This window comes from Ascaphus truei, chromosome 18 (assembly GCF_040206685.1).
Source record: "Ascaphus truei isolate aAscTru1 chromosome 18, aAscTru1.hap1, whole genome shotgun sequence".
NCBI classification, from domain to species: Eukaryota; Metazoa; Chordata; class Amphibia; order Anura; family Ascaphidae; genus Ascaphus; species Ascaphus truei.
This window is the reverse complement of record NC_134500.1, coordinates 1,913,888-2,058,066: the sequence shown is the minus strand read 5'-3', so window position 1 is coordinate 2,058,066 and position 144,179 is coordinate 1,913,888. Positions and strand designations below refer to the sequence as shown.

Below are 144,179 nucleotides of genomic sequence, written 5' to 3'. Positions count from 1 at the left end.
CCGTGGCCTTACCCACTTAACAAATATTTACAATGCTTGAGTCACATTTCAGAAATAATATTTTTGGTGCTTCTCATTCAGATCACGTCTCAAAATTTCCAAAGTTATTCCAACGTATTCTTAAAGTAGCTTTTTGCCCAACTTTCCTTGAGAGGGGGGCAGTAAATCCACGCCTTCCGATTTCCTTCCGCTAACGACTTTACGGTTACCCACAATTTTCATGCCAGTTCAAACATTATCACAATTTGTTTTGGTTCCACATTTGTTTTCCAGATGCGTTGACCAAGAACAGTCCCCTATATTTAAATAGTGAATTAAATCATATGTTAACAAGCCACAATGTTAAAGGACAGATGTTAAAATCATATGCTTATTGTGGTATTAGGTTGGGAAGAATCCAGCTTTTAAAGATTAATTTTCAGGTAAACATTTATTTTTTTCCACTTTGTAGCTGTCATCCCGTAGGAAAACTAACACAGAAATGTAAACGCCAATAATAAGTTAGAAAAACACAGTTGTTATGTTAACAATATTTATGATTAAGTTGCACCATGACCCACATTTTCATGGCATGGCTGTGGCACAACCACGAATACACGTGCACTTTGCTGAAAACAGGCTTCTTGGAAAATGCCACCATCAACCGTTTTTAACTCCTTCGGGACTGAAGATATCTGCAATGAAGGGCAGTGAAAAAAATATCTATCTCGCTAGTCTTTCCAAGGTTCAGGCATTCTAAAAGTTTAGACCAAGATATCTTCTCGTACAGCGCCTCGTAAAACAATTAGGCATGTACTGTACAGTACAAACCCACACGACTTGGGAATTATCTTCACAGCACATACAGTATCATGCATTATCCATAATACCACTGGAAGATAGGTGGGAAAGTATTATTACTTTCATCAATTAATTGCAGCAGCAGGTAAAGTGATTTGTATGGAATCACACACAGAATTAGTGTCAGAGAGAAGTTCTCAGTCAAGAACATTGTGTATCCAAATACAGCAGCACCTTATGCACCGACCCCCGCTCCTCCCAACGTGTGTGTGTTAGGTTCTCTTGTGAGCACAGCATGAAAATATTATCTGCTTTACCTTTATTGGTCTCTTTTTGTGTTCAAATAATTTGTGAGACCTACAAATAATTTGGGTGAAACTATATACTGTATGCTGATGTACAGTATAGCTCATCTGACTGAATTTCCAAATCTAGTTTCAAAATGGTGCTACAGGGTCAATGTTAGATGTGACCTCCAGTGTGAGGGAACTGCTGAGGGAACGCACAGCTGCACAGACGCTTCTCAGTCATTGAAAGTCTGGGCACATAATCCAAACAACTTCAGGAGAAAATGTGAACATTCAGTTGAAGTGAAAAAACAAGACTAGGTCAAGGGCAGTTTGCGGAAACGTGACAAAATAATGACACATTTATATCCATATGTAATTCCAACATGTACTGGGGTGAATGTTACGAGAGGGTCGTTGTAACTTTGTTAAGAAACCCCCCCACCCCCCATCTCTTCCAGATATATTTTATTTAATACATGTTTCATTATTCACATTATAGATATTACGGTAGTTGTAATTTCACTGCCGTTGTAGCAGGTGAACCTGTTTCAGATCACAGTGGTAGTTCTCCTTATGACCTTGGGTAAGTTACCTTGGCTCATATTTACTAAGAAACTGCCATAAGACATCATCTGCCGCTGGAAGGCAACTTACAAGTTACAACCCACTGACTTTAATAAGTCATAAGACGTCTTCCAGCAGCGGAGGTGTCATAGCAGAACATTGTTCGGTAAAGATGCCTCTGTGCATCAGGCACTACAATTATACAAATATTATTACATTGTAGGTATTATTTATATGAAGGTCAGATGACCCAAATGTGAAGGTCAGATGACTAATGTGCAAGTGACATTTATCGTGACCTGATTTAAAAAAATTAACACAAACTTGGTGTGAATTGTGACATTTCTGCACTTTTACAAAATTGTACAAAATGTGGTGAATTTTTGCACCCTTTTCTTATTTGAGTCCACACAAAATTTAGTATAGTACTAAATTACTACTAATTACTACTAAAATAGTAGTGTAATACTTAGTCATAATTATATTTCAAACAATGTCTAAGATATAGATCTAACATTTAAAGGAATATAGGAAAAAAGTAAAAATATGAATAATCTCCCAGTGTGAGTGTTCATGAGTGCCCCGTGTTTCTCTCGGAGATAATTTGACACATTATGGCTTTAAGGTGGCACACTGCGCTGCTCACCATTTTTTGTTTTACCGCACAGGGAGCTCTTTCATAGAGCCCTTAATATCTAAGAACCCCGGGTGTCCAGGGGACACAAAAAGTGGCCGTGGGGTCAGCCTTTGCTCCAGTGGCCAAAGGAAAATCACAGCATCATTGGGGGATAATGCAGTGTCTTTGTATTGATGTCCCAGTCACCATGTCTATAGTTATTTTATACAGTATATAGCATCATTTTATTTTTATTCTTCTCAAAATGACAAAGTTAACTCTTGTTGCCCTGAAGCTGTGGGGTCCTCAGAGGTCAGGTCCAAGGAACCCCCAATTCAGCGAGAAGACATATATATTTTGAGGACATGTTCTGCTTTAAGAAATCATTGTATTTTTTTCTCCCATTTAAATAAAGTGTGGAGGTTTTTTCCGCAGAAAAAATAACGTTATCTTCTTTTATAGTATGTTGAACACTCTGTCACAAGCAGAAACAATCCACTGGTATAAATAATACAGTAAGAACGTGAGGAGGGTGTGAATAGGTAAATGTGCTATTTAAAGCTCCTCAAATATAAGAATATTTCGATTATAGGAACATTTTGTTACATTTCCGTTTCAGTAAATGAACCTTTTCTGTATGTCATGGAAAGATTTTATGATATAAAAATTATTCTAAGTGATTTCTTAAGGAGAAACCACATGGAAAGAAAGTAAAGTAAAATGTCAGAGCGTTTGTTTGGTTAGTGACTGGGTTTTACAGTTCCCGTAAAGATTGAATTTAGCATTATGAGTGATACATTGAGCCCATAAAGAACTGATCCAGCTGCTTCAGCGATGGGTGTCAGGAGTGTAAATATAAGAAAAACCAATGTAACATCTTGACCGGCTCCAAGGTTAACACTAAGATGTTTATGTTGTAATAGACTCAAAAAGGGAATTCTGGGAGAAAGGAAATATCTGAGACATTTATATACCTCTGCTTTGTACAAAAGGCCTATATCGCTCAGTCACATTCATCTAGAGCAGGAGCGGCCAACTCCAGTCTTCAAGAGCTACCAACAGGTCAGGTTTTCAGGATATCCCTGCTTCAGCATAGGTGGTGCAGTCGTAGACTGAGCCACTGATTGAGCCACCTGTGCTGAAGCAGAGATATCACTAAAACCTGACCTGTTGGTAGCTCTTGAGGAGGACTTGAGAAACTCCTGATCTAGAGCTACATAGCATAGATACGCTGTCACGTGGACACATTTCCTATAGATACGCTGTCACGTGGACACATTTCCTATAGATACGCTGTCACGTGGACACATTTCCTATAGATACGCTGTCACGTGGACACATTTCCTATAGATAAGCTGTCACGTGGACACATTTCCTATATATACGCTGTCACGTGGACACATTTCCTATAGATACGCTGTCACGTGGACACATTTCCTATAGATAAGCTGTCACGTGGACACATTTCCTATAGATACGCTGTCACGTGGACACATTTCCTATAGATACGCTGTCACATAGGCACATTTCCTATAGATACGTTGTCACGTGGACACATTTCCTATAGATACGCTGTCACGTGGACACATTTCCTATAGATACGCTGTCACGTGGACACATTTCCTATAGATAAGCTGTCACGTGGACACATTTCCTATATATACGCTATCACGTGGACACATTTCCTATAGATACGCTGTCCCGTGGACACATTTCCTATATATACGCTGTCACGTGGACACATTTCCTATAGATACGCTGTCACGTGGACACATTTCCTATAGATACGCTGTCACGTGGACACATTTCCTATAGATACGCTGTCACGTGGACACATTTCCTATAGATACGCTGTCACGTGGACACATTTCCTATAGATACGCTGTCACGTGGACACATTTCCTATAGATAAGCTGTCACGTGGACACATTTCCTATATATACGCTGTCACGTGGACACATTTCCTATAGATACGCTGTCACGTGGACACATTTCCTATAGATACGCTGTCACGTGGACACATTTCCTATAGATACGCTGTCACGTGGACACATTTCCTATAGATACGCTGTCACGTGGACACATTTCCTATAGATACGCTGTCACGTGGACACATTTCCTATAGATAAGATGTCACGTGGACACATTTCCTATATATACGTTGTCACGTGGACACATTTCCTATAGATAAGATGTCACGTGGACACATTTCCTATATATACGCTGTCACGTGGACACATTTCCTATAGATACGCTGTCCCGTGGACACATTTCCTATAGATACGCTGTCACGTGGACACATTTCCTATAGATACGCTGTCACGTGGACACATTTCCTATAGATACGCTGTCCCGTGGACACATTTCCTATAGATACGCTGTCACGTGGACACATTTCAAATAGATACGCTGTCACGTGGACACATTTCCTATAGATACGCTGTCACGTGGACACATTTCCTATAGATACGCTGTCACGTGGACACATTTCCTATAGATACGCTGTCACGTGGACACATTTCCTATAGATATTCTGTCACGTGGACACATTTCCTATAGATACGCTGTCACGTGGACACATTTCCTATAGATATTCTGTCACGTGGACACATTTCCTATAGATACGCTGTCACGTGGACACATTTCCTATAGATATTCTGTCACGTGGACACATTTCCTATAGATATTCTGTCACGTGGACACATTTCCTATAGATACGCTGTCACGTGGACACATTTCCTATAGATATTCTGTCACGTGGACACATTTCCTATAGATACGCTGTCACGTGGACACATTTCCTATAGATACGCTGTCACGTGGACACATTTCCTATAGATATTCTGTCACGTGGACACATTTCCTATAGATACGCTGTCACGTGGACACATTTCCTATAGATACGCTGTCACGTGGACACATTTCCTATAGATACGCTGTCACGTGGACACATTTCCTATAGATATGCTGTCACGTGGACACATTTCCTATAGATACGCTGTCACGTGGACACATTTCCTAATCTGACAGAAAACCAAAATTATACATTTGAAATATTCTGAGAAAGTGTCTGCCCTGCGGGTATAGACAGGTGCAAAGCACGTGGTATCCGGGGGACTGCTCGGCACATTAGGAAATAAAATAAGTTTTATACGGTTTGAAGCTGATGAAAGTTCTAAAAGTTTCTCACTTTTATCTTGTGTCAGAATTTGTTCCAGGGACAAATAATAACAGAAACTCAGAGTAAAGAGATCATTTGACAATTATAGAGATTTCCACACCGAGTCATTATTGTCTAAGGGCGGTGTCACAGGAGTTACAGGGTAACTTCTAGTTCTGCTTTAGTCAGGATGTCAGATTGCAAGTCTAAAAAGCATACAGGCATACCCCACATTAACGTACGCAATGGGACCGGAGCATGTATGTAACTATGTAACTACAGGCATACCCCTCATTAACGTACGCAATGGGACCGGAGCATGTATGTAACTATGTAACACAGGCATACCCCACATTAACGTACACAATGGGACCAGAGCATCTATGTAACTATGTAACACAGGCATACCCCACATTAACGTACACAATGGGACCGGAGCATGTATGTAACTATGTAACACAGGCATACCCCACATTAACGTACACAATGGGACCAGAGCATCTATGTAACTATGTAACACAGGCATACCCCACATTAACGTACGCAATGGGACCGGAGCATGTATGTAACTATGTAACTACAGGCATACCCCACATTAACGTACACAATGGGACCGGAGCATCTATGTAACTATGTAACACAGGCATACCCCACATTAACGTACACAATGGGACCGGAGCATGTATGTAACTATGTAACACAGGCATACCCCACATTAACGTACACAATGGGACCAGAGCATCTATGTAACTATGTAACACAGGCATACCCCACATTAACGTACACAATGGGACCAGAGCATCTATGTAACTATGTAACACAGGCATACCCCACATTAACGTACACAATGGGACCGGAGCATCTATGTTACTATGTAACACAGGCATACCCCACATTAACGTACACAATGGGACCGGAGCATCTATGTAACTATGTAACTACAGGCGTACCCCACATTAACGTACGAAATGGGACCAGAGCATGTATGTAACTATGTAACTACAGGCGTACCCCACATTAACGTACACAATGGGACCGGAGCATGTATGTAACTATGTAACTAAAGGCATACCCCACATTAACGTACACAATGGGACCAGAGCATCTATATAACTATGTAACTATAGGCATACCCCACATTAACGTACACAATGGGACCGGAGCATGTATGTAACTATGTAACTACAGGCATACCCCACATTAACGTGCGCAATGGGACCGGAGCATCTATGTAACTATGTAACTACAGGCATACCCCACATTAACGTACACAATGGGACCAGAGCATCTATGTAACTATGTAACTACAGGCATACCCCACATTAACGTACACAATGGGACCAGAGCATCTATGTAACTATGTAACACAGGCATACCCCACATTAACGTACGCAATGGGACCGGAGCATGTATGTAATTATGTAACTACAGGCATACCCCACATTAACGTACACAATGGGACCGGAGCATCTATGTAACTATGTAACACAGGCATACCCCACATTAACGTACAAAATGGGACCAGAGCATCTATGTAACTATGTAACACAGGCATACCCCACATTAACGTACACAATGGGACCGGAGCATCTATGTTACTATGTAACACAGGCATACCCCACATTAACGTACACAATGGGACCGGAGCATGTATGTAACTATGTAACTACAGGCGTACCCCACATTAACGTACGAAATGGGACCAGAGCATGTATGTAACTATGTAACTACAGGCGTACCCCACATTAACGTACACAATGGGACCGGAGCATGTATGTAACTATGTAACTACAGGCATACCCCACATTAACGTACACAATGGGACCAGAGCATCTATATAACTATGTAACTATAGGCATACCCCACATTAACGTACACAATGGGACCGGAGCATGTATGTAACTATGTAACTACAGGCATACCCCACATTAACGTGCGCAATGGGACCGGAGCATCTATGTAACTATGTAACTACAGGCATACCCCACATTAACGTACACAATGGGACCAGAGCATCTATGTAACTATGTAACTACAGGCATACCCCACATTAACGTACACAATGGGACCAGAGCATCTATGTAACTATGTAACTACAGGCATACCCCACATTAACGTACACAATGGGACCAGAGCATCTATGTAACTATGTAACTACAGGCATATCCCACATTAACGTACGCAATGGGACCGGAGCATCTATGTAACTATGTAACTACAGGCATACCCCACATTAACGTACGCAATGGGACCGGAGCATCTATGTAACTATGTCACTACAGGCATACCCCACATTAACGTACGCAATGGGACCGGAGCATCTATGTAACTATGTAACTACAGGCATACCCCACATTAACGTACACAATGGGACCAGAGCATCTATGTAACTATGTAAGTACAGGCATACCCCACATTAACGTACGCAATGGGACCAGAGCATCAATGTAACTATGTAACTACAGGCATACCCCACATTAACGTACACAATGGGACCGGAGCATCTATGTAACTATGTAACTACAGGCATACCCCACATTAACGTACGCAATGGGACCGGAGCATCTATGTAACTATGTAACTACAGGCATACCCCACATTAACGTACACAATGGGACCAGAGCATCTATGTAACTATGTAACTACAGGCATACCCCACATTAACGTACGCAATGGGACCGGAGCATCTATGTAACTATGTAACTACAGGCATACCCCACATTAACGTACACAATGGGACCAGAGCATCTATATAACTATGTAACTATAGGCATACCCCACATTAACGTACACAATGGGACCGGAGCATGTATGTAACTATGTAACTACAGGCATACCCCACATTAACGTGCGCAATGGGACCGGAGCATCTATGTAACTATGTAACTACAGGCATACCCCACATTAACGTACACAATGGGACCAGAGCATCTATGTAACTATGTAACTACAGGCATACCCCACATTAACGTACACAATGGGACCAGAGCATCTATGTAACTATGTAACTACAGGCATACCCCACATTAACGTACACAATGGGACCAGAGCATCTATGTAACTATGTAACTACAGGCATATCCCACATTAACGTACGCAATGGGACCGGAGCATCTATGTAACTATGTAACTACAGGCATACCCCACATTAACGTACGCAATGGGACCGGAGCATCTATGTAACTATGTCACTACAGGCATACCCCACATTAACGTACGCAATGGGACCGGAGCATCTATGTAACTATGTAACTACAGGCATACCCCACATTAACGTACACAATGGGACCAGAGCATCTATGTAACTATGTAAGTACAGGCATACCCCACATTAACGTACGCAATGGGACCAGAGCATCAATGTAACTATGTAACTACAGGCATACCCCACATTAACGTACACAATGGGACCGGAGCATCTATGTAACTATGTAACTACAGGCATACCCCACATTAACGTACGCAATGGGACCGGAGCATCTATGTAACTATGTAACTACAGGCATACCCCACATTAACGTACACAATGGGACCAGAGCATCTATGTAACTATGTAACTACAGGCATACCCCACATTAACGTACGCAATGGGACCGGAGCATCTATGTAACTATGTAACTACAGGCATACCCCACATTAACGTACACAATGGGACCAGAGCATCTATATAACTATGTAACTATAGGCATACCCCACATTAACGTACACAATGGGACCGGAGCATGTATGTAACTATGTAACTACAGGCATACCCCACATTAACGTGCGCAATGGGACCGGAGCATCTATGTAACTATGTAACTACAGGCATACCCCACATTAACGTACACAATGGGACCAGAGCATCTATGTAACTATGTAACTACAGGCATACCCCACATTAACGTACACAATGGGACCAGAGCATCTATGTAACTATGTAACTACAGGCATACCCCACATTAACGTACACAATGGGACCAGAGCATCTATGTAACTATGTAACTACAGGCATATCCCACATTAACGTACGCAATGGGACCGGAGCATCTATGTAACTATGTAACTACAGGCATACCCCACATTAACGTACGCAATGGGACCGGAGCATCTATGTAACTATGTAACTACAGGCATACCCCACATTAACGTACGCAATGGGACCGGAGCATCTATGTAACTATGTAACTACAGGCATACCCCACATTAACGTACACAATGGGACCAGAGCATCTATGTAACTATGTAAGTACAGGCATACCCCACATTAACGTACGCAATGGGACCAGAGCATCAATGTAACTATGTAACTACAGGCATACCCCACATTAACGTACACAATGGGACCAGAGCATCTATGTAACTATGTAACTACAGGCATACCCCACATTAACGTACGCAATGGGACCGGAGCATCTATGTAACTATGTAACTACAGGCATACCCCACATTAACGTACACAATGGGACCGGAGCATGTATGTAACTATGTAACACAGGCATACCCCACATTAACGTACACAATGGGACCGGAGCATATATGTAACTATGTAACACAGGCATACCCCACATTAACGTACACAATGGGACCAGAGCATCTATGTAACTATGTAACTACAGGCATACCCCACATTAACGTACGCAATGGGACCGGAGCATCTATGTAACTATGTAACTACAGGCATACCCCACATTAACGTACACAATGGGACCGGAGCATGTATGTGACTATGTAACACAGGCACACCCCACATTAACGTACACAATGGGACCGGAGCATGTATGTAACTATGTAACTACAGGCATACCCCACATTAACGTACACAATGGGACCGGAGCATGTATGTAACTATGTAACTACAGGCATACCCCACATTAACGTACACAATGGGACCAGAGCATCTATGTAACTATGTAACACAGGCATACCCCACATTAACGTACACAATGGGACCAGAGCATCTATGTAACTATGTAACTACAGGCATACCCCACATTAACGTACACAATGGGACCAGAGCATCTATGTAACTATGTAACTACAGGCATACCCCACATTAACGTACGCAATGGGACCGGAGCATCGATGTAACTATGTAACACAGGCACACCCCACATTAACGTACACAATGGGACCGGAGCATGTATGTAACTATGTAACACAGGCATACCCCACATTAACGTACACAATGGGACCAGAGCATCTATGTAACTATGTAACTACAGGCATACCCCACATAAATGTACGCAATGGGATCGGAGCATCTATGTAACTATGTAACTACAGGCATACCCCACATTAACGTACACAATGGGACCGGAGCATGTATGTAACTATGTAACACAGGCACACCCCACATTAACGTACACAATGGGACCGGAGCATATATGTAACTATGTAACACAGGCATACCCCACATTAACGTACAGAATGGGACCAGAGCATCTATGTAACTATGTAACTACAGGCATACCCCACATTAACGTACGCAATGGGATCGGAGCATGTATGTAACTATGTAACTACAGGCATACCCCACATTAACGTACACAATGGGACCGGAGCATGTATGTAACTATGTAACTACAGGCATACCCCACATTAACGTACACAATGGGACCAGAGCATCTATGTAACTATGTAACACAGGCATACCCCAAATTAACGTACACAATGGGACCAGAGCATCTATGTAACTATGTAAGTACAGGCATACCCCACATTAACGTACGCCATGGGACCGGAGTGTGTATGTAACTATGTAACACAGGCATACCCCACATTAACGTACACAATGGGACCGGAGCGTGTATGTAACTATGTAACACAGGCACACCCCACATTAACGTACGCAATGGGACCGGAGCATCTATGTAACTATGTAACTACAGGCATACCCCACATTAACGTACACAATGGGACCGGAGCATATATGTAACTATGTAACACAGGCATACCCCACATTAACGTACACATTGGGACCAGAGCATCTATGTAACTATGTAACTACAGGCATACCCCACATTAACGTACGCAATGGGATCGGAGCATGTATGTAACTATGTAACACAGGCACACCCCACATTAACGTACGCAATGGGACCGGAGCATCTATGTAACTATGTAACTACAGGCATACCCCACATTAACGTACACAATGGGACCGGAGCATGTATGTAACTATGTAACTACAGGCATACCCCACATTAACGTACACAATGGGACCAGAGCATCTATGTAACTATGTAACACAGGCATACCCCACATTAACGTACACAATGGGACCAGAGCATCTATGTAACTATGTAACTACAGGCATACCCCACATTAACGTACACAATGTGACCAGAGCATCTATGTAACTATGTAAGTACAGGCATACCCCACATTAACGTACGCAATGGGACCAGAGCATCTATGTAACTATGTAACTACAGGCATACCCCACATTAACGTACACAATGGGACCAAAGCATCTATATAACTATGTAACTATAGGCATACCCCACATTAACGTACACAATGGGACCAGAGCATATATGTAACTATGTAACACAGGCATACCCCACATTAACGTACACAATGGGACCAGAGCATCTATGTAACTATGTAACTACAGGCATACCCCACATTAACGTACGCAATGGGATCGGAGCATGTATGTAACTATGTAACACAGGCACACCCCACATTAACGTACGCAATGGGACCGGAGCATCTATGTAACTATGTAACTACAGGCATACCCCACATTAACGTACACAATGGGACCGGAGCATGTATGTAACTATGTAACTACAGGCATACCCCACATTAACGTACACAATGGGACCAGAGCATCTATGTAACTATGTAACACAGGCATACCCCACATTAACGTACACAATGGGACCAGAGCATCTATGTAACTATGTAACTACAGGCATACCCCACATTAACGTACGCAATGGGACCAGAGCATCTATGTAACTATGTAACTACAGGCATACCCCACATTAACGTACACAATGGGACCAAAGCATCTATATAACTATGTAACTATAGGCATACCCCACATTAACGTACACAATGGGACCAGAGCATCTATGTAACTATGTAACTACAGGCATACCCCACATTAACGTACACAATGGGACCGGAGCATGCATGTAACTATGTAACTACAGGCATACCCCACATTAACGTACACAATGGGACCAGAGCATCTATATAACTATGTAACTATAGGCATACCCCACATTAACGTACACAATGGGACCAGAGCATCTATGTAACTATGTAACTACAGGCATACCCCACATTAACGTACGCAATGGGACCGGAGCGTGTATGTAACTATGTAACACAGGCACACCCCACATCAACGTACACAATGGGACCGGAGCATCTATGTAACTATGTAACTACAGGCATACCCCACATTAACGTACACAATGGGACCGGAGCATGCATGTAACTATGTAACTGCAGGCATACCCCACATTAACGTACACAATGGGACCAGAGCATCTATATAACTATGTAACTATAGGCATACCCCACATTAACGTACGCAATGGGACCGGAGCGTGTATGTAACTATGTAACACAGGCACACCCCACATTAACGTACGCAATGGGACCGGAGCATCTATGTAACTATGTAACTACAGGCATACCCCACATTAACGTACACAATGGGACCGGAGCATGTATGTAACTATGTAACACAGGCATACCCCACATTAACGTACACAATGGGACCGGAGCATGTATGTAACTATGTAACTAGAGGCATACCCCACATTAATGTACACAATGGGACCGGAGCATGTATGTAACTATGTAACTACAGGCATACCCCACATTAATGTACACAATGGGACCGGAGCCTGTATGTAACTATGTAACACAGGCATACCCCACATTAACGTACGCAATGGGACTGGAGTGTGTATGTAACTATGTAACACAGGAATACCCCACATTAACGTACGCAATGGGACTGGAGCGTGTATGTAACTATGTAACTACAGGCATACCCCGCATTAACGTACGCAATGGGACCGGAGCATGTATGTAACTATGTAACTACAGGCATACCCCACATTAACGTACACAATGGGACCGGAGCATGTATGTAAAGCGAAAATGTACTTAAAGTGAAGCACTACCTTTTTCCCACTTATCGATGCATGTACTGTACTGCAATCGTCCTATACGCGCATAACTGATGTAAATAGCGCATGTGTAACAGGCTCTATAGTCTCCCCGCTTGCGCACAGCTTCGGTACAGGTAGGGAGCCGGCTGTTTAGGACGTGCTGACAGGCGCATGCGTGAGCTGCCGTTTGCCTATTGAGCGAGATGTACTTACTCGCGAGTGTACTTAAAGTGAGTGTCCTTAAACCGGGGTATGCCTGTATGTCAAATTAGTGAAGCCTAAACCGGTCTCTTTAATGGAAATTGAACCTGTCCTGAAATGTTCAGCCATCCTGCTAAGCACAGTTACAGAAATTGTGCTGAACTAATACAAGTGGTAACCACTCACCCTCGTCTAAAATCCACTTTTAGTATACCCAGAACGATAGTATTCCTTTCCTAAGACATACACATACAGTAAGTTCCTATTAATATTCACTATCTATTCACAAAATAACGTTTTCTAATGTAGTACAAGTAAAATCATATTAGCTGAAACGTAACAAGGAATATAAATATTAATTGTTAGCGAATTTCCAAAAATTGTATACAGAACTAATACCATCGGATGCTGGCACCATGAAAGCTATTTGGTTTGGTCCCTATTTGAATTAATAAAGTTGAAATCGCAGAGGAAGGGAAGACAAGTTCGTCAGATCATATATAACCGATCTCTATAGCTTTATATTCTCTGCGTTCCCACGCACTTGAAAAAGTGCGGTGTTTGTACAGTAATTAGCTCCCTGTTGGTGCGAAAAACCTCAGACACAAATGCCCCTATTCAACATGCTGTGAATCCTTTCCATGGAAGCTTTAAGCCCCAGCTAAGCGAATGTTGCTGGAATATTCTCTAGCAAGGATAAGATAGCTTTATGCTACAGAGTAATGAATAATGGTCACAGAAAGATTAGCTAACGTTGAATAAAACATGCTGCGTTGCTAGCTCTGCACTTGGCATAACAGTGCTTAAGTGTTCCATAAATCTCCAATAAAAGGGCGTTAAAAATCCCCGAAAATATGTAAGCCCTAATAATACTGTAACAATGTGACACTTAGTGTATCTACCGATGTAGCCAACGTGATTATATCCGCTGACGTTACGCAGTGGGAAATACACATAGGGTTGCCTGGTGTCCGGTATTGAACCGGACTGTCCTGTATTTTGACACTTTGTCCAGTAAACAATTAGAGGTAATACTGGACATGTATGTGTCCGGTATTACCTCTCTGGACAAAGTGACCTCAGCTGCTTGGGGGGCCGCGGGATTTCCCCGAGCAGGACTGTTGCTAGGGAGCTGGGCAGCTTCCTCCATCCTGATTTGCTGCTGCTGGGTAATGCAGCCAATCAGGAGGTGTCAGGATTGGATCTAGAACAAGAGCGCAGACAGACAGAGCTCCAATGGTGTCGTATGTATAGTCAATTTATTAGGCAGGTAGGATAACAAGTTCACACTCACAAAATAATGCTAATAACAGGCATTAATTAGCAGGCTGTCCAAAAGGTGTTGCAGTCCTAGAACTTTTCCTTCGGGTGTCTCCGATTGCACGCCGTTGCTATTGGCGCTAGCAGTGGACCTCCAGGCGTCCAGGACATTCCTGGTGCAGAGTTGCAGCGCGATCGTTCGGATCTGGATGACATCAGTGCAAGGGAAGCTCGGCTGCTACGGAAGCCTTGGAGGTGTCAGGAGCTTGGGGGTGGAGACAAGGAGAAGAGGAAACAGCATGGAGCTGAGAGAGGCGAGAGGGGTGTGTGTGCCTCGAGCACATCGCACCTTTCACTATTATGTCCAGTATTTTTGGAGATGCCACCTGGCACCCCTACATACACAGCGCACCAGCGGCGATGCCGGCGTTATGCAGTGGGACATACACAACGCACCAGCAGCGACGCCGGCATTATGCAGTCTGACATACACAACGCACCAGCGGCGATGCCGGAGTTATGCAGTGGGACATACACAGCGCACCAGCAGCGACGCCGGCATTATGCAGTGGGACATACACAACGCACCAGCGGCGATGCCGGCATTATGCAGTGGGACATACACAGCGCACCAGCGGCGATGCCGGCGTTATGCAGTGGGACATACACAATGCACCAGCGGCGATGCCGGAGTTATGCAGTGGGACATACACAATGCACCAGCGGCGATGCCGGCGTTATGCAGTGGGACATACACAATGCACCAGCGGCGATGCCGGCGTTATGCAGTGGGACATACACAAAGCACCAGCGGCGATGCCGGCGTTATGCAGTGGGACATTCACAACGCACCAGCAGCGATGCCGGAGTTATGCAGTGGGACATACACAGCGCACCAGCAGCGATGCCGGAGTTATGCAGTGGGACATACACAGCGCACCAGCGGCGATGCCGGAGTTATGCAGTGGGACATACACAATGCACCAGCGGCGATGCCGGCGTTATGCAGTGGGACATACACAATGCACCAGCAGCGATGCCGGAGTTATGCAGTGGGACATACACAGCGCACCAGCAGCGATGCCGGAGTTATGCAGTGGGACATACACAATGCACCAGCGGCGATGCCGGCATTATGCAGTGGGACATACACAATGCACCAGCGGCGATGCCGGAGTTATGCAGTGGGACATACACAACGCACCAGCGGCGATGCCGGAGTTATGCAGTGGGACATACACAATGCACCAGCGGCGATGCCGGCGTTATGCAGTGGGACATACACAACGCACCAGCAGCGATGCCGGAGTTATGCAGTGGGACATACACAGCGCACCAGCGGCGATGCCGGCGTTATGCAGTGGGACATACACAATGCACCAGCGGTGATGCCGGAGTTATGCAGTGGGACATACACAATGCACCAGCGGCGATGCCGGAGTTATGCAGTGGGACATACACAGCGCACCAGCGGCGATGCCAGCGTTATGCAGTGGGACATTCACAACGCACCAGCAGCGATGCCGGAGTTATGCAGTGGGACATACACAGCGCACCAGCGGCGATGCCGGCGTTATGCAGTGGGACATACACAATGCACCAGCGGCGATGCCGGAGTTATGCAGTGGGACATACACAACGCACCAGCGGCGATGCCGGAGTTATGCAGTGGGACATACACAGCGCACCAGCGGCGATGTCGGAGTTATGCAGTGGGACATACACAATGCACCAGCGGCGATGCCGGCGTTATGCAGTGGGACATACACAACGCACCAGCGGCGATGCCGGAGTTATGCAGTGGGACATACACAATGCACCAGCGGCGATGCCGGCGTTATGCAGTGGGACATACACAACGCACCAGCAGCGATGCCAGCGTTATGCAGTGGGACATTCACAACGCACCAGCAGCGATGCCGGAGTTATGCAGTGGGACATACACAGCGCACCAGCGGCGATGCCGGAGTTATGCAGTGGGACATACACAATGCACCAGCGGCAATGCCGGCGTTATGCAGTGGGACATACACAATGCACCAGCGGTGATGCCGGAGTTATGCAGTGGGACATACACAATGCACCAGCGGCGATGCCGGAGTTATGCAGTGGGACATACACAACGCACCAGCGGCGATGCCGGAGTTATGCAGTGGGACATACACAGCGCACCAGCGGCGATGTCGGAGTTATGCAGTGGGACATACACAATGCACCAGCGGCGATGCCGGCGTTATGCAGTGGGACATACACAATGCACCAGCGGCGATGCCGGCGTTATGCAGTGGGACATACACAGCGCACCAGCGGCGATGCCGGAGTTATGCAGTGGGACATACACAGCGCACCAGCAGCGATGCCGGAGTTATGCAGTGGGACATACACAGCGCACCAGCAGCGATGCCGGAGTTATGCAGTGGGACATACACAATGCACCAGCGGCGATGCCGGCATTATGCAGTGGGACATACACAATGCACCAGCGGCGATGCCGGAGTTATGCAGTGGGACATACACAATGCACCAGCGGTGATGCCGGAGTTATGCAGTGGGACATACACAGCGCACCAGCGGCGATGCCGGAGTTATGCAGTGGACATACACAATGCACCAGCGGCGATGCCGGCGTTATGCAGTGGGACATACACAACGCACCAGCAGCGATGCCGGAGTTATGCAGTGGGACATACACAGCGCACCAGCGGCGATGCCGGCGTTATGCAGTGGGACATACACAATGCACCAGCGGTGATGCCGGAGTTATGCAGTGGGACATACACAATGCACCAGCGGCGATGCCGGAGTTATGCAGTGGGACATACACAACGCACCAGCGGCGATGCCGGAGTTATGCAGTGGGACATACACAGCGCACCAGCGGCGATGTCGGAGTTATGCAGTGGGACATACACAATGCACCAGCGGCGATGCCGGCGTTATGCAGTGGGACATACACAACGCACCAGCGGCGATGGCGGAGTTATGCAGTGGGAGATACACAATGCACCAGCGGCGATGCCGGCGTTATGCAGTGGGACATACACAACGCACCAGCAGCGATGCCAGCGTTATGCAGTGGGACATTCACAACGCACCAGCAGCGATGCCGGAGTTATGCAGTGGGACATACACAGCGCACCAGCGGCGATGCCGGAGTTATGCAGTGGGACATACACAATGCACCAGCGGCGATGCCGGCGTTATGCAGTGGGACATACACAATGCACCAGCGGTGATGCCGGAGTTATGCAGTGGGACATACACAATGCACCAGCGGCGATGCCGGAGTTATGCAGTGGGACATACACAACGCACCAGCGGCGATGCCGGAGTTATGCAGTGGGACATACACAGCGCACCAGCGGCGATGTCGGAGTTATGCAGTGGGACATACACAATGCACCAGCGGCGATGCCGGCGTTATGCAGTGGGACATACACAGCGCACCAGCAGCGATGCCGGAGTTATGCAGTGGGACATACACAGCGCACCAGCGGCGATGCCGGAGTTATGCAGTGGGACATACACAATGCACCAGCGGCGATGCCGGAGTTATGCAGTGGGACATACACAGCGCACCAGCAGCGATGCCGGAGTTATGCAGTGGGACATACACAGCGCACCAGCGGCGATGCCGGCGTTATGCAGTGGGACATACACAGCGCACCAGCGGCGATGCCGGCATTATGCAGTGGGACATACACAATGCACCAGCAGCGATGCCGGAGTTATGCAGTGGGACATACACAATGCACCAGCAGCGATGCCGGAGTTATGCAGTGGGACATACACAACGCACCAGCGGCGATGCCGGAGTTATGCAGTGGGACATACACAATGCACCAGCGGCGATGCCGGCGTTATGCAGTGGGACATACACAACGCACCAGCGGCGATGCCGGAGTTATGCAGTGGGACATACACAATGCACCAGCGGCGATGCCGGCGTTATGCAGTGGGACATACACAATGCACCAGCGGCGATGCCGGCGTTATGCAGTGGGACATTCACAACGCACCAGCGGCGATGCCGGAGTTATGCAGTGAGACATACACAACGCACCAGCGGCGATGCCGGAGTTATGCAGTGGGACATACACAGCGCACCAGCGGCGATGCCGGCGTTATGCAGTGGGACATACACAACGCAACAGCGGCGATGCCGGCGTTATGCAGTGGGACATACACAGCGCACCAGCGGCGGAAGCCGGCGTTATGCAGTGGGACATACACAACGCACCAGCGGCGATGCCGGCGTTATGCAGTGGGACATACACAGCGCACCAGCGGCGGAAGCCGGCGTTATGCAGTGGGACATACACAATGCACCAGCGGCGGAAGCCGGCGTTATACAGTGGGACATACACAGCGCACCAGCGGCGGAAGCCGACGTTTTGCAGTGGGACATACACAGCGCACCAGCGGCGGAAGCCGGCGTTATGCAGTGGGACATACACAACGCACCAGCGGCGATGCCGGCGTTATGCAGTGGGACATACACAGCGCACCAGCGGCGGAAGCCGGCGTTATGCAGTGGGACATACACAGCGCACCAGCGGCGGAAGCCGGCGTTATGCAGTGGTACATACACAGCGCACCAGCGGCGGAAGCCGGCGTTATGCAGTGGGACATACACAGCGCACCAGCAGCGATGCCGGCGTTATGCAGTGGGACATACACAGCGCACCAGCGGTGGAAGCCGGCGTTATGCAGTGGGACATACATAGCGCACCAGCGGCGATGCCGGCGTTATGCAGTGGGACATACATAGCGCACCAGTGGCGGAAGCCGGCGTTATGCAGTGGGACATACACAGCGCACCAGCGGCGATGCCGGCGTTATGCAGTGGGACATACACAATGCACCAGCGGCGATGCCGGCGTTATGCAGTGGGACATACACAATGCACCAGCGGCGATGCCGGCGTTATGCAGTGGGACATACACAATGCACCAGCGGCGATGCCGGCGTTATGCAGTGGGACATACACAGCGCACCAGCGGCGGAAGCAGGCGTTATGCAGTGGGACATACACAATGCAGCAGCGGCGATGCCGGCGTTATGCAGTGGGACATACACAATGCACCAGCGGCGATGCCGGAGTTATGCAGTGGGACATACACAGCGCACCAGCAGCGATGCCGGCGTTATGCAGTGGGACATACACAGCGCACCAGCGGCGATGCCGGCATTATGCAGTGGGACATACACAACGCACCAGCGGCGATGCCGGCGTTATGCAGTGGGACATACACAGCGCACCAGCGGCGGAAGCCGGCGTTATGCAGTGGGACATACACAGCGCACCAGCGGCGGAAGCCGGCGTTATGCAGTGGGACATACACAGCGCACCAGCGGCGATGCCGGAGTTATGCAGTGGGACATACACAGCGCACCAGCAGCGATGCCGGCGTTATGCAGTGGGACATACATAGCGCACCAGCGGCGATGCCGGCGTTATGCAGTGGGACATACACAGCGCACCAGCGGCGGAAGCCGGCGTTATGCAGTGGGACATACACAGCGCACCAGCAGCGATGCCGGCATTATGCAGTGGGACATACACAGCGCACCAGCGGCGGAAGCCGGCGTTATGCAGTGGGACATACACAGCGCACCAGCAGCGATGCCGGCGTTATGCAGTGGGACATACACAGCGCACCAGCGGCGGAAGCCGGCGTTATGCAGTGGGACATACACAGCGCACCAGCGGCGGAAGCAGGCGTTATGCAGTGGGACATACACAGCGCACCAGCGGCGATGCCGGCGTTATGCAGTGGGACATACACAGCGCACCAGCGGCGATGCCGGCGTTATGCAGTGGGACATACACAGCGCACCAGCGGCGGAAGCCGGCGTTATGCAGTGGGACATACACAATTCATCAGCGGCGATGCCGGAGTTATGCAGTGGGACATACACAGCGCACCAGCGGCGATGCCGGAGTTATGCAGTGGGACATACACAGCGCACCAGCGGCGGAAGCCGGCGTTATGCAGTGGGACATACACAATTCATCAGCGGCGATGCCGGAGTTATGCAGTGGGACATACACAGCGCACCAGCGGCGATGCCGGAGTTATGCAGTGGGACATACACAGCGCACCAGCAGCGATGCCGGCGTTATGCAGTGGGATATACACAGCGCACCAGCGGCGATGCCGGAGTTATGCAGTGGGACATACACAGCGCACCAGCAGCGATGCCGGCGTTATGCAGTGGGACATACACAACGCAACAGCGGCGATGCCGGCGTTATGCAGTGGGACATACACAGCGCACCAGCGGCGGAAGCCGGCGTTATGCAGTGGGACATACACAACGCACCAGCGGCGATGCCGGCGTTATGCAGTGGGACATACACAGCGCACCAGCAGTGGAAGCCGGCGTTATGCAGTGGGACATACACAGCGCACCAGCGGTTGGAGCCGGCGTTATGCAGTGGGACATACACAGCGCACCAGCGGCGATGCCGGCGTTATGCAGTGGGACATACACAATGCACCAGCGGCGATGCCGGCGTTGTTTGGAATCAGCGGAGCGTGAGGAGGGGGCGGGTTGACTGCACTATTCAACCTGCGGGAGCGCTATATTGTCCAATATCAGAGAGACCATGAGCAGAAATTGATCACACAGATTTTTGGGGTGCAATGATGCTACAAGAAAAGAGTCCTGGATTGTAAGGATACCGGATACAGAGATAATAGATCAGTTTCAGACAGATATCATGAGGACACTTACAGCAGCAATCTGCACCAATGTGGGCTATTCATATTCAAAATGATTCTTCTGTTTTAACAAAAACAAAATATATATATTTTCAAAATGTGTATTGTCTTCTTTATAAACCTGTAGAAATTACCCATAAAGGACTTTTCTTCCTGTTTAAAAGGGGTGACTGTCATACAGCACAAAACAAAGTGTTGCTGATTCACTAGGACTTGTTACAAACCCAATATTGTTACCATGGAGGTTACATGGCTTCCTTCGGCAACCATCAGAAATATGGCAGCAGGAAGATGGCAGCGGGAAGATGGCAGCGGGAAGATGGCAGCGGGAAGATGGCAGCGGGAATATGGCAGCGGGAAGATGGCAGCGGGAAGATGGCAGCGGGAAGATGGCAGCGGGAAGATGGCAGCGGGAAGATGGCAGCAGGAAGATGGCAGCAGGAATATGGCAGATTGGAGACCTCACACTTGTCCTTCTTGTGCATATGTATAAATATGGCATTGTGTTCTTAAATATAATATAACATCATGTGATTATATTGTTTCATGCTCTGCTTTAACCTTTACAGTCATGTACCAGGTACAGGGCACAAGGCAGCCCAGGCTGACTGCCCGCACAGGGGGGCTACCACAGAGGGGCCTGCACAGGGGGGCCTGCACAGGGGGGCCCGCACAGGGGGCTACCACAGCGGGGCCCACACAGGGGGGCTACCACAGCGGGGCCCACACAGGGGGGCTACCACAGAGGGGCCCGCACAGGGGGGCTACCACAGGGGGTCCTGCATAGGGGGGCTACCACAGAGGGGCCTGCACAGAGGGGCTACCACAGGGGGGCCTGCATAGGGGGGCTACCACAGAGGGGTCTGCACAGGGGGGCTACCACAGAGGGGCCTGCACAGGGGTGCTACCACAGAGGGGCCTGCACAGGGGGGCTACTACAGGGGGGCCTGCACAGGGGGGCCTGCACAGGGGGGCTACCACAGGGGGGCCCGCACAGGGGGCTACCACAGGGGGGCTACCACAGAGGGGCCAGCACAGGGGGGCTACCACAGGGGGGCCTGCATAGGGGGGCTACCACAGAGGGGCCTGCACAGAGGGGCTACCACAGGGGGGCCTGCATAGGGGGGCTACCACAGAGGGGTCTGCACAGGGGGGCTACCACAGAGGGGCCTGCACAGGGGGGCTACCACAGAGGGGCCTGCACAGGGGGGCTACCACAGGGGGGCCCTCACCGGGGGGCCCGCACAGGGGGGCTATCACAGGGGGCCTGCACATGGGGGTCCACACAGGGGGCCCGCACAGGGGGGCTACCGCAAAGGGGGGCTACCACAGGGGGCTACCACAGGGGGCTACCACAGGGGGGCCCGCACAGGGGGACTACCCCAGGGGGGCCTGCACAGGGGGGCCCACACAGGGGGGCCTGAACAGGGGGGCCCGCACAGGGGGGCCCGAACAGGGGGGCTACCACAGGGGGGCCTGAACGGGGGGCCCGCACAGGGGTGCTACCACAGGGGGGCCTGCACAGAGGTGTCTGCACATGGGTGTCCGCACAGGGGGGCTACCACAGAGGGGCCTGCACAGGGGGGCTACCACAGGGGGGCCTGCACAGGGGGGCTACCACAGGGGGGGCTACCACAGAGGGGCCCGCACAGAGGGGCTACCACAGAGGGGCCTGCACAGGGGGCTCCCACAACTGAAAATAATGTGACCCTCTGTTTGCCTGTAACAAATTGGGAGGTAAAGAAGTAGGGGAACTAAGTGAATTTTTGCTTTAAGTACAATACAATTCTTGTGTTATTGATCATAAACAGGTTAATTACAGAGGCACTTAATTAAATCTTTCATCTTTCAACAATGTAACACAATCTCAGTCTTTGCGCATACCTACAAGGTAACACAATCTTAGTCTTTGCGCGTACGTACAATGTAACACAATCTCAGTCTTTGCGCATACGTACAATGTAACACAATCTCAGTCTTTGCGGATATATACAATGTAACACAATCTCAGTCTTTGCGCATATATACAATGTAACACAATCTCAGTCGTTGCGCATACGTACAATGTAACACAATCTCAGTCTTTGCGCATATATACAATGTAACACAATCTCAGTCTGTGCGTATATATACAATGTAACACAATCTCAGTCTGTGCGTATATATACAATGTAACACAATCTTGGTCTTTGCGCATATATACAATGTAACACAATCTCAGTCTTTGCACATACATACAATGTAACACAATCTCAGTCTTTGCGGATATATACAATGTAACACTATCTCAGTCTTTGCGCATATATACAATGTAACACAATCTCAGTCTTTGCACATATATACAATGTAACACAATCTCAGTGCGCATACATACTATGTAACACAATCTCAGTCTTTGCGTATATATACAAGGGAACACAATCTCAGCATATCTATAGTAAATGTGTCCATGTGACAGCGTATCTATAGGACATGTGTGCATGTGACAGCGTATCTATAGGAGATGTGTCCACGTGACAGCGTATCTATAGGAGATGTGTCCACGTGACAGTGTATCTATAGGAAATGTGTCCACGTGACAACGTATCTATAGGACGTGTCCATGTGATAGCGTATCTATAGGACATGTGTACACGTGACAGCATATATATAGGAGATGTGTCCACGTGACAGCGTATCTATAGGAAATGTGTCCACGTGACAGCATATCTATAGGAAATGTGTCCATGTGACAGCATATCTATAGGACATGTGTCCACGTGACAGCATATCTATAGGACATGTGTCCACGTGACAGCATATCTATAGGACATGTGTGCACGTGACAGCGTATCTATAGGAAATGTGTCCACATTACATCGTATCTATAGGACATGTGTGCATGTGACAGCGTATCTATAGGAAATGTGTGCACGTGACAGCGTATCTATAGGAAATGTGTCCCTGTGACAGCGTATCTATAGGACATGTGTCCATGTGACAGCGTATCTATAGGACATGTGTGCACATGACAGCGTATCTCTTGGACATGTGTACACATGACAGCGTATCTCTAGGACATGTGTACACGTGACAGCGTATATATAGGAAATATGTCCATGTGACAGCGTATCTTTAGGACGTGTCCACGTGACAGGGTATCTATAGTAAATGTGTCCATGTGACAGCGTATCTATAGGACATGTGTGCATGTGACAGCGTATCTATAGGAGATGTGTCCACGTGACAGCGTATCTATAGGACATGTGTCCATGTAATAGCGTATCTATAGGACATGTGTGCATGTGACAGCGTATATAGGAGATGTGTCCATGTGATAGCGTATCTATAGGACATGTGTACACGTGACAGCATATATATAGGAGATGTGTCCACGTGACAGCGTATCTATAGGAAATGTGTCCACGTGACAGCATATCTATAGGAAATGTGTCCATGTGACAGCATATCTATAGGACATGTGTCCACGTGACAGCATATCTATAGGACATGTGTCCACGTGACAGCATATCTATAGGACATGTGTGCACGTGACAGCGTATCTATAGGAAATGTGTCCACATTACATCGTATCTATAGGACATGTGTGCATGTGACAGCGTATCTATAGGAAATGTGTGCACGTGACAGCGTATCTATAGGAAATGTGTCCCTGTGACAGCGTATCTATAGGACATGTGTCCATGTGACAGCGTATCTATAGGACATGTGTGCACATGACAGCGTATCTCTTGGACATGTGTACACATGACAGCGTATCTCTAGGACATGTGTACACGTGACAGCGTATATATAGGAAATATGTCCATGTGACAGCGTATCTTTAGGACGTGTCCACGTGACAGGGTATCTATAGTAAATGTGTCCATGTGACAGCGTATCTATAGGACATGTGTGCATGTGACAGCGTATCTATAGGAGATGTGTCCACGTGACAGCGTATCTATAGGACATGTGTCCATGTAATAGCGTATCTATAGGACATGTGTGCATGTGACAGCGTATATAGGAGATGTGTCCACGTGACAGCATATCTATAGGAAATGTGTCCACATGACAGCATATCTATAGGAAATGTGTCCACGTGACAGCATATCTATAGGACATGTGTCCACGTGACAGCATATCTATAGGACATGTGTCCACGTGACAGCATATCTATAGGACATGTGTGCACGTGACAGCGTATCTATAGGACATGTGTGCACGTGACAGCGTATCTATAGGAAATGTGTCCACATGACATCGTATCTATAGGACATGTGTGCACGTGACAGCATATCTATAGGAAATGTGTGCACGTGACAGCGTATCTATAGGAAATGTGTCCCTGTGACAGCGTATCTATAGGACATGTGTCCATGTGACAGCGTATCTATAGGACATGTGTGCACATGACAGCGTATCTCTTGGACATGTGTACACATGACAGCGTATCTCTAGGACATGTGTACACGTGACAGCGTATATATAGGAAATATGTCCATGTGACAGCGTATCTATAGGACGTGTCCACGTGACAGGGTATCTATAGTAAATGTGTCCATGTGACAGCGTATCTATAGGACATGTGTGCATGTGACAGCGTATCTATAGGAGATGTGTCCACGTGACAGCGTATCTATAGGACATGTGTCCATGTAATAGCGTATCTATAGGACATGTGTGCATGTGACAGCGTATATAGGAGATGTGTCCACGTGACAGCATATCTATAGGAAATGTGTCCACATGACAGCATATCTATAGGAAATGTGTCCACGTGACAGCATATCTATAGGACATGTGTCCACGTGACAGCATATCTATAGGACATGTGTCCACGTGACAGCATATCTATAGGACATGTGTGCACGTGACAGCGTATCTATAGGACATGTGTGCACGTGACAGCGTATCTATAGGAAATGTGTCCACATGACATCGTATCTATAGGACATGTGTGCACGTGACAGCATATCTATAGGAAATGTGTGCACGTGACAGCGTATCTATAGGAAATGTGTCCATGTGACAGTGTATCTATAGGACATGTGTCCATGTGACAGTGTATCTATAGGACATGTGTCCATGTGACAGCGTATCTATAGGACATGTGTCCACATGACAGCGTATCTATAGGACATGTGTCCACGTGACAGCGTATCTATAGGACATGTGTCCACGTGACAGCATATGTATAGGAAATATGTCCATGTGGCAGCATATCTATAGGGCATGTGTCCATGTGACAGCGTATCTATAGGACATGTGTCCATGTGACAGCGTATCTATAGGCCATGTGTCCACGTGACAGCGTATCTATAGAACATGTGTCCACGTGACAGCGTATCTATCATTTGTAATCATTAGGGGCCATATTTATTATGTGCATATCTGGAAGACACCTTATTTCTATGGGTCTTACACTGACAGAAGGTGTTTCATGGCATTGGGTCCAATATAAAATATGATTCTTGGCCCTTGACGCTCTTGAAGTTTCACCAGACCCTCTCTTACCCAGTTCTCTGTCTGACGTATCTCAGTTAACATATACATGGGAAGGGCTTGTGTAGAGAGCACTGTCCTCACCGGGGTAATGTTAGGAATACTGAAGAAACTAGTGTATGGGGCAGCACAAAAACTGCACGAATGCCAAAGTCCCATCTCTCCTCCTGTAGGACACCTGAAGCATTTGTGAGCGATGCACCATTGGAATTATAATCTTCACATTTATAGTTATTTTTAGCTTAACTCCACTGAGAAACGGAGTTCATTTTTGAAGAGCATTAGAAATTTGACACGTACCTGTTACCCTGAGCAGAGGTTGCCAAGCGAGAAGTTCTGTAATACAGTTTTTAAATATTCTTCTTCTTTAATTTACCGGACAATGAGGAGTTTTATAGCCATACTAAACTCAAGCAGGTGTTGCCAGCGGTCCCTGACATGATCCAAAGGTTCCTGATTACTACCTATTATATCCAGAAGGAGCATGTGGGCTGCTTTCAAATACAAGGATCCACTGTAGATGATGCTAGAAGAACATTGATGTTCTCAGGGTGCAGGCCCGCATCCCCACAAATACACTTACCACCCCCACCCCCACACATACACTTACCACCCACCCCCACAAATACACTTACCACCCCCACCCCCACACATACACTTACCACCTCCACCCCCACACATACACTTACCACCTCCCACCCCCACACATACACTTACCACCCACCCCCACAAATACACTTACCACCCCCACCCCCACACATACACTTACCACCCACCCCCACAAATACACTTACCACCCCCACCCCCACACATACACTTACCACCTCCCACCCCCACACATACACTTACCACCCACCCCCACAAATACACTTACCACCCCCACCCCCACAAATACACTTACCACCTCCCACCCCCACACATACACTTACCACTCACCCCCACAAATACACTTACCACCCCCACCCCCACAAATACACTTACCACCTCCCACCCCCACACATACACTTACCACCCACCCCCACAAATACACTTACCACCCCCACCCCCACAAATACACTTACCACCTCCCACCCCCACACATACACTTACCACTCACCCCCACAAATACACTTACCACCCCCACCCCCACAAATACACTTACCACCTCCCACCCCCACACATACACTTACCACCTCCCACCCCCACACATACACTTACCACCCACCCGCACACATACACTTACCACCCACCCCCACAAATACACTTACCACCCCCCACACCCACAAATACACTTACCACCTCCCACCCCCACAAATACACTTACCACCCACCCCCACACATACACTTATCACCCACCCCCACAAATACACTTACCACCCCCCACACCCACAAATACACTTACCACCTCCCACCCCCACAAATACACTTACCACCTCCCACCCCCACAAATACACTTACCACCTCCCACCCCCACAAATACACTTACCACCCCCCACAAATACACTTACCAGCCCCCAACCCCACAAATACATTTACCACCCCCACTCCACAAATACACTTACTATCCCCCACACATACACTTACACTTACCACCCCCACACATACACTTACCACCCCCCACCCCCACACATACACTTACCACCCCCCACCACACAAATACACTCACCACCCCCCACAAATACACTTACCTCAGGTTGCTGCCACCAGGCCCCAGCTCTCCCAAGCTGCTCCTTGTCCCACGCCAGGCCTCTCTCTCTCCAACCGTTGTGCGCCAAAAGCTGGGTGCACCCATAATACAGGCTCAGCTTCCAGCATGCACCAGTTGAGAGAGAGAGGCCCGGCGTGCGACAAGGTAGCAGCTGGGGAGAGCCGGGAGCCGAGGTCCGGCAACGGCAACCACAGGCCCAGCTGGGCCCAACTTCCAGCGCCGGCCACGAGCCCTGCAGACACCGGGCCCGGGACCGTTGTCCTGGCTCTCCCGCCCTGTCGGCACCCCTGGTGGGGTGACATGTCCAGGTTTCCCTTCAGAAGTAATGGGAAATGAAGTCTCTCTAAGTTTATCTGATAAGCCGGCAAATGATGATCATTAATGCACAGGGATCTACTGACAAGACAAGAGACAGGGATCTACTGACAAGACAAGAGACAGGGATCTACTGACAAGACAAGAGACGGGGATCTACTGACAAGACAAGAGACAGGGATCTACTGACAAGACAAGAGACAGGGATCTACTGACAAGACAAGAGACAGGGATCTACTGACAAGACAAGAGACATGGATCTACTGACAAGACAAGAGACAGGGATCTACTGACAAGACAAGAGACAGGGATCTACTGACAAGACAAGAGACAGGGATCTACTGACAAGGCAAGAGACAGGGATCTACTGATAAGACAAGAGACAGGGATCTACTGACAAGGCAAGAGACAGGGATCTACTGACAAGACAAGAGACAGGGATCTACTGACAAGGCAAGAGACAGGGATCTACTGACAAGACAAGAGACAGGGATCTACTGACAAGATCCCTATTTAACTCTCACTTTTGTCAGCAAGTCATTCATAAACACAAGCCCGGTGTGAGAGAGACAGCTTTGAGAAGTGTACGTTTATGCTTCCTCCACAGAATTATATCGGCTAAGTTACAAAAAGCCCTCACATTAAACCCTGCACTGAACTTGTGCTGAGTTTGCGAGATATTCGCGGATTCACAACTTGGTTTCTCTGCGGTTGGTTTTGGAAATGTATCATCTTGTTCCAAAAGTATGCTACTTCTAAGGCCGCGCATATAGTGCCGCCGATTGCGACGGCGACACGATGGGTGACGTCACCCGTCGCCGTCGCCACAGGCGAAAGTTATATTCCGCTGGGCAGCGGCGTCGCGGGTTTCCTGGCATTTGATTGGTTCAAGGGCTGTCACATGAGGCGACGGCCCTTGAAAAATCACATTTTGCCGGCTATCAGTCTTTCCGCCGTCGCTCCGTCGCATTGTCGCCGTCGCGTTTACTAGAAGCGCACGCGGCGGCAATGCATTTCTTTTCGGGCGACATCGTTTCGCCGGCACTATAAGCGTGGCCTAATTCTACTGCCACGCCGCCATAATGCCACTCTGCCATAATGCCACGCTGCCACGCCACCATAATGCCACGCTGCCATAATGCCACGCTGCCACGCCGCCACGCTGCCATAATGCCACACTGCCATAATGCCACGCTGCCACGCTGCCACAGGCTTATCATTTTTAGGCCTACAGAGGGGACTAAAAACCCTTCATTTGAACTAAGAAATATGACATGACAGGCTTTTTGCAACATGTAATGATGGGTAACTTAAAAACAAATGTAATTGGAGAAATCCTCACACAGAGGGTTATCCATATAACTTTATTTTATTTGAGGATTTCTCCAATTATATTTGTTTTTAAGTTACTCATCATTACATGTTACGATTCTCAATCAGGTTCATTAGTTTCCAGGATCACCTATCTTTGAGCGCTCTCATCATAGGTTTCCTTTTCTCCCCAGTTGTTGTTAAGATATAAAGAGGTTAGTTTATTTATATAAAAGCGTTGCAGACATGTATACAGCATTCAATAAACCATGAGGGAATTTAAAGAGATTTGCATTGGTCTTGTTTATTTTGCACTTCTGCCAATTGGCTTTGTCCAAGCGATTTTACTGACATGTTAGTTTATAAATGTAATTATGGATAACTGTCTGTCTAACTGTAAGAAACAAGGACTGTAAGAAACAAGGCACACAGCCATAGCCTCTCTGACCTTCAACACATACTTCATTCTGACCTTTTGAGACTCGAAAACTGGATTTCCCAAAACAAACTGTTTTTAAACACTGACAAGACTGTAACAATGGTATTTGGGACCAAGACTAAATTTTTAAAGCTTCCAGTGACTGAGCTCCTGATTAGAACCAAAGCTAACACCACCCTAACCCCTTTCACTTGTTTTAAATAACTGAGCATATGGTTTGACTCCCACTTAACATTTGGGATGCACATTGATACCCTGACAACCAAGATCTATGCCAAACTAGGGGTACTTTACAGGAACAAATCCTCCCTAAGTCTCCTGGTCAGAAAGCGTATTGCACAGCAGATGCTAATGCCAATTATTGTCTATGGAGACATAGTATATGGCTCGGCTCCTCAAACCCACCTTAGCAAACTTGACACCCTCTACAATTCAATTTGTCGTTTTGTTCTCCAATGCAACTACAACACACATCAATGCGAAATGCTCAAAGAACTAGATTGGTCATCACTCGAGTCTAGGCGCAAAGTTCACCTTTCCTGTCTTGCCTTTAAATTCTTTATGGACAAGCTACCCAGCTACCTGAACAAGCTCCTCACCCCTACCACATGCAGCACCTATCACCTGAGATCAGACTCCAAAAGAATGTTCATGGTCCCAAGGCTCAACAAAGTATCCGGCCGTTCCTCCTTCTCTTACCGTGCACCTCAAAACTGGAACAACCTACCAGAGACTCTCACATCCACCACCAGTTTAAGTTCTTTCAAATCTAAGGCTGTCTCACATTTTAATCTGGTCTGTAACTGTTTTATACGCCCATAATATATATTTTCTTTAACTGTGCATGCAATGTCTTGTATATAATGTATACCCTGTTCATTTATGTAACTGTATTTGTAACCATGTATTATTTGTCTTAACTCTGTGCCCAGGACATACGTAAGAGCGAGAGGTAACTCTCAATGTATTACTTCCTGGTAAAATATTTTATAAATAAATAAATAAGTAGATTTTTTTGATAAAGAGGTTGTAAGCACTCCTTGTCTATTTTCCAGTATTACAGTCCACTTTACAAATCCTGCAAATAGATTTGTCTCTATGGTAAACATTCTGCAACCTTAACTCAGTGTTACCAATACCATCGCCCCAATACAAAGGACACCCTTAAACCTAACATCTTTCTTTGATTATGTTGAAAATGTGGTAGTTTCTAATAATGAATGTATATCCAATGGGCTGAAATCAACTTAGCTCAACACCTGGCGCCCGCCAGATTACACAGATTCAGTTTTTAAAACCAATGCTCCCTTATTTAAATATCCATCTGAAAGATACCAGAATTATTCAGAAAGTATTTATGATCTGTCACTTAACTAATAAAGATTAAGCCTGTTACCTATAAATTAAATACATTAAATAGTTAGAATATAGTAACCACTTTGGTATCTTTACTTGTTTCCATTTGAGGTCTGATGCTTATGATTAATTACCTGTATTCTTGTTCTGTAAAGTACTGCATAAATAGGTGGCACTCTATAGAAATTAACTAAGAATATATATATATTATATATATACTGTATATATTATATATATATATATATATATATATATATATATATATATATATATATATATATTATTTTTGTACGAACTTAACACAATACAGTACTTTGTTTTCTTTCTTCAATATTTAGAGTCGATAAATACAGTATGTTGTATGATGTATTTGACTTTCAATTTCATTGGATTGACCCTTCAGTGAGAGAGCTGTAGGCATTTAAAATACTGAATAAAAATGTGTGAACTTGCCTATATTCACTCAGCCTATGTTTCGATTGAACGTTCTGGGGAAAAATGGAATATTCCCAAAAAAAATTGTCATTTCAAATTTCTCCAGAGAAGAATCTACCTTGAAACACCAATTAGACTGTAAGCTCCTCGGAGCAAGGACTCCTCTTCCTTAATGTTACTTTTATGTCTGAAGCACTTATCCCATGCCTGTTATTTATATTATTTGTTATTTATATGATTACCACGTGTATTACTGCTGTGAAGGGCTATGTACATTATGGCGCTATATAAATAAAGACAGACAATATAATACAAATACGGGTTGTGCCAGAGAAGCGAAACCAATATTTCTGGCTTTATAGATTTTTAGTTTGCGAAATCCTTGCAAACCTTTAAAAAAGTTTGATTTATGACAAATTAAAAAATGTGGTGAATTTCATAAAGTTCAAAAGTCTGGGCAAAAACTTTGCACATCTCTCCAGCTGCCTAAGTTTATCACACAGTATAAGCAGCGTTATGCCTCTAACAAGGATAAATCCTACAGTATATTATATATACCCCTCCTAATGATGGGATACCCCAAGAGGCAGGAGCAGCCTCCCTCTGTCCTAAAGACCTCCTTTTTCTCCTCCACCCCTTTTGCCACTAGACTGTTACCCCTGGACTTCTGCCTACCTTTGCAGGAGGGTCCAGCACACTTAGTAACCCGCAGGCATTTCCAGGAGGTATCCCGGGAAGTAACAGGAGGAGTCTGAGACAGTGCCTGCTAAACCTGGTCTGATTGTGAAAAAAAACCTCTTTCCTTCACACTCACTTACAATACACTTCAGCCCTACTGCTTGTGCTGCTGCTGCTGCTGCCTGCAAGGACCTGAGCGCTCACTTAACATACAGGGGATTGGACTTTCTGCTGAGGGTGGAAGGCTGGAAAACCGTCTGCAAGCTGTGAAGAAAAGAACCTAAGTGGCAATATATTTCCCTTCTATCAAAGAAACAAGGAGAAGAAAAAAAACATACATTTAAGTTTTCCACCAGGTGTATGGGACATAGATTATTGAAATACTGCACTGAACTGTTCAAGGTAACTCTAATAAGTCATTTGATTGTTGGCTTTCAAGCAGTATTGTTGTATTAACCTTTTGTTATAGAAACACAATACCTATTATGCTCTAGGAAATAAAGTAGGCACAGAAGGTGAGAAGAGTGAAGGCATCACTTTGCATATTGGAATGACACTATATATATATATATATATATAGACATATATATATATAGATATATATATATATATCTATATATATATAATATATATCTATATATATATATATATATACATATATATACACACATATATACATACATACATACATACATACATACATACACACACACACACACACACACACACAGAGTGTAAATATCCATGAGTACATAGAAATCATTGATAGTGATTGGTTGTGAACAAGTAGTGTAAGGCATCACATATCAGCAACAAAAGCAGCTACATTATTTATTGTGTGTGTCAGGCTTTGTTAGTTGTGTTGGATCAGATTTAAGATGCACTGAAAGTAGACACAGCCAAAATCCACAAGTGAAGTTGTTGGACTGAAACCCTCTGTTGGCTCCCAAATATAATGACATCTTCTCTTGGTTTTGCCTTCAAGTGACACTGGAGAGCTCTTACATTGGTTTTCTCACTGATTAATATGTGAGCCTTGTCTTGTGGATGCATTGTCCGTTTCATTTCACACAGGCATCTTTTCTCAGGGGTAATTAATGCCATGTGGGAAACTGTCCACTTAAAAGGTCAGTGTTTGTAGAAATTCAGAAAACTGGTACACACCCGAATGCCCCACAAACTAATCCCCGTGTGGTGCGCTGTATGTTTCCACGACAAAGCGGCGCAATTCTGTGCAAAGACTTTGCACCAAATGTATCAAAGAAAAAATCCTATTGCTCTCAATGGAATTGTTTTCTTTGACACATATAATGCACACTCCCCGGACTGCCCCACTGTTACCCTGATACATGTATGTCCCTATGTCCTGTGTAATGTAACAGTTTACAAAATGAATGAACATGTGTGCATTCCTCATTCATTTCTACTGTAATAGCTGGAGTTTGAGAGAGCATGTTATAGTTTACCTGTGTTATAGTGTTCTTATGTTATAAAAATGATTGCATTTGTACCATCAAGGGAGCTTTCCCACCACACACACACACACACTGACACACACACACACACACACACACACACACACACACACACACACACACACACACACACACACACACACACACACACACTGACACACACACACACACACACACACACACACACACCCACACACAGGGCTATTACATGAACTAGATCCACATTTGAGCAATTTGGTGTTTTTTGTTAGTCCACCAAAGACATTTGATTGATGTGACTAGCCACAGTGCCACGTTATTCTTTCAGTGCTATGGTTATTGGATAGCAATTCTCAGTAATAATGATGTCAATAGGATTATTTGCCTTTAACCACAACTTTGGCATTTTCTCAGTGAAACATTTTTAACCCTTTACACTAGTACAGTTGTGACCAACTCCAGCCCTCAATGGCTCTCCAACAGGTCATGTTTTCAGGATATCCCCGTGTCAGCACAGGTGACAATCAGTGGCTCAGTCAGAATATCCCTAATACCCGGCCTGTTGGTGGCCCCTGCACTAGTATCTTATTTTTTCAAACGGTCTTTTATAAAATACATTAGAACATGTGAGTTTAAGGTACCCCAAAAAGGGGTGCCGAATGTGTGTAAGGTGACACAAAGTATAGTGTATGTAGTGTAGGAAATGAAGTTACTGCATTTTTGCTCAGTGAGTAATATGAAAATGGTGAAGAGTGGGGAATGGAAAAGCTAAGCTTTCTCTACTTATATCATTTGTTGTGCTGAGAATAAAACTGTATTCAGCATATGCTGGAGGGAAAGAAGATGTATGCAAAGGAAAGCTGGAAACACACTTGAAACAGAGCTGTCTGTCAACATTTCCATTCACTTCCTCTGAGCCACTAGATTTCCTGTGATCCTAGGATTCCAGTTGAGTAAAGCAGTTCTAATAAGAGCAGTCCTGTCCACAGTGGGGGATTTCATATGGAAAATAACCAGAGTGAGTTTATTTTTAGATGATGGGGTTAGAAAACATAGGAAAACATAAAAAATGAATGACATTACCTGGGTATTTTTGAAAGGATGTAGGTGAGGTCTGTGTAACAAACTAGCTCACAGTATACTTTCACATAGGAAATAAAGACTAATACTAACTTTTCTATTTTAGTCCAAAGATCACCCCACAATATTTTACAAATCTAACAGTATTTTTCCCATTGGCGCAGAAGGGGGGGGGGGTGGTATTTCTAAGTCTTCCAGCTGCAAAACTAGGGGAAAAACATTGAAAAAAGAATGAACCAAATGCATTAAAGAAGAGAATCCCATTGGCCTTTGTGGTAATGTTCCTGCTTAACACATCTGGGAAAGCATTTTTGCCCAAGTTTTTCCAGCCATGATATTTTGATAAATACTCACTCTGGACAACACACAAAAATTGCTCTATTGCAACAGTTTTCTATTTCATTCTTTAGTGTCTTCATCAAATGGAAATGTCTTTAAATGTCATTATCTGATTTTAGTTTGACACCGATTTGCTGGATTGGCCCTGTTTTAGGCTTTACGGAGAACATCAGATACAAATACTATAATATGTGTCTCTCCACCCCTATAAATTAAATAAACAGATGAAATCTAGAACATGGCATACACGTAATCTTTACTAACAACAGGCGCAGCCACCCCAAAGGGGTGAGAAGAGAATAATCCACTAAAGGAGCAAAATATCTCTGATTTTATTATTGCAAAACATAGAAAACACACAATAAAGAATTGACACAATCTCAGTGAGGTCACTGTGAGGAGTGAGGCAGCCACAGCTTTATCTTGTCTGATTCTGCATTGTTGTTATTTGTTCAGGACCTGCGAATCTCTGCAGTTATTATACTGTATATTATATTATACTGTATATTATATTATACTGTATATTATATTATACTGTATATTATATTATACTGTACTGTATATTATATTATACTGTATATTATATTATACTGGATGAAAGACAGGCAAATCCTTGTAATAAAACCCTGTACTTCCAGGTTCTGATACCCACACGGGCCCTTATGAAATGTAGGTCCTATGTACCTTTTAGGGGATTAACAATAGAGTTCTTTATAAATGAAAGCAGAGTGCTCAAAAAGGTTTCACAATCCACATCACATCCAATGAGAAGGTGAAACACGTATGTTTGATCAGCTTTTGATCAGACAAATGGTCACGTCAGATTTAAATTACGATGCCTTTATCTGCAGTTTTATTCCTAAAAAACCCCAGAAACTTGCAGTGATCTCTTTTTCAGTGCTTTAATATACTTGTTTTTTGCCTCCCCCTTGGGAAGTCAGTGTATTAGGCTTTCGGCCTGTGATTTGCATACAGAATCACTTCTCTTTAGCTGTCAAACTTTTTACATGGTGAAGAAGAAAATGCTCGTTCACATCTGTCCTCATTTGAATTGAGCTTTTCTCGCCTTTCTCTCCCCTGTTACGTTTTGCTGCGTTGGAGCAAACGTTTTCTTACCACCACAAGATGACGCCAGCCCACTCCTTACCCCCCCACCCCAATATCCCCCCACCCTCCACTCCTCTCTGCCAAACAAACCAGGCTCTGTGTCTCTGATGGTCAGCCTTTCACCAGCAACAAAAGCAGTGTTCATCCAACCTCTTGGACCACATGGAGTGTGCCAACACTCTGTACTGAGGGCTCATAGAGAAGCCAAGAAAAGTAAAGCTTGTTCAAATGTGAGAAAGGGAGAGAGAGAGAGACAGAGAAAATCACAGGCAGAAATGTGGCCGTTAGAAAAGGGGGGAAAAGTGGGACCTTAAAGGTTTACTTCTGAGAAATCAGTGCCTGCCTGTGAGAGGAAGAACAGCCCGCCTGTGTGTGAGTGAGAGGCAGAGTGTATGAGTCCCTCTCTTTGCTCAGTCTCTCCTTGAATGAGCCCACAGTATTACTTAGGGAGGATTGTTTCCACCTTATGAATGTGAGCATTTGAATGATGGATCGTGTCAGGGCGCACATCCTGCTCAAATTATACACAAAATGCTTTTTTATGTTATGTTGAATTATCTATATTTGAAATAGTGCTTATTAAAAAATATTACTCAACATTTACCTACCATAACGTATTTAATATCTGGTTATACCCAGTACCAGCTTCACGCTGCACAGCCAGCAGCCAACCTCGCACTGATGAGGCCAAAAGGTCGAATCACCTGTCTGTGAGTAGGTTACTGGCTCTGCACTTCTTTAACCCAGGCTGTGCTGAAACACTGGGTAATGCGGCAGGTGGACGCTTATAGGGGTCTATGTAAAGTGGAACGAATAAGTGACTTAGTGTGTGCTCATTTGCATTTCAGTTCCCAGAATCCCTGGCTGCAGTGGAAGATCTGTTTGCTAAGCAATAATGGGGAAGGACAGGGTTGCAGACCGGTCTGGGACATGCAAATGCACCACATGTGGGATTTTTATTTACTCTACATTTAACATCTTTTAGGTCAAAAATACAAACTCTTTTTTTTCTTTGAAAAGAGCGATTGTATAATAGTAGTTACAATAAAATTGGACCCAAGTCTTGTTTGCATTTGGATTTAAAAAGCCAAAAGTCTGAGTTGCCATTTACTGTCTGTAATAATAAGAAAATCATAAAGGAATATCATTTTGTTTCAAGAAAATCAGAATGGAGTTAAAATGTTTGTGCCTGGTTAAAGTCAGGCGTCAGCAATTTCAGAGCTGGTTGGCATATGGTTGGCACATGGTGAATTTCCAAATCCTTTTCCCACGTTCAAGCAGTCCAAGCTGACAGATATTGTTTGTAAAAAAAAAGTCCCCCTTTAATATGTGCATCAATACAATCCACACAATGATAAGTATTTAGCTAAGTTGCCGATCGATCCGTTCTCCTGTGGTCGATCGGCGAAGATTCGGCTCAGGGGTTCACTAAATGTCTGTCAGTGCAGCAGAAGAGGACCAAAGATGCAAAGTTCTGTGGGGAAGATCATGTGATCAGGCAGTCACTAGATACAATTGGTGCAATTCCTGCTAGAGAGAGGGCAGGGCTCAAAAAGGGGTGTGCCAGAGCCCGTTTCAGAAGAGGAAAGGGATGTGACTTTGTAAGTGGTTGCTATAGAAACAAAAAATGCTTGTTACATTATAATATATTAAAATGTCATTCAGAGTTGTTGTTTTTTTATGTTACAAGTATTTTCTCATAGTACAGAACTGATTTATTTTAAAAAAAACACATGTGGGATATTGCTTGGTCTGCAGCTTTCAACCTCTAATATTATAAAGTGATAAACAAGAGTCCTGTAAAGGAGACTTGTGGCAGTTGTTGGTTTTTAATATGGCAGCAGTATATTATGTCAGTTTAATTCAAGGCATAATATTGCCCGTGGGCCGATGGAAAAATGAAAGACAGTATCTGATTCTGAAAGTGTGTTTCAAAGTAATTCAAGGTGTGCATAAGAGAAATAAAACATAGTTGCAAAGTGAACTGACATTTTCCGCATGCGGGTACATCTGTTTTCCCAATGTTATGCTTTGATAATGAAACTTGGTATTTAGTGGACACATTTTCAGATCCCCCAAGAGGGAATATTATCACAAAATAGCCTTAACACGTGGATCTACCATCGTGATCTAGTGGGTTACTCTCCCTCAATACACTTAAATAACTGGACATTCCTGCCCATATTACTTATTACAGTGCTGGTGTTAGTAGGATTGGGGTTTGTAATGGGTCAAGGGTGAATGTCTTTTCCTGGGTCATTGTGTGAGACCAGTGATGACCAGTAACTCTAGTAATACTAACAATATCTGGATCACCAGCACAGGTCTGCAACCCTGCCTTTCACCTTTATCACCTAGCATACAGTGCTTCCACTGCAGCAAGGGATTCTGGGAAATGACATGCAAATGAGCATACCGTGTCACCGTTTGCCTGAAAAACATTTTTACATGGAACACTTAACACATGTGAATGTGCTCACAAGGGATCTTTTTATTTGCTATATGCTATACGATGGAGGTTTCTTGTCACCTTTTTGCACCCACCATAACTTTAAAAAATATATATATATATAATAGAGAGAGACAGTTAGAGACAGAGAGAGACAAACATACAGAGACAGACATACAGAGACAGAGAAAGGCAGACAGACAGAGAGACAGATAGAGATATATCACAATACCAAGACAATGACAAAAACTAAGATGGAGAATGAAATTAGAACATTTGTTGCAACAACCTGTAGAAGAGAGGCTTGCAGCCGCAGTGCCTGTAAGATCATTGGGGAGGCCTTCAGCCAGAAGTGCATTGACAAGGACTGAAAATGATGATGATGGTGATATATATATCTATATATATATATACTGTATACCCACATACATACACACACATATACACACGTATGTAGTTCCCAATGTTGGGGACTGCAAATTAATTTTGTACAGGAACACATGCAGTGTTATGGTGACATATTCTGCGTTATCACTGCCATTGTATCCTATGGAAACTCTGTGATGTGTTAGGCTGCGGCCCGCTGCCTGCGCTGAACGCGCGCCTGCGAGGCTGGCGGCGCGAGCAGCCGAGTCCCCCGGTCTGCAGAGAGCTGCAGGGGGAAAGACAGAGGGGGGGGGGAGGTGTGTGACGGGGGCGCGGCCATGACATCAGACGGCAGGTTCGCCCTCCTTGGCTGAACCGCCGGGGGGCGTGGCCTAGCCCTCCGTCACTAGGTCTGAACTCAATTTTCATGTATCCCTGAAAATCTGCGCGGCGGCCGCCCCTCGCAGCGGGCCGGTCCCATTGAGGGGCGGCTCTTGTCCTTATTGTGTTATCAGCTGGAGTTATAAAGTCTGCATCATCTGTATCTAGGTAAATAACAAAATCCTTAGGAGTTCTGATGTTTTTTTTATAGACATTTTGGTTGGAGGCATTATTCATGTAAATTAGATGAGTGTAGATATTATTAATGAAGGGCCATAGACCAGGGTGATTGCCAAATGTATATCTAAAGCATCATTTTTTAGGTTCATATTTCTTTTTCCGGTTGCTCATTTTTATAAAGGAGAGCGCCATGAATCCCAGAATAGTCTTCACTAAAAACCAAGCCTTACATAGTCAGCTCGTCAAAGGACACGAGGGTCCTCCTGCTCCCAGCAACAAGACTACTTCCAGGTCGCTATATGGAGTCAAGGAGTCAGGAGCTCACGGCCTATTAACTGCATGTAGCCTGTGACAAATAATGGGCAGGGAGCAATTAGGCCCATATTGACTAAGCACTGTTACGCCATAAGACATCTTCACGTGAATGGGCCATAAAGTATCTTCCAGCATCAGATGGTGTCTTATAGCATAGCACTACTTAATAAATATTGCCCTAACTCTTTTATATATGTAGCAAAGATTTGTTTAGGCAATTGTCCCACTGCGTGTAACACAAGGGAAACGGTATAAATAGATGGTATACTGCACACAAGTAGCACCTACTTTTACATACCCAAATGTATATTGTTCTCGCGTCTCTTAATTCAGCAGACGTTTGGAATGCATTAAAGTGCGGACGGTTTGATTACTACAGTGTAAAGGTAACTGCATATTCATCTTTGGGTTACTAGCCTTTTATTAATGTAAATCATTTTTATTGGTGTAGCATTGAGTAAATTATAGATTAGAAACCGTCCACTTCACTTGTCACCTGGTTGCTTGCAAGAGTTTCGAACATGTCTCTTGGCTCCCTGCATATTAAAACACATGGCATGGAGGGAGGGATTGTAGCAAATACAGCAGTGGGTATTGAACAAATGTTATTTCCTATACGAATGATAATGGGAAGGATCTAGAACTAAACAGGAGGCTTTCACCACTGGGTTCCTGTGACATCTCTTTGTATTAGTTGTAGAAAGAAGTGGGTGAACAATTTGACTTCATGACTGGTGGATGCTTCATCACCAACAACAGCTACAACTCATTCACCCGGCATTACTGTGTGATTATTTGCTGAGTATTCTGGAATTAGGAGAAGAAGTCTAATGTTTGACCCAATTGCAGGTCACTATTAATCAATACATATACTATGGAGGCTGTATATGGGGGCTGTATATGGGAGCTGTATATGGAGGTTGTATATGGGAGCTGTATATGGAGGTTGTATATGGGAGCTGTATATGGGGTCAGTATATGGAGGCTGTATTTGGCGGCTGTATATGTGGTCTGTATACGGAGGCTGTATATGTGGTTTCTATATGGAGGCTATACGTGGTCTGTATATGGAGGCTGTATGTGGGGGCTGTATATGGAGACTTTATATGGGGGCTGTATATGGAGATTTTATATGGGGTCTGTATATGGGGAGTGTATATGGGGGCTGTATATTAGGTTGGGGTATGTTCCCATTATGTCCTAGCTTGTTACTGAATTTATGGGGACTAAAATTAGATACATTAAATAAACCTGTCTTTATTTGTCATAGAGCAAAGAAATACATCAAATAAAAGTGGCAGACGAATAACACAAGAAAATACCAGGTTTAAGAATAGTCAGACAACTGTATGTTTTATTTTGGCAGATAGTCTGTATTAAAATGGTTTCACTTAATGCAGGCTCTGTATTTACGCCTAGTCTGGAATGGATGCCAGTATTACAGGGGAACGAGCAATGCCGGCATTATTACAGAGAGCTTGTAAAAGTGAAGAATATGAAAACGTTCTGGAGGAGAAACTTTTATTCTGAGGAATTATTCCTTCCAAATGCAAAATGTAAAAAAATGAAGAAAACGTATAAATAGTCAGATCAATGTGTACTGTACAATGCTGCTGTTACATACTCTAAGTACACAACTACTTCTCTATGAAAATAGCCACTCATCTCATCGGCTCCTTGCTCAGCTAGTGGCAGTCTCACGTGTACAATAGGAATTCAGAGGCACGGCGAGAAAAACCAGCACGAAACAAGGAGATTTTTATAGTAAAGCCCGGAAATCCGTTCTCTATGTACCGGGAGCGTCGGAATAACTGAAACTGTTCCCCTCCTCTGGTATAAGCGTCTCTGTAAACATTACGCACACTGTGAGTGGGAAACTGGGGCGAGTTATTGCACCCCTATAAGTTGTACCGTATGCGTATTCAATAATAATGCTGTGAACATGTGATACTCTTCAACGCACAATATTACAATATCTAGGGTCAGAGTAAGGTTTGTCAGCACTGCCATTTATTGTTAAACATGTATAGATATTTGGAAGATGTACGTATTCTTGCGCTTGTATTAGTGTCTTCATTTAGGATATTGTCTATCAGTGATCCACAAATCTTCCACTTATGATACTTAAAGAAGGAGTGCTCAACACCCAGTCCTCAAGACCCCCCCAACAGGTGAGATTTTAAGGATATCCCTGCTTCAGCACAGGCGGCTCAACCAGTGGTACAGTCTTCGACTACACCACTTGTGCTGAAGCAGGGATATCCTTAAAATCTGACCTGTTGGGGGGTCTTGAGAACTGGAGTTGAGCGCCCGTGACTTGAAGGATAAGAAACTACCAAAGTGGCGTTAGAAACGTACATCGGGAGTTTTACTGGGGGTTACAAGAATGTATCTGCTGGATTCACCTTCTCACGCATGTACCACAAGTCCTCTTCTGTTACACATCGTAGAAAACCCTGTAAATCAATAACCCTCAGATGTAATACTTTTCCACACAACGAACAAAACCCCTTTCTGAAAATCTAATGACATATTGCAAAAAGGATGTAGCATTAAGTCATTGTTCATGCAACACTAATGTGAAACAGATTTCCATTTAGCAGAATGGTAAGAGAAGGCATTTTGTTTGGTTTCCATCCATGGTGGTCAGCCGGCTGGGACAGCAAAGACAAGCAATCAGCAGTAACTGCTGCAGGGTAACCACGCTCCCTCCAGCACACAGCTCCCTGCCATAGAATATTTGCAGAAATAGTGCACATGACATAAATTGGTTAGAAACATTAATTATATAGGTCTATTCCATGGAAACATTGCTTGACAGCGCCGCACAATGAAAAGCTTCTCCCACTGTGTAATATGGCTAAAAAAACCACTTTGTCCACCTAGTCTGCTAAATTATCCTAGTTATAGAGGTTCATTATCCCGTGAGCCAAATCCTTTGCTGCTGGAGGCCAATAGGAATACATATATGGATATTCACATTACTCATATTGCATACTGAGCTTAGGAGGCACAACACTTTGAATTACTGTACTATCTTTAGGCCTTTGTTTGGGATAGGAACATCACCTCTGTTAAGAAAAAATATATATGTAATTCAAGCCATGGAGGAAAAAGTGAGTGTTCAATTAAATAGGGACTTGGGCTTAACACATACAGTCTAAGAATGTAGGAATGATTCAATCCAGTACATTCCATTCTAGATCTATTATTTATTTACTACATAATCACGTCCTTCTGTGCTGGGGAGAATTGTACTGAGCGAATCTGGGAATAGTCCCGTTAAACATAGTACAGATAACTTCTGTAAGGCGGCGGCCACGCTGCCGCTGAGCGCGCTCATGCTGGAGCGGTGATGTCACCAACTCTCCAAGCATGAGCGAAGGATGTCCTGCATAATTTTGCAAGCGTGAGCGGGGGGCATGGCCGGGGCGTGTCATTGGCTGGATTGGGACTATTTCTATGTGTGTTTGTGTGTGTTTGTGGCTGTGTGTGGCTGTGTGCTGTGTGCATTGACTGGCGCTGATTGGTTGCTGAAAGGTCATGTGACTCTTCAGCATGCTTGAAAATCAATTTGCTCTGTCTCCCCAAGCGACTAGCTTGGGAGAGCGTATGTGCACGCTCATGAGTGCGCTCCGCGTGAGTGTGGCTGTAAAGATTGATTTTAACTGAAGTGAGTGCGTCAAGCGCGCTCAGCAGCAGCGTGCATGTAGCCTAATGCTGGGAACATCAGCAGCATTGCATTGTGGGAGCCTGACTACAGTTCAATGACTTTCATTGATTTATTTTAACAGCATTACAAATCCTCCAATACATATGCAGTGTTTGGCATAGAAAGGGTGTGACTACGAGTAACATATATAGGTCTTTCCCCAGAGACATCTGCTTGCATTTATTAGCTATTTATTAGGTATTTTTGTGGTGCAAAGATGACTGATGTTTTCTCTCATAGGAAATAATTGGTATTTGTGGGAGAATTCACATTCAAATATTCCACTACAAAGTCAATGGCTTCTGCAGCTAAGTTACTACATCGTCCCTACAATAACTTTGCTTTCAATCAGACACTTGGATGTTGAATAACAGGACCAAAGGTCCATAGGACAACACTGTAATAGTTTTTAGATCAGGGCACGTTTGGAGTGCATGCTCGGCATTTTGGGCATTTTGGGCATTTTGGGCATTTTGGGCATTTTGGGCATTTTGGGAAGGGCTTCAAAGACCAGTTTCTTCTACTCGATTTTTATTTAGCCCAGCTTTTTTTTACAGGGTGGGAACCAGGCATTTAGATGAGCCAAACACCCCTCTTTAACACTGGTATTCCCCTCCCCCCTGTTCCCGAGATACCTACCGATGCAGTTACCATGTACTAGTTACCAGTTACTCTCAGGGGAAACAAAATGGCTTCCAAATATTGGGCCAATAGGAAGCTGCCACTTCATATGTTGTGGCTTTCTATTGGACGGTCATTTAAATTCCCTTTAAAAACCTGCAAATAATGCCGATAACTTGACCAGTGAGAACCTCAGGAAAACAGTGAGGTTCCGCTCTGCAGGTCTCTAGTTCCAATCCTGTACAAAACGGGGGCAAGTTAGGGTGACTTGCTCCTTTGAGCACGTTTAAAATTTTCCCAATACTGAATTGGATAAATATTGGTCTATTGTACCTTATTGTTTCTCAGCCGTACCTCGGGAAATTCTATTTTTTGGCGATCATTAGACATTTCTGAATGGCAAAGTTGGAACTTCCATGCATGTGGTTGGAGGTTGCTGAGGATAGTGTTGGAAACGGCTGGTGCACGTCATCAAAACAGCCAAGCACCTACCTTTATTATTTGTTTGTAATCACTGTCAGAAATAAAAATAACATTCTGCAGGATATTAGAGATGGGGTGGCCAATTTCGGTCCTCAAGGGCAGCCAACAGGTCTGATTTTCAGGATATCCCTGCTTCAGCACAGGTGATGCAGTCGAAGACTGAGCCACTGATTGAGCCACCTGTGCTGAAGCAGAGATATCCCTTATACCTGGCCAGTTGGTGGCCCTTGACGCCAGGAGTTGGCCATCCCTGTATTAGCTTCTGACTTGGGAAGGTGATCTGTTAATAAAGGTACAAAGCAGGGGAGCATTACGGGGACCGCAACCAGGATGATACTTTAAATAGTTTCTGTGCTAAAAGGGCTACGTAGTGAAGATCACATGCAGCGCCTGTGCGGGGGACCATCGTGTTTAGGCATTCGGGAGATAAGAATGAGAAATGACCTCTGCATCTCCCTGTTCTATAGCAACACACCTCTATCCGTCTTCTCATTCCCCTCTCCTATTCCATCACATCCATACAATGAACCACAACGCTGTTATTAGAAATATCCAACAGGCCCAGAGGACCAGATATAAAAATATACATTTATTGCACTTGGAAGTTTTCATTTGTTGAAGCAGATTCTGTTGCAGTAATGGAGCTTATGACGTTACTATTTGATTGGATGAAGTAGTTGCTGCAAGCATTACACTCAGGAGCGGCTTGCATAATCGCGGGGTCCGGGGCAAAATGAGTGCGGCACCTCTTACGCTCCCCAGATCTCTACCTGTGGCGCAGTTGCGGCGGTAACGCTGGATGTAGCCTTCCCGGGGGGTCCTGACACGGAAGTTGGGTCTGGCTTCGGTGATCGGTGCCTGAGTGGGGTTCCTCCGTCGCTGCTCCCGCTCCTCAGGGAGAGAGCTGTGTCTCTGCAAGCGCACAGCCAGGCGTGGTCACAAAGATGGCGTCGCCATCGAGACGGCCCTTCGCTTTTCCCCTGTGAAATGCAAATAATACATTTAGTCTGTAAATGATACGGTCATAGTGAATGGATGTTGTAATGCTTCGTAGATGGAGTGATTTTGTTTTTGTACAAATACATATTTAGACTTATTTAAGGTTTTCGTGGCTTTCAGCGGTTTTGTCTCTGATCTGAGAATAGATCTCTAATTTTCTTCTGAGTTCTGAATGGTAGAATTTCGGTAGTTTTTTTGCTGCGTAGTTTTTAAAATCCTTATCCTGAAAAACCGGTGTTGATCTGACAAAGTCAAATGACGCCGTTAAGTCTCAAATAAATATCAACTGCAATTCTACTACTCACTACGATGTCCACAAGAATTGCACCACAAGTATAATATTAAATCCGTCCTCATGTGGGGAGAAATGCTCCTTCGGAATGTGGGAAAGCATCGTACACCTATTAAAACCGCATTTGTGATATTAGTTATCAATCACTCAATAACTTACAAGGTAGTTTTAGGTCATGTGAATACGAGGAATAATGACAGCTATTGCAATGCTCAGGAAAGAATAAGTGAGGTTATCTGGAAAATAAGATATTAATTTGACTGTCTACGGCACTAAAATATCCTAGATTTTGTGCAGTAACAAAAAACATGAAATGTTAATAGAATGAGCAATTTTTCTATCATTGATGATATTGCAGTAATCAGAGGGAAAAATATATTAATGTCCATAAACAGACACAATGTTAAACTTTTTATAAGACATTTTACTTACACTTTCTAAATGCATCTGCGTCAATCTGTCATTTAGACCAGAATCTGAGCAGGATAATGTCCTAACATATAAATATTCGGCATTTATTCTTTCAAGAATTGCCGTTTGAGTTATGATTTCCGCTGTTCTAATGCACACCTTATTGCAGAAGTTTGGAACTGATACCACAAATTAGGTATTACAGAAAAAGCACTTTTTGTGAAGTACACAATTACTTACTTTGTGTTCCTTTAGGTGTCTTTTCTAAAAGTATTATATTTGCTCTGCGTATATTTAATGGGCAGGACTCATGAAACCGGAATGCAAGACATTGCGCCCGTTCTGCTATTCACTTGAATGGCAGCAACCGCCAAATCGGGCGCGATCTCTCACGGCTTCATGACTCTCGGCCAAATAACTCTTCTTTCTTATTACATGGAACTTGCTAGATACAGATGTATCCAAAATGTAGTGTGAGGTCCACTGCAACAAGGAGCTGGTCATATGGCAATAAAATATGATTTATTCAAAGCTGCATTTAAAAAAATGGTGGAGGGTACAAAGCTCCTACGCGTTTCGTGCCGTGAGGCACTTTATCAAGGAGTTACAGATGTAGCTAGTTATTGCAACCTGTGGCGCGTTCCCGGGGGGGGGGGGAATAACGCGTTATCCTTGTCCCCTTCTCACGTGGGGCCGATTCATAACAATGACCACTTCCCTCGCTGGGGCGTTGTGTATGCCCCGCAGCACGGACTGCATATGTATAGCTTTCAGTTAGTGGTTCAACATTTTATCAGTATTAAACCAGTCTGGGTTGGCTTAACCTACATACCAAAGAGGCTTGTGTCAAATTTATGATAAACAAGTTCTTTATATAACTGGAGACGGGTGGAATATTTTGCTGATTATTTTATTCCACTGTAAATATGTTGCTGCTCCAGTTTTGTAGCTTGGAAACCTTAAATAAATAGCCCCTGAAATGTTATCCCTTTCCAAATGTGTGTCTTAGAATTATTGTTGTATTGTCGGTAATTATTTATCATGGGTATTTTCATATTATTTTCCATAAAGTTAATGTAAATCTAAATCATGGGCTCACTACTCATTTATCTCATGTACTAGTGACAAGAAATTGTAGTGTGTGTAGCACTAGATATTTACAGTATGAAAATACCCTAAAATACAGGAGCATACATATGTTTTCATTATTGTGAGATGTTCTAAGAACAAACAGAAAGTCTCATTAGAAAGAGCCCAGTAGCAGTCATTGCTTCTCTTTGTACCTAATGTTGCCACGTTTTATCCTGACTGAATTTCAAAAGGCGGTATTGTATGAAGCAGCCAGCGAAAGTCCTTCTGCCAAACAGGATACCAAGTTCAAATGCACACAGTGCTTCTCTATGAAAGGTTTGCTTTGGAGCTCAGAGTACAATTTTCTTTGCCCTACAGCTGCAAAAATATCATATAATATTTTATCCAGATATTTCCATATAAAAAGTTTGTATTTGTTGTTTGATTAAATAAATCAGTTTTACTTGCTTTCTAGGTTTCTCTCTCATCAAGGCCAATGTGCGAGCATATTCCAGTGCTCTTTTCTAGAAGCTTTCTTTCCGTTCTCTCATGCTTCCCTAGAAACCCTTTCTGGACTTGGATTAATGGCCAAAATGGCATAAAAATACATACAGAATATTTTGCCCATTGAATATTTATTAAGAATTCAGCATCTTCCTCTTGTTATTGTCAGGGAAATAGTACAGGCGTACCCCGCATTAACGTACGCCTATATACATACATACCCCGCATTAACGTACGCCTATATACATACATACCCCGCATTAAAGTACGCAATGGGACTGGCACATGTATGTAACTATGTAACACAGGCATACCCCGCATTAACGTATGCAATGGGACCGGCACATGTATGTAACTATGTAACACTAGTATACAGGCATTAACGTACGCAATGGGCCCGGCACATGTATGTAACTATGAAACACAGGCATACCCCGCATTAACGTACGCAATGGGACTGGCACATGTATGTAACTATGTAACACAGGCATACCCCGCATTAACGTACGCAATGGGACCGGCACATGTATGTAACTATGTAACACTAGTATACAGGCATTAACGTACGCAATGGGCCCGGCACATGTATGTAACTATGAAACACAGGCATACCCCGCATTAACGTACGCAATGGGACCGGCACATGTATGTAACTATGTAACACAGGCATACCCCGCATTAACGTACGCAATGGGCCCAGAGCACGCATGTAATGCGAAAATGTACATAAAGTGAAGCACAACCTTTTTTCACTCAGGTAGAGGTAGGGAGCCGGTATTGCTGTTCAGGACGTGCCTGTGTCCTACTCACAGGCACATGCGCGAGCTGCCATTTTCCAATTGGGTGAGGGGAATAAGCGTGTCACACAACTACGGCGGTCTGTAGGGCTGAATCAGTGTCCGTACTTGCGAAGCGAGCGCACGGACACGGGGGAATGGTGCTATGGTAAATATGGTCGTAATCGCGAGTGTCTGTAAAGGGAAGGTCGGTATAGCGGGGTGTGCCTGTATAGGGCTTTATTTACTTCGTGTTATTCCTATTCAGCGCCTTGGAAATGTATTTATTTATTATTTTATTCACATTGTTATTAATGTAAAAATGTAACGTAAAATATCCTGCCAGGAAAGATACGTTCCAGGTATCTCACACAAAGTATACAGACATTAGGCATGATTAACGTACTCATACATCTCAGTGAAAATACTGCAACCCTAACACAATGAGTTCTTGTGATTGCAAACAGTATGGTATAACAATACACTAATAAAATACATTGTTACAAATAATAAACATGGGGCTAAATGTAAGTGTTACAATGCAAGATGTTTGCTCACATGGGTGTGTAATGGAAATCCTGACTTTGCTGGTCTGTCACTGATTGTGCCGGAGAAATACAGTCCCGAGGATATGTGTAAAGGAAATATAGTCTGGGGTCCGGGTTATATGAACCCGCCTGTAATGCTGCTTACACTTATCGTTGACCTATTTGTGCGTTTGTACAGACCTGTGCATACTAGGACTGCCCTGGGTAAACCGGGTGCTTTGCTTCAGTTTTCCGTACAGTATCTGTCAGTTTAATTTGAGTTCTTTTTGTGTGTCCTGCATGTGCTGCATGTCCTGCATGTGCTGCATGTCCTACATGCCTCGCATGTCCTGTATGTCCTGCTTGTCCTGCATGTTCTGCATGTCTTTCATGTCCTGCGTGTCCTGCATGTGCTTCATGTCCTACATGCCTCGCATGTCCTGTATGTCCTGCATGTCTTGTATATCATGCGTGTCCTGCGTGTCCTGCGTATCTTGCATGTCCTGCATATCCTGCATGTCCTGCATGTCTTGCATGTCCTGCATGTCCTACAAGTATCTGTCAGTTTAATTTGAGTTCTTTTTGTGTGTCCTGCATGTCCTGCATGTCCTGCATGTCCTGCATGTGCTGCATGTCCTACATACCTCGCATGTCCTGTATGTCTTGCATGTGCTGCATGTCCTGCATGTGCTGCATCTACTGCATGTCTTGCATATCCTGCATGTGCTGCATGTGCTGCATGTCCTGCATGTGCTGCATGTCCTGCATGTCCTGCATGTTTTGCATGTCCTAAATGTCCTGCATGTCTTGCATATCCTTCATGTCTTGCATGTCCTGCATGACATGCATGTCCTGCATGTCCTGCATGTCCTGCATGTCCTACACGTATCTGTCAGTTTAATTTGAGTTCTTTTTGTGTGTCCTGCATGTCCTGCATGTCTTGAATGTCCTGCATGTCTTGCATGTGCTGCATGTCCTACATGCCTCGCATGTCCTGTATGTCTTGCATGTGCTGCATGTCTTGCATGTCCTGCATGTGCTGCATCTACTGCATGTCTTGCATATCCTGCGCGTGCTGCATGTGCTGCATGTCTTGCTTGTCCTGCATGTGCTGAATGTGCTGCATATCCTGCATGTATTGCATGTCCTGCATGTTTTGCATGTCCTGCATGTCCTGCATGTCCTGCATGTCCTTCATGTCTTGCATGTCCTGCAAGACATGCATGTCCTGCATGTCCTGCATGTCCTGCATGTCCTGCATGTGCTGCATGTCTTGCATGTCCTGCATGTCTTGCATGTCCTGCATGTCCTGCTGCTGGTGTTTGGTCACCAAGGGTCTGAGTCATGTTTTAAGTAGAAAATCTGAAAAGAGCAACAGAATTTGGTATGTAGGAGATGTTGAATAAATAATGAGATTCAATACAGGAGCTGATCAAAGTCTCAGGAAAGGACATACAAGAAGAACCCATGGAAAGAATGGAATTCTTTAAGTCTACTGGTTTTATTTTTGGACAGTGAGGACTAATCCTACATAAAATGTGTTGGAAACTAATAGCCTTGTTTGATAAAGCTAATGTGGGGGCGTCTGAAAGACAATGGGGGTTATTTACTAAGGTACCAGTGGAAATGAACCAGACCTGTTCAATCAAAGGAGAAACGCAAACTGCTTGCCATGGGATTCTTTTTCTGTGATACAGCGCTCCCTCGGCCTCTCAGCCTGAAGTCTTTCATAAATAACCCCTCATGTCACCCAAGCTTTAAAGAGGTGCAAGCGGACTATGTTACCCCAAAAAGCTTATAGCTCTATGTTTATTTAAAAATGCTTAATGGGGATAAAAAAAAAGACTGTTCCCCCAGCTATTCCTGTGTCCAGAATCTCATTCCTGTCATATATTGTAAAAGTAAAATCTTATATTTTTTAAATATTTCTCAATTTCTGTTGATATTTATTTTTGTTTTTATTTTGACAGGTAAACTATGACCACTTTACTGTTAGTGTTCGTGTGTTTGCGAGTCATCGCCGCAGCAATATCCGTGGAAGTTTCAGGTGAGTAATCATAGACCATTAGGCTACCCGCTCTATCCTGTCCCTGTCACTGGGCACCTAAAGACTGTTATTTACTGTGGCCCATATTTGCTAAGTGGTGCTATGCCACAAGTCACCTACAGGCACCAGACAACATCTTGTAGCCTGTTCATGAAATCAAGGTGTCTTATGTCGTTGTACCAGTTAATATAGACCTGTGTCTTTTCATCTCGTTTTGTATCTCAGAGGTTCACAAGATCCTCTATAATTGTGCTATAAACCTTGTCACTTTCTTGTATATCTGAGAGTTAATTATTTTAATTGGGGTTCCTGTTCCTGGATAGTGTGAACAGCAGTCTTTGCTCATGATGGGAGCGACGTTCCCCAATATAAAGGAAGTGATCAGGAAGGGGGGGTGCAGCTGAAAGTGTCTCTCCGACATGTTTATTTTAACAACAAAACAAAATCCTAGCACTAAAAACCTGAACACATGTTCCTGACTATACAGGACAGGCTAATCCTGTCCCCAGAACACATATTCCTGACTGTACAGGACAGGCTAATCCTGTCACCAGAACACATGTTCCTGACTGTACAGGACAGGCTAATCCTGTCCCCAGAACACATATTCCTGACTGTACAGGACAGGCTAATCCTGTCCCCAGAACACATATTCCTGGCTGTACAGGACAGGCTAATCCTGTCCCCAGAACACATATTCCTGACTGTACAGGACAGGCTAATCCTGTCCCCAGAACACATGTTCCTGACTGTACAGGACAGGCTAATCCTGTCCCCAGAAAACATGTTCCTGACTGTACAGGACAGGCTAATCCTGTCACCAGAACACATGTTCCTGACTGTACAGGACAGGCTAATCCTGTCACCAGAACACATGTTCCTGACTGTGCAGGACAGGCTAATCCTGTCCCCAGAACACATATTCCTGGCTGTACAGGACAGGCTAATCCTGTCCCCAGAACACATATTCCTGACTGTACAGGACAGGCTAATCCTGTCCCCAGAACACATGTTCCTGACTGTACAGGACAGGCTAATCCTGTCCCCAGAAAACATGTTCCTGACTGTACAGGACAGGCTAATCCTGTCACCAGAACACATGTTCCTGACTGTACAGGACAGGCTAATCCTGTCACCAGAACACATGTTCCTGACTGTGCAGGACAGGCTAATCCTGTCCCCAGAACACATGTTCCTGACTGTGCAGGACAGACTAATCCTGTCCCCAGAACACATGTTCCTGACTGTGCAGGACAGGCTAATCCTGTCCCCAGAACACATGTTCCTGACTGTACAGGACAGGCTAATCCTGTCCCCAGAAAACATGTTCCTGACTGTACAGGACAGGCTAATCCTGTCACCAGAACACATGTTCCTGACTGTACAGGACAGGCTAATCCTGTCACCAGAACACATGTTCCTGACTGTGCAGGACAGGCTAATCCTGTCCCCAGAACACATGTTCCTGACTGTGCAGGACAGGCTAATCCTGTCCCCAGAACACATGTTCCTGACTGTGCAGGACAGGCTAATCCTGTCCCCAGAACACATGTTCCTGACTGTGCAGGACAGGCTAATCCTGTCCCCAGAACACATGTTCCTGACTGTGCAGGACAGGCTAATCCTGTCACCAGAACACATGTTCCTGACTGTACAGGACAGGCTAATCCTGTCACCAGAACACATGTTCCTGACTGTGCAGGACAGGCTAATCCTGTCACCAGAACACATGTTCCTGACTGTGCAGGACAGGCTAATCCTGTCACCAGAACAAAACTGATCTCAAACAACACTTGCTTCTGTGAACACTTGTAGACCACTCTCCACACTGCAACCTGCCTCTGTGTGAACATCTGGGCTGTGTGGGTTTCTGGGCCGTGTAAGCGTGTGGGCCGTGTGAACATCTGGGCTGTGTGGGTTTCTGGGCCGTGTAAGCGTGTGGGCCGTGTGAACATCTGGGCTGTGTGGGTTTCTGGGCCGTGTAAGCGTGTGGGCCGTGTGAACATCTGGGCTGTGTGGGTGTCTAGGCCGTGTGGGTTTCTGGGCCGTGTAAGCGTGTGGGCCGTGTGAACATCTGGGCTGTGTGGGCGTGTGGGCGTCTGGGCGTGTGGTGTCTGGGCCGTGTGGGCACGTGGGCATCTGGGTCGTGTGGGCCATGTGGATCGTGTGGGTGTGTGGGTCATGTAGGCGTGTGGGCCGTTTGGGTGTGTGAGTCATGTGTGCATGTGGGCCGTGTGGTGTCTGGGCTGTGTGGGCGTGTTGGTCATGTAGGCATGTGGGCGATGTGGGCATCTGTGCCGTGTGGGCGTCTGGGCGTCTGGGGCGTGTGGGCCATGTGGGCGTGTGGGCCGTTTAGGCGTGTGGGTCATGTGGGCCATGTGGGCGTGTGGGCATCTGGGCCGTGTGGGACATGTGGGCGTGTTGGCGTGTGGATGTGTGTGTCGTGTGGATCATGTGGGCGTCTGGGCCGTGTGGGCGTCTGGGACGTGTGGGCTGTTTAATCGTGTGTGTCATGTGGGCGTGTGGGCCGTGTGGGAGTCTGAAGCATGTGGGCGTCTGGGACGTGTGGGCGTCTGGGACGTGTGGGCGTGTGTGTCGTGTGGGCGTGTGGGCGTGTGGGCCGTGTGGGAGTCTGAAGCATGTGGGCCATGTGGGCGTCTGGGACGTGTGGGCGTCTGGGACGTGTGGGCGTCTGGGACGTGTGGGCGTGTGTGTCGTGTGGGCGTGTGGGCGTGTGGGTGTGTGTGTCGTGTGGGCGTGTGGGCGTGTGGGCGTGTGGGCGTGTGGGCGTCTGGGACGTGTGGGCGTGTGGGCGTGTGGGCGTCTGGGACGTGTGGGCGTGTGGGCGTGTGGGCGTCTGGGACGTGTGGGCGTGTGTGTCGTGTGGGCGTGTGGGCGTGTGGGTGTGTGTGTCGTGTGGGCGTGTGGGCGTGTGGGCGTGTGGGCGTGTGGGCGTGTGGGTGTGTGTGTCGTGTGGGCGTGTGGGCGTGTGTGTCGTGTGGGCGTGTGGATGTGTGGGCGTGTGGGCGTGTGGGCGTGTGGGCGTGTGGGCGTGTGGGTGTGTGTGTCGTGTGGGCGTGTGGGCGTGTGGGCGTGTGGGCGTGTGGGCGTGTGGGTGTGTGTGTCGTGTGGGCGTGTGGGCATCTGGGTCGTGTGGGCCATGTGGATCGTGTGGGTGTGTGGGTCATGTAGGCGTGTGGGCCGTTTGGGTGTGTGAGTCATGTGTGCATGTGGGCCGTGTGGTGTCTGGGCTGTGTGGGCGTGTTGGTCATGTAGGCATGTGGGCGATGTGGGCATCTGTGCCGTGTGGGCGTCTGGGCGTCTGGGGCGTGTGGGCCATGTGGGCGTGTGGGCCGTTTAGGCGTGTGGGTCATGTGGGCCATGTGGGCGTGTGGGCATCTGGGCCGTGTGGGACATGTGGGCGTGTTGGCGTGTGGATGTGTGTGTCGTGTGGATCATGTGGGCGTCTGGGCCGTGTGGGCGTCTGGGACGTGTGGGCTGTTTAATCGTGTGTGTCATGTGGGTGTGTGGGCCGTGTGGGAGTCTGAAGCATGTGGGCGTCTGGGACGTGTGGGCGTCTGGGACGTGTGGGCGTGTGTGTCGTGTGGGCGTGTGGGCGTGTGGGCCGTGTGGGAGTCTGAAGCATGTGGGCCATGTGGGCGTCTGGGACGTGTGGGCATCTGGGACGTGTGGGCGTCTGGGACGTGTGGGCGTGTGTGTCGTGTGGGCGTGTGGGCGTGTGGGTGTGTGTGTCGTGTGGGCGTGTGGGCGTGTGGGCGTGTGGGCGTCTGGGACGTGTGGGCGTGTGGGCGTCTGGGCGTCTGGGACGTGTGGGCGTGTGGGCGTCTGGGCGTCTGGGACGTGTGGGCGTGTGTGTCGTGTGGGCGTGTGGGCGTGTGGGTGTGTGTGTCGTGTGGGCGTGTGGGCGTGTGGGCGTGTGGGTGTGTGGGCGTGTGGGTGTGTGTGTCGTGTGTGTCGTGTGGGCGTGTGTGTCGTGTGGGCGTGTGGATGTGTGGGCGTGTGGGCGTGTGGGCGTGTGGGCGTGTGGGTGTGTGTGTCGTGTGGGCGTGTGGGCGTGTGGGCGTGTGGGCGTGTGGGTGTGTGTGTCGTGTGGGCGTGTGGGCATCTGGGTCGTGTGGGCCATGTGGATCGTGTGGGTGTGTGGGTCATGTAGGCGTGTGGGCCGTTTGGGTGTGTGAGTCATGTGTGCATGTGGGCCGTGTGGTGTCTGGGCTGTGTGGGCGTGTTGGTCATGTAGGCATGTGGGCGATGTGGGCATCTGTGCCGTGTGGGCGTCTTGGCGTCTGGGGCGTGTGGGCCATGTGGGCGTGTGGGCCATTTAGGCGTGTGGGTCATGTGGGCCATGTGGGCGTGTGGGCATCTGGGCCGTGTGGGACATGTGGGCGTGTTGGCGTGTGGATGTGTGTGTCGTGTGGATCATGTGGGCGTCTGGGCCGTGTGGGCATCTGGGACGTGTGGGCGTGTGTGTCGTGTGGGCGTGTGGGCGTGTGGGTGTGTGTGTCGTGTGGGCGTGTGGGCGTGTGGGCGTGTGGGCGTGTGGGTGTGTGGGCGTGTGGGCTGTTTAATCGTGTGTGTCATGTGGGCGTCTGGGCCGTGTGGGCGTCTGGGACGTGTGGGCTGTTTAATCGTGTGTGTCATGTGGGCGTGTGGGCCGTGTGGGAGTCTGAAGCATGTGGGCGTCTGGGACGTGTGGGCATCTGGGACGTGTGGGCGTGTGTGTCGTGTGGGCGTGTGGGCGTGTGGGCCGTGTGGGAGTCTGAAGCATGTGGGCCATGTGGGCGTCTGGGACGTGTGGGCGTCTGGGACGTGTGGGCGTGTGTGTCGTGTGGGCGTGTGGGCGTGTGGGTGTGTGTGTCGTGTGGGCGTGTGGGCGTCTGGGACGTGTGGGCGTGTGGGCGTGTGGGCGTCTGGGACGTGTGGGCGTGTGGGCGTGTGGGCGTCTGGGACGTGTGGGCGTGTGTGTCGTGTGGGCGTGTGGGCGTGTGGGCGTGTGGGCGTGTGGGCGTCTGGGCGTCTGGGCGTCTGGGCGTCTGGGCGTCTGGGACGTGTGGGCGTGTGGGCGTGTGTGTCGTGTGGGCGTGTGGGCGTGTGGGCGTGTGGGCGTGTGGGCGTGTGTGTCGTGTGGGCGTGTGGGCGTGTGGGTGTGTGTGTCGTGTGGGCGTGTGGGCATGTGTCCACTTTGGAGTGCTGAAAGCCGCCTTTTTCAAGCAGCAATCTCACCAAATTAACCATATTTTTGTATTCCAGGATTGGAGTTAGGGGTCCTCCAGGGCTACAGCACACTATTGTTAGCTCTTGGGACCCCTGCTCCCCATGATATTTACAGGGGACGTTAATGGTGTTCACCGCAGGAATTTAAATGGATCTACAATAGTAAGGCGGATCTGACGACCCTCATGAGGTCTTTCTCTCCAGTGCCCCATAATGTAGTAGCTACTTAATGGTCTTTTTGCTGGTTTTCATGGGGAGATTGTGTTCATTGCTCCAGAACATGATCTGACAGGATGAGGAATAGACGGGAGACTCTTCCTCTTCTGTTCACATAATCAGTGGCGTTGCAATCGCTCCCGAGAATCACACTCTGGCCGCTCCGGAGCTTCTGATGATTGAGTTCCCACTTGTATGGCCTGAGTCGGTTCTGGACCAAAGTCGTCTTCTTCCTTCTCAATCACAATGAGTTCACATACTCCTCCATCCCATTTTTTGAACACATTTTTGTGATATGTCTTTGTTTTGTATACATGTGATTTTGACTCTTTGGAAACCAAGTTTACACTCTTCTGCTAAATCTCTGCAAAATTGTGTTTTCATGTGTAACAGTGCTTCCCCACCCTATGGGAGATATCCCTGTTACCAGGTGTATGGTGCATCCAACCTGTAGGTTCACAAGAGGCTGAGGTGTCCGCCGATGGGTGTGGGGACTGCAGAACAGGCTTCTAGGGTACATACCCGACATTTAGCTCATGGTACTCAGCGCCTCCATCTGCTGTAGGCTCCAGATGTATGGAGGTAATCTCCAACAGTAGAACGGTTTCCTCTCCCCCCAGAAAGATTACACACCAAGCAGGTGGTATATGAAACAGGAATGGGTTTATTCTCTTCTGCTCCCAGCACAGTCACTTGGCAACACTGCGCAATGCAGTCACAATTCTGGTCTCAAACTTTAGATGGTCCCTGGACCTTCACTACAGGTCAAGGGCCCCCGCAATAGTCCTAGCTCTTCCCCAGCCCTCTAGCAGGATCAGAGGTATAGGTAATCACTCACTCCCCTGAAGGGAAGGAAACCTGGGCCTGTCAGTGCACAGCAGCCTGGGTGTGATACCTTGTCTCTCTCAATGGCAGAGACCATCTAACTATAATTTAGGATGCAACCACCTTAAACAAAGCAGGGCGAGGGTACCAGGTCTGAACCCTGGATTGGGCAACCTCAGGCCTAATCCCACCTTCCTGTCACTCAAGGGCACTGTCTAGATGGGTAAAACCCAGGATTGATCCCAACACCACCTGCTGGTACCAGGACTGATATGTCAGGAGAGGGTAGAATAGTAGCCACACCCAGCCATGGCTGCACATGCTATCAGAGTCAATGTATTTATTTATAAAAATGTGTTACCAGGAAGTAATGCATTGAGAGTTACCTCTTTTTTTCAAGTATGTCCTGGGCACAGAGTTATAAAAATACATGGTTACATTAAAAGGGTTACACAGTCTATTCACCGACTTTTCATTGACAGATAGAGTTGGAAAATTGGGTACAGGGGATAAAGGGCTGGTGCGTTTCACCAAACGATTCACACCCTTTGGCTGCCCTTCGGCTGTGCCAAAGGCTGTCTGCCTTTGGGGCAACGCAGATGTACACTGGGGTGGTTCAGATTCAATGCAGCTGTAAATACAAAGTTCATTGTCTTCTTGGCTCATTAACATGCCAGTGGGTGGGGTTGATGTTCCACAAACGGCCTCTGACCCCTACAAGCATAGCACATGGAACATTTCATTTAACATCTATCTCTGCGATTAGTGATGTATGAAAGTCTTTACATTTGCTTTGCAAAATAATTGATTTATTCCCCCTCCGCTAGAATGTAGCAAAAATGGCAGTAAATGGTAGTAAATAAAGGGTCACGTGACCTTGTACATTGACTTTTCTTGACAAAATTTGTTTTGCAAAGCTTGCCGGTTTTTCCCAAACTTTTTTGAGAAAGAAATAAGCAATTTCACTTGTTTCAGTTACCACATTATACAATGTTATCTTTCTCATCCTGTGTTCCTTATTGCATCTATACACTGCTCGGCATTAACCCCTTCATCTCCATACATTCTTATTCCCTTACACTTCTTGGAAAAAAGATCCCATCGTCGGAAAAAGGGGGGGGCTGCTCTAAGAGTTGGGGTACATTGTACTGCCTGTGCCAATGTTCACTGGTTGGGGGAGGGATTTCATAAAATATTTTGGTCCCCAAAGTTAAATAATTTTTCCTGCATTCTGATCTAAAATCTAAAAACAAAAACCAATCGACTTCTGTCAAAAACATGAAACATTTTTAGAACAAAAACACCAGTAAAAAGTTCTGCCCATTTATTTCTAAATCCAATCCACAAATAAATAGCTGCTTAGGAGGGCAATGAAACATATTAGCAATATGGGTTTGGTGCTGTAACCATATGTATGTATGTATTTCTTTATTTATATAGCGCCATTAATGTACATAGCGCTTCACAGCAGTAATACACGTGACAATCATATAAATACCAAATAATACAAATAACACATCATGGGAATAAGTGCTTCAGACATAAAAGTAACATTTAGGAAAAGGAGTCCCTGCTCTGAAGAGCTCACAATCTAATTGGTAGGAGGAACATACAGAGACAGTAGGAGGGCGTTCTGGTAAGTGCGTCTGCAAGGTGCCAAGGTTTATGTATCAGGTGTATAGTGTTAGCCACGGAACTACTCATATGCTTCGTTAAGCAGGTGTGTTTTAAGGTGGTCTTAAAGGTGGATAGAGAGGGTGCTAGTCGGGTATTGAGGGGAAGGGCATTCCAGAGGTGTGGGGCAGTCAGTGAGAAAGATTTTTGACGCGGGAGGGCTTTGGATACAAAGGGGGTAGAGAGACGACATCCTTGAGCAGAACGCAAGAGTCAGGGTGGTGTATAGCGAGAAATTAGGACTGAGATGTAAGGAGGAGCAGAGGAGTGTAAAGCTTTAAAAGTGAGGAGCAGAATTGAGTGTGTGATAAGGGATTTGATAGGAAGCCAGAAGAGTGATTTCAGCAGGGGAGACGCTGAGACAGATTTCGGAAAGAGTAGAGTGATTCTGGCAGCAGCGTTTAGGATAGATTGTAGGCGAGACAGGTGAGAGGCAGGAAGGCCGGACAGCAGGAGGTTACAGTAATCGAGATGGGAGAGAATGAGGGCCTGAGTCAGAGTTTTAGCAGTCGAGTAACAGAGGAAAGGGCGTATCTTTGTTATATTGCGGAGGAAAAAGCAACAGGTTTTAGATACGTTTTGAATGTGAGAGGAGTCGAGTGTGGATCACATCAACTGCCCAACTTTAGTGTATGTCCAGCTTCAGTGTTCTTCTACATTTGTGCATTACATGTGCAGCCACATTATAACCAATTAGGTGTGTTAAACAACTTGGATGCCAGAATAGACTGCAACACGCTGCTATCTTCAACTATACAGAACATTTTCTATGTGTTTCCTTATTTTGTCTTTTTGTTGTATGGATCTGCAGACCATGGTAACGCGCTGAGCGTGAGTATACCCGAAGAGTCTCCACTGCACATCCTTCTTGGAAACTCCCTTACCATCCCCTGCTACTTCATCAACGCTTTGGAACATGTGACTGTGGCCCCCTCAACAGCACCTTTAACACCAAGAATCAAGTGGAGCAAACATTCCAAAGGACAGGAGACTGTTCTACTGGTGGCCACTGATGGCCACGTTCGGATAAATGATGCCTACAAAGGACGCATCTCTATGCCAAACTACCCGATCATCCCTACTGATGTTTCCTTGGAACTCACAAGCTTACTGTCCAATGATTCAGGAATGTACCGCTGTGAAGTGATGCATGGAATTGAAGACAGTCAGGACACAGTAGAGGTCAATGTGAAAGGTAATCTGCGTTCTACTTCCTCCTGTGTTTTCATTACAAATTGACTCTTGTGCACTCAGAGGAGAACACGAAACGTGTTTGGGTTGAACCCCACAGACAGACAGTGAGGGGCTGGCATATTTCAAACTATTGTTATCTTGTTCCTCATTTTGAGGTCAGTCTTTAATTTTCTCAGCCTAAATTATATCTTTAACCTTGTTTCATGCCTTTAACAGAATAGTACTGTATGTTGTTTATATTTACATTGGTAGGTTAATAAACAGAACAAATACTAATTGTTCCACTTGAATAAATAACTTTTCCTTTTTGGCATCTGATGTTCCCTATCTCCTACTATATAAACCTAACTGTGGTATGACCATGGAACCGCAAACATTAACAAGTTAAACCCTATCCCCGTGCTTCTCTTTTAAAGAATATTTCATTGTCTTCCTCTGGGGCATATGCACGTAGAAGTAATGAATATAAAAAATCCCAAACCAGTCCTATTCTGCCCTTGTTTAATTCTGCGCCCCCTTTATTGTATAGCACTTTACATTTTGACATAGAAGATGAGGTTGAAAAAACATGTCCATTGAGTTGAACCCATGTTACATTGAACTAACTGAGATACGCATCCTGTATTTGTAAACTAAAGAAAAGAAAACAGCAAAACATTAGCCAATTATATCTCGTAAGGCAGCGGTGCGCAATCTGTGGGGCGCGACCCCCAGGGGGGGCGCGAGACTGCCGACGGGGGGCGCGGGGTTTACAGAGGCCCCGCGCGCTTCCCGAAGGCACTTAAATTAAGTGCCGGGGGAGCTGCAGGGCCTCTGTAAACATACTTACCCGTGGCTCCGGCGGCTTCCTCCCGGCGTCGCCATGGCAACGCGGCGTCAAAATGACGCTGCGAGGTCATGTGACGTCACGTTGCTATGGCAACGTGACGTCATTACGCCGGTGCGAGGGTAAGTTGGGGTTGGGGGGGGCGCGGGAGTGAGGGGACAGCCGGCAGGGGGGCGCAGGGAAAAAAGTTTGCGCCCCCCTGTCGTAAGGGACACAATGAATTCCTTCATGACTCCAGTAATGGCGATCAGATTTCAGCCAGGCTCCACATCCTTCCTATGTTTACCTTATTTGCTATATATCCATGTATTTATTTATTTATAAAATGTCTTACCAGGAAGTAACACATTTAGAGTTACCTCTCGTTTTCACGTATGTCTAACTATGTGTTCCTTGTCACCGTTTTATTACCCTTCCAATGTCTTCAGACATCCCTTTCTCACCTCATCTACATCTCTGCGGGGGGGGGGGGGGGGGGTTGTTTGTTTTTTCTGCTTTCCTAACCTCTGTTTTAGCCATAGATTCCTGTGTATATCAGTATTGCTTGACCTGAAGAAGAGAGGAGAACTCTCGAAAGTTTGTCCTATGACATAAATTGTTAGTCCAAATAAAAAAGGTATCACCTAATACTGAAGAACTCATTTATTCTGCACTATCGCAACTGGACTAACACGGCTATTTCCGTTTTATTTATGCATAACTATGTTATACTCAAGTATGTCTAACTTATTATTCTAAAAAAAAAAGTTTAACCTTTTCTTAAAGATACAGTACTTATTGTCATCATGGTCTCCATGGGTAGTAAGTTCCACAAGTGCATTACTGTAAGGTGATCTGGTTATGTGTTAACCCTTGCCATTCTTTTTCTAGTGCACACTTCTATGACTCAAGATAACACACATTATTCCACTCAAACAACCACAATATATATATATGGACATACAGTACAAGGCATTTAAAAATCATATGTTGTGTTTTTCAGGGATCGTTTTCCACTACAGAGCGATCTCTACCAGGTACACCTTGGACTTTGAGAAGGCCAAAAGAGCTTGTATCCAGAACAGTGCCACCATCGCTACTCCAGAACAACTCCAGGCAGCCTATGATGATGGGTTTGATCAATGTGATGCTGGGTGGCTTGCGGATCAGACTGTACGGTATGCTGAAATGTGTTTAATAATCTCATTGGTTGACAAGAATAAGAGTGTTCTAAGACTGCAAATGCTAGAATTATGTTTTCTGTGCCATGTTAGAATTGTGTGAATGCATCAAGTTTCAGATCACCTACAAAGTTCTTCTCCTCCTCACCTGGAAGGCTCTCCACTCATCTACTCCTCCCTGCATATCAGCTTTGATTTCTCAATATGTCCCTGCTTGTCTCCTGCGTTCTGCTCATACCGGTCTCCTTTCCACCCCTTCCGCCTCTACTGCTCTCTCTGTCCTCTTAACCCTTCTGCCCTCACTGATGTATACCTGTGGATCTCCCTCACACTCGATATGCGCCACATTCCCTCTCTCCCGAACTTTAAGTCCAACTTAAGAACACAGTTGCTGAATTAAGCATTTCAATAGCCTGGGCTCATGTCTAAACTTACCAGCCATCATGGTCCAGCACTGCCATCTATTGCACATACTCTGTCACCTGCTGTCTATGTAAGTCTCTTAACATACTACTTACATTGTAAGCTCTTGGGGGCAGGGAATTCCTGCTCTATTGTCTGCTATTGTGTTTGTTGCATTTATTGCATTACATTCCATGATTATATTATCTCTTCTGTAAAGCACTGCGTTCATTGTTGGCACTGTATAAATACAAATCTGTACATTACTGGTGCACGTGTAAATTAGTTTATTGACAGAAGACTCGTACATATGACGCAAATTTAGTTGATACACATTAGCAGTGCTATAGTGATACAAATTAAGTTTCTCCAACTAGAGGTTTCTTTAAAAAGAGGGTTTAATGGAAAGTGCAAAATCAAACAATTTACTCACTGCATTTACTGTGATGTTATTTGATATATGCTGCAGTTTTTTTAAATACTATAAAACACATTCACACTGGAGAGAATGTGTTTTAAATGCTAGACATGCGCATTATGTTGATATATTTTGCCCATGTGTTAACACAGTTATCCAATTCATAATCCGCGGGAAGGATGCTATGGCGACAAGGACATATTTCCGGGAGTAAGAACATATGGAATTCGAGAAACTGATGAAACCTACGATGTGTATTGTTTTGCTGAAGAAATGCAAGGTAATGTACTGCTGATATATATGTAATTCTACCGTGAGCGAAGCTAACATCAAAAATGACTTTTTGCTCCCTTTTATAAACTTTTCCTTACACATTTTCGAATCTTACGTTACAATTATTTATATTATTCCGATTTCCATAAAAATATGACTTTTCAGAAACCACTGTATGACGACCAATTCTGTCTGTCCATCTGTCCGTCTGTCTGTCAATCCATCTGAGCCAGTTATAGAACACAATGTTGGTCAGTATATCATAAGAAATAATTGATGCGCAGATTAAGATATATTTTGCATCATAGATAAAATTATTACAATTTCAAAAGCAGCAACCGGTCATGCAATGTATGTACATGCGACTGCCACTGTATTATGGACTAATAGACATGACAATTGTTATTTTCTAGGTGAAGTGTTTTATGCCACATCTCCTGAAAAGTTCACATTCCAAGAAGCAGAAAAACAATGTCAAAATCTTGAAGCCAGGATGGCCACCACTGGAGAACTTTATCTGGCCTGGATGAGTGGAATGGATGTGTGCAGTGCAGGCTGGCTGGGAGATCGTAGCGTTAGGTACCCAATATCCAAAGCGCGTCCCAACTGTGGTGGAAACTTACTTGGAGTCAGAACGGTTTATCTCCACACCAACCAGACAGGGTATCCTGATCCACTTTCTCGTTATGATGCCATCTGCTACAAAGGTTGGTAATGCCCTCTCTTGGAATGCCTTACTTAGAAATGTAGCACTTCTTTACTATATGTACTTTTTCTTCCCGAGGAGTTTTTCGATGTTTGTGGCAGTGCTTCCATGTTTTAGTATAAAACAAATATTGATTGTAAGATAATGACACATTTGATTTTTAGAGTGAACGCATCTTTTGTTTGTAAAAGTGCGCTGGCTTTTTATTATGTATCTGTGAGGGACACGTTAAGAAAATAAACTCTTTTTCTGCAGCTGGACTTGATGAAAACATTACCGTTCAAACTGTCACAGAACCTGGCCTGGAACTCATCCTCCCACGCAATGCCACGGAAGAGGAAGCCAGGGGTAGCATTGCCACTCTGGAACCTCAGGATGTTACTCTAACACCTTCTGATCTAGAAGACGCTTTTACAGCAACCCCGGAGATTGCAGTAACTCCTATAACTCCAGAGCTGGTACTAACAGAAGTGCCATCTGAAAACATCACAGAAGAAGGTATCACCGTAAAAGACGGCAAAATGCTATGGCTGGAAAACATTACAGCTTCCTCGATGCCAGAAGCCACAGGCCCAGCAGAAGAAGTAACGGCCTCAGAAGGGCTAATTTCTACTTCCTTTGGAGAAGAGGAAATAGTTCCTGTTACAGCTGCTACTGATGCTGCTGAACCCCAAAAACCCATTTCTAAGACTGGTAAGTAACCATTCCATTGCCACTCCTGTTAGGTGGTTTCCGTTCTGTAGTAACCAGCCTAATAACTTTTTGTGAGCGCTGAAGGAGCATAAATCCAGTAATAAATGGGTTACGTTTACAGAAATATACCCATCGTATGATGTAGGCCTGATAATCGAGAAACAGTATAACGTGCGTTCCACACGCAGGGAATAACCACAGTAACTGGTTGAATCTTCTTGGTGTGTGTAGCTGAACATGTTTTTTTATTGGACATACAACAATGAAACACCGCTGCAATATTTCAGTGTAAAAAGTGTTATTGGAGACTTCTAATAATTAAAGCTGTTAAACTCCACTGCAGCTGCTAATGCTTTCTACAGTATATATTGTATCTAGAGTACATAAAGAGGAACTACTACTTAGGGGTGTTCCTTCCCTTAGGGTTAAGGGCCAATTAATGTAAACATAAAGATGTGCACAGGGGCCATTCAGTGCCCAAGCACTATTTTTTCAGCAGAATAAACGGCTGTATTATATGTGAACTTGACAAAGGACCATGGTTGGACTGGAACGTCGATCCTGTTTCAATAAACATATTTTTTCTTCACTAATACCACTGCGGTGCCTGTATATTTCTGGGGTTTCCATGTGCTATAGACATATATAGAGGTCATACATTGTAGCATTTAGTGGGATATGTATTGTACAGTTTTAAGTGAAATTTGGTTTGTGATCATGAGATGTTACTTTATATATAGTTCAAGCGCAGTTGATTATTGATCCCCTTCTCACGGGCTTTGTCTCGGAAAGGTGTTGTGTTCCATTATCGTGCTGCTTCCAGTCGATACTCCCTCAACTTCACCCAGGCCCAACAGGCATGTCTGGACAACGATGCCATCATCGCTACTCCTACTCAACTGCAAGCTGCCTATGAAGCTGGCTTTGATCAGTGTGATGCTGGATGGATATCAGACCAAACAGTCAGGTGCGATCAGCGGTTTAAGTAAAAGTGTCTTTCAGTATAATGATACACTATTTGTTATAGTATAATTATGGTAAATAGTTATAGTTACTGTTGTAAATAATCCAAATAGTTTTAAAATAACACTAGTTTCTGTCAAGGTAAGAGAAGACCATTACATAAAAATAATGTCTCCTCTTGGGTTGTAGAAAAATGTGAAAATCAACAATCTTTTTTCCGGAATTGTTACTTTTGTGCCATGTATTCAGTAACGAACGCCAGAATTCTGTGGTAGACAAATTAGCTTATTTGAATATTTCTATTGCAAGCTGTTCCGTTTTCCTAAAATAGCCATATTCTGTGAAATCATATTTCATCTATTAAGAAAAACAAGAAGATACCATAGATAAAGATGTCACCAATACTGCCAAAGTAATGGTTTTACATTCCACTTCTCATTATTCGTTGTAAATCTTGTATCTACAAATACTATTCAGTGTTAAAGCCAATACAAGCTGCACTTTTATTAGCAATAGTGGCTTCACACAATATGTTTCCATTAAAAAAACATTCTTTAATTTTCTTGTTTTTACATTAATATTTCTGAATTATTCATCATTTTAAAATATACTTTACCAACATGAAGTTGTTAAAAAAAAAATCTCCTTTAGCATGATAGCTTCAGAAGGAGTGGAGCGCGTCATAATAATGTTTTTTTCCTGCTACTCAGATATCCAATTGTCAACCCCAGAGAGAACTGCAATGGAGACAAGAATGGATTTCCAGGGGTTCGAAGCTATGGACTGATGAATCCAGTGGAACTTTATGATGTATATTGTTACATTGAAAGCCTGCGAGGTATGCTATCCAACAACTGTAATATAAAACCAGTAGGAAGGCTAATTCATAAGACTTACATGTTCTGTTTGCTAGGGTTTAGTTGTAAAGCTGCTGAGTTAACCACTATGTCTATAAATATTATCATTAAATTCATTATTATGATTATTATCATCATCATTATGATTATTCACTCGTGCTTGTTAGAAGTACAGTATGTTAAGTGAAAGCTATTTAGTAAATAGCTGTAAATTTATGGTTGAATTTTCTTACGCAACATCGTTTTGTTGAATGGTAATCAGAAACTAAACTCCAAATGTCAGGTATATATGTGTGTGCGTCTAGCGACATAACGACAAAGTGCGTTTGATGCAATGCTCTGTTTTTTGGAGCAGAGCTGCAGCATTTTTAAGAAGAGTTTCTTACATCTGGTGTAAAATGTAACATTTACGCCACTTCAGATTTGTCTGAATTTTTGGCAAATACAAGGAAAAAAGAATGACGCACCGACACACAAAATGTGATAATCTCATTATAATCTGTGCACCATGTAACTCCCCCCCACTCCTCCTACTGACTCTCCCCAAGGTGCAAACTGGGACAGAGACGCAGAATGCGATACATCTCATTATAATCTGTGCACCATGTAACTCCCCCCAACTCCTACTACTGACTCTCCCCAAGGTGCAAGCTGGGGCAGAGACGTAGAATGTGATACATCTCATTATAATCTGTGCACCATGTAACTCCCCCCAACTCCTCCTACTAACTCTCCCCAAGGTGCATGCTGGGGCAGAGATGCAGAATGTGATACATCTCATTATAATCTGTGCACCATGTAACTCCTCCCAACTCCTCCTACTGACCTTCCCCAAGGTGAAAGGTGGGGCAGAGACGCAGAATGTGATACATCTCATTATAATCTGTGCACCATATAACTCCTCCCCAACTCCTCCTACTGACTCTCCCCAAGGTGCAAGGTGGGGCAGAGACGCAGAATGTGATACATCTCATTATAATCTGTGCACCATGTAACTCCTCCCCCAACTCCTCCTACTGACTCTCCCCAAGGTGCAACCTGGGGCAGAGACACAGAATGTGATACATCTCATTATAATCTGTGCACCATGTAACTCCTCCCCCAACTCCTCCTACTGACTCTCCCCAAGGTGCAAGCTGGGGCAGAGATGCAGAATGCGATACATCTCATAATAATCTGTGCACCATGTAACTCCTCCCCAACTCCTCCTACTGACTCTCCCCAAGGTGCAGACGGAGCAAAATTGGAAGAAAATACTTCGATAGGAAGTACTATAATAGGTGCAGGGTGAAAATGCCCTGTTTTTGCACCAATGTTGCCTTGATACATATACTCCATACATTTTACATTATATATATATGTATATATATATATATATATATATATATATATATATATATATATATATATATATATATAAAAAACAAATAGTAAATACATACAAATACAGCATCCTGATCACAGATAATACTTTACTTTATTTATTTGTTCTTATTCTATGAGCTTCAAAAAGACTCAGTTGGGTGCCAAGGTGGCAATCGAGGTGCTGTTTAAATGATATTACTTCCATTCATTTGGTCAGGATCATACTAATTGGCATATAGTTTTATACAATGGGATTTAACATGTTCAGTGCCAGACATTTCTGCAGTAAAACAATTAGGGAAATGGGCTTGTTGCACTTATTAGAATTCCCTGTTACTCCGATGAAACACATTGTAATTTTCAACACTGAACTGTGTTCCTTATCAACCTACAAATGCACTTCTTTCACTAGTCCATTTTCTGAGAAAGCACGGGAACCACATGCTTAAGGATTGCTCATAAAATTATTGGTATGGGGTAATTGGGGACCTTGTTGGTCACTTAAGGGTGATTAAGGTACAAAAGGTTAAGAACCCTGTTATAGTGAATATGCGCCAGTGTTACATATGAAATCAGTTTCTACTTTGCAATGTCACTTTTGTACTTTTCACTGTGTAATGAGATATTCTGTTCCTTTTTGGAAACCGTGGCCTAGGTAAAAAAGTGAATGAAACACCTTACAGTAACTATATAATAATGTAACTATATAATAATGTAACTATATAATAATGTAACTATATAATAATGTAACTATATAATAATGTAACTATATAATAATGTAACTATATAATAATGTAACTATATAATAATGTAACTATATAATAATGTAACTATATAATAATGGAAAGTAGTTTTTTAAACTCCAGATAAATGCTTTAAATACTATATATAACTGTAGGTGGCGCAGTGTAAGTGCACGTCATGTATTGTTGTTGTATGTGGCTTTGTGACTGTACCCAAGTATCTGTCTGTGTTTGCTTGTAGGAGAGGTATTCTTTGCAACTCAACCAGATCAGTTTACCTTCCAAGAAGCAGAAGAATATTGTGAGAGTCAGAATGCCACATTGGCCTCCACTGGACAGCTCCATGCAGCCTGGAAAATGGGACTGGACAGGTGCAGGGCAGGCTGGTTATCCGACGGTAGTATCCGTTACCCCATTGTGACACCTCGCCAGGCATGTGGGGGAGACAAACCTGGAGTGCGAACAGTCTACGTCCATCCGAACCAAACAGGCTTCCCTGATACTCTATCAAGACAACACGCCTTTTGTTTCAGAGGTATCTGCTCTATAGTCAAGTTCATCGTCGCCACACTGCAGGACGAAGGCAGCACTCTGAAAATATGCTATGATTCCACTTACTGTATTTTACTGACATACTGATATTTAATACTCTATTATTATTATTATTATTATTATTATTATTATTATTATCACTATACACATCATCTTTATCATTTCTTTATAATGCATCAACACATTCCATGGAATAAATAATACAACATATAAAAGTATTATAATGTTACTGTATTAAGGTAAGGTAAAAGTTTAGGATATAAAACAATCTGTGTTCATAGATATGTAAACATACAGAACTATGCAACAAAAATATTTTATTTGGTAACATGCAGTAAGAGAGAGAAAGTCTATTATATTAAATGTAAGAAACTTGTCTATCAAGTATCAATAATAATAATAATAATAATAATAATTGAAAAAAAACTATATTTAGAATACTTTTGACTCTGTGTTAACAGTCCCTAAACAGGAAAATAAATGAAGGCAAAAATACATAATTTTATTTAGTAACAGTGTCTAAGAAATAGAAGGTTACACTTGTAGCGGGCCTAGTTATACTTTTTACAGGGCTTAGTAACACTGTACACAGGAAGCCTTTCATATACAGGCATACCCCGCATTAACGTACGCAATGGGACCGGAGCATGTATATAAAGCGAAAATGTACTTAAAATGAAGCACTACCTTTTTCCCACTTATCAATGCATGTACTGTACTGCAATCGTCATATACGTGCATAACTGATGTAAACAACGCATTTGTAACATGCTGTATAGTCTCCCCGCTTGCGCACAGCTTCGGTACAGGTAGGGAGCCGGTATTGCTGTTCAGAACGTGCTGACAGGCGCATGCGCGAGCTGCCGTTTGCCTATTGGGCGATATGTACTTTCTCGCGAGTGTACTTAAAGTGAGTGTCCTTAAACCGGGGTATGCCTGTATTTAAAACCAGAGACAGAACATAAAACACAGACAGAGCTCAGTGCACATCCAGTGAAACTCATACATGGTACAGTGCCTACATATATATGTATAAATATCTATTAAATAAAATGGGCTTTTAGTTTAACATTTTTGGCCAAAATTGTTGTAAGCCCCTGAGCCACTGTACGGCAGACCACAATTCCAGGGGTCCCTAACACTAATATAAATTCTTAATAACCTGTGCAATACCAGAAAGAATGATTTATAATAAATCTGTCAATATTAGTTGCAAAGTTCTAAGTCTGATTGAAGCTTTTATTAACCTGTTCATTACCAGGAAAAGCACTCTGTATTAGAGTTGTCACAACCATACTGCAAGCAAGCAAGTTCCCCTGAAAGCCTTTCATATGTAACACATTGAGATACTGTATGATGAACAGGAAATATTAGATGTTACCCTATTTATTACAAAACAAGTTTACTTTCCTAAAATTCAAGAAATAGTAGAATTAAATGTATAAGAACGTAATATACAAATGGAAATCATATATATCCTTTGCTTCAGCTCTGCCATTCTTGGAAGACGTTCCAGGCACCCCATCCATAGTGGAAGAATTGTTTGTGCCTCGGGTGGTGCCTGGCTTGGAAGGGTTACCTTCTGGGGAAGAGACAACTGTGGAAACGGAGATTGCCACTGAGTTTGAGAATCAGACAGACTTCTGGTTAAGAAATGTCACTGCCGTTCCTACCTTCGAGTCATTACTAACAGGTAGGTGCACACCAGTAATGGCTGAGCTAAATGAGTCGTGGCCATTAACCTGACTGCAGGGCTTTTCCAACTGCAATATACCAGTTTTTATTTGTTTTAGTTATCTAATTGCTTAAATTGTTCTTTATTAATGTCATTATTAATGCAAATTATTACACAATCTCACATATATTTTAGAATTGAACTAAAATGCTCCTCGCTCTTTATATGAAATATTTTTGTTTGTTTTTGCTTTAGAAGGTTAGAACTATTTATTGTAATTATTCTCTCTATCTGATATTGGATATAATTTTTAAAAAAAACAAGCTATTGCTCTATAATGTGTATTTTTCTTATTTAATTAGTGATGTCTTTTAATTTTCTTCCCAGTATTTGGAGTGGTTCTGCCACACGTATAGAGATAATATTGGTGGAAGTATTGCTCCCCTTTCTCACAGTGAAAGTGCTGGGTGGGTTATCAGCAGATGCTGCAAAACTACTCAGATAATTGCAGAACCTTTGAAGAATAATGCACTCCAGAATAAATATTGCTTTTAGAAGAAAATTATTTTGTTGCAGTGATTGCTACGATGCAAAAGAATGTGTTCAAATCTACACATGGTGTATGTTTATTTATAAATGTATTTATTTACAGCCTGATATTTTCTGATCTTATAAAACATGCAAAAATTTCCAAATATTCTCAAAATATATGTAAAAAAACAGAAGCAACCAACACAGCCTCCACAGTGTACAAATCACTTTAATGTAAACCAAATAAACCAGTATAAAATGCACCGACAAACATAACATATAAAGGAGCTCATTCAGCAGAGGCTTCGCTAGTCACAGATTGGCACTTTTATATTTTATGTTATATTTGTGCATGTTACACTGATGTTATTTGCTGATTTTTATTTCGTTTACATCACAGTGATTTTGACTCTGGAAGCTGTCTTGGGTCCTTCTGTGCTTTAGATATACAGTATCTGGCACCTCGGGAGTTTGACTTGAAGCTGCTGCAGCCTAAAGGAGAGACTTGTATCACTTGTTTAGATGTATTTCTGTTCTTATTTTGCCCTGATTTGATTTTGATTATTGCATTTCTACTTTTGAGTCTTGAGTGTGCTCCTTCTTTTATTTTTCATTCTGATTTTTATAGTAGGAGAAACATTAGCTACATCGTTTAATTATAGAGGGCAGATATATATTACCTACTTCTGCTTAAAGTCAACATAAATGCAAAGAAATATAGGTTTTTTATTCCTTGCCTCACTCGTTCTCTTCCATTTTCTACTTCTTAAAAGTATATCTTAAGTTGTAGATATAAAATGATTAACTTGTATTTCTTTTTTTTCTTTCTCTGAAGTGAGCCCTTCATCTGTTCCTCCTTTGAGTTCAGTTCCAGAAGACACAAGTGGAGAAGTATCCGTGGGTGTCAGCGGAGTTAGCGGTGAACCATCTGGAGAAATATCTGGAGAACGTGTCCCTAGTGGAGATGTTTCTGGAATTCATGAAGTCAGCGGGGAAACCTCAGGAATAGAAGAAAGTGGCTTGCCATCAGGGGCTGAGTTTTCAGGTGTACGTGACATTAGTGAAGGACCATCAGGAATGGAAGAAAGTGGCTTTCACTCTGGCACTGACTTTTCTGGAGAGATTGTAAGTGGTCTTCCTTCAGGGGACATTTCTGGTGAACAACCTTCAGGTGAAGTGGATATTAGTGGACTGACCTCCGGGATATTTGAAATCAGTGGGTTAACTTCTGGAGAAGAAGATTTATCTGGAGCTGTTTCTGGAGTTCCAGACATTAGTGGGCTGTCATCTGCTCCAATAGAAATCAGCGGACTATCTTCAGGAGTAACAGACATTAGTGGAGAGCCATCTGGAGTTGATTTTATTAGTGGTTTACCATCTGGATTTGAGTTAATTAGTGGTTTTCCATCTGGTATTGATGATATCAGTGGACTAACTTCGGGGTTCCCAACAATCACACACGTGGATACAACTTGGATAGAAGGTGTCACAAAAGCACCTGAAATTGAGGTGGAAGGAAAAGGAACAACTGAAGTCAGTGCGTCTGGGGAAATATCTGGGTTATCATCAGGGGAGATATCTGGGTTACCATCGGGGGCGATATCTGGGTTATCATCAGGAGAGATATCTGGGTTAACATCAGGGGAAATATCTGGGTTATCATCAGGGGAAATATCTGGGTTATCATCAGGGGAAATATCTGGGTTATCTTCAGGGGAGATATCTGAGTTAACATCAGGGGAAATATCTGGGTTATCTTCAGGTGATTTTAGTGGAATACCAACAGAATTAGAGCTAAGTGGTGAACCCTCTGGAATAGATGTCAGTGGAGAGCCCTCTGGATTCGTAGATGTGAGTGGAGAGGTTTCAGGACTGCTTGAAGGTAGTGGAGAACCCTCTGGATTGGACGTTAGTGGGGTTTCTTCTGGAATAATAGAAATTAGTGGGGACCTATCCGGGATCATTGACATTAGTGGTGAAGCATCTGGAGTAATTGATACAAGTGGAGAATTATCCGGGTTAAGAGAGTTCAGTGGAGAATCATCAGGAATATTAGACATTAGTGGTGAGTTATCTGGCCTAAGCGGTGAATCATCAGGCTTAATTGACATCAGTGGAGCCCCCTCTGGTCCCATTGATATCAGTGGAGAATTTTCTGGAATTATTGATATCAGTGGAGAACAATCTGGAATAATCGACTTTAGTGGTGTACCTTCTGGAGTTCCTGATCTTAGCGGACAACCCTCTGGATCAATTGATGTCAGTGGTCTTGCTTCTGGTATTTTTGATGAAAGTGGTGAATCTTCTGGTGTTACTCTCATAGATGATTCTTTAGTGGAACTTACTCAACCATCAGAGAAGGAAGAGGAAGGAAAAGGGTCAGTGGAAATAAGTGGCCTTTTTTCAGGAGATGAAGGCATCTCTGGGGACATATCTGGAAGTTTCTATGTCAGTGGTGAACATTCTGGTTTTGTAGACATCAGTGGATTTGTCTCAGGAGGTATCCCTAGCGGTGAGGAAGATGTTAGTAGATTTTCAAGTGGTGTAACTGACATAAGTGGAGAAACGTCTGGAATTGAATTTGTTAGCGGTGTGCCATCTGGGGATGAATTTGTTAGCGGTGTGCAATCAGGGGTTGAATTTGTTAGCGGTGTGCCATCTGGGGATGAATTTGTTAGCGGTGTGCAATCAGGGGTTGAATTTGTTAGCGGTATGACATCTGGAATCAAATTTGTTAGCGGTATGTCATCTGGGGATGAATTTGTTAGCGGTATGCCATCTGGGGATGAATTTGTTAGCGGTATGCCATCTGGGGTTGAATTTGTTAGCGGTATGCCATCTGGGGTTGAATTTGTTAGTGGTATGCCATCTGGGGTTGATGATTTAAGTGGACTACCATCTGGTTTCCCCACAATATCTCATTTAGACTCCAAACTAATAGAACTTCCAACACAGGCATCTGTTACACAAGAGGCAGGGGAAGGGCCATCAGGAATATTTGAGGTTAGTGGAATTTCTTCAGGAGAGGCATCTGGAATGATTGATTTCAGTGGCTTGCCATCAGGAACACAAGAATACAGTGGAGAGATTTCTAGCACCTCTGCTTCTGGATTTCCCATAATCACACTAATTACTGATGACTTAGTTGAAGCTGTGACAAAACCAACAGTTTCACAAGAGTTAGGCGGTGTGACCTTTCCATATATAATAGAAACGTCAGCTTCTGGTGATATTAGTGGTGAGACATCTTCAGTTCCTGAAACCAGTGGGGAACCATCTGGATTTGCTCTAACCAGTGGAGAACATGAAAGAATCGCAGAAGGAAGCACAGAAACCAGTGGTGACATCTCTGGACACCTTGCAGTTCCTATCCCAGATTTGTCAGGTGAAACATCTGTACCCGACATCATCATTAGTACTTCAATACCAGACAATGAGTTAACACTTATCTCCAAGGAACCTGAAGAAGCACAACAGGAAACCGAATTATCTACTTCAGTTGCCTCAGGAGAAGTAACAGACGAAGTAACAATTCAAGCAGTTACACTGCCAAGTCTGACAGAGGTTACGCCTCAAGTTCTTCCTGACACAACTGATGTTGAAGGTACTAAAAAAATATGTTTTATAACTATTAAATAAGCAGCAATTCTTTTCTCTAATTGTATGTGTGAGAAAGGTTCGGTGTCATAGAAACAATAAAATCCTTACCTAAGGATCAAATCAGGTCTGAGGTTTTACACCCGGCCCATACAGAAGGAGATTAGGCAGACCAGGGGGGTTGGGGGGGCAACCAGTTCGATTTTCCACCAACATTGCAAGAAACACATGAGCAATTACAACTATTTTGAGCCAACAGAGCCATGTTGCGTTCCCATATTAGGGAACCCCAGGAACCCCAGAACAAAAAGCAGATTAAAACCTTGAAGAAATCCGGCCTCCTCGGTTTGACCACCGCCAGTGCGCTTCTTTACTCTATCAGGAGCTCGGGGAAGAGCGGGCAGGATTCCTGCAGGCTGAACCCCCCGCAATGTCCGAGCCCTGAAAAGTACTAAGATTCCATTATACCAATCAATACATTTGACTTTTTACCTTGGTGGCAGAAAAAGTACTACTGCCATATTAATTATAAGGACCTTGGAAGATTTCACTAAAGCAAATACTGCTTGTGTTATTATTATTATTATTATTATTAAAGTACAATATTACATGTAGAAGATTCTTTATTTTTATTATCTTTGATACTGGTAAAAAAAATATTTTGAAGAATATAACAAAAATATCATATCCCTCTTTGTTTTAACTCCGCACAAACTGTTGATTTCCAGGAGCTAAAACTATATATTTTCAGAACTTTACTGACTCAAATACAACCAGTTTTCCACTTTATTTTATCGAGCAGGTAAGGAGAATTGAGCACATGGGCTTACATGGCCATTGATTCATGTTGGAGCACCATACAGCTTTTGTTTTTCACTTTATTTTATCAACCAGCCATAAACTGTAACCTTCAGTTAATTTCACCCATATTGAGGGAAGCTGAGTTTATATCTCTTAATGTAAGGAAGTGAGATACTGAGGTGCATGTAACAGAAAAAAGGTGTGTGATAACCTAACGAGATTTCCAATGACCGCAGGAATTATCGGATCATGTGCCAATCTGCCCTGTGGGAGTGGGACCTGTGTAGAAAAGGAAGGGAGAATTACCTGTCTGTGCCCGCCAGGATTTGGAGGAGATCATTGTGATATAGGTAAAATCTTACGTATTTTATTATTATGGTAAAGCGAATGCTTTTTTATAGAATAAAAAAAAGACAATACGTGTATGTTTACTAAATGAATCTTCATTCTTTTTTCATTTTCCTGCTTTTGCCTGTAATATTGACTCTATCGCTGGGAGAGAGGCAATGTTTTGCAGGCCCCTGTGGTAGTAAAGGGGATTGAAGAATAATGACACATTTTCTCACACCTGAAACAGCGGTGATAATAATATTATTTCATTTGAAAAGTTATGTCGACTACCTGGATGATTAATTTATGGTAAAGAAAGGCTAAATTATGCCAGATAATAACGCAGTGCATTTTGAGAAGCAATATGGAGACGATACTGGAAACCAAGGCTTTATCAGTTGCCGTGATGCAGAAATCTAGAATCTGTAGCTCTGTTAGTATTACCATGAATAGTAACGGAAACTCTTCAATCTTGATGACATTTAAGAGTTTGTTATGATGCTCCGCAATCTTAAAAGAATATAGTTGCAAGTTGAAGGCAGACAAGAAAATGTATCAAGATTAAACTTCGATCTGATATGAATCAAATTAGTAGGGGTGTCACATGTATTTAAAAAAATACAATAATCAATCAATAGTTTGGGAATTCTGTTTATTCCACTGAAATGCTGACTTACGTGTAAAATATTAGTTATTTTCTGTTTTGTATTGTAATTAAGAAACACATAGAATTAATAGAAATTGTAGTTTTTAAAATAATGTGTACATAAAACTTGCTTCCAACAGCCTGAAATTAATCTTCCTACCTATCACATCTGTGACCTTACATGTACCAGAAATAAAAGCCACACAGGAGCTCACATATTTCCCTTCCTCAGGCTCCTGCAATATTGATATTTGTCAAATCTTTCTCCAACTCTGTAAGTTATGATTATGTCTATATGTATAATACAGAATATACAAATACAGAGAATACATTGTAACTAATGTACTGTATGAATTGTTAGTGATTTCATACCTTTTCCAGTAACTAGAACAATTTTAGTTTAGTTATATTGATGATGCCCAAAGTAATTAACTCCTTTTAATAATAAAGTATTTAGTACAAGTATGTGTATAACTGTACATATAAAGATCTTTCAAAACTGTAAAATTCATTAACATTTTTACATCTCTGCATATAAATCTGAAATAAAATTCATATTGACACAAATTTTCAATAAAAATGTAGTAAGCATTAGAGATCTAATCTAGCACAAATGGGAAATCAATAATGATATAATGTGGTTTGGGATCATTTACTAACTAATACATTTCTCAGATAGAAATGAGGATTTCAGCGTATCGGAAGATACTTGCTCCAAATATTTACAAATTCATACTCTTTGTAATCTTTTTTTTTCACATCAAATTTTTATTGGATATCTGGTACAGACAGTAAGCAATCTTCCAACCCATTATCCTATATTAGTGTTACCAAATATCCCTTCTATACAATTTTTGTAAATTCGGTAAACAAAACAGAGCCAATAAGACAAGACACCACGAATAAAACAACTCGACTCCCTGGGGAGGCTCACAGACAGACTCTGACACATACCACAGAGGGGGGGAGGGGGGATTGTAATCATAGAGGATTTTCAGTTTTTTGTTGTCTGTTCTCAGAACTCAGTTATCATGGTAGCAGCTATCTCCTCAGTTCCAGTTGTGGTTCTGTCTCATCTTGTCTATAGTATCTTAACTGTCCGCCCTCACAGCCCAAACCCCCTCAATACCCCAAACACCCAAACCCCCTAAACTCCCAAACCCCCAAACATACAGTACAACCTCTATTTATTTGTTGCTCACTATCTTACTTGCAGGTAAACATTTCAGATGAATATTGTTCAGAAAATAAAGGGTCATATATGGGAATGGATCATTGTAGTTGTCTCTGAATACTGCCTACTTGATGAGAGAAAATTGTCCATACATGTGAATAAACAAAATTGTATTATTATCAAAAAGTTAAAGTCTCATAAAAAAGCATTAAAGTTATATATATATAACTGAGGAAGGTCACGTTGAGTGTACCGAAACGTTGGAGGTGGTGCCATGTTACTTTGATTACATCTGCATTGGAATCACTAAGACTGTGTGCTGTCTCGTTTTTTCCGGACTCCAATCTGGTAAATTCTATTTTTATATATATATATATATATATATATATATATATATATATATATATATATATATATATATATAACAAAAGTCCAGAAGATGAAATGATAAATCCAAAGCATTGAGTTTATACTATTGTACTGCGATTGTTTATCTCACAGCATTCATACACGAATTAACTGCTTCTGGCACAAAGAGTAGAATCGGGTCATTTATCAGAACCAGGGTAATGTTCCCCAAATCTGTACCACATTTATCAAATTAAAAGGAAAAAAACCAAACAGATTTTTTTTCAATTGGATTTTTTTAACCCCTTCGCTGCCAGTGAGGTTTTTAGGCCCCACGGGCACAAAATACGTTAAATAAATCTGTTGCTGCTTTTTTGCAACAGAGAGACTTATAAATGGCGTTTTTTGTTTTTTTCCTTCATTTTTTTTTATTATACAGGATTGAAGCAGGGGGTCTCCGGAGCTCACCCCTGCTAATTTGAACTCCGGGCACCCCCTGTTTCCAGAGATACAGACCTCCGAAAAGGGCGCCAGTATCTCCTGTAAGTTTAAAGCTCCCGCGTCACATGGGCCAATAGGAGGCCGCACTGGATGACATCACAGCTTCCTATTGGCCCCGCACGGTGTGGGAGCATTGAAAATCCGCCATAATGTAAACCCTCGAGCGGCTACTGGCACCTACCACAGAGGTTTGTATCTCTGGACGTTGGGGGTCCCTGCAGCTGAAATTAGTGGGGTTCAGCTCCGGGACCCCCTGCTTCAATCCATATAAAAATGGAAAAAAGGAGAGAGAAACCTGCGTGGATTGCCGCTTTAAATGCAGACGTGCATTGAGCATATGGAAAGTGAGCTGATTTGGGGGTGATTAGTTTGCTATTTGCCGATGTGATGTGTTTTGTTCTCCTGCTTTTGTTTTTCCCCAGGAATGCTGTGTTCCAGCAGCAGCAGCAGACCTGCTGGGGTGTAACGAGGAAGCTTAAAACTTCTAATCTCCTGCCTATTAAACCTCCCACCACTCCCTGCTGTCTGCTCCGCTTTAGCTAAATGCCTAATTTCCCCTTCTACCGCGTGCTTAAAACTTAATTGATGCTAATTAAAAAATTAAAAAGGAGAACTTGTTACTTGTTCGGCTGGTTCAAATTGCTGCTGCTTGCTGACATAAACAGGACATGCTGGCATTTTAAACATTAACCCATTCACCAATGGTGTTAAAAAGCCATACGGTCTTTAGTGTAGTGAGCAGCTAAATCCAAACGCTTAATACATTTCCATTGTTTCCATTGCAGAGTAGATTAAACACCTACTTACCAAGCAGTCAACACTGGTTATATGTGTGGGATTTCTGACCGGGTCACTGGTCACGGGTCACTGGTCACGGGTCACTGGGTCACTGGTCACGGGTCACGGGTCACGGGTCACTGGTCACGGGTCACTGGTCACGGGTCACTGGTCACGGGTCACTGGGTCACTGGTCACGGGTCACTGGGTCCATTTATTGAGAGCCGAGAGTGAGGTACATATTGCTCAGATGTTATTTGCACCAACTTGATAACTCTGTTAATGAAGCCGTTTTCTGAAACGTAAAGAGTGCGAGTTCCTTAAATACAATGTTGCCAACAAACCTCGCACTGACGAGACCCAAGAGGTGGAACCACGTGTCCGTGAGTTGGGTCACTGGCTCTGCACTTCTATAACCCAGGCTGTGCTGATAAGCTGTGTAATGCAGCAGGCAGGCGCTCACAGGGCCAGTGTTACAATGAATGACAAGAAAAGAGTGGCTCTCTGTGTGTGCTCATCTGCATGTCACTTCCCAGAATGCCTGGCTGCGGGGGAAGCTCTGTATGCTAAGAGATAATGGGGAAAGACAGGTTTGCAGACCTGCCTGAAACCTGCAAATGCACCACAAGTGGTATCTGTATTTACTGGAGGGTTTTTGTCACTTTTTCACCTACCAAATCTTTTTAATGTCCGGTTAAATATAATGCAAATATGCTTCATAAATTAACATAACTCAGATTGTGCTCAAACTGCATTTAATGTAATGTCTAAAACCCTCCCTGGTTGCGGATAAATGACCCTACAGAGGCAAAATCAAAATACCTAATTGTTTGATTTTTGATCGATGGGAGGGGTATATTCCTCATCCAAGAAATATTATTTACGAAAACGCAAATGATGTCGCCACATTACATTACATTTGGATAAATTAAATAACACCAGGGAAATGCCACACAATAAATGGAGCTTGTGTGCTGATATGAGCAGAGGAAACCTCGTGCTGGTGTTCAGTGCTCACATATAATAGTAACCTCTTGAACCCTCTATAGGGATAATTATGTGAAGTTTTTAACCTATTCACATCCCATGTCGCTAATTCCCTAGGATTTGAAGTGATTAACTATGTCAGAAAATTGATGATTGCTCAATGTATTTGTAACACAGTGTCTTTATTATTTAGAACACATTTGTGAATGTAATGTGACTAAATTATAGCTGAAAGTTGACAGTTATGTTCGGTATGACACTACAAATCCATTTACTCCTTTTTGCTGTGTCCTAAATTATTCATAGTCGAGCTATTTTGCAGAATTAAGACTTGTCACATGAAATAAGTCTAATATATTTTCAGCAGGTACCGTTTGAGCTTTCTCTAGGAGAATGTAAAAAATTCCAAATGTAGACGATTGGTTTACGTTCAGTATTCTCTGGTGTCTGTACCCTGCACCCTAATGTCCCTTTCATCTAACATCTTCAGCAACAGCAAGTCTGTCAGCAAAAGAGAACAATCTCCACTCAAATGTCAGAGCTATTAACCCAAGCGAAGCAGTAAACTCGCCCTGTTTACATCTTCAACCCCAATTTCTAAACATAGCAGCTCTGAGCCATATACACATTTGTAGATATAAGAATTCTTAAACATATAAAGATATATATTATTGGAGTTGTGCAACACAGAGGCCTAACATGACTTCTCACAGAACTGTGAAGCTATATAGATATTGGCATACATATTAAAATGAAGTTATATCATGCACAATAATAATATGTTCTTGTATAGCGCTGCTAGTTTTACGTAGTGCTTTACAAAGACATTTTGCAGGCACAGGTCCCTATCCGTGGATCTTACAATCTATGTTTTTGGTGCCTGAGGCACAGGGAGATAAAGTGACTTACCCAAGGTCACAAGGAGTGCAAGTCAGTGTCTTTACTCACGGAGCTACCCCTGAATTTGTAGTATTAAAAAGGGAGATATTTATGACCCTGATAAGTGGAGAGCACAAGGCATGATGGGAGTCTTCTCATCCCTCCACACAATGGCTGGATCAGGGACGTGTATGTATATATATATATATATATATATATATATATATATACAGTGGTTGACAAATCACCAAAAAATCTACTCACCACACAAAATAATCTACTCGCCACCAAGTACCAAACGTGTGCTGCTTGGGCCAATATTTACTCGCCCGGGGGTTAAATCCACTCGCCCGGGGCGAGCAAATGTATATGTTTGTCGAACACTGTATATATATATATATATATATATATATATATATATATGTATATATATATATATTATAATAATAAAAAGGTCAGTTGGCACTGCCATAAACAAAGTACGATGGTTGGTGCATGTCCCATAAAGATAATGCAGTTATATGATACCGTTTGGAATCCGGAATTAAGAGACAGCCCACAAGGGGGTAGTTGAGAAAAAAAGTGTATTTAGTGGTACATCAAAAACCAAAGTTTCGGTCCTCGTGGAGGGACTTCCATCACCCTGAGGAAGGTCCCTCCACGAGGACCGAAACATTGGTTTATGATGTACCACTTTCACTAAATACACTTTTTTTCTCAACTACCCCCTTGTGGGCTGTCTCTTGATTTCGGACTCCAAACAGTATAGTATAACTATATATGTATATGTATATACAGTATACACACACACACACACACACAATGGCTGGATCAGTGATGTATATATATATATATATATATATATGTATATATATATATATATATATATATATATATGTGTGTGTGTGTGTGTGTATGTATAGGTGTAGATAAATATAAACAGTATAAAGGATGAAAAAGGCCAGGCTTCCAGAAACTAGGTGTATAACTACATATTCTGAGCCTCAACACCAGTATTTAAAAAAAAATATATATACATATATATATGTATATATACTGTATTTATATATATATATATAGCAATTCACGAGCAGCAGCATCTGAAGCAGCACAGAACAAGTAATCAGAGAGGTTCTCCTTTTTGGGCCAGGATAGCAGCATGAGACCTAATGACAGAACGTTGATTTCTTACAGACATTGATGAGTGCCACTCAAGCCCCTGTGTGAATGGAGCTACCTGCGTTGATGGCATCGACTCATTCAAATGCTTATGCCTTCCCAGCTACGGAGGGGACCTATGCCAGATCGGTACGACCAATGTGGCTTGAGCTAATTTTACTAACAACTACATCCAAAGCAAACAAACCGGACCCTCTCGAAAACAAAGGGCTGTGCTTGTTTCTGTGGGCTACTTCCTAATACAGGGATACCTGTGAGAGCAGAGTGACGCGGCTGGATAACCTACGTTTGTTTCATTCAGTTTCTCTCGTGTTTTTCTCTAGCGTTTCTTCATTTTCAGCTTTTCTCCAGCTCCCAGAAGATGTCCTGTTTAGGAGCTCGCCAACGCTCTGAAAGTTTCTCCCATTCTTCTTCTCTTAGAAGCTTTCACCCCGTTTCCCTTTCTACAACCAGCTGCTTCCCTAATATTACAATATTAGGCACTCAAACAAGACTACAGATTACTCTGGCACACATAGGGTTGCCAGGTAGTTTTTTTCAAAAAAACTTGACCCAATGATGAAAGGTGCGACATGCTTGAGACAGATACACACACCATTTCCCATCTCTCTCCACTCCATGCTGTTTCCTCCTCTCCTTGGCCCCACTCCCAGGCTCCTGACACCTCCCCCTGACTGGCAGCATTACCTAGTAGCATCCAATCAGGATGGAGAAAGCTGCCTAGCCCCGGAGCAGCAGACCTGCTCTCTCCCTGCTTGGGGAAATCCCACAACCCTCCAAGTCGGTCAGGTCACTATGTCCAGAGAGGTAATTTACACATACATGTCCAGTATTACCTCTAATATTTTACTGGACAGAGTGTCCAAATACAGGATACAGGTTCAATACTGGACACCTGGCAACCCTAGGCACACACAGGTTTAAGCAGCATTGTTAGAACAAGCCCGTTCTAAACATATTCCAGGGATATCATCATTAATGACTGGTCTGTCTCCAATTATTTTTTAACCCAAAAGGGAAAATTTTCTAAATTGATAACTCAGATTCTGTGTCTGCTGCTATGAAAATGTCCGTAGACAATAGACAATCACTACTAAATCTTCCCCAAATGTTCTATTTACACCTACAGAGACCAGTAATGGAGTAATTATCCACGCCTGTGAGTGACATCACAAAGTCATCATGATGTGTCATATGCCTAAATGTTGAGACAACTTTACATTTTAACAAAAGGAGCTATGTTGTCATAATTTATTACTCAGAAGAAATGGGTACTTATAATAGCTCATTTACTTTGGTATATTCTCTGCTGTTAGTTGGGGCAAAAGTGAAAAGAAAATGTTTCATAAAAAAAACTTTGTAATAATCACCTAAAATAACTTCACAAAACAAAAATATGGAACTTGAATAGCAAAATCTGTGCTCTGTTACATAGACAATAATCTGTCGTTAAGAGGAATTTGTATTTCTTTGTTACAGGAAGGTCAATGCTAAAATGGAACAATACACAAAGCTATTCATTGTCTAATTGTCTGTGTTAGACAATTGTCAACTTAGAGGTAATATTCTACCAGAGATCAAAATGATTAAATGACTTTATTTTTTCATTTGAATTGCTTTCTTTCAAAAAAAATAATTTGACTATTGCAAAAGGCATTTGTTTCCAATTCCTAAATTAATTCCCAAATGTTAATAATGAAATTAGTAGTTTTTTTATTGGATAAACACTTATTTTATATTAATACTTTAGCAAAAAATTACTTAGTAAAATTCTATTGTTAATAATGTAATCTAAACATTACTGCAATTAAACACAAAGAAGTCACGTTTAATTGTGAACAATGAGTTCATTAATACGTGTGAATTAAGTCAAATGTTGTGAGATTTCTTAAATGTTTTAACAGCGCGTAAGTCTCAGATTCAATTTATAACGAAACATCAAATATCGCTGAGTAGCCAGCCTAGATGAAAGGGAGTGAGCTAATTGTGGGTATACAAGTTGGTGTTGAGAGCCCATTGTGGGTATACAAGTTGGTGTTGAGAGCCCATTGTGGGTATACAAGTTGGTGGTGTTGAGAGTCCATTGTGGGTATACAAGTTGGTGTTTAGAGCCCATTGTGGGTATACAAGTTGGTGTTTAGAGCCCATTGTGGGTAAACAAGTTGGTGTTGACAGCTCATTGTGGGTATACAAGTTGGTGTTGAGAGCCCATTGTGGGTAAACAAGTTGGTGTTGAGAGTGCATTGTGGGTATACAAGTTGGTGTTTAGAGCTCATTGTGGGTATACAAGTTGGTGTTTAGAGCTCATTGTGGGTATACAAGTTGGTGTTTAGAGCTTATTGTCTGTATACAAGCTGGTGTTTAATACGTGTGAATTAAGTCAAATGTTGTGAGATTTCTTAAATGTTTTAACAGCGCGTAAGTCTCAGATTCAATTTATAACGAAACATCAAATATCGCTGAGTAGCCAGCCTAGATGAAAGGGAGTGAGCTAATTGTGGGTATACAAGTTGGTGTTGAGAGCCCATTGTGGGTATACAAGTTGGTGTTGAGAGCCCATTGTGGGTATACAAGTTGGTGGTGTTGAGAGTCCATTGTGGGTATACAAGTTGGTGTTTAGAGCCCATTGTGGGTATACAAGTTGGTGTTTAGAGCCCATTGTGGGTAAACAAGTTGGTGTTGACAGCTCATTGTGGGTATACAAGTTGGTGTTGAGAGCCCATTGTGGGTAAACAAGTTGGTGTTGAGAGTGCATTGTGGGTATACAAGTTGGTGTTTAGAGCTCATTGTGGGTATACAAGTTGGTGTTTAGAGCTCATTGTGGGTATACAAGTTGGTGTTTAGAGCTTATTGTCTGTATACAAGCTGGTGTTTAGAGTACATTTTGGGTATACAAGTTGGTGTTTAGAGTGCATTTTGGGTATACAAGTTGGTGTTTCGAGCTCGTTGTAGATATACTAGTTGGTACATCTAGTTACCAACATTGCAAGACTTTATTGCCACAAAAAATAAGCCAGGTATATAGGTTTACGGATGTGTAAGAATATAGTGAGAAACCATTAATTAAGTTGGGCTGATGGTTAAATATAATTGTAGTTTTTCTGACAATTCTAAATAATACATCCTGGACCCTTCTGATGGCAAATAGGTCACAAAGAGCCCCAGCACATTTTTATTTATTTGTATTTTTAAAGAACCATTTCAAAATTATTGCCCGCACAAGCAACACAACTGGCCCATTTTGCCTGTAGCCAGCTGTCTGTTTTATTAAATATTTAGCTAGTAGTTAATACCATTTTTGGACCAATAACTAATATGTAAGATATTTTTGCCCCAATTAACTGAGAAAGGCAAAAACAGATTTTAAATGCTGTCCTTCAATTAATAAAGATGATTGTGTAGGAGCACGAAAGTGCGCGGGGAAGATATATATTAAGTGGATGGTGATTATAGTGTGTGACTTATTTCATACATTTTAAGGAAGGTCAAAGTTTGAGATATTAGGAAATAAGCCAATTAGGAGGTGCACTTGAAGGCAACATTTCAAAAAATGCTTACAAGACAACAAAAAAACAGATTTGTCTGTTAGTCAGTGTGGCTCAGGCTTCCGATTTCTCTGAGTTACTTAAATTATTGGCATAAACATCATAGTTGTTAACCAGAAAATGTTATGTCCACCTCCCCTAGTCGCACAACCGTATCTAAGAATTATGAAGGAACCTGCAGCTGAAACCTCTTTCTTTCTTACCTCTATTAGCCATTAACGTCTGTATGTGTGTGAGGTGTATGATTACATTTTTATTGAGGTTGTCACTTTCTCTTCCTTTTCACTCAACATTTCCAGGTAAAAGTAAAATGTCTTACTTCTTCCGTCATTTGCTCGTTTCCCCTAATGTCACTTTTGGATTCTACAGGTTCTGATCACCAGCCATGAACACCTCAAGAAGCCGCATGGTCCACACACCACTTCCCACTTTTCCCCCCGTCCTTTCACTTTTTTCTTGTATCTCCTAGATATGGAGGTGTGCGAGGATGACTGGACCAAGTTTCAAGGTCACTGCTACAAGCACTTTTCAGACAGAGAAACTTGGGTGGATGCAGAAACTCAATGTCGAAATCAACAGTCCCATCTTTCTAGTATCCTTTCACCTGAAGAGCAAATGTTTGTGAACGGTGAGTCCTGCTTCAGAGGAACGGTAAGAATACTGATCCATGTTTCATTCTCCAGACTGGATACTGTGTGTTTGCAGCCTAAGAACATTTCTCTTTCATTTGTTGGAGAGAAGGAGACCTGTCACTTTCTCCCAATTCTATGCCAAATTCCGAGAAAATAAATCCTGCTTCAAGAACTTAAATCAGGGACACTGAATAGCAGCCCATTGATCAGGTAACGGAGGGGGGCTCAATTCCAGTCCTCAAGCCCCCTCAACAGGTCAGGTTTTCAGGCTATCCCTACTTCTGCACAGATGGCTCAATCAGTCCCTGCTTCAGCACAGGTGACTCAATCAGAGGCTCAGTCTTTGATTGAGCCACCTCTGTTGAAGCAGGGATATCCTAAAAACCTGACCTGTTGGGGGGCTTGAGGAATGGAGATGAGCCCCCCTGAGTTAAAGCATTCAGAAGTGGTAATGCACCAGTGACGTGAGATTTAAGGAAGCTTCTTCGTTCCAAGCTAAAAAACAGCTCAATGACGTCACCGACCTGGAAGTATGAAGAGTCTGTATTTACACCTTATTGCTGGCTTTGTGAAAGGATGAAAAGCCATTGTTATTAACTACGCTTGCAGATCGCCATTGCGTATCATGTACACAGTACAAAAGTTATTTCTGAACTATGCTTAAACTTCCCAAATTGTGAGAATTTTATTGTCACTATAATGGAATTAAATACAAATGCTTTTTATTTGTAATGTGGGATCATTTTTGCTTGAAGGAAAAATAAACATCTTTTGTCCCTGCTGTGTGTTTGCCACGTATAAATAATTTCATTCATTCAATACAGGCAATGCTCAGGATTACCAGTGGATTGGGCTGAATGATAAAACAATTGAAAATGACTTTCGCTGGTCTGATGGAAACTCATTGGTGAGTAATGCTATCAAACCAAATTATTCTCCTGCACTCCCTTCTAGATGGCCATAATAGTCCTTGCTCTATTATGCAAGCCAGGGTCTAAAACAGGGGTTCTTAACTTGTGGTTCATTGACCCCCTGGGGGTCCATGGAGCAGGTCCCGGGGTCCGTGAAAACAAATACATTTTTAGAACTGCCTAAAATGGAACCGTAAAAATGTAACAAATGAAAACTCTGACGATATTTAAGTTCAGCAAAGCACTAAAAGCAACCATAAAGAATCAAGGGTCCGTAGGTTCAAAAAGGTTAAGAACGACTGGTCTTCAAGGTCTAAGATTAAGGTAATCATGGCAATAAATGAATGCAGATATGGGCATTTCCATCTAGCACCTCTTAGCCTCAGTATATCATGGGGCTGAGGTCTACCCGTGTGTGTCAAATTATGGTTTGGCAGGTGTCAATAAGAATAGTTCTAGAGGCGTTATATGACACACACGTGTCACATGGCACAAACCTCAGTAACAATTTCAGACCATTCTTTCAAACACATTGTATGACACAGCTGTTACATGTGACACATTGTATGACACAGCCGTTACATGTGACACATTGTATGACACAGCCGTTACATGTGACACATTGTATGACACAGCCGTTACATGTGACACATTGTATGACACAGCCGTTACATGTGACACATTATATGACACAGCCGTTACATGTGACACATTGTATGACACAGCCGTTACATGTGACACATTGTATGACACAGCCGTTACATGTGACACATTGTATGACACAGCCGTTACATGTGACACATTGTATGACACAGCCGTTACATGTGACACATTGTATGACACAGCCGTTACATGTGACACATTGTATGACACAGCCGTTACATGTGACACATTGTATGACACAGCCGTTACATGTGACACATTGTATGACACAGCCGTTACATGTGACACGTGATTTTTTTTATATGAATACATTGACCCACTTTTCTTCTACTAGCAATATGAAAACTGGAGACCAAATCAGCCGGATAACTTCTTCGCCACAGGGGAAGACTGCGTGGTGATGATCTGGCATGAAAGAGGAGAATGGAACGATGTGCCGTGTAACTACCACTTGCCATTCACATGCAAGAAAGGAACAGGTACGGTCCAAGCAAAGCAAACGGCAAAGGAAAGGGCAAAACCGCCAACAAAAGGGCTTCCCAAATGGTGGTGCGTTTTTTAAGCATTAACACGAAAGTAAAAGTTCTCCTTAATTGTGTTAGAAATGAGTTTTTAGTAACTTTTCTGGGTCAGGCCTTTTGAAAACATCTGATCACAAAACTTTGAGGTCTCAAAGAATAATCACCCTCCCCCCTCACCATTCACCTGATTGGAGAACATCCTTATGATATGAGATGGTCTCTATAAGGCTGACGAACATGTCAGGACAGGTGGAGGCTGACGAACATGTCAGGACAGGTGGAGGCTGACGAACATGTCAGGACAGGTGGAGCTCCGACAGCTACGGATCAGATAAGATTTTTTTTTTAAATGGGCATTTCTGCATTTATTTAAGTAAATAAGAGCAATGTACAGAGTCTCACTATGATATGTTCCTGATTATACATATCTATACATATATGTGTGTGTACACGGATCTCTCTCTTTATACACACACACCTTAGGGTGCAGACTTCTGCTACTTTATGGAGTCGCTGCTCCGTACATTATTTACATGACGGAAAGCCTAATTCCAGAGCGCCCATCACTGCCCTGAGAGCAACATAGTAACCAACTTTAAACCAGTCAGACTAGCTGCGTATGATATTTTTATACCATGTCACCTCGGCATCTCTCATTCCCGGCTGCTTTTATAGTCTAACAAAAGAAAAGCGTTTGGGGCCTTTTTCATTAGCAACAGCGTTTTTTCTCTTCAAGGAAAACCTTGTAGATATTGTTGCTAAGCATCTGAGACATAGCAAAATATGCCACCGAATATAAATATCCCCATCACTAAATCTAACCAAAGATAATAGGAAGACATTGCATAGTCATTTACAAAAGTTTTCAATTAGTGCTACTATTATTTATTCTGCGCTACATTTCAGTGCCAGCCTGAGAATCTCTGTTTGTAACTTCCATGACTAGCAGGACACAATGAGCCAACTGCGTGTTTAGCAGCCATCCTGCCAGAGGCACTGGTGTGAAGCCAAGATCTCTTGTTCCCGTTGGCCCTTCCACCTTATTACATCTCATTTTACAGCAGCAGTGACACAAACTCACACACTTTGGGATAAGTGGCTGATTGGGTTATCAACTATGTAAATATCAATACTTTGAGCGCAGTGGGTGGGACTAAAGAGCCCCTGAAGATATGTTGTCATGTGCTGCAGATTTTAAACTTCTTATCCCCTTCCTGCCCTGACTGTGGAGGAGAGAAGCGCAAGCACCCACCTGGTGCAAGTTGCACCAAAATGTTCCAGGTCTTCCTTGCGATGTGATGATGAGAGATTTTGAGACTCAGCCATTTAGCTGCAGTCATGAAAATAGGAGACGGCAATTAATAGGTAGTGTGTTACTAATGAGCTCTCTCGTTCCAGTGGCTTGTGGTGATCCTCCAGTGTTAGAAAACGCCAAGACTTTAGGAAGGAGAAAAGATCGCTATGAAATCAGCTCACTAGTGCGGTATCAGTGTAACCAAGGCTACCTGCAGCGCCATGTCCCCATAATCCGGTGCCTACCAAGTGGGCACTGGGACGAGCCGCGGATACAGTGCATAGACCGTAAGTATTTGCAACGGGTAATCAGCTCGGTTCAGTCATTTTTACATTGTTGCATCATAAAAATATTTCTGTTTTTGAAGAAAACTTTCTGTCCAGTAGTTCCCCTTGGGTCACAACTCCCAGATCACTACAGGCGCGCAAACGTCAAACTCGCGTCGCAACATTTTTTTGCGTTTTCCCGTCAATGTTGCATTTTCTTCACATTTTGAGAATGTTCTCTTTGCTCAAGAATACTGATAAATATACTTAAATGCAATATTTTATTGTAAACCTTTGAGAGTTTTGCCCAAAGTTTGGCAAAATGGCAGTATATATAAAGACTAGGTCAGTATATATAGGGCAGTATATATAAAGACTAGGTCAGTATATATAGGGCAGTATATATAAAGACTAGGGGACCTTACGTCACATGACCAGATTTGTGAGAAATCAATGTAACTTTGTAACAACTTCCCTGAAAATAATATTAGCAAATGTTGCCTGGTTCACGAATTTCATTAAGAAAATGAACAACATAATTCTGCCCCAAAGAGCTTACAATCTAAGTGTTATGTTGGGAGACTTGCAGACACTTTAGGAGTAAAAAGTGCATTATTAGAAGTGGGAGGTCAAGCACATCTGGAGTTCATAGCAGAGACGTCTCAAATATACAGTAACACCTGTATAACACCAAACATTTAACAATATTCGCACGTACGTGCTATGCCTACCCCGGCTGTTATTGCACATGTGCTTGTTTTAACATGTCAGGTCAATAGAGCACAGAATACCTCATACAACGTCTAACGTCCTTCCAGAAGTGGAATAGTGAGCAATGATTGGAAATCCCGTGAGTTATTTACATATTCTGCCATCACTCGATCCCTATGTATTTGTTGACCAGGAAACTGCAAGGGAATGGTAACTGGATTATTGCTAGTTCGGGGCATCCCTATAATGATTTATGTGGTTATTACAAAGATTGTGCATTTTAGAAATGTATGCCTGGATAGTATTCCAGGACTGGTTTTAACACATTGCTAAATCATTTTCATATTGCAATTTAAAGCTTCAGAGAACAAACAATCATTGTTGCATTACCTTAAATCCATGTACATTTCTGGGTGCCATGAAATATAAATAAAAGCTTATACGGTCAGAACAATTATAACCAACAAGAATCACACCGCTCAGAACAAAAATAATCATTTCTCCTTTAAGACAAAATCAGCCAACAGACATTTGAAATGTTTGTATTTGTTAAACACAATATAAAAAGAAACACTCAGCTTTTCTATGTCCAAAAGCTGTAAAATAAAAGAATTGATAATTTGTTACTGTAATTTTACCAGCAGGAGAGATGGAATTCATGCAAGCTCACACGTGTACACTGCACGTCTGCTCACACGTGTACACTGCACGTCTGCTCACACGTGTACACTGCACATCTGCTCACACGTGTACACTGCACGCGTGTACACTGCACGCCTGCTCACACGTGTACATTGCACGTCTGCTCACACGTGTACACTGCACGTGTGTACACTGCACGCCTGCTCACATGTGTACATTGCATGCCTAATCATGCGTGTACAGTGCACGCCTGCTCTCACGTGTACACTGCACGCCTGCTCACACTTGTACACAGCACGCCTGCTCACACATGTACCCTGCATGCCTGGTCACGCGTGTACACTGCATGCGTGCTCACGCATGTTTGCTTTAAATGATCTGCAGACAGGAGTGTTTAGTTGGTTAAAGGAGCAATGCTTCCTCTTCAGTTTGCTCAGCACGTGAACGCTAACCCTTGTAGTATAATGGCAGGTCCATAGTAGGAGCGCGCTCAGTCGTCACGCGCGCCTGTACCCGAGGAGGGTCCTGAAGGGTTGCGCAATGGGGGCGTGGCGAAGGCGTGCCCGTGACATCACATGAGCAGTTCGCCCTCATTGGCTCAACAGGAAGAGTTGGGTTATTGTCTAAATTAACATGTTATCCACAAACCTAATTCTATGGAAAACCCCCATCTTAGTAGCTAGGCAGAACGGCGTATTAGCAGAACCTCCAGCCATCTTCCAATCGCTGGGGCGTCAGTCTTGGCGTTACTTGGAGAAGATAGGCAAATGACACCGGGAAATAATGCTATGTTATTTAAATCCTGCCTACCTGGGCGTTACACCCATCGGGGACAGTAACGTCAAGTTTAAGTATAACTTAAATAAAATAATGTTAAGTCCCTGCATTCATTTCAATGGACTTGAGTGGACAGAAGAGGATATTTCCTGATCACTAATGTCCATTCTGGTTATCGTTACGCTCATTACGGGAGAAAACATGGCATGTTATTCTCCTTTGTGGATACAGCACTGCGCTCAACATGGTGTTAAGTTAGGGTAACAGAGCTTAGTGCAGGGGTGGGCAACTCCACTCCCAAAGGGTCACCAACAGGTCTGGTTTTCAGGATATCCCTGCTTCAGCACAGCTGCTATCTTTGACTGAGCCATGATTAAGCCACCTGTGCTGAAGCAGGGATATCCTGCAAACCCAACATGCTGGTGACCTTTGAGGACAGGGGTTTCTCACCCCTGGCTTGGTGCATTTACTCCTTCTTGCCCTAATAGGGGATGCCCTGAAGCCTATCATTAGCCATCCAAATACTGGGAGGGGTCTGTCCCTTCTATATATTCTAATTGAATACATTATTTTTATCCTTTAATTACTGTGTAAGAGAAATATTATTCGCTCCCGTTTTGAGATGGAGCAGGGGTTTACAAAGTGGAAGCTCTTATAGTAAAAACACATCACAACCTCACAAAACATCGTGATTTTCTTTCCTTTCGTTCCCTGCAGCTTCCACTTACAGACACAAGAGAAGTCCCAGAAGTCGGTCGAGAGCCATTGGCAGAGCTGCACAGAGAAAAGCCCATTAAAAAAGGAAACGGACAAAAAAAATACTGTAAAGAACATTATATTAACAATGTCAATTTGTTTTTGTTTTGTCATATAAGGAGTTTATATTCAAGAAAACCCAAGCTGTATATAAAAAAAGCACCAAAGCAAATTAGGTTTCAGCATTTTTACTAATGGTCAATCAAGTGGCTTTGTGCGTCTCCTGCTGTGCCTTTCTTCATAGGGTTAAGTGGGGTGGAAAGAAGTTAAGAGGAAATAGAAAGGCTACATGAAACCATAAAGACTATTTCCCCATTGTTTCATAATTAATTATAATATGTGACTATAATGTGATATTTTTATTATTTAAACTCCAGGCTGGCCGAATAAAAAAAATATAAATATATTAAAGGTCACCAACGCATTGCACATCAAGGACCTTGAATAAATAATTGTGAACTGTTGCTGAATGTATCTCAAATGTGAGAGGACAAAGGGGTGGGTGGGTGGTAGATTAAGAGGAGAAAGGCTCTGTCCACATGAGAGCTTTTAAATTAGTAAATATAAACCCAAAACTGATTTAAAAGCAGCTGTCAGGATGTGTTTGCCACACTCACTGCAGTGCCCAGATAGTTTGTCACCCCTCTTTTAATCCTAGGAGTGAGCCTGTAATGTTACTGCATTGCAATACTATGATTAAAACATCATCGGAACCTATAGTATCTCGTTAAGACAGGATTTATTCCACCTTCAACCAGAGCCTATACTATCCATGCACACCCATCCAGTGTTGGCCTGAAGAGCCAATTCAAATACATTTCAGTATTGAAGCATATTTTGGGTTATTTGCACACAATTAGCATACAAATACTGCACTTATGTAATAATGCACTTAGTTAACATCCTGTAACATACATCATTGCATCATTGCAGGTTTTATTCCTTACAAGTTAACATATTCACTAAAGTTAGAAGTGGATTTATATTCTTTCAGGCAGTGAGTTTCGAGTTGAGGGAGATGTTGAAGACAGCAAGTAATGGTCGGATAATGTACTTGTACGTCTCATTCATATAGGAAACCTCCCTCACTCATTTTGCAAAGCTGTCCCCATCAGCAATGGCCTTCTAGACATCAAGGGGGTATTTCATTAATATGAAAAATATTCAAATCTATAGTCATTATTTTGGTCAGGAACCAACAAATCTAACTCTTGGACCTTGAAAGTGATTTATTTGTATTTGCAGAATGAGATTTTTCTCGTCTGGAGAAAGATGTCATTTGTAGCAGATGAGTTAAACCAACATATTGTGTCAACTCAACTTGAATAAAACCTGCAATGTGGCTTCTAATGGTTAAAACTGCAGAACACGCTGACCTAGCTTCATATGGACAGAGGTTCTGAAAGCACAAGTATACCGTGAGTCCACCATTACTCTGCTTCCCCTGCATTTCCAGCGCCATTTGTGTCTCTTGTTTTGTAGTCTCTTAATGCCACCCCCATAGTAGGAAGAGACGCCCACTCTCCGGGGACCGTGCAGTGCATGATGTTTCCGTGCACCTATTTATATAAAAAAATAATGTTATTAAAACAATTGGAGCACTAATTTGTTTTATTTTTTATTTAAATGAAGTTGCGATAGTCTCCTAGACTTCTGAAGGAGCCTCTGTGTGTTTTGTCATGTACAACATTTTCTATATTTTTTTGTAAAAAGCAAAACAAATATTTTATAAAGGGTGTGCATAGAGAGAAGACAGAGAAAAGAATGTTTCTAACACCAAAAAACCATTGTGAAACGTGTATAATAAAATGCGAACCTGTTGTATTTTATTTCTATTGGATCTACAATGAAATGTGTTGGCGCACGTTGGTTGGAGGTGCCAGGCAGCGGTGTAAATGTGTGTGCGTATGGACATCGATGAGTGGAATATGTTGTACGAGGGTATAATGCAAATGTTTGCCACAGAAGGTGTTACTTGTTCCTTTTGTGCCCATCAGTAACTCAGAAAAAGTAGCAGGTCAGCTAAATGTTAGATTTTCATTCTTGCTTCTAGTCTATGAGACACCCTTCATTTTACAAGGGAAAGGAGCTTAATTAGCCACATTGTTGATTAAGTTCTCCAAGAACATAAATATCGATGTTGAGTAATATTTTGAACATGGGTCTCTGCATTAAAACATTTTGCCCCGGTTGTATCATGTGAGATTATGGATTGGTTGTTTGGAGCAGTAGGAGGAGTGACGTGATGGACCTAATAGAACAGAATCGTCCAGTGTGTGTGGACAGCAGAGCTCATTTTCTCTCTCGTTTTCTGGGTCAAAACAATCTGCCAGATCTGAGGTGACATCTCTGGATACCAGGCCTATGACACACACACAATTTGGAAGCATGCAAAAAATATATAATTTACGTGTATTTACAACCATGAGTATTATGAGGAGCTCCTACTATTTCGGAGCAGGACCACATAACCATCATAATAAATAATGAATCGTCCCATTCCTTTCAATTTGAAAAGAGCCGGTCTCCCTATATTCTGTACGATGTAAGACATTAAAAAATAAAGCCCTGAGCCAATCACATCCCACAATAATTTGCAGTGAAGTATTATTGTAGCCACATTGGTGCTAGTTACATTACAGTACTTTCTTTCCTAGACAGTGATACAATTTAATGAGAGTTCTTTATATATATAATAACTTTCAAAACCAGCCATGAAGAAGCAACGTCAGGATTAGAGAGCCCTCCACATGTTTGGAAGAGATGTCATTGATAATTTATCAGTATTTCCATCCAGAAATCTGTCTTCGTGAGATCTTGATTCAGTCCTTTCTTTAAATCGAAGGTCAGTGCATGGTGATTCTTATTAATCCTGCGTTTCTATGGGAAATGGAGAATTGGACAACCAAGACTGGATTACAAGATCCTAATTGCACGTAGCTGTGGGTGTGAAAGATAATCTGTATACACCATTAATACATGTAATATATTTGAATAGGCAGAGCAGAAAACATTTATACAATATTTTACCTGAAAAAAATACATGTAGGTGAACTGTCCTGTGTACAGAATATTAAGATGCCGATTATATATTATATTTACAGAACAGTCGAGACCTTGAGAGCTCTTTAACAGCCGGCTGTTTACCTTTAGAGACTCCGGTAAAGGTTACAGAAATGAGGTGCCCGTCCAGGAACAGACGGAAGAACAACCAGATTCTTTATTGAATTTTGGGACCATAAGCAGATTTCTGGAGACAGATCTTAGGGATTGGTGCTGTGTACAGTAGGGGCGAGAAGTCTGCTCGGATAATTGGGTGAAAGAGAAAATTCAATGCATGCTAAAGTGAAACTATAACAAACAACAAAATAAGTGACTTTAGGTAATATTGGTGATGTAATAATAAATGCTACTGATAAGTTCTTGGGTTGATCTGCAGATCTCAAATCACGGATTTCTTCCATTTGTGAGGATAATTCTTCGGTGGATGTTGAGACGCACAGTGACTCCCAAGTTCTATATTGTGGTTTATTCAATTGATATTTTGTGTGAACTAATATGGTATATAATGTGGTAATGACAGTATAAAGTATGGGTATACAATAATATATATCCATACATACCTCACAATATTAATTACAATTTCCTTTTTATTAATGTACAAATAAAATGAACAATGTCCTTCCTTCATTTACTTTAATTGTACATGGATACAAATGATATATTAATTAATATTGTTGAGGTATGTATGGATATACATTATTGCACTCCCATACTTTATAACAGTCATTATCCCATTATATACCATATAATTAAGGGAAAAAGTTAATCATGTAAAAATGATACATTTATCAATATTATAGCAAGGTTAGCATTGGCTTTTGGTAACGCACTGGAAAATCTCCGTTAATAGCGCTGGTTTAATAATGCGCCTTAAAGTTTGACCAATGCTCATGTGCTGTGTATTGGAGAACGCGCCTCTGAGACATGAAAATCTCCGTTAATAGCGCCGCTACCATTACAAACAGACGTTATTTTTGCATCTCAGGTTTGAGGATCCCCGTTAATAAGAAGAAAAATAACGTTATTAGTTCAAAATTACCGGATCTCTGAGGATGTGCCCCTAAGTGAGCAAAGATTTTATAAGAACCATCGTTCAGTTCAGTTATCACAGAACCTGCACCCCTTACAGCAGAGACACAAATATATATTTATTTTATCAAATCAATACATCTAAAACCATATAGCCATTTCACGTATGCGTATATTGGAAGCAATGTGTCAATGAGATTGTTGGTAATTGTTGTAACATCATAAATCCAAATAATTATAAAAAAAAAATCCCCCTCCTACTTTCTGCAAATAATTTTTCAATCTTTGACACATATAATACTAGTACCTTTTGTTTTTAGGAAAGTGAGATTTTAGATAACTTTGACTTTGGGCGTCTATTTGTCTTTTATAAAAACACCACTGCTGCTAAGAATCTTATTAAAACCGAACGACAAGCTATGGAAATATAGCAATAGAATATTCAAAAATATTAAAAACTCTATTTTTGAACATTTTCACAACATAAAACGTATTGTGAGTTATACTAGAAATGTAGTATTTTAATGTTGCCCAAGTAGTTCTGATAAGACAGCGACGTAGCTTGTGAAATGAAGGTGGCACAATATGGTATATACTGTAAAAAGCTACTCCATGTTATTCCTAGAACACACCGATGGCAACGTTCTGCAATCACCTTGATACATTCTCTGCATGATGTATTAAGGCCGCTGCTGCCCATTACCAGAACCATGCGAGCGGTCTGCCTTGGTCTGAGATGACCCATGACTTGATGAATGTTGGGCCTGCCCCGGCACTCAGACGGACCAGGCAGGAAAATAAATCATTCTATGAGGAGATTGCCCCTTTGATGTCACTTTTGGAGCTTTGCACAGAGCCCTGTGACTGTCATTTTCACCAAGTGACACAGTCACTCACAAACAAAGAAGGAAGGAAGGAAGGAAGGAAAGGGAAGGAAGGAAAGGGAAGGAAGGAAGAAAGAAAGAAAGGAAGGAAGGAAGGAAGGAAGGAAGGAAGGAAGGAAGGAAGGAAGGAAAGGGAAGGAAGGAAGGAAGGAAGGAAGGAAAGGGAAGGAAGGAAGGAAGGAAAGGGAAGGAAGGAAAGGGAAGGAAGGAAGGAAGGAAAGGGAAGGAAGGAAGGAAAGGGAAGGAAGGAAAGGGAAGGAAGGAAATGGAAGGAAGGAAGGAAGGAAAGGGAAGGAAAGGGAAGGAAGGAAGAAAGAAAGAAAGGAAGGAAGGAAGGAAGGAAAGGGAAGGAAGGAAAGGGAAGGAAGGAAAGAAGGAAGGAAAGAAAGGGAAGGAAGGAAAGGGAAGGAAGGAAAGGGAAGGAAGGAAAGGGAAGGAAGGAAAGGAAAGGGAAGGAAGGAAAGGGAAGGAAGGAAAGGGAAGGAAGGAAGGAAGGAAAGAAGGAAGGAAGGAAAGGGAAGGAAGGAAGGAAAGGGAAGGAAGGAAGGAAAGGGAAGGAAGGAAAGGGAAGGAAGGAAGGAAGGAAGGAAGGAAGGAAAGGGAAGGAAGGAAGGAAGGAAGGAAAGGGAAGGAAGGAAAGGGAAGGAAGGAAGGTCGCCCAAATCCATGTGTCCCTGAAAGTTCGGAAATTAGAAACGCGTCCCATATTATATTCCTGTCAGTAGAACACAGTTTTTAGCCAGAGCGTGTACTTCTGACTTTCAGGGTTATACATGCACACAAAAACTACAATAATAACACAGTACCTTGGCATTTATGAAGTGCTTCGTTCAGGATAATTACATGTACATGTTCTAGTAGTCACAGCTCAATCAAATGCAATTATATAAAACAATATTTTCATGGCATTCAAACTATTGATTTAGAATAAACGAGTCCGCCTGGCTGGGAACAGGACTTTCTGGGCTTCCAATAAATAAATAGCGTATGTGAACGGGGTCAGAGGTCAGAACTTTGCTTTGTACATTTCATGCTGGAGTGTCACAGGGCGATAAAGTGGCACATCTTTATCCGAGAGACGAGCCACCCCAAAGTTTCACAAACAAATACAAGATTAGCTGCCAGCATTAAACAATGGTTATAATGACACAGTAAGAGGGATTGAGTTTGGGTTAGTATTAACGGTAACAGTCGTTAGTAATGATTTGGAAATGATATGCAAATTAGCCAATATCATAACATTACATGTCCACTAAAGTTCGTTAACGCAGGGACTTATGTTGGGTCATACCTAAACTTGGCATCACTGGCAGCTGGACTAAGTTAGGATTTACCAACATATTGTTATTTCCCTCTCCTTTCTTTCACAACTTAAAGAGTTAAAGATCTATTTCAGGCTCTGCTTCAGAGTAACGCCGCGACATGCATAATCTGCCAATAACCTGTAACTGTGCAACGTTATGCTACAGAAGTGGGACATTAGGCTATATCAGGAGATTTCCAGCGGCCGCTGGTTTCGCATATACATATGTACTTAGTTTTGGGGATACAGATTAACATTAGGGAACATACTGTAGCATTCGTTCCGGATTTAGATCACGATCCGTTATGAGCCCGGATCTAACAGAGCTATGCGGATCTAACAGAGCTTTTGGATCTAACAGAGCTTTGTGGATGTAACCCTAAGGCCAGGTCCATAGTGCCTTCGCCCGTGCGGAGGCGTGCGCGGCCGTGACGTCACCCGCTTGAAGCGGTGCTTTTTTTGCCATAGTACGCGCGTCACGGAGCTAGTTTGCCCTCATTGGGCGAACCACTCACGTGACCGGCCTGTCACGCCAAGAAATCAGTTTGAACTGATTTCTTGCGCAACGCGCGCCCCCTCCCGCTTCTGCCCGCACGCCGCATGGATGCGAACACTGCAATGAGGCAGTGTTTTCTCAGCCGCACGGTCTGCGGTACCATGGCCCCAGCCTTAGAGTTTCATGATTTAGGCCCAGATTCACAAAAGGGTGCAAAGCAAAAGCACATCTTTACTCAAATGAATAGCAATAAACGTGTTAAAGTTTAGCACCATTTGTGAATCTGGTCCTTATTCTATACTCACCAACGCGATCGTTTAAGGCGCTTTCGGATGAAAATTCACACTGACGTTTATATGGTCCAAACAGCCAAGTAAATAGAGCCTATATATAGAGCTAAATATTTAATCTTCACCAAAAAGGTAGCGATTACGCTCATAACTGCCCCTTGTAAAAATGAGCAGAAGAGAAAGAAGAAAAGTAAAAAATATTGCATTTCTCAAACGTTTATTTAATACACTTTCAAACCAATTTTAAATGTTATTATGAGTTTGAAATTTAAATCTTCATGTCATAATAAAAAGGATATAAAAATAACCAAAATAAAAGAGAATATTTACATATAAAATATAATAGCACCTTTTTCTTAAAAATAGAACATCACATTGTAGCTTGTATATTTCCTGAAACAAACCTTGTTTAATGACGCATCGGTCGTGTAAACATATTATAAATCGACAGTGTAAAGCCTAAAATAATCCTAAATTCTCTAAACATTATGGCCCAGATCCACGTAAGGGTGTTAAGCGTGAGCGTGCCTCAGCTACCGAGCCTGAGCGCGCCTCAGCTCCCAGCGTGCCTCAGCTCCCAGCATGAGCGCGCCTCAGCTCCCAGCGTGCCTCAGCTACCGAGCGTGAGCGTGCCTCAGCTCCCAGCGTGAGCGCGCCTTAGCTCCCAGCCATATGAAGCAGTGGATCTGGGTTTAGGATTCATATTGAGCAAGCTATGCTATTCCGTGGAACACATCCTGCACTTGAGATTATGGCATCGCACGGATTACTAAAGAGACTTCCTTGTTAACGAGTCTCAGACTGCATGAGGCTCTCAGGACACGCAATTAATTTACACTAAAATGTGTCGTCGGGTGAATTTGGCCACTATAAGGCTTGTTATATAGTCCTCGCTGCTGCACGTGCGGGCGCGCGCCCAGCGTTGCGCGTGCACATGGTGTTCGCGTTTAGTTGCTAGGTTGCAAGTGGTGACGCGCGTGGTTAGGGGTCGTGACTCTAACATCACAGTGTTAGGCTGCGCTGTGATTGGTTTGTGGCGCAGCAGCAGCGTGAAAATACAATTTTATTGTATTTTCCCTGGTCTGCCGCGCCACCGCTCACGGGCGTCCCAAGTATAAGTATAAACGTCTGGCTAACACAGCCAATTATAATTGACGCACGCACGGTAGCGCACACGCACGCACTTTATTACACGCCTAATGCAATAATAGCACCAGGTGCGTTCTCGTTCGGTGGCTTTCAGGAAAAAGTGACGGAAGGTCCTCGCCCATTACTCGCTAGGACGGAAACTAGTGGGACGTGGAGAGGTTTAGCACAGCACACGTATGGCCAGATAGAGCAGTCGTGGAAAAATTTGGGACAATGTAGACTCGTAGTGGAGGTGTTTCTCCACCCCCCTTCCCCTGCCCCTCCCCCCCTCCCCCCCGCACCCTCAAGTTTTTTGTGTTTACTGAATTGTATGGATAACATTGTATCATTGTTGATTGAAAAAATAAACATTGAAAGTTACAAAAAAAATGCATCTTGTCCATAAATCTGAAGGTCGGGGATGGAAGGAATATAAAGCATTCTGGAAGGAAGCCATTTTAATTGTGACCTATAAAAACAAACAACACATTTCTGTTTTCCCTCGTGCACCTATAGGGTGCACGTCCCATATTCAAATGCCAGGTAGTGAGTGTGTTGGTTTGCGAGCACGCGCCCTGTCTGACAGTAAGAGGCAGTATGGATTGGATACGGTAACACAGAACTCAGGCTGATACTTTGCAAAGTCTCCTAATACAGAGGGGCTCTTTCTCTGACACGTGGCGCTGTGCGGAGATATTCTGTTTATCTGCCATTTCCCACCTGGAGACCTCGCCGTTGAGATGCAAGTTTGGAATCCTGCCACGCTGGGAATACAGAGGAAAGCTGTTCATGAAGGAGGCCACAGTTCTGTCCGCCACGTGGACATCCAGCTGGAATAGAAGCTACAGTGTGGATACTACTGTGCAATAGGAAATCCACTAAGGATCTCCACCTCTCACTGCTAACCCGCTGTAGCTGCATCAACATACAGAGTAACCCTTTCCCTGCAGTGCCTTCCTTGTATTTAGCATGCTGAGGTATAAAGCAGCAGTGAGTATGTGGCACAAAGTTTAACGCTTCTGTTACTTAGAGTTTCAGACCTTGTCCTTCAAGGGAAAAACACGGTATCTTTTTAGAGCGCTCAAACAAAACACTACTTCTGAATTCATCAGCCGATTGCTGCCATGAGAAATTAATATACAGTATTAATATGAGGTATAGAGCAACAATGGTGACATGTTAGACTGGAAGTAGTATATTAAGATACTATGGGGGTTATTGATGAAAGTGCAATGGTGCCAATCAGGGCACTAGTGCATGGAAACGTGTGTTTTTCGCACTTTAATGAATAGTCCCCCAGGTATCAGTATCCAGGGAGTGAAAGAATCATATATTCAGTAAAATGTGGCCTTATGGAAACATCAGAGGGGAATCGCCTGAAAGAAATGTCCTCAACACAGCAGAAAAAGTGTGTTAAAAAGAGGCATGTGAGATTAGCAGCACCTGACCTGGACAAACCAGGGATCATCATGCAAATACCCCTTTAGCGATTAAAATGTCCTCCATCGTCTTTATTTTTGCAGATTTAAATGCACCTTTATATGAACAACAGTTTTCTCTTGATCAATAACATTTGCCAACCCTAAATCAAGTAACTAAAGTTAGGACAGACGTCTCCCTTGATGGGCGGAAGAACGACATACTGTAATCATCTGATCAATAAAGCTGCTGTCACACTTCCAAATGATACAATCCCATCTTTGATTTCCCAGCATTCATTAAAGGAAAGTCTGACACGGCTGAAACGCACGCTCATTGATTTCTGTAACAAGTAGGTGTTTGATCCCTGGAGAAAATAATGCTGTATGTTTGATGGCAAAATCAATTTCCTCCTTGGGGAGCAACACCATCACCTTTGACCTGCAATCATGTCCAAGCAAGAGTCTATTAAGGACGCACTGACAGCCAGCATCTCTCATACATCAAGGCTGAAATAGTGAGAGTGACTGCACAGTACAAACAGCTGCAGCTTCTGGGTTAATGGCACCCACCTGTCTCCTGTCTCACTTAGCAACTCCCATTGCAGCTGCAGTAAATGGGAAGCCCTTCACCATGTAATTACTTCTCTGCTGCAGCAGCTCTTATTTCAAATTGTAAGATATGTTTACACACTTTGCAAATATAGCCCTGAAAACCTAAAAAATGGCAGCAAGAACCGTAGGTGCAAAACATTTTGTGGGAGTCCCGTTCGAGGCACTACTGATTTGCAGATTTAAAAACCTGAAACAGTCTGGGGTTGTCTAAAAAAAAAAGGGGGGGGGAGGGGGTGGGTGCAGCCAATCAGGGTTTTAAATCCTTTATAAGAATAATAATGGGTACATTGCCATCTGTCTCTATAAAAATCACCAATCTCGTACAGATATAGCAGAGAATGCGTGTGCGCGTTAGTGGGGTGACCAGCACGTTAGTGGGGTAACCAGCACGTTAGTGGGGTGACCAGCACGTTAGTGGGGTGACCAGCACGCGTTCCGCACCAGGGTGACAGGGGAAGAGAATTCTGAATGTTTCCTTGACCTATAAAATAGAAATCTCAAAAACATTGAAATCTTTTAACACTTCGGGCTTCTCCCCTCATGCGCCCACCTCCAGGCACGGGGTCTTCATTAAACGGCGACAGAACCGTGCACTGCGCGCTGGCACGAAAACGCCGTCTGACTTCAAGGGCAGCTTCTGTGCCATAGCACCCCGATGGGCACTATCGCAGTTTAATGACCGATTTGTAGAACTGTAATGGGGAGGAATCTCCTGCAGGCTGTTACTATATGCAGGGAAGGGATCTCCTGCAGGCAGTTACTATATGCAGGGAAGGGATCTCCTGCAGGCTGTTACTATATGCAGGAAGGGAGTTGGAAGATGTGGGCACAGAAACTCCGCACATACAGATCACGTTGGCTCATGTTTATAGTCATTGTCCTGGGTGCGTTGTTCACAGCCCTCACAACACAGAAAATTGATTCTTTTTTTAATCTTTTTATTCTTATTTCTAGAATATATTATACTAGCGCTTTTTACCCTAATGAAATAAGATTTATGTGTAGTTTAAATACGTACAAATGACACAAATAGCACTTTAGGAGGTTGGGAGAAGTGGTGGGGAGTGGGACCAAAGTCTTCTGATTACATGAATGTTCATAGCGTCTTCAACCGTCCCCGTCACAAACTGTAGGGAGCGGTGTCCTGCATATTATGTCACAAACTGCAGGGAGCTGTGTCCTGCATATTATGTCACAAACTGCAGGGACCTGTGTCCTGCATATTATTTCTTGTGGTAGAAATGGCTTTCTTCCAGACTGCAAATGCATCCTCTGGTGGTATACAAAGGTATAACTTGTAATCTACAACTCTGCAATAAATTTCTTTGCAATTAGGGATATAAACTGCAGGACAATAGCAATGTATATATCTACGTATAAATCTACGTATATATCTACGTAACGAGTGATGCTCTTTTTTTTATGAAATGGAGAAGTCTATTTGAGCTTTCATCTTCCATGATGATGGGCTAAAAAAACTGTGTCAAATATATCCAACTGTAAAAAAATAACATTTCTTAGATTTGACACACACAATTAAAGGACTATATGGTGTTACTACACTTGGAACCAGTTTGCTTGATACATATCCCTATAGCCTAGATTTGCATATGTTTCATTTTATAGTCACAAATGGGGACACAAGTCTGTTTGGCAAAGAGATTCCTCATTCTTCTGTCTGTGCCAGTATCATTGTGAGTAGTGACAGCCCAACGGGAGTATATTCTGGCCAAGGTTACTGTTCAAGGCGTCAGGATGGAAGCATTGCTATTTTTAACTCATTTTATAACAAAAGACTCCAAACTTCTTGTGTTTCCCTGGGAAACCGAAGCTCCGAACTCCGGGTTCAGGTGGTCCACAGTTAGGACGTGGGAAGGCGATTGGGTATCTGACACTACCATCATCCAGCCATCCGGCATCACAGCGATCCAGGTTAATGAATTTCCATGCGGCAAAGAGCTGTCCGACCTTTGCCATTTCCGCCCCATCCTGCTGACACGCGGATTTGCCTTCTGCATAATCTAACTTGTCAGGGTGCTCAAGGTAGTAAACTTTTCCTGCAGGAACAAGTAGAAAGAATACATTCCAGCATATCAGTGCTTTGTAATTTAATCCAGAGTGAATACCGTATATTGCAACCGTAAAAGTTAACAGCCGGAACAATGAAATAAAAAACACATAGAACAAAACTTCTCAGAGGTCCAAGAAGAAACTGATAATCCCTGAAGAGGCTATGTCCGAGATTTTGGCCACTGCTTTAAATAATGAAGGATAGACATAGTGCAAGATTTAGGTTTGAACCCCAGGTCAAAAACTGACAGATCTCAAAAACAAAGCTCACACGATATTTAAATAATATTTAACTGATTTGTTACAAATAAACCCTTCTTTCTGCACCCTTAATCCAGCCCCCCACATACACCTGGGTTAGTCGCGGTTTTTCCAACCACATAATGTATCCATTTGTATTGTAAGGTTTGGGGGTGAGGGTTTCCTAACGCCCAATTATTACTTTGTATTCACATAGTCTATTACAGAGAATAATTATATGTACATAGTTAGTGCTACATAATTAATACCATATTAATGAGACATCTCCCTGGTGCTCAGCCTGTTGGACCTCACCTTGCAGGGAGGAAGAGAAGCAGAACGCATCATATCTGTGCAGGTGCTTGTGTCGTTCTCCGTAGTTCCTGACACCTGGAGCTATCTCCTTCCCGCCACAAGCCTCCCGGGGTAAAGTAATAGGATACTGGACTGTGCCATCCAGCAACCAACCAGCATTGCACCAATCAAGGCCATCCCCCCAGGCCCTGAAAAGCTGGTCAAACGAAGCCATCACAGAGTCCTGCTCCTCACAAGCTTTTTTGGCATCATGGAAGTTCAGCTGGTATCTCCCATGGTGAGGTTGATAAGGAAAGACAACTCCTGCAGGGAAAACATTACAGTTAGCAAGACGGAGGTGATGCATGGGAGTAATATTACCCAATTACTGGAGTAATATTACACATAAGTTTCTCTAGTTCTTTGAACAAAAATTTGACCTGCACACAAAGGATCTAGAAGTAACCAATAATTCCCCAAAGTTTCAGTCTATACAGATAGGCCGTATTACACGGCATGATGGTTTGATTTTCTGCATGGTCTGAGAGCTTGGTGAATAGGCTGACGTCCTAACAATTAATATGTATTATATGGGACGTTAGAGCAATTAGACATCTGTAACACGGGACCTGTCCGGCTGACAGACTATTTACTTACATTTTACATTTCCTGATTTGATCTAAAAGGATAATAAAATAATATTAACAATAACATTTTTTAATAAAGTGTGATTATTCTCCCTCCTATTAGTGAAGTATGCACGTTTATTAAAGATTAAAGCATTAACTCTCCCCACACCCCAAAAAAACCTTTTTGTTCTTTTTTTACTTACCTGAACCAGGGGGTCCCCCACCTGAGCCACTGTCCCCTGACCTCTGGGGACCCGCTGGTTACCAGGATATTTAAACTTTTTGCGCTGGTGTTTGACACAAAACTACAAACATGGCTTCGGGTCACAAAATATAAATATATATTTAAAAAAAAACATAAGTTATCGTGCTATTAATATAAAAATGATATTCTATAAAAACCTATCTTTCTAATTAATACTTTCCATAAAAGCAACAAATGCTGCAATAATTGCTACTGTAATTGAACAATAAAGGTTCATTAATGCCCTGGCTGGGTTAACACCTAGAACTACAGCAGAGGTTTCCAACTATAATTATATTGTGAAATTCTGGGGAACCCCAACCCTCTCTAATAGCGCGTCTGACATCAGCTGCATTGTAAGGAACCCCCACTCTCTCTAATAGCGCGTCTGAGATCAGCTGCATTGTAAGGAACCCCAACCCTCTTTAATAGCGCGTCTGACATCAGCTGCATTGTAAGGAACCCCAACCCTCTCTAATAGCGCGTCTGACATCAGATTCATTGTAAATTATTTTGTATTTCGTACAATTTTATAAATGATCTGAAAATTGCATCCTTTAGGGACGCCCGCGGAACTCTGGTTGAAAAACACTGAACTCGAGTAATAACACTAACATATTGGCCTTAGAATTATTACTGAATCAAAAAAAACATCTGCACATCTGTATTCATATTGTAGTGTTTATATCAGGCACTTCCAAATCTGTAAAACAAAAGTGCACATTTGTGAACATAAAATATAAGAGATTTCATTTAAAGCAGCTGCTCATGTTTTGGGTCCCGCTCTTTCACAATAACCTTGTTACAATGTATCACAGCTTTAGGTTCCATGAATTACTCTGAATTACTCTGAATTAACCAGTTCCCTACTGACCTCGCAGCTCCAGCTCCACAATCCCGCTTTCATCTTCCAGGCCATCAATGATCTCACATTTGTACTTTCCGTAATCCTCCAAGCGCAAATCAGAGATGACAAGCGACACCTCGTTCGGCAAGTTTTGGTGCAGGTGAACTCGGCCTTTGTACACTCCGAAACTTCGGTGCCTTAAACCAATCGCCACCAACACGTCCCTTTCTTTGGTGTTGTCCTCGTGTAGTTTGGACCATTTGACTCGGAATCTCCGTGGAGACTCTAACTTGGGCTCATAGTGAAATGTGCAGGGGAGGGTGATATTACCCCCACGGTAACCAAAGAGGGCAATTTCTGGGGTATCCACCACAAGCTTCACACCATTGAACTGAATGACTGGAAAGCAAAGAGAATGTAGAATTGATGACAATATAGCGGTATAAGTGTTACGTATGGGACAGTCCCTTATGTTTAATGCTGTGATATGGCACAGAGTACCCACTAATGGAGAATAATGGATAGGGCTAAGGATGTCACACTGGACATGTCCAGAACCTTCAGAGTTTGTTCAAATGTTTCATTCTTCTTTGCTTAGGAGCATGATAAGCATTGTGTTTATGTCCTGTTTGGTTGCAAAGGACTCAATGATCAATAAAAATATATTTAAGTGAGAAGACCTGTTTTTGGGGCTATAAACTGGTAATACATATTGTAATGTAGAGAGGGGTTTGAATATTGTATTGTATTGTATGTCTTTATTTATATAGCGCCATTAATGTACATAGCGCTTCACAGTAGTATAATACACATGGTAATCAAATAAATAACAGATAATATAAATAACAGATCATGGGAATAAGTGCTTCAGACATAAAAATAACATTAAGGAAGAGGAGTCCCTGCCCCGAGGAGCTTACAATCTAATTGGTAGGTAGGGAGAACGTACAGAGACAGGAGGAGGGAGTTCTGGTAAGTGTGTCTGCAGGGGGCCAAGCTTTATGTATCGTGTTCAGAATATCCACAGTGCTATTCATATGCTTCTACTATTGCGTTCAGGATTCCTTGCAATGACAATGCTATGTATATGCTACAAACACACACCACATCAAAGCTAAACTAATACTGTACGACAATAAATCAACATGATGCTTCGGGACCTACTGTACATCACTTAGTAATGCCTGTTCTGAAAGTTGTACACTAGGTGGTGCTCATGTACAAAGTAGAGGTCAGACACCAAAAATGTTTCGTTTTCAGATGTAAGAAAATGAGGAGAGTTTGTGCGTCTGTCCGAGTGTCGCGCTGTCCGAGTGTCGCGCTTCGCTTGGAATGTGCGCAACGTAAGTGCAACATTGTCACCACATTACTACTGACATGGTTTCTTACATCGGGTTAACAGTGTACACAGCGCTGTACATAGAATTGTTGGGGCACAATACGTCCCTGCCCCATAGAGCTCAATATCTAATTTTGCTGTCTGAGGCACAGGGAGTGACGTGCCCAAGGTCACAAGGAGCTCACAGGAGGATTTGAACCCGAGTCCCCGGCTGTAACGGCCCGGGCAGGAGCTGCTCTCAGCACAAAGGATGGGTTCTGGGAAGGTTTCGCGTTGTGAAATGGTACAATTGTTTGCAAAGTGAAGAAGCCCACTTGGCTGGTTCTGCAGAATAATGCACACAGGGTTACTTTTAATCATGACACGTGCATGAATACTTAATAAAACCTGGAAATATGTGACAGATTTCTGGTGAGATGGTGAAAGATTCACAGATATGAAACAATACCACTCCCTTTCCGTGAAGAAGAATGATTGGATTTGGATATTTTGATACAGTGGGTGTGAGTAATTCACAAGATACTGGGATCTTATGCTAAATGGGGTGTTGCACCACTGAATACTTGAAATTAGACGCAAATACTGTTTTAACACATTATTTGAATAGGCGCAAAGTTAACTATTGAGTTATGTATTGTAACCATGTATTATTTGTCATCTTAACTCTATGCCCAGGACACACTTGAAAACGAGAGGTAACTCTCAATGTATTACTTCCTGGTAACACATTTTATAAATAATTAATAACTAATTCCAGTGACATGTTTAAAGAGTATCATCTGGGTAATTAATACCTTTTATACACAAATATGACACCTACAAGTATTTTTTATGTATGTATTACAGTTAGGAACTAGGTTTAAGTTCCCCTGTCCTGACCTCCCCTTATCTTTATTAGCTCTGTGATAAGGACAGGGTGGGGTAAGGGGAAATAAAACATCTGGTTGACAAACACTTCCCCTTTCAGAAGCCTCGAAGAAATTCAAATTGTAACTCATTTCCCCAAAATGCTATTAGCATTGTTAGATTTGTTTAAGTAAGCCAGTCACACTGTTAAAAGTATGTTTCCTGTCCGGCTATGTGGAATTGCAAATGTAAAGTCGCCACAATCCCACTATATAGATTGTTTGAATACTATTTACAGCACTAGTAGCACTATAGCACTTATTCCCTCACCTTTAGATTGTAAGCTCCTCGGGGCAGGGACTCCTTAATGTTATGTTTATGTCTATAGCACTTATTCCCTCACCTACTGTCTCTGTAAGTTTCCCATTAAACCTCTTAGATTGTAAGCTCTTCGGGGCAGGGATTTCCTTTCCGATTGTCTGATTTTGCTGCACTTATTGCATTATTATAATTCCCTGTGCTGTATTCTTTGTGAAGCGCTGAGTACACTTTTGGCGCTATAGAAATAAAGACATACAATACAATACTAGTATTCATTTACTCACTGGAGGAAATTTAACTTTGTAAGGAAGATAAGATGTTGGAACTAAAATAAAGGATGGTGAAGATACAAATAAAACAATAAGAAAATCCTTTTTACTGCGGCCATTTGGATTACTTGGGTGTTTTAGCGTTTGCCTTCTTTGGTTATACTGCTCTTCTCGGTAAGATTGACCAAAGCCGGGAGAGACTTGCAGTTTGTTTTACATTACTGGAGGATTTCAGCTATGTGGTTATTTTCTCTCCCGTGCTTGTTAAGTTGAATAATCTTTCGGGCTCCTATTTCCAACAGACCATGAATACAAAGGTGAGCTTCACTGGTTCCTGAGCTAGAATACAGGTACAGTCCGGATTTCTACAAAACCATTGGTTACAGACCACTTAAAAGGTTAGCAAACACACAACGCTTTGTGGGGTTTTTAAGTACATCTTTTCATTACTTTGAAAAAAAATCCTAATAAAAACTAGAGGTTTTGAAATGAAACGTAGTATTTTGTCCCCTAATATAGTTGAGTAATCCACTAATTATTCACTGACTCTAAATGTAATACACACACATCCAATTCTGCAAAATGTGCAGGTTCCTGTTTATAAACAAGTACATACACACAGCAACAATTTGTATGGGGGCAGGTAACACAGTCATGAGCAGACTATATAAATGCTCCTTATTGTGCACACAATAAAAGAGATACAGACAACACAGCAACATCAGTCACAGATTACAGAAAAACCTATTTCTGCATTCCTTGTACGTTCTGCATTTTGTATTAAAGTTGTGTATATTTTGTTTTTATTCCAAGTCATACGACACATTCACGTGAATGGAACATAACTGCTTAGTGCAGCGTTTCCCAAATGGTGGGTCGCAACCCGGCACCGGGCCACGGCACCAAAATTGCCGGGTCGCAGCGAGGCTGGCCGCGCGGTGTCTCCCGTCCGCCCCGATCAAGTTAAAAAAAAATGGCGGCGATTCCCCCCGCGGTCCCGCGCGCTTGCGCAGGGCAAGCAGGGCCCGCTCCCTTCCTCCCCCCCGCTCCCAACGTGGGACGGAGGAGGAAGTACCAGCTCCTCTGCGGCCCGCACGTTACATGGGGGAGGGTGGAAGTACAAGCTCCTACTGCGGCCCGCTTCCCCCCGTGGCCAGCTTCCCGAGCTCACCTCCCGTGGCACCCCCTCCCGAGCCCACCTCCCGTGCCCCCAAGCCCACCTCCCGTCCCGGGCAGCAGGGGATATCGGGGGCAGCAGGGGAAAGCGTCCGGCGGCAAGGTAAGTCACCCCACCCAGTCACTGCCTACCACCCAAGTGTCCCTCCCCCCCCCCCCCTCCCACCCACCCAAGTGTCCCTCCCCCCCCCCTCCCACCCACCCAAGTGTCCCTCCCCCCCCCTCCCACCCACCCAAGTGTCCCTCCCCCCCCTCCCACCCACCCAAGTGTCCCTCCCCCCCCCTCCCACCCACCCAAGTGTCCCTGCCCCCCCCTCCCACCCACCCAAGTGTCCCTGACCCCCCCCTCCCACCCACCCGTGTCCCTGCCCCCCCCCCTCCCACCCACCCAAGTGTCCCTGCCCCCTCCCCCCCTCCCACCCAGTGGCTGTGTCTGTGCAGGCACTATAGGCGATAACATTTTTAGTGGGTCACGAAAAAGAAGTTTAAAAATAACCGGGTCACGGAAAAAAAGTTTGTGAAACACTGGCTTAGTGCATTTGTCCTTTTGTCCTTGACAAGACTTGTACCGTATACAGTTGTTGAGTTTGTGACCCCATTTTCATAAGTGTTTCTTTGTAGCAGAAGCAAAATAAAACAAATGACTTATCTAAGTGACACCCAAGTTCCAGCCTTACCGTCTCCGTTGCCATGATTTGTGCTGTTGTTCAGGATGTGGTCGTAATAAAATCCATTATAGAAGGGCAGAGCACTGCAGGTGCTGGCGAGCTGCAGCACCAGCGCTGTTCCCACCGCAAGCATTGTTGGCCAATACATTTCTACTCAGGATTTAGAAACTCGTTCTGCAAAGCAACAGAAATCCATGTTATCATTATCAATGTGTCGGTTTCAATGACTAAACAAATTGAATTAGCTCCAATTTTGTGCAGCATCATGCTATTTATTTTAAAGACTAGCATTAAAAACGCTTTATATCTGAAGCAATACAGAGAAATCGGGCCTCTTCTAAGTGTTATTTATACAAATCAACCCAAGACCAAAAGGGTTCAAATGTAGTGTCCCTTTTCCCGCATTTCTATATTATTCATACTGTATATTCATCACTGCAAACCATATATTTTTATACTAATTTAACATTTTCTAAATTCAATTTAAAGGCCACTTATTTCATGTAAACAAAACAGAACTTGCGCTTTTCTATCCACTACTGAAACTCAGCCCCCTTATCTCTGTGCAATACTGAAAGTCAGCCCCCTTATCTCTGTGCAATACTGAAAGTCAGCCCCCTTATCTCTGTGCAATACTGAAAGTCAGCCCCCTTATCTCTGTGCAATACTGAAACTCAGCCCCCTTATCTCTGTGAAATACTGAAACTCAGCCCCCTTATCTCTGTGCAATACTGAAACTCAGCCCCCTTATCTCTGTGCAATACTGAAACTCAGCCCCCTTATCTCTGTGCAATACTGAAACTCAGCCCCCTTATCTCTGTGCAATACTGAAACTCAGCCCCCTTATCTCTGTGCAATACTGTTACACTTTGCACTTCCAATGTGGCTTAGCACAGGGGGGCTCAACTCCACTCCCCAAGATTCTCCCCCCTCCTCCCCCCAACAGGTCAGGCTTTCAGGGTATCCCTGCTTCAGCACAGGTTGTGCAGTCGAAGACTGAGCCACTGAATGAGCACCCCTGGTTTAGCAAACTCAGACAAATGTGCAGTCTTAGATGAAAAAGGCTGATCTTTAATTTGGGAATCAGGTTCTTATTTGATGAGAAGAGTTGGATTTCTATAAAGAGTGAGCCTGTTGGGCATGTATTTATTTGCATTCCTTAAAGATTATCCTATAAAAGAGATCAGGGGAATCAATGAACTGATCACTCACCTGGCCAGACTTCTAATCTTGTCTGGCATTGCAAGGTAGTTATTAAATCGTATTAACTCGAGCAATCCCCGGCACTGAGCACACCTGGTCTCAGTTCTTCTATGGGTCAGTAAAGCAGGTCAGATAAGACCTGGAAATGGGAGTACTAACGGCTAAAGCATTCACAAAATAGCACAGCTCTGTTTAACCCTTTAAACGGTCACTACAGAATTTGCACCTTGAAACGTTGACACATGAACCCTATACAAACTGGAAAAATGTATCGTTAACCCCTATTATCACTTGGCAGAAGCATATTACAACCTGAAATAGGAAGACATGACATAGGTTACCCACTTAATCCTCCTGCGACCACTACAAGGTCTTATACTGTAACATGTACTTTAGTGCTTCTGGTAAGAGTGTCACTTTCAGCTTTCATCCCCTGTGTCCTGTTAAACTAAAGATCCTCTAGTTGTATTTGGAGATTTCTGTTTTTACAAATCCAAAATAAAGAAACGTATTTTTGTCTTTGCTAGAAAAGGTGGTAACATGGAAGGGTGTAACTCACCCTCCCCTAAACATTATCATCATCTGTAGAGTATTGCATTCTTGATGGAAGAAAGCAGATGATAAACCAAATCCCAAAGGAACATCCTTCAGTCCTTCAATAGTAAAGTACATCTGTTCCAATTAAACAGTTAGGAATTCCAGTGACACTGAGTTATAAATTCAAAGAAAGCCGTGTGTGTCCCATTAGCTTTTAGATCTGAACTTTCGTTCCACTAGAAGACAAAGCACATAGAATTTATCTGACGAGATGGAAAAAGGATGTCACATAGCTCACTGTACAGAATATCAATGTGCTAATGAAGGCAATCCAATCTCTGGAAAATAAGTCAGAAATTCAGTATATAATAGACAATAAAGGCTGTTGGCTGCTCTCCCTGTCTGACCCGTGGGCTATTAAAAATGTGTGCATGTGTCAAGTAATTATTTTAGCAGGGAAATGGAAAATAGGCAACATCTGCATAACACTTCCGAACATGGTCTCTACTGGATGCTGCTTTTGGCCATGCGTTCTGAAGGTGCATTAATCCCAGTGCTAGATGGGTTTGTAACTCTCCCTCTGCCTAAAAGTCTAGATACTTCTTAAGTTTGTATAATGATTATTGAATCAACGTGGAAGTTACTCCCAGATGTCGTAATCCTTGAGCTTTAAGGACCACAATAGTACCTTCATGGCAATTGTAAATTACATTAAATGACCTCAATCTAATTAGAGGTTTGTTATGGGAAATAGGTTGAGCCAAAAAATAAGTATAATGCTAAATTTCATACACCCATACATCCATCTACAGATGCACTAAAGATCTCTGCAGAAACCACGCCAGCTGAACAGATTACTGGGGACACTTATCTCACCCGCTTCCTGCGCAATTTCTGCTGCTTCTGCCAGTGAGGGCGTTACATGATGAGCATTGCATATTTACGTTTATTTATTAACTGCTATGGCATATGGTAAACTAGCAGATACAGTATGCAGCTTTGGTAAATACCAGTCATTAACGTACTGTATGGGTACAGCCATATCTGGAGAGCTGAAGACATATGCCCACATACACATATAACAGACAGAAGTTTGTACCGTGCACCTTACTAGGTCACCCTGTAACACCCACCTGGTCTCGGAATAATTGCTACCTGGAATTCTTAGAGAAACAAGCTAACTACAATAGCGGTGACCTTTCCCACCATCCCTACTGACCCCGTATAACAGTTCTTAATGAGAAAGGCTGGATAATCTGTAATGGCATGGTGACCTGCTGTATGCACACTGAGGAAACGGCACCAGATAAAGTCCGGCAATGTCTAACCAGCATTACACAAGAGCTCATTTCAAAGGAATTTTAAGTGGGGGATTGACACATCAAGGTCAGGGATGCTCCCCTCGTCACAACCCCCACTCCTCCCACCCCCATCCCAAAAGAGGCTACAACAGAGATGTTGAGTATTATCAGATGTATTTATCTCTTACATTATGTGCTTATGAAGAAGTTTAACACCTTCCCTGCCAGAGTTGCTTGCAAGCATCCTAGCCACCCCGAGCCAGGTAAAATTTTATTGTACTAAATGAACATAAATATTATATCTGTGCACGAGATTTTGAGATATAGAAAGACTTCAGATGTCAATGAAGAGACATTTGCAATTGTTGAAAGCTTATGTACAGTGCAAACAACACACAGTGTACAGAGAGACATTAGGCTGGGGCAATAACAGGTATTCCACGGGAAGGCATCTGTACCATCAATCACCCAGGCCAGGGCGTGTGCAGGAGTGAGGGGGGTGTGATTGTGTAGCATGCCTCTTGCTTGGTAGGGGTTCATCTTGCTTTGTTTTTTCCTCATGCCGGTACCTCTCTGCCCCAACCTGCATACAAACCTATTACCGGGTCATGTGGGGAATGTGAGTGAGTTTGGGGTGTCAGCCTCTTACATTTAAGCAATTTTACAGCAAAAGAAAATAGAATCTATGGCCAATTGGTGAACAAAACAAAAATACAAACCTACATGAATTTTACATCCAAGCTTTCCACAAACACAGGTTCCATATACACTGACTATCCCAGTCCCCAGTCTGTTATCTGTGGCCTGCACTAGATAGGATTGTTGCTATCTATATTAAGCTGAATGCATAGCGTTACATGTGCCAGCATTGTGTGGACAATCTAGGGCAGGCCTGCACAACTCGTAAAGTGCGAAGGGCCGAACTGCTCCAAGGAAAAATAAATTGGGCCGCACGGGTAAAATCATCATCATCATCATCATCATCATCATCTCTCCTCCAGCACCCATCATCATCCTCATATCTCCCCCAGAACCCAACACTATCAACCATTGCGATACTCCCCATCTATCTCTCATACCCCCATCTCTCCCCCTCACCCACACACAATACACCCCTCCACATCAAACACACAATACCCCCCTCCACATCAAACACACAATACCCCCCTACACCCCACACACATCCCACCACCCCCTGCAGCTCACATCCCTCCCCCCTGCAGCTCACATCCCTCCCCCCTGCAGCTCACATCCCTCTGCCCCCTTGCACCTCACATCCCTCTCCCCCCTTGAACCTCACATCCCTCTCCCCCCCTGAACCTCACATCCCTCTCCCCCCTTGCACCTCACATCCCTCTCCCCCCCCCTTGCACCTCACATCCCTCTCCCCCCCTTGCACCTCACATCCCTCTCCCCCCCTTGCACCTCACATCCCTCTCCCCCCCTTGCACCTCACATCACTCTCCCCCCCTTGCACCTCACATCCCTCTCCCCCCCTTGCACCTCACATCACTCTCCCCCTTGGGTGGGTGACAGTGACTGGGTGACAGTGACTGGGTGGGTGACAGTGACTGGGTGGGTGGGTGACAGTGACTGGGTGGGTGACAGTGACTGGGTGGGTGACAGTGACTGGGTGGATAGGTGGGTGACAGTGACTGGGTGGGTGACAGTGACTGGGTGGGTGGGTGACAGTGACTATGACAGTGACTGGGTGGGTGGGTGACAGTGACTGGGTGGGTGGGTGACAGTGACTGGGTGGGTGACAGTGACTGGGTGGGTGACAGTGACGGGGTGGGACACAGTGACTGGGTGGGAAGAGTGACTGGGTGGGACACAGTGACTGGGTGGGACACAGTGACTGGGTGGGTGACTGGGTGGGTGGGTGACAGTGACACTGACAGTGACTGGGTGGGTGGGTGACAGTGACTGGGTGGGTGACAGTGACTGGGTGACAGGGTGACAGTGACTGGGTGGGTGACAGTGACTGGGTGGGTGGGTGGGTGACAGTGACTGGGTGGGTGGGTGACAGTGACCTTGACAGTGACTGGGTGGGTGGGTGACAGTGACTTGACAGTGACTGGGTGACAGTGACTGGGTGGGTGGGTGGGTGACAGTGACTTGGGTGACAGTGACTAACAGTGACTTACCTTGACCCGGGTGGGTGCAGGTTGCCGCCGGACGCTTGCTCCTCCTGCCCCCGATATCCCTGCGGCAGCTGCCTGGGACGGGAGGTGGGCTTGGGGGCGCGGTTTGGGGGAAGGGGGGGAGGAGGGCACGGGAGGTGAGCTCGTGGGGGACGCGAGAAGCTGGCCGCGGAGGGAAGCGGTGAGAAGCAGGCCGCTGGAGGAGCTGAATTATTTAATTATTACTTCCCCCTCCAGCCCACGTTGGGAGCAGGGGGGGGAGCGGGCCCGCAGAGGAGCTGCATGTTGCTTCCCCTTCCGCCCCGCGTTGGGAGCAGGGAAGGGGGAGGGGAGCGGGCACGCAGAGGAGCTGCATGTTGCTTCCCCTTCCGCCCCGCGTTGGGAGCAGGGAAGGGGGAGGGGAGCGGGCACGCAGAGGAGCTGCATGTTGCTTCCCCTTCCGCCCCGCGTTGGGAGCAGGGAAGGGGGAGGGGAGCGGGCACGCAGAGGAGCTGTGTGTTGCTTCCCCCTCCGCCCCGCGTTGGGAGCAGGGAAGGGGGGGGGGGGACGGAGCGGGCCTAGCGCATGCGCGCCGGGACCGCAGGGAATTGGCGCCATTTTTTTTTCAAAGTTTTTTTTTTTTTCAAAAAAAAAATTTTTTCAAAGTTTTTTTTTTTTTTTTAAATCTCATCGAGGGCCACACAGAGAGGCCAGGCGGGCCGCATGCGGCCCGCGGGCCGCGTGTTGTGCAGCCCTGATCTAGGGATAAATGGTTATCCTGTGTTGTTCTTATCTATTTGTGTGTTTTGTTCACCAATTGGCCATAGATTCTATCCCACCAATTTTGAGACTTTCTTTTAGATTTTGATTTAATAAACTATTTTAATATACACTCATTTATATCTGACACGCTGAGTGCTTTCAAGAGGGATGTCTTTCTTTTGCTGTAACTTAGCCCCCTTTTTCGCTACTTGCACCTGTGTCCTCACACATGACTTCTAATTGAGCTGAAGCGAGAGTCCTATCCCCACGGGAAAACATACGGGGCCTGCGCACGAAGCTGCGCAAATGGCATTTTTTCCGTAAATCTGATGCAGGGAAAGACTGAAATGTAATTGCGCCTGGATGCGCCCCCCTGTATTAACCTTAGTTTGCTCAATGTGCTCCTTAGGCGTCAAAAATGGTTTTAGACAAATATTTGGGTGCACAGAATGAAATGTGCGCTTGGCGTAGAGAATGGAGTGTGCACTTGGCGTATAGAATGGAATGCACGCTTGGCATACAGAAAGCAGTGTGCACTTGGCGTACAGAATGGAGTGTGCGCTTGGCGTACAGAATGGAGTGTGCGCTTGGCGTACAGAATGGAATGCGCGCTTGGCGTACAGAATGGAGTGTGCGCTTGGCGTACAGAATGGAGTGTGCGCTTGGCGTACATAATGGAATGCGCGCTTGGCGTACAGAATGGAATGCGTGCTTGGCGTACAGAATGGAGTGTGCGCTTGGCGTACAGAATGGAGTGTGCGCTTGGCGTACAGAATGGAGTGTGCGCTTTGTGTACAGAATGGAATGTGTGCTTGGCATACAAAATGGAATGTTCGCTTGGCGTACAGAATGGAGTGCGCGCTTGGCATACAGAATGGAATGCGCGCTTGGCGTACAGAATGGAGTGCGCGCTTGGAGTACAGAATGGAATGTTCGCTTGGCATACAGAATGGAATGCGCGCTTGGCGTACAGAATGGAGTGCGCGCTTGGCGTACAGAATGGAATGCGCGCTTGGCGTACAGAATGGAGTGCGCGCTTGGCGAACAGAATGGAGTGTGCGCTTGGCGTACAGAATGGAGTGTGCGCTTGGCGTACAGAATGGAATGCGCGCTTGGCGTACAGAATGCAGTGTGCACTTGGCGTACAGAATGGAGTGTGCGCTTGGCGTACAGAATGGAATGTTCGCTTGGCGTACAGAATGGAGTGCGCGCTTGGCGTACAGAATGGAATGTTCGCTTGGCGTACAGAATGGAATACACACTTGGCGTACAGAATGGAATGTTCGCTTGGCGTACAGAATGGAGTGCGCGCTTGGCGTACAGAATGGAATGTTCGCTTGGCCTACAGAATGGAATGCGCGCTTGGCGTACAGAATGGAATGCGCGCTTGGCGTACAGAATGGAGTGCGCTCTTGGCGTACAGAATGGAGTGTGCACTTGGCGTACAGAATGGAGTGTGCACTTGGCATACAGAATGGAATGCGCGCTTGGCGTACAGAATGGAGTGTGCGCTTGGCGTACAGAATGGAGTGTGCACTTGGCATACAGAATGGAATGCGTGCTTGGCGTACAGAATGGAATGCGCGCTTGGCGTACAGAATGGAATGCGCGCTTGGCATACAGAATGGAATGCGCGCTTGGCGTACTGAATGGAATGCGCGCTTGGCGTACAGAATGGAATGCGCGCTTGGCGTACTGAATGGAATGCGCGCTTGGCGTACAGAATGGGATGGGCACTTGGCATACAGAATGGAATGCGCGCTTGGCGTACAGAATGGAATGTGCACTTGGCGTACAGAATGGAATGCGCGCTTGGCGTACAGAATGGAGTGCGCGCTTGGCGTACAGAATGGAATGTACGCCTGGCGTATGGAATGCATGACTGGCGAACAGAATGAAATGTGCACTTGGCGAACAGAATGGAATGTGCGCTTGGCGTACAGAATGGAATGCGCGCTTGGCGTACAGAATGGACTGTGCGCTTGGCGTACAGAATGGAATGCGCGCTTGGCGTACAGAATGGAGTGTGCGCTTGGCGTACAGAATGGAGTGTGCGCTTGGCGTACAGAATGGAATGCGCGCTTGGCGTACAGAATGGAATGCGCGCTTGGCGTACAGAATGGAATGGTACAGGTAACCTGCCAAGTTGTACTTGGCATAAACCTTAAAACTCTGTTCATATTGTTAGCACAGAATCAAGTTGCCGCGCATGAACGATAAATGTATTGGATGGAGTTGGGATGTTTCATTAGATAGCGTAACAAAATGTATTATTTTTAGAGGATGGCTATTATAAATAATATTATAGTAATAGTTTATATACTAAAAAAAACATAATTCTGTATCAATCAGGTATTTAACATAAGGCAATACGTCAGAATTTATTTCAAACAAAGAACTATGCATCATGTGTAGGAAGTCGCAAGCGGTCTTGATAGCTGCTATAGGATGCACATTCTATGACGGTTTGTACGGCTTTTTAGCACTAATATTTTGATGTATGCAAAGAATGCAAACGTGCTTGTAGTACTTGTCGCTTTATAAGCAAACAATAATACACTGTAATAGTAATAATAACTATACTAATAATTCAAAAGCCCCACAGTGTTCTAAATATTGTGTTTCTCAGATAGCCAGTGAGACCAGCAGAGGGTCACAAGTATCAAGTTGTCCCATCTCTTGGTCAAGGAATTTGACATCTGTGTCCCGTTTAGAATTGTATGTGAAATGAACTTGCGGAGTAACTCAGAACTGAGAATGTGAAAGTGGAGAGGGGAAAGAAACCTGAAGGAAATGCAGAATAACACTATGAAACCAGAGGTCAGGGAGGGGGGGGGGGGGGGGGCACTGCGCAGCTGTTTGCTAGAAACTATTCAATGGGCTTCACAGGAAAGAATAAAATAAATTATCCTCTGTAAGTGAGAAAAAAACTGTTTTTTAAATAGAAGAATAAAATAAATACATATAAATTAATTCACACTAAGATTTAATATACCCATCCAAAAGGTAATGACTAGTTTAAAATGTACTCAGAATTAGCAAGATAATAGGAATCAAGGACTTACCCTAACGAAGATAATAAAACAGCTATTTCCATAACAAAGAAAACAAATGAAACAGAGACACAAAAGAAAGGAAATTATTTCAGTTTAGTGCTTTTATATTTTTGAAACAAAACAAATGAAAGTGAGTGGGTTTTTTGCTGCTTTTGTATTATTTTTGCCACATATTGTTTGAAAGCAGTTTAGTTTTAGGATCATATAAAGAATGCCCGCCATGACCCCATAGTAAAGAGATGTTAGTGACCTGTGTGATGTTTAGCTTTTCCCATAGGGGACTGATCGCTGGATCCAGGGGATTCATCACTGGATCCTGAGACTTGTGAATGTGACGTGTAAAAGAATGAATGATGTGCTACTTACAGTTGTGAAATAACCTGATCTTCTCCCTCTGGATGTCTCTGGAAGACCTTCTGCAGTTTACATTTCCTGGGCACTCTCCTCTCTGGCTGGATCTGCAGCTCTGTAGTAAAATGTGTTTTGGGCTGTAGCCTTAATGAGTGTTCATTGGCAGAAAGGAAGCAGGACACGTCACTCCAAGCCAACCCCTGAGAACAGGCATCAGATACAGCCCCTTAAAGACACACCAATGCACTATATACCTCCTTCCAAAGGAACTTGTGAATGGATAGGTAGGAACTGGGTGGGTGCCAATGAAAATACAGCTCTATCCCTGCATAGGAAACCCACATGTTACCATCTTGTGTATGAAAGTGTCATTCTACTCTTCTTAAACCGATGTAGGGCTGGATCTTTCCCTTCTGTGCAATCCGAGATTTAAGGGATTAACATCATTTCCATCCAGCTCTTCCCATGCCATGTGGCTCTTCTCATGCCATGTGGCTCTTCTCATGCCATGTGGCTCTTCTCATGCCATGTGGCTCTTCTCATGCCATGTGGCTCTTCCCATGCCATGTGGCTCTTCTCATGCCATGTGGCTCTTCTCATGCCATGTGGCTCTTCTCATGCCATGTGGCTCTTCTCATGCCATGTGGCTCTTCTCATGCCATGTGGCTCTTCTCATGCCATGTGGCTGTGGGATGTGTTGCAGATGTCACCACCTGCTGAGTTATTACCAATGTCCCTTTTTATGAATGGGATTACGGCCCATTGTATTTATGGAGGGTTACATTAATAGTAGTAACTGTATGTTAACCCCTTCCCTGTCAGAGTCCAGTGAATACATTGCGATGTGCTTCTTGCTGTTACAATGAATCTCTTTGAGCTCTGTTCTGCTATAAGGATTATCATCAAGGCAGCTACTGACCTTGGGGTCTCTTTGGGCTCTGTTGCTTATATTTTCTGTAGGGAAGCAGTATCCTCTTCTCACCTACATAATGTGCTTTAGGAAATCCTAGATTTCCCCTTATCCATACCACATTACAGCAGCATTCCCATACAACACTGTTTAAGCATCGGCTGAAACCAGAATTTCTGGGTCCAATTATATGTATTACTTGCAAATCTACAATAATAACTATATCATACAATAAATATATATTTGGGGGAATTATATTTGAAATGATCTTCCCACATTTATAGACTTTACCCTTCTCTCTTTTCTGACCTGATATGTTATTCATCCAAATGTCTTTTCTGCGCATTCTTTACTTTTAAGTCTGTCCGGCACAAGGAAAACTTCTTATCAAACCAACCTCAATCCCCACTGACCCGACAATCCCCACTGACCCGACAATCCCCACTGACCCGACAATCCCCACTGACCCCACAATCCCCACTGACCCGACAATCCCCAATGACCCGACCTCCCGCTATTAACGTTTCTTCATTCTGACAAATGATCCAAATCACACGCATCCCGATAGATGTTTTATAACCAGTAAGTGCGCACTTCCTATTAATTGTGCCATTTGTACTACAATGACTCACATTGACTTGGCGCAGGGCGCTAGAAGAGTGCGTGGGCCTAGCTCTGATTACACCTTCCCAGAGACAATCAGCTTCAATACGCAATCCCACAGCAGCTGCGTTTGCGTTCGTCCTTTCACCGGTTCTTGTGACTCCATTTCTAAGCCTTTTGTTTCTTTTCCTCTGATACTTTTCCTGTTTGAAATGAGTCTCCGGACACTATGTAACTATGTAACTATGAGTCTCCGGACACTATGTAACTATGAGTCTCCGGACACTATGTAACTATGAGTCTCCGGACACTATGTAACTATGAGTCTCCGGACACTATGTAACTATGAGTCTCCGGACACTATGTAACTATGTAACTATGAGTCTCCGGACACTATGTAACTATGTAACTTCGAGTCTCCGGACACTATGTAACTATGTAACTATGAGTCTCCGGGCACTATGTAACTATGTAACTATGTAACTTCGAGTCTCCGGACACTATGTAACTATGTAACTATGAGTCTCCGGACACTATGTAACTATGTAACTATGAGTCTCCGGACACTATGTAACTATGAGTCTCCGGACACTATGTAACTATGTAACTATGAGTCTCCGGACACTATGTAACTATGAGTCTCCGGGCACTATGTAACTATGTAAATATGAGTCTCCGGACACTATGTAACTATGAGTCTCCGGGCACTATGTAACTATGTAACTATGAGTCTCCGGACACTATGTAACTATGTAACTTCGAGTCTCCGGACACTATGTAACTATGTAACTATGAGTCTCCGGACACTATGTAACTATGAGTCTCCGGACACTATGTAACTATGTAACTATGAGTCTCTGGACCATATGTAACTATAACTATGAGTCTCCGGACACTATGTAACTATGAGTCTCCGGACACTATGTAACTATGTAACTATGAGTCTCCGGACCATATGTAACTATATAACTATGAGTCTCCGGACACTATGTAACTATGTAACTATGAGTCTCCGGACCTTATGTAACTATGTAATAATGAGTCTCTGGACACTATGTAACTATGTAACTATGAGTCTCCGGACACTATGTAACTATGAGTCTCCGGACCATATGTAACTATATAACTATGAGTCTCCGGACACTATGTAACTATGTAACTATGAGTCTCCGGACCATATGTAACTATGTAATTATGAGTCTCCGGGCACTATGTAACTATGTAACTATGAGTCTCCGGACACTATGTAACTATGAGTCTCCGGACACTGTGTAACTATGTAACTATGAGTCTCCGGACACTATGTAACTATGTAACTATGAGTCTCCGGACACTATGTAACTATGAGTCTCCTGACACTATGTTACTATGAGTCTTCTGACCCTATGTAACTATGTAACTATGAGTTTCTGGACCCTATGTAACTATGTAACTATGAGTCTCCGGACACTATGTAACTATGTAACTATGAGTCTCCTGACCCTATGTAACTATGAGTCTCCGGACTCTATGTAACTATGAGTTTCCTGACCCTATGTAACTTTGAGTCTCCTGACACTATATAACTATGAGTCTCCTGACCCTATATTAGCATGTAGAGTACTGCTAGATTAGTGAATGTTCATATTCTTTACTGTGACACATCGGACTTACTGTAGGTGTTTAGCATTTTCCGCAGTATTGACTGGCAGACATGGCTAATAGTATTGAGCACTTCCTTGTACAGCAGAAGACTATGATATACCTGTGACGGTCGGGTCAATATGGCGGCTGTTAATAAAGGTTAAGCCTAGCATAACCCCTACCTGTCAGTAATACAGAGGTATTATGTTATATATGTATGTATACCTGTCGGTAATACAGAGGTATTATGTTATATATGTATGTATACCTGTCGGTAATACAGAGGTATTATGTTATATATGTATGTATACCTGTCGGTAATACAGAGGTATTATGTTATATATGTATGTGTAACTGTCGGTCATACAGAGGTATTATGTTATATATGTATGTATACCTGTCGGTAATACAGAGGTATTATGTTATATATGTATGTATACCTGTCGGTAATACAGAGGTATTATGTTATATATGTATGTATACCTGTCGGTAATACAGAGGTATTATGTTATATATGTATGTATACCTGTCGGTAATACAGAGGTATTATGTTATATATGTATGTATACCTGTCGGTAATACAGAGGTATTATGTTATATATGTATGTATACGTGTCGGTAATACAGAGGTATTATGTTATATATGTATGTATACCTGTCGGTAATACAGAGGTATTATGTTATATATGTATGTATACCTGTCGGTAATACAGAGGTATTATGTTATATATGTATGTATACCTGTCGGTAATACAGAGGTATTATGATATATATGTATGTATACCTGGCGGTAATACAGAGGTATTATGATATATATGTATGTATACCTGTCGGTAATACAGAGGTATTATGTTATATATGTTTGTATACCTGTCGGTAATACAGAGGTATTATGTTATATATGTATGTATACCTGTCGGTAATACAGAGGTATTATGTTATATATGTATGTATACCTGTCGGTAATACAGAGGTATTATGTTATATATGTATGTATACCTGTCGGTAATACAGAGGTATTATGTTATATATGTATGTATACCTGTCGGTAATACAGAGGTATTATGTTATATATGTATGTATACCTGTCGGTAATACAGAGGTATTATGTTATATATGTATGTATACCTGTCGGTAATACAGAGGTATTATGTTATATATGTATGTATACCTGTCAGTAATACAGAGGTATTATGTTATATATGTATGTATACCTGTCGGTAATACAGAGGTATTATGTTATATATGTATGTGTAACTGTCGGTCATACAGAGGTATTATGTTATATATGTATGTATACGTGTCGGTAATACAGAGGTATTATGTTATATATGTATGTATACGTGTCGGTAATACAGAGGTATTATGTTATATATGTATGTATACGTGTCGGTAATACAGAGGTATTATGTTATATATGTATGTATACGTGTCGGTAACACAGAGGTATTATGTTATATATGTATGTATACCTGTCGGTAACACAGAGGTATTATGATATATATGTATGTATACCTGTCGGTAATACAGAGGTATTATGTTATATATGTATGTATACGTGTCGGTAATACAGAGGTATTATGTTATATATGTATGTATAACTGTCGGTAATACAGAGGTATTATGTTATATATGTATGTATAACTGTCGGTAATACAGAGGTATTATGTTATATATGTATGTATACCTGTCGGTAATACAGAGGTATTATGTTATATATGTATGTATACCTGTCGGTAATACAGAGGTATTATGTTATATATGTATGTATACCTGTCGGTAATACAGAGGTATTATGTTATATATGTATGTATACCTGTCGGTAATACAGAGGTATTATGTTATATATGTATGTATACCTGTCGGTAATACAGAGGTATTATGTTATATATGTATGTATACCTGTCGGTAATACAGAAGTATTATGTTATATATGTATGTATACCTGTCGGTAATACAGAGGTATTATGTTATATATGTATGTATACCTGTCGGTAATACAGAAGTATTATGTTATATATGTATGTATACCTGTCGGTAATACAGAGGTATTATGTTATATATGTATGTATACCTGTCTTGTAACCCTGGTTCCAGCACCCCAGGGGTTCACTTTATGTTCAGTCGGAAGGTTGCGCTGCGCCTTTCCTTGTAACGCTTTATGTTGTTCTTTTTGTGTTGTATTTCTACCCACCAATCAGGGGCTGGGCACGAAGCCAGCACACGGTGGGTTAAGGGTATAAGGGAGAGCTAAGGCTATAAACAGGGGGGGAGGGAGACCCCCTAGGCTGCATCCATGGTCCTGAAGACCGCTCGGAAGCGTGTGCGCGCGGCGTGATCACAACGCCTTAAGGCAATGATTGCGCCCATAGATCACGCGCGGGGGGAGGTGCGCGACGGGCAGGTCACGTGAGCGGTTCACACAATGAGGGCGAACCAGCTCCAGGACATCACAGACACGCCAATATACACGCCCCCACAGTGTATCCACCAAGGCCACAAACGCTTGCGCTACACGCAGGGGAAGTCACAGGTGCGCACGCCTCCGCGCGGTCGGCAGCATGGACGCTGCCTAACAGTTCAATTTAGTTCAGTTCAGAGCCAGAAGAGTTGCAGACGTTTGTAACTAAGGGAAGCTGCAGCGCCCCCTGCTGTGCTGGTGCCAGGCCTGGAGTCCAGTTCAGAGGACATTGCAGGGGGAAGATCAGGGAAAATCTCTCTAGGGAGGTCCCTGCACCTAGGAATATAGGTTACCCCAGTTGTGTATGTTGTCAGTGTATATGTATTGTTGTGGATTACTGTTTTCCAATAAATCACTTTTATAAACTCTTGTGTTTCTGACTGGCGATATTTATCCCTGGTATTAGTCCTGGTCTCTCGTGGTCTACCCCCTTTGTATCTAAAGCCCTCTCCTGCCTTAAACCTTTCTCACTGACTGCCCCGCACCTCTGGAATGCCCTTCCCCTCAATACCCGACAAGCACCCTCTCTATTCACCTGAAAGACCCACCTTAAGACACACCTGCTTAACGAAGCATATGAATAGCACCGTGGCTGATACTTTACACCTCATACATTAAACTACAGATTGTAAGCTCTTTGGAGCAGGGACTCCTCTTCCTAAATATTACTTTTATGTCTGAAGCACTTATTCCCTTTATGTGTTATTTCTATTATTTGTTATTTATATGATTGTCCCGTGTATTACTGCTGTGAAACGCTATGTACATTAATGACGCTATATAAATAAAGACACATACATACATATATACATATATATATACAAATAGCATGAGAATGGATCCCTATTATAAGCCATTGCCATACAGTATACATTCTTACTTTATACTTGATGCATTCTGATGTCACAGTTAGTATTTTGTGATACTGTTTGCATTTTGAACACATGAACATGCTCTTAATACTTTTGATAAATCAAGTATCTGACTTATGCCGTACGTGGTGGGAAGTACTAATAAATGTTACTGTATGGGATGCTCCATTGTAAGTATCTTCAGACCCAACTCTTCTGTGAAGCATTAGGCCTCGGGCTGATCCGCGCTCCTGCTCTGCCTCGCCTGCTCAAACTGGAGCTTTTTTGTGTCCTGGCAGGCGAGGCAGTGAGCGCGCTTTGGGGGCGGGGCAGAGGCTGGGCGAAGGCGTGGCGTAACGGAGGCGTGGCGGGAGGCGTGGCTAGTCCCTCCACTCCCATGAGCGGCAAATTTTAAATTTGCCTGTCTCCTCAGAATTTCTCAGCTTCCGAACGCATGTGGAAGCAGCTGCTAAAGCCGCGCTGATGACAGATGCAGGGGGTAAGTGCATCTGCTCAGCGCGGCTCAGCACAGCTCAGCGCGGCTCAGCGCTGCTCAGCACAGCTCAGCACGGCCTGCTGTACTATGTCCCAGGCCTTAGGGAGCTAACCTCGACTGCTCACCGCTTGAACCCATGCTGCCCGTCTCAGCCCTGCCGCCTGACTGGTGTGTACTGAATGTTTGGGAATGGATGGAGGATCCTGCTAATGATCGCATGGGTGGGATCATGGGACAGAGCCGAGTGTAACCACTGAGGTCTCCTCGTATCATTTTCTGCCAACAGATCACTTTGTGTGAAGCAGCCAATGGTCTCCCGGGAAGCCAGTCTGCACTTTTCCCGGGAAGCCAGTCTGTACTTTTCCCAAGTCGTGTGCGGCGCGCTGTGGTTTGTTCGCAGTTGAAGGGGTAAGGAACAAATGATGCTTCATGTGAAAGTAAAGTATTTATTTGCCAGTTCAGTTCTTACAATGTCCACGTTGCTGTTCCCTTCCTCTCAGTCCCACACCCACACGGCAAAGCGCCCGAGCACCGGCAGATCATGTTTGCTGAGGCTGTTGCTTTGAAGATGGGAATGTTAGTCTTATGGGCAATTCCTGAGGCTTTTTATTCCTTTTATTTGTTTTATGTTAGTGCAAATTACCCAGAACCTTGTCATGTTTCACCCCCTGGATGCGCATTTGACAGACACCACATCCAGCTGCTCTCTGCTCTCTTTAATCACGCGCTGGGAAATGTATTCAGTTTGAACCCGTGTCTCTTTCACCGGCTATCACAAGCAGGGAGAGAACCGCCTGCTGTAACAGGGAGAGAACCGCCTGCTGTAACAGGGAGAGAACCTGCCTGCTGTAACAGGGAGAGAACCCGCCTGCTGTAACAGGGAGAGAACCCGCCTGCTGTAACAGGGAGAACCCGCCTGCTGTAACAGGGAGAGAACCCGCCTGCTGTAACAGGGAGAGAACCCGCCTGCTGTAACAGGGAGAACCCGCCTGCTGTAACAGGGAGAGAACCCGCCTGCTGTAACAGGGAGAGAACCTGCTGTAACAGGGAGAGAACCCGCCTGCTGTAACAGGGAGAGAACCTGCCTGCTGTAACAGGGAGAGAACCCGCCTGCTGTAACAGGGAGAGAACCCGCCTGCTGTAACAGGGAGAGAACCCGCCTGCTGTAACAGGGAGAACCTGCCTGCTGTAACAGGGAGAACCCGCCTGCTGTAACAGGGAGAACCTGCCTGCTGTAACAGGGAGAGAACCTGCCTGCTGTAACAGGGAGAACCTGCCTGCTGTAACAGGGAGAACCCGCCTGCTGTAACAGGGAGAACCTGCCTGCTGTAACAGGGAGAGAACCGCCTGCTGTAACAGGGAGAGAACCTGCCTGCTGTAACAGGGAGAACCTGCCTGCTGTAACAGGGAGAACCCGCCTGCTGTAACAGGGAGAACCTGCCTGCTGTAACAGGGAGAGAACCGCCTGCTGTAACAGGGAGAGAACCCGCCTGCTGTAACAGGGAGAACCTGCCTGCTGTAACAGGGAGAGAACCGCCTGCTGTAACAGGGAGAGAACCTGCCTGCTGTAACAGGGAGAACCTGCCTGCTGTAACAGGGAGAACCCGCCTGCTGTAACAGGGAGAACCTGCCTGCTGTAACAGGGAGAGAACCGCCTGCTGTAACAGGGAGAGAACCTGCCTGCTGTAACAGGGAGAGAACCCGCCTGCTGTAACAGGGAGAACCTGCCTGCTGTAACAGGGAGAACCCGCCCGCTGTAACAGGGAGAGAACCTGCCTGCTGTAACAGGGAGAGAACCTGCCCTGCTGTAACAGGGAGAGAACCCGCCTGCTGTAACAGGGAGAACCCGCCTGCTGTAACAGGGAGAGAACCTGCCTGCTGTAACAGGGAGAGAACCCGCCTGCTGTAACAGGGAGAGAACCTGCCTGCTATAACAGGGAGAGAACCCGCCTGCTGTAACAGGGAGAGAACCCGCCTGCTGTAACAGGGAGAACCCGCCTGCTGTAACAGGGAGAGAACCTGCCTGCTGTAACAGGGAGAGAACCTGCCTGCTGTAACAGGGAGAGAACCCGCCTGCTGTAACAGGGAGAGAACCTGCCTGCTGTAACAGGGAGAGAACCCGCCTGCTGTAACAGGGAGAGAACCTGCCTGCTGTAACAGGGAGAGAACCCGCCTGCTGTAACAGGGAGAGAACCTGCCTGCTGTAACAGGGAGAGAACCTGCCTGCTGTAACAGGGAGAGAACCTGCCTGCTGTAACAGGGAGAGAACCCGCCTGCTGTAACAGGGAGAGAACCTGCCTGCTGTAACAGGGAGAGAACCCGCCTGCTGTAACAGGGAGAACCTGCCTGCTGTAACAGGGAGAGAACCCGCCTGCTGTAACAGGGAGAGAACCCGCCTGCTGTAACAGGGAGAGAACCCGCCTGCTGTAACAGGGAGAGAACCCGCCTGCTGTAACAGGGAGAACCCGCCTGCTGTAACAGGGAGAGAACCCGCCCACTGTAACAGGGAGAAAACCTGCCTGCTGTAACAGGGAGAGAACCTGCCTGCTGTAACAGGGAGAAAACCTGCCTGCTGTAACAGGGAGAGAACCCGCCTGCTGTAACAGGGAGAAAACCCGCCTGCTGTAACAGGGAGAACCCGCCTGCTGTAACAGGGAGAGAACCCGCCTGCTGTAACAGGGAGAACCCGCCTGCTGTAACAGGGAGAGAACCCGCCTGCTGTAACAGGGAGAACCTGCCTGCTGTAACAGGGAGAGAACCCGCCTGCTGTAACAGGGAGAAAACCGCCCGCTGTAACAGGGAGAACCCGCCTGCTGTAACAGGGAGAAAACCGCCTGCTGTAACAGGGAGAAACCCGCCAGCTGTAACAGGGAGAAACCCGCCTGCTGTAACAGGGAGAAACCCGCCTGCTGTAACAGGGAGAGAACCCGCCTGCTGTAACAGGGAGAACCTGCCTGCTGTAACAGGGAGAGAACCCGCCTGCTGTAACAGGGAGAGAACCCGCCTGCTGTAACAGGGAGAGAACCCGCCTGCTGTAACAGGGAGAGAACCCGCCTGCTGTAACAGGGAGAGAACCCGCCTGCTGTAACAGGGAGAACCCGCCTGCTGTAACAGGGAGAGAACCCGCCCGCTGTAACAGGGAGAAAACCTGCCTGCTGTAACAGGGAGAGAACCTGCCTGCTGTAACAGGGAGAAAACCTGCCTGCTGTAACAGGGAGAGAACCCGCCTGCTGTAACAGGGAGAAAACCCGCCTGCTGTAACAGGGAGAACCCGCCTGCTGTAACAGGGAGAGAACCCGCCTGCTGTAACAGGGAGAACCCGCCTGCTGTAACAGGGAGAGAACCCGCCTGCTGTAACAGGGAGAACCTGCCTGCTGTAACAGGGAGAGAACCCGCCTGCTGTAACAGGGAGAAAACCGCCCGCTGTAACAGGGAGAACCCGCCTGCTGTAACAGGGAGAAAACCGCCTGCTGTAACAGGGAGAAACCCGCCAGCTGTAACAGGGAGAAACCCGCCTGCTGTAACAGGGAGAAACCCGCCTGCTGTAACAGGGAGAGAACCTGCCTGCTGTAACAGGGAGAGAACCCGTCTGCTGTAACAGGGAGAGAACCCGCCTGCTGTAACAGGGTGAAAACCCGCCTGCTGTAACAGGGAGAAACCTGCCTGCTGTAACAGGGAGAGAACCTGCCTGCTGTAACAGGGAGAAACCCGCCTGCTGTAACAGGGAGAGAACCCGCCTGCTGTAACAGGGAGAAACCCGCCTGCTGTAACAGGGAGAGAACCCGCCTGCTGTAACAGGGAGAAACCCGCCTGCTGTAACAGGGAGAGAACCTGCCTGCTGTAACAGGGAGAGAACCCGTCTGCTGTAACAGGGAGAGAACCCGCCTGCTGTAACAGGGTGAAAACCCGCCTGCTGTAACAGGGAGAAACCTGCCTGCTGTAACAGGGAGAGAACCTGCCTGCTGTAACAGGGAGAGAACCCGCCTGCTGTAACAGGGAGAAACTCGCCTGCTGTAACAGGGAGAGAACCTGCCTGCTGTAACAGGGAGAAACCCGCCTGCTGTAACAGGGAGAAACCGCCTGCTGTAACAGGGAGAGAACCCGCCTGCTGTAACAGGGAGAGAACCCGCCTGCTGTAACAGGGAGAGAACCTGCCTGCTGTAACAGGGAGAGAACCTGTCTGCTGTAACAGGGAGAGAACCCGCCTGATGTAACAGGGAGAAACCTGCCTGCTGTAACAGGGAGAGAACCTGCCTGCTGTAACAGGGAGAGAACCCGCCTGCTGTAACAGGGAGAAACTCGCCTGCTGTAACAGGGAGAGAACCCGCCTGCTGTAACAGGGAGAGAACCTGCCTGTTGTAACAGGGAGAGAACGTGCCTGCTGTAACAGGGAGAGAACCCGCCTGCTGTAACAGGGAGAGAACCCGCCTGCTGTAACAGGGAGAGAACCTGCCTGCTGTAACAGGGAGAAACCCGCCTGCTGTAACAGGGAGAAACCGCCTGCTGTAACAGGGAGAGAACCTGCCTGCTGTAACAGGGAGAGAACCCGCCTGCTGTAACAGGGAGAGAACCCGCCTGCTGTAACAGGGAGAGAACCCGCCAGCTGTAACAGGGAGAAACCCGCCTGCTGTAACAGGGAGAGAACCCGCCTGCTGTAACAGGGAGAGAACCTGCCTGCTGTAACAGGGAGAGAACCCGCCTGCTGTAACAGGGAGAGAACCCGCCTGCTGTAACAGGGAGAAAACCTGCCTGCTGTAACAGGGAGAACCCGCCTGCTGTAACAGGGAGAACCCGCCTGCTGTAACAGGGAGAAACCCGCCTGCTGTAACAGGGAGAAACCCGCCTGCTGTAACAGGGAGAAACCCGCCTGCTGTAACAGGGAGAGAACCCGCCTGCTGTAACAGGGAGAGAACCCGCCTGCTGTAACAGGGAGAACCCGCCTGCTGTAACAGGGAGAGAACCCGCCTGCTGTAACAGGGAGAGAACCCGCCTGCTGTAACAGGGAGAGAACCCGCCTGCTGTAACAGGGAGAGAACCCGCCTGCTGTAACAGGGAGAGAACCTGCCTGCTGTAACAGGGAGAGAACCTGCCTGCTGTAACAGGGAGAAACCCGCCTGCTGTAACAGGGAGAAACCCGCCTGCTGTAACAGGGAGAAACCTGCCTGCTGTAACAGGGAGAGAACCCGCCTGCTGTAACAGGGAGAGAACCCGCCTGCTGTAACAGGGAGAGAACCCGCCTGCTGTAACAGGGAGAGAACCCGCCTGCTGTAACAGGGAGAACCTGCCTGCTGTAACAGGGAGAGAACCCGCCTGCTGTAACAGGGAGAAAACCGCCCGCTGTAACAGGGAGAACCCGCCTGCTGTAACAGGGAGAAAACCGCCTGCTGTAACAGGGAGAAACCCGCCAGCTGTAACAGGGAGAAACCCACCTGCTGTAACAGGGAGAAACCCGCCTGCTGTAACAGGGAGAGAACCCGCCTGCTGTAACAGGGAGAGAACCTGCCTGCTGTAACAGGGAGAGAACCTGCCTGCTGTAACAGGGAGAGAACCTGTCTGCTGTAACAGGGAGAGAACCCGCCTGCTGTAACAGGGAGAAACCTGCCTGCTGTAACAGGGAGAGAACCTGCCTGCTGTAACAGGGAGAGAACCCGCCTGCTGTAACAGGGAGAAACTCGCCTGCTGTAACAGGGAGAGAACCCGCCTGCTGTAACAGGGAGAGAACCTGCCTGCTGTAACAGGGAGAGAACATGCCTGCTGTAACAGGGAGAGAACCCGCCTGCTGTAACAGGGAGAGAACCCGCCTGCTGTAACAGGGAGAAACCCGCCTGCTGTAACAGGGAGAAACCCGCCTGCTGTAACAGGGAGAGAACCCGCCAGCTGTAACAGGGAGAAACCCGCCTGCTGTAACAGGGAGAGAACCTGCCTGCTGTAACAGGGAGAAACCCGCCTGCTGTAACAGGGAGAAACCGCCTGCTGTAACAGGGAGAGAACCTGCCTGCTGTAACAGGGAGAGAACCCGCCTGCTGTAACAGGGAGAGAACCGCCTGCTGGAACAGGGAGAGAACCCGCCAGCTGTAACAGGGAGAAAGCCGCCTGCTGTAACAGGGAGAGAACCCGCCTGCTGTAACAGGGAGAAACCCGCCTGCTGTAACAGGGAGAGAACCTGCCTGCTGTAACAGGGAGAGAACCCGCCTGCTGTTACAGGGAGAGAAACCGCCTGCTGTAACAGGGAGAGAACCTGCCTGCTGTAACAGGGAGAGAACCCGCCTGCTGTAACAGGGAGAGAACCCGCCTGCTGTAACAGGGAGAGAACCCGCCTGCTGTAACAGGGAGAGAACCTGCCTGCTGTAACAGGGAGAGAACCCGCCTGCTGTAACAGGGAGAGAACCCGCCTGCTGTAACAGGGAGAAAACCTGCCTGCTGTAACAGGGAGAACCCGCCTGCTGTAACAGGGAGAACCCGCCTGCTGTAACAGGGAGAAACCCGCCTGCTGTAACAGGGAGAAACCCGCCTGCTGTAACAGGGAGAAACCCGCCTGCTGTAACAGGGAGAGAACCCGCCTGCTGTAACAGGGAGAGAACCCGCCTGCTGTAACAGGGAGAACCCGCCTGCTGTAACAGGGAGAGAACCCGCCTGCTGTAACAGGGAGAGAACCCGCCTGCTGTAACAGGGAGAGAACCCGCCTGCTGTAACAGGGAGAGAACCCGCCTGCTGTAACAGGGAGAGAACCTGCCTGCTGTAACAGGGAGAGAACCTGCCTGCTGTAACAGGGAGAAACCCGCCTGCTGTAACAGGGAGAAACCCGCCTGCTGTAACAGGGAGAAACCTGCCTGCTGTAACAGGGAGAGAACCCGCCTGCTGTAACAGGGAGAGAACCCGCCTGCTGTAACAGGGAGAACCCGCCTGCTGTAACAGGGAGAGAACCCGCCTGCTGTAACAGGGAGAGAACCCGCCTGCTGTAACAGGGAGAGAACCCGCCTGCTGTAACAGGGAGAGAACCCGCCTGCTGTAACAGGGAGAACCTGCCTGCTGTAACAGGGAGAGAACCCGCCTGCTGTAACAGGGAGAAAACCTGCCTGCTGTAACAGGGAGAACCCGCCTGCTGTAACAGGGAGAACCCGCCTGCTGTAACAGGGAGAAACCCGCCTGCTGTAACAGGGAGAAACCCGCCTGCTGTAACAGGGAGAAACCCGCCTGCTGTAACAGGGAGAGAACCCGCCTGCTGTAACAGGGAGAGAACCCGCCTGCTGTAACAGGGAGAACCCGCCTGCTGTAACAGGGAGAGAACCCGCCTGCTGTAACAGGGAGAGAACCCGCCTGCTGTAACAGGGAGAGAACCCGCCTGCTGTAACAGGGAGAGAACCCGCCTGCTGTAACAGGGAGAGAACCTGCCTGCTGTAACAGGGAGAGAACCTGCCTGCTGTAACAGGGAGAAACCCGCCTGCTGTAACAGGGAGAAACCCGCCTGCTGTAACAGGGAGAAACCTGCCTGCTGTAACAGGGAGAGAACCCGCCTGCTGTAACAGGGAGAGAACCCGCCTGCTGTAACAGGGAGAGAACCCGCCTGCTGTAACAGGGAGAGAACCCGCCTGCTGTAACAGGGAGAACCTGCCTGCTGTAACAGGGAGAGAACCCGCCTGCTGTAACAGGGAGAAAACCGCCCGCTGTAACAGGGAGAACCCGCCTGCTGTAACAGGGAGAAAACCGCCTGCTGTAACAGGGAGAAACCCGCCAGCTGTAACAGGGAGAAACCCACCTGCTGTAACAGGGAGAAACCCGCCTGCTGTAACAGGGAGAGAACCCGCCTGCTGTAACAGGGAGAGAACCTGCCTGCTGTAACAGGGAGAGAACCTGCCTGCTGTAACAGGGAGAGAACCTGTCTGCTGTAACAGGGAGAGAACCCGCCTGCTGTAACAGGGAGAAACCTGCCTGCTGTAACAGGGAGAGAACCTGCCTGCTGTAACAGGGAGAGAACCCGCCTGCTGTAACAGGGAGAAACTCGCCTGCTGTAACAGGGAGAGAACCCGCCTGCTGTAACAGGGAGAGAACCTGCCTGCTGTAACAGGGAGAGAACATGCCTGCTGTAACAGGGAGAGAACCCGCCTGCTGTAACAGGGAGAGAACCCGCCTGCTGTAACAGGGAGAAACCCGCCTGCTGTAACAGGGAGAAACCCGCCTGCTGTAACAGGGAGAGAACCCGCCAGCTGTAACAGGGAGAAACCCGCCTGCTGTAACAGGGAGAGAACCTGCCTGCTGTAACAGGGAGAAACCCGCCTGCTGTAACAGGGAGAAACCGCCTGCTGTAACAGGGAGAGAACCTGCCTGCTGTAACAGGGAGAGAACCCGCCTGCTGTAACAGGGAGAGAACCGCCTGCTGGAACAGGGAGAGAACCCGCCAGCTGTAACAGGGAGAAAGCCGCCTGCTGTAACAGGGAGAGAACCCGCCTGCTGTAACAGGGAGAAACCCGCCTGCTGTAACAGGGAGAGAACCTGCCTGCTGTAACAGGGAGAGAACCCGCCTGCTGTTACAGGGAGAGAAACCGCCTGCTGTAACAGGGAGAGAACCTGCCTGCTGTAACAGGGAGAGAACCCGCCTGCTGTAACAGGGAGAGAACCCGCCTGCTGTAACAGGGAGAGAACCTGCCTGCTGTAACAGGGAGAGAACCTGCCTGCTGTAACAGGGAGAGAACCTGCCTGCTGTAACATGGTGAAACCCGCCTGCTGTAACAGGGAGAGAACCCGCCTGCTGTAACAGGGAGAACCTGCCTGCTGTAACAGGGAGAGAACCTGCCTGCTGTAACAGGGAGAGAACCTGCCTGCTGTAACAGGGAGAGAACCCGCCTGCTGTAACAGGGAGAACCTGCCTGCTGTAACAGGGAGAGAACCTGCCTGCTGTAACAGGGAGAGAACCTGCCTGCTGTAACAGGGAGAGAACCTGCCTGCTGTAACAGGGAGAGAACCCGCCTGCTGTAACAGGGAGAAACCCGCCTGCTGTAACAGGGAGAGAACCCGCCTGCTGTAACAGGGAGAACCTGCCTGCTGTAACAGGGAGAGAACCTGCCTGCTGTAACAGGGAGAAACCCGCCTGCTGTAACAGGGAGCCGTCCTGCGGAGGAACACACAGGAGGTTTCACGTCAGCCCTTCTGCTCCATTGTCTTTGCAGGACTTTCTCTGCACTGCATTGTGGGCCCTTTTGAGATTAACAATGTAGTTCACAAATTACGCAAATTAATTTGTTTTTGTTGTAGATAAAGTATAACTATGTACTTCCAAACTACAGAATCCGAAATCCCCCAGTAATGAAGTGGTTAATGCCGAAGAAGCTCCATTTCCAATGGTTGCCACACCAAAGTGCGGTGCTAACTCCACGGCCCCTCGTTTGCGGTGTTTGTACTCGGGACTTTGCCTCATATCTGTCTGAGTTTGTACAAGTGGCTTTTCTCACTAGATAGTTTGTTTTACATCTGCCAATAACAACACAGATGAAGCGCATAGCTCTGCTCCAGCAATAAATTACAAAGGAATATTTCAGGAAACCCTTAGAAAATGAAAGCCTTGGTTCCCATATGGTCTTGGATATCAGTGCACACTGGAAACTATACGACTGCCATAGGTTATTCAATCTGTTGCTAAATGATGTTTATTTTGGATTGACTACAGTACACACAGACGTGCTCAGTTTGGTTGTAATATGAAGAGTTTAAGGTACAGATACAAGAAAAACTTTAAATCTCTTCCGCTGCACAAATGAGTATTTCAAATAAGGATCATTAGCAAAGGATATAATAAATTATTTCTCTCGGTGCTAGTGTCAATTATTCCAGACTATGAGTTTGATTTACAGAGGTTTCTAGAACACTGAAATGGGAATTCCAGTCTCTAGATTGGCGGGTATGTAATGGGTTGCCAGAGGCAAAAACATTACAGCAGCAAAGGCATTAAGCCAGCCAGTGTGACGTGAATGTCAGATTGTGAGATTGTACTTCAGAACAGCTCTCCCATGTCACTGTCATTAGCAAAGTCACCGCGGATCTTCTCTCTGAGAAAAAAGGGGACATTGAGCATCTGGCAGCCAAGGGTTCAAGCTTTTAGATATCTCTTACAAATTACAATCATATTTCTGTTTGTAAAGGTGAGAGCCATGTAGTGAGCCATGTAACCGGGTAAACCAGGGGTTAACCCACGCAGGGCTCCAGAAGAGAATAGGCCTTTGTCAAAGGCCTCATGGGCTGAAACGCGTCAGAAGAAGATCCGTCAGCACTACACTTGTTCAATAAAGTTTTACCAGTCACCAGTTCCGCCTCCCTCTGCTTCTTTACGGCGGCGGCTGTGCATCATTTCCTGCCTCCTGTGGGAGGAGTTCCTGTGTGTAGTGAGCCACTATAACTTCCTTTGGGGCTCGAGCTGTTAGCCACGCTGCTCCCACTCTCTGGAACAGCCCGAGAGGCCCCTCTCTGGGAATCTATAAAAACAGGCTCACAACCTACCTGTTACCCAGGCCTTTAATTAATTAACCACAACCTGTCCGGTATTTAATAGCTACAGTACTGTCCCATCCTGTATTACAGGAAATGGCCATAACTAGGGACTTTCCAGGGGACAGAGGGGGAGAGCGAGAGAGCGAGACGAGCTTTCTCATTTTATTAGCAGTCATCGGTTGTGTATATGTATATGTATGTCCCCTCAAATGTCCCACCACTTAGATTAGGGAGCCGGGCCTGTGCTGAAAAATAAGCAACCATACATAATCCATAATAAGTCTAAGGGACCAACCTAATGACTGGAATGGTGTCAGACACTACTGGGGTATTTTACCCACTCTAAAGGCTAGGTCTTTTCTCTCTCTTCATTTTCTAATAGAGATGAAATAGAACATGTTTTCTGACACACACAAATATAAACAAGTGAAGCACAGCGGGGACATTGCTGCTAGCCGTCAGCTGGTTTAGCTCACACTGCTAGAGCTGTGGCCTAGAACAGGGGTGCACAAAGATTCTCTCATGCGCCCCCCTGTCTCCTCGCCCCTCCGGCTCGTGCCCCCTCCATGGCTCTGGCGTCAAATGATGTCACGTTACCATGGCAACATGACCCTGTGGCGCCATTTAACGCCGGTTGCAATGGAGACGTGTCGCTGCAACTCCAAGTAAGTGAAAAGTTACAGATGCCTTTGGGGAAGCGCGGGGCCTCTGTAACAGCCCCGCACCCCCAGAAAATCTCGGGGTCCCCCCTTGGTCGGGCCCGCGCCCCACTTTGCGCACCCCTGCCCTAGAAAAGCAGTGGTTGTGGGTTCTAGTCCTGTAGAGTCTGACACTATTCTAATCGTTAGGTTTATTATAAACTCTATAGGTGGGATGGAGACACTTTTAGGAAGTGTGGGAAGGGACTCGTTCGTTTAAATATACTTTGCATACCATTAGCATGTCTCTCAGGGGGGATCCTTTTCCAGCAGAGGCACGTCTCCCCAATTTATTTGATATATATATATATATACACAAATAGCGACTGCTAATAAAATGAGAGCGCTGTCGCTGTCGCTGTCGCTGTCGCTGTCGCTGTCGCTCTTTGCCGGTGAAATGTTTTTTTTTTGCAATTTTGGATTTCTCTTTTGGAGAGGGACCCGTGGATCACAGAAACCACCCGACCCACACCCAAATTCTCAAAACAAATGAGCCCATCTCTACTCAAAACGTATTAATGCAAAACAAACGAGAACTTCCGGGCACTTTGAGTTTTGAAAGTGCGATCTCGTCCATTGTCGTGTGTTTCTTTACGTATCAATGCATTGGTCTTATGGACCTCCATCAATAACGAGTTCGTTGTATTTCTGCTGAACTTAATTTACTGAATCAAATCAAACTGAAGCTCTTGCCCCGGGCCGTCACTGATGCCCCGGGCCGTCACTGCGCCTGCTCCTCCCCATTATCCCAGAACAGCAGCCCTCCTGGCGCCGGCCTCCCCACGTAATGAGTTGCTTAGTTATGACAAGATGACTGATGATGAATAGAGGAATTTGTTTCTGTGTAACGCCTGTCTCTCTCTCTCACACCCCACCGAGGAGCTAAAGACAGAGGCTCGGGTATAAAAACAAGACATTAACTAGATACACATCCGTCTCTGGAATTGTGAAGCGGAACAATTAAAGAAGTCACCGGCGCAAAAGCAGAGCAGGATGAAATGACACGGTACACAAGGAAATATCAATCTTACGGTGTCGGAAGGAATATCAGCGGCACATCTTGCATTCTACTGGGACTTCGGGCCGGGCTGTTTATTAAAGAGTGATGCTGTCGGACTCACATAACTCGTGATCATCGTGGCATTGCAAGATCAGAATACCTGTGACATTTCACTGGCTTAGATAAGGTTGTCAAAGACGTTTTCAGTCCCAATGGGGCAAACCTTGCCAACACAATTATTTTCTCCTATGGCCAACACATCTGATGCCAATTTTCTCATGTTGGCTCATGGCTTCAAGCTTTCCAATGTTATCTTGGTGGCCTTTACGCAGAAATATAAATACCTGAAGGAGAACAGCAGTTCAGCAAATGTTACACGAGATAACACAAGATCCTTAGCGTGCTCCTCCTTTTCTTCTTAGTTTAACGCTTTTCATGTCTTGAATGTTAAAATAAGCCTATACAGAAGTCAAATACCATAATCTAGAGCAGGGGTGCTTAACTTGAGTCCCGTCCCGTCCCCCTTCCCCTCCCCCAGCCCACAGGTCAGGTTTTCAGGATATCCCTGCTTCAGCACAGGTGGCTCAATTAGTCCCTGCTTCAGCACAGGTGGCTCAGTCAGAGGCTCAGTCTTCAACCAAGCCTGTGAATAAACCACCTGTGCTGAAGCTGGGATATCCTGAAAACCTGACCTGTTGGGGGGGGAGCGTGGGTTGTGGTCTGCAGTTGAGCACCCCTAATTAAGGGTATTGAATGCCAACAGGTTGGAATTATCCATGAATACTCCGGATAGACCAAAAAAAATGAAAGCAACAGCAAAAAAAAGTGTTTGCAGGTAATGGAACGGAGCGAAGACACACGTGATACTCAAACACCCGGTGTTCGATGATAGATTTTGTTCCATGTTTGACATTCTGACCTATTGGTAATTCATGGGAAATCCTTTTATTTCAGGACACTGATGTTTTCATATAAACAGATGTGTCATTCCATTGTTTCAATGTAAAGGAAAAAGCTGCAAAGTGCTCCTAACCTCGAGAGGGGGTATTTCTTCCCATTTGGCCCTAATTCTCTTTATGTAATTAGTGCTGAGGTTTAGGGTTTCATTGTATGTAGCTTCTTCATGCTTGTCATCACATGGGTTTTACTATTATTATCCAACACACCGGCTGCATGGCCTGACAATAATGTATGGCTGAAGTGTAAGGTAAAGGCCCGGCACTGCAGTCTAGAATATTTTGCCCAACTCAGCGACCAAGTCATTTTCCTACACTGTGCACAAAGCAGCAATTGAGGACGGAAAGAAAGAAGGAAACGAAAGAAAGAAAGAAAGTGGAAGCAGATATCACCATCCGTGCTTTGTCAGGCTGCGGCCATAGTGCACGCGCGACAGAGCGCCTGTCGTCTGAGCGATTTGTGGACTCGCATGTGACGTGGAGGCGTGACCGTGATGTCACCAGGCTGGTTTGCCCTCATTGGTTGAAATGCTCACGTGACGCGGCCGTTGTGCGAAAAATCAATTTTTTTGTCTCCTCTAAATCCTTCCGCCCGCGTCTCATCGCGTCACATGGCGTCACATCGCGCGCAGCATGGCCGGACTGGTGCACTTATATGAATTTGTTCGTGCCGCACATGCGTTTGCGCTCACTACGTTCAATGCCTTACACGTTCCATTGGCCGGGATTCATCGAGCAGTGATCCGGGGTGTCTCCTTAATGCCATTGATTGAATGTCACGTTCTACCAGATAGAGAAACCATATCCTGCAGCTTTG

At 44.6% G+C, this 144,179-nt stretch overlaps 2 protein-coding genes across 5 annotated transcripts; one reads left to right on the top strand and one right to left on the bottom strand.

The window, feature by feature from the left end:
- The first annotated feature begins 33,436 nt into the window (after positions 1-33,436).
- On the top strand, positions 33,437-96,612 carry ACAN (aggrecan). 2 transcript variants are annotated; one of them, XM_075575187.1, is made up of 19 exons: positions 33,437-33,829; positions 52,465-52,541; positions 61,300-61,683; positions 63,491-63,665; positions 64,641-64,768; positions 65,175-65,468; positions 65,723-66,160; positions 66,953-67,127; positions 67,834-67,961; positions 70,330-70,623; positions 72,130-72,333; positions 73,682-76,450; positions 77,481-77,594; positions 84,081-84,194; positions 88,080-88,238; positions 89,067-89,149; positions 90,151-90,295; positions 91,736-91,918; positions 94,745-96,612. In XM_075575187.1, the coding sequence occupies exons 2-19, from the start codon at positions 52,472-52,474 to the stop codon at positions 94,822-94,824; spliced, it is 5,937 nt and encodes a 1,978-aa protein (XP_075431302.1). In that variant the 5' UTR covers positions 33,437-33,829; positions 52,465-52,471; the 3' UTR covers positions 94,825-96,612. The 2 variants fall into 2 exon arrangements, with proteins under 2 accessions (XP_075431302.1, XP_075431303.1); XM_075575188.1 differs by lacking the exon at positions 84,081-84,194.
- Positions 96,613-104,466: 7,854 nt separating this feature from the next.
- Positions 104,467-142,548, bottom strand: HAPLN3 (hyaluronan and proteoglycan link protein 3). Of its 3 annotated transcripts, XM_075575185.1 has the most exons (6): positions 123,301-123,452; positions 115,715-115,928; positions 113,962-114,126; positions 109,361-109,732; positions 107,635-107,937; positions 104,467-107,066 (listed from the first exon to the last, which is right to left on the bottom strand). In XM_075575185.1, exons 3-6 carry the CDS (start codon positions 114,098-114,100, stop codon positions 106,783-106,785), a joined length of 1,098 nt encoding a protein of 365 aa, XP_075431300.1. In that variant the 5' UTR covers positions 114,101-114,126; positions 115,715-115,928; positions 123,301-123,452; the 3' UTR covers positions 104,467-106,782. The 3 variants fall into 3 exon arrangements, with proteins under 3 accessions (XP_075431300.1, XP_075431301.1, XP_075431299.1); XM_075575186.1 differs by lacking the exons at positions 115,715-115,928; positions 123,301-123,452 and adding an exon at positions 142,438-142,548; XM_075575184.1 differs by lacking the exon at positions 115,715-115,928 and having other exon boundaries at positions 123,301-123,448.
- Positions 142,549-144,179: the final 1,631 nt, after the last annotated feature.

Excerpts from the sequence above, each read along its gene's own strand:
- ACAN (XM_075575187.1), top strand. The coding sequence starts at position 52,472 with ATGACCACTTTACTGTTAGTGTTCGTGTGTTTGCGAGTCATCGCCGCA. Across the intron at positions 63,666-64,640 it reads CTTGCGGATCAGACTGTACG|TTATCCAATTCATAATCCGC; the intron begins GTATGCTGAAAT and ends GTGTTAACACAG. Across the intron at positions 65,469-65,722 it reads TGATGCCATCTGCTACAAAG|CTGGACTTGATGAAAACATT; the intron begins GTTGGTAATGCC and ends CTTTTTCTGCAG.
- HAPLN3 (XM_075575186.1), bottom strand. The coding sequence starts at position 114,100 with ATGTATTGGCCAACAATGCTTGCGGTGGGAACAGCGCTGGTGCTGCAG. Across the intron at positions 107,938-109,360 it reads TGTGGAGCTGGAGCTGCGAG|GAGTTGTCTTTCCTTATCAA; the intron begins GTCAGTAGGGAA and ends TTTTCCCTGCAG. Across the intron at positions 107,067-107,634 it reads CTTCTCTTCCTCCCTGCAAG|GAAAAGTTTACTACCTTGAG; the intron begins GTGAGGTCCAAC and ends TTGTTCCTGCAG.